At 42.8% G+C, this 144,179-nt stretch overlaps 6 protein-coding genes and 1 long non-coding RNA gene across 14 annotated transcripts; 3 read left to right on the forward strand and 4 right to left on the reverse strand.

Annotated features, from left to right (window-relative positions):
• Positions 1-2,763: 2,763 nt before the first annotated feature.
• On the reverse strand, positions 2,764-8,373 carry rnf212 (ring finger protein 212). 5 transcript variants are annotated; one of them, XM_029771501.1, is made up of 12 exons: positions 7,902-8,373; positions 5,988-6,105; positions 5,564-5,625; positions 5,391-5,465; positions 5,198-5,254; positions 5,011-5,069; positions 4,857-4,916; positions 4,542-4,676; positions 3,955-3,997; positions 3,652-3,715; positions 3,332-3,401; positions 2,764-3,226 (listed from the first exon to the last, which is right to left on the reverse strand). In XM_029771501.1, exons 2-12 carry the CDS (start codon positions 6,094-6,096, stop codon positions 3,073-3,075), a joined length of 888 nt encoding a protein of 295 aa, XP_029627361.1. In that variant the 5' UTR covers positions 6,097-6,105; positions 7,902-8,373; the 3' UTR covers positions 2,764-3,072. The 5 variants fall into 5 exon arrangements, with proteins under 5 accessions (XP_029627361.1, XP_029627359.1, XP_029627360.1 ...); XM_029771499.1 differs by lacking the exon at positions 7,902-8,373 and adding an exon at positions 6,430-6,564; XM_029771500.1 differs by lacking the exon at positions 7,902-8,373 and having other exon boundaries at positions 5,988-6,564.
• Positions 5,190-7,494, forward strand: LOC115205486 (uncharacterized). Its single transcript, XR_003880624.1, has 2 exons — positions 5,190-5,909; positions 6,564-7,494. It is a non-coding gene; the product is annotated as an uncharacterized LOC115205486 (long non-coding RNA).
• A 923-nt stretch (positions 8,374-9,296) lies between the features above and the next one.
• On the reverse strand, positions 9,297-16,905 carry spon2b (spondin 2b, extracellular matrix protein). Its single transcript, XM_029771498.1, has 6 exons — positions 16,772-16,905; positions 15,860-16,104; positions 15,096-15,319; positions 12,472-12,663; positions 12,155-12,344; positions 9,297-11,017 (listed from the first exon to the last, which is right to left on the reverse strand). The coding sequence occupies exons 2-6, from the start codon at positions 16,089-16,091 to the stop codon at positions 10,836-10,838; spliced, it is 1,020 nt and encodes a 339-aa protein (XP_029627358.1). The 5' UTR covers positions 16,092-16,104; positions 16,772-16,905; the 3' UTR covers positions 9,297-10,835.
• Positions 16,906-29,299: 12,394 nt separating this feature from the next.
• On the reverse strand, positions 29,300-48,151 carry LOC115205487 (C-terminal-binding protein 1). Of its 3 annotated transcripts, XM_029771507.1 has the most exons (10): positions 48,079-48,151; positions 44,415-44,446; positions 36,960-37,114; positions 34,139-34,283; positions 32,226-32,432; positions 31,468-31,682; positions 31,156-31,286; positions 30,923-31,050; positions 30,664-30,778; positions 29,300-30,523 (listed from the first exon to the last, which is right to left on the reverse strand). In XM_029771507.1, the coding sequence occupies exons 3-10, from the start codon at positions 37,095-37,097 to the stop codon at positions 30,337-30,339; spliced, it is 1,266 nt and encodes a 421-aa protein (XP_029627367.1). In that variant the 5' UTR covers positions 37,098-37,114; positions 44,415-44,446; positions 48,079-48,151; the 3' UTR covers positions 29,300-30,336. The 3 variants fall into 3 exon arrangements, with proteins under 3 accessions (XP_029627367.1, XP_029627366.1, XP_029627365.1); XM_029771506.1 differs by lacking the exons at positions 44,415-44,446; positions 48,079-48,151 and adding an exon at positions 43,917-43,953; XM_029771505.1 differs by lacking the exons at positions 44,415-44,446; positions 48,079-48,151 and adding an exon at positions 39,854-40,191.
• LOC115205488 (macrophage erythroblast attacher, E3 ubiquitin ligase) lies at positions 46,717-55,322 on the forward strand. The gene is made up of 9 exons (XM_029771508.1): positions 46,717-46,831; positions 51,581-51,763; positions 52,133-52,336; positions 52,519-52,641; positions 52,734-52,810; positions 52,922-53,030; positions 53,142-53,275; positions 53,548-53,743; positions 53,832-55,322. The coding sequence occupies exons 1-9, from the start codon at positions 46,757-46,759 to the stop codon at positions 53,925-53,927; spliced, it is 1,197 nt and encodes a 398-aa protein (XP_029627368.1). The 5' UTR covers positions 46,717-46,756; the 3' UTR covers positions 53,928-55,322.
• Positions 55,323-59,095: 3,773 nt separating this feature from the next.
• On the forward strand, positions 59,096-87,188 carry uvssa (UV-stimulated scaffold protein A). Of its 2 annotated transcripts, XM_029771510.1 has the most exons (14): positions 59,096-59,279; positions 59,502-59,627; positions 59,730-60,060; positions 60,162-60,282; positions 60,433-60,816; positions 61,532-61,641; positions 65,113-65,241; positions 77,417-77,522; positions 81,104-81,296; positions 81,474-81,614; positions 81,951-82,134; positions 82,321-82,432; positions 85,661-85,850; positions 86,217-87,188. In XM_029771510.1, the coding sequence occupies exons 2-14, from the start codon at positions 59,518-59,520 to the stop codon at positions 86,308-86,310; spliced, it is 2,205 nt and encodes a 734-aa protein (XP_029627370.1). In that variant the 5' UTR covers positions 59,096-59,279; positions 59,502-59,517; the 3' UTR covers positions 86,311-87,188. The 2 variants fall into 2 exon arrangements, with proteins under 2 accessions (XP_029627370.1, XP_029627369.1); XM_029771509.1 differs by having other exon boundaries at positions 59,096-59,627.
• Positions 87,189-89,431: 2,243 nt separating this feature from the next.
• nkx1.2lb (NK1 transcription factor related 2-like,b) lies at positions 89,432-94,352 on the reverse strand. Its single transcript, XM_029771511.1, has 2 exons — positions 93,648-94,352; positions 89,432-90,675 (listed from the first exon to the last, which is right to left on the reverse strand). Exons 1-2 carry the CDS (start codon positions 94,087-94,089, stop codon positions 89,954-89,956), a joined length of 1,164 nt encoding a protein of 387 aa, XP_029627371.1. The 5' UTR covers positions 94,090-94,352; the 3' UTR covers positions 89,432-89,953.
• Between the last annotated feature and the right edge of the window lie 49,827 nt (positions 94,353-144,179).

Consider the following 144,179-nt stretch of genomic DNA (forward strand, 5'->3'; position numbering starts at 1 on the left):
ACACGTGTCCATGAGGGGGATTCAGTGATGGGCTCGTCAAGCTGTAGTCAGCCACGTGTAGGCCCTATGCCTACAGCCTTTAGATTGACGGTTTTGCAATGAAACGCTCCGCCGTGCCTGCTGTGTGGGAGCACGTACATTCTGTTTCTGCTCTCGCTTGGCACAATGGAAAACTCTTTGACTAATTTAAATTTAAAGCCATATTAGGAGTTTACCCAGGGTTTAAATCCACACAGATTTAGCCCAGAAGCAAGAGGGGATAGGGTTTTGCCTAACCCAACATGATAGCCTGTCTTTCTACCTCTGAGTGAGCTAACGAGCTCCAGGTGTGTGTGTGTGTGTGTGTATGTGTGTGTGTGTAGGTGAAAGTATATCTGCCTGTGAGAATGCATATGTGTTGGGGGGGTCATATCTCCATGCAACATATGCATGTAATTATATGTGTTTATACAGTGCCTTCGGAAAGTATTCAGACCCCTAGACTTTTTCCACATTTTGTTACGTTACAGCCTTATTCTAAAATGGATTAAAATAAGTAAAAAATCCTCAGCAATCTACACACAATACCCCACAATGACAAAGCGAAAACAGGGTTTTAGAAATTTTACCAAATTAAACAAAAATAGAGAACAGAAATTGACCTCAGGTCCATCCTGTTTCCTCTGATCATCCTTGAGATGTTTATACAACTTGATTGGAGTCCACCTGTGGTAAATTCAATTGGACATGATTTGGAAAGGCACCCAACTGTCTATAAAAGGTCCTACAGTTGACAGTGCATGTCACAGCAAAAAACAACGCCATGAGGTCGAAGGAATTGTCCATAGAGCTCCGAGACAGGATTGTGTCGAGGCACAAATCTGAGGAAGGGTACCAAAGAAATTCTGCAGCATTTAAGGTCACCAAGAACTCAGTACCCTCCATCATTCTTAAATGGAACAAGTTTGGAACCACCAAGACTCTTCCTAGAGCTGTCCGCCCGGCCAAACTGAACAATCGGGGGAGAAGGGCCTTGGTCAGGGATTGGCGAAGGTTCACCTTCCAACAGGACAACAACCCTAAGCACACAGCCAAGACAACGCAGGAGTGGCTTCGGGGCAAGATTTGAACCCGATCGAACATCTCTGGTGAGACCTGAAAATAGCTGTGCAGCAACGCTCCCCATCCAACTTGACAGAGCTTGAGAGGATCTGCAGAGAAGAATGGGAGAAACTCCCCAAATAAAGGTGTGCCAAGCTTGTAGCATCATACCCAAGAAGACTCATGGCTGTAGTCGCTGCCAAAGGTTCTTCAACAGAGTACTGAGTAAAGGGTCTGAATACTTATGTAAATGTGCAAAAATGTAAATGTGCTATTACATTTTTTTTAATTATAAATTAGCACACATTTAAAAAAAACTATTTTTGCTTTATTGTTATGGGGTATTATGTATAGATTGATGAGGGGGATTTTTTAAAAATCAATTTTAGAATAAGGCAAGGGGTCTGAATACTTTCTGAATGCACTGTGTGTAAGTGTCCAGTACAGAACACCGCTTGTGGCTCCACTGCACTCATCACAGGGTGCACAACACAGGGATTTAGCATGACTCATTTTGAGTGGAAAGTCAGCTGCCAATCAATGTGAATGGAATTTCCATTCCCTGAAATGTTATCAGAGTAGAATTACTTTTTGGGGATTCCCTAATCATATTTCTCTATGTCCAAACTGAGAATAGGTGGTGCTTTGAAATGTTCTGCCAAGGGACCTGTACATTATAGTAATGTGCATTGGCAGTACAAATAGCTTTAGGCTGAATTCTAATAAGACAAACAAGGAGGGTCATTTTGGTTCATCGGCCCGCAGGAGACTTTGTTCTGCCAGGTCAGACCCATGTTCCCGCCATGCTTCCTGTGTTTCATCATGCTTCATTTGCGGCCCACAGCTGCCTGAGTTCACATAAATGAATGAACTGTCCCCATCTCCCTCCACAGATGTCTTCAGGGTGTCATCATTCCATGTCATCATGTCTGTTAAAAGCTTTAAGGAAACATTGAAACTACAGGAAATAATCATAGTGTGCTTCCAAGGTCTCCTCTATCTTTGTCCTGAAAGGTAGCAGGTCACTGGTAACAGATGGCTGATTCAGAAGGGATTGGGAAGTGTAGCCTTCTGAGTCTAACTGCCCTCTTACTAAGGTGTTCCAATCCAACATTCACCCTGCAATCTACTTTTGCACGCAAACCACCGCTTTTGCCCTGTGAAAGTCTGTAAATCCTTAAAGTAGTTATGACAGCCAAAACCTGTGCTTGTAAGAAGTAGTTTCCTGCCCTTGGGGCTCGAAGCAATCAAGAGGCCATGGAGGTTGTTCTAATCATGTGTCATATCTGCCATGTTAGACAAGCTATTTGAAGAAATAACACAATTATGTTGCCCACACCTCTTCACACGGTGCCTTTGTGATTAGTTGACCTTGAAAATGCCTTGGAGGGACAGGCAGGCAGCAGCAGGCCCCCCAGAGACAGAAGAGAAGAGAGTAGAGCCGGTCCTGTCCTGGGTGAGTCATGCTGGAGGCCAATGGAACGCTTGGCATTGTCTGGGACTCACTGTGGGTGTAAACTAATTGTACTGCAAATCACAACCTCTAAACATGCCAATCAGATGAGTGGTTCGTTAATGATTAACGACAGAGGTTACAGTACAGAGGTTACAGTGGTACAGAGGTTACAGTACAGGTTTTGTGATTTCAGTGTCTTATTGGTCAATTAATTATTGAGAGATCAATTTGATTGGTTTGTTAAATTTTATTTGTTACTGTGACAAGTAATACTGTATGTAATCCATTACAATGACAATATACATGCTACACTGCACACACAACCAACAGACCACAGCTTCCAAACTCTTCTTAACCCTGTGTGAAGGGGGCTCAATTTCTGAACAACACTTCCTATTCCACAGCTCATCTCTCCACGGTGGAGAGTTCAACCATTGCCAGGTGATTTGATACTCTAGCTAAGTCAATCATGGAGGGCATTGAAGTGGATTAGAGACGTCTCCTTGTGCCATCGTGATGGCTGACTCTTGGCGGTGTTACGGTGGAGGGCAGGTGACCCCCAGAGAGGACACGACCAGAGAAGACATGGAGGAGTGTCTGTAGGCTGACGGGGGCTTGAACACGGGCGTCTCCCACCCTGTGTTCCTACTATACGGCAGGTTAGGAGTCATCTGCAACTCTGCCAGGCGGCTGGAAGGACAGAAGGCAAGGCATCAAAGTTCATTTATTGTGTCATGGCACACTGGTGTATAAATGGTTAAGTTATGATAATGATGTGATTATAACAAGTTAGACCTGACAGTGGCCGAGCGAGCTGAGTGGTTGACTAGGGTGTTTTGATTGGTCGATCGATGGGGGACGATACCTAAAGATGCAATATTTAGAATTCACACACCACAAGTTCAGCAACACCCTAAATATTGTATGCTAAAACGCAGATATAGTGCTTCCAGACTCATAGCCGAGTCTACAAACAAAAACGAAAAACCTTATTCAGATACAACAGACAGAAGTTGAATCCATTGAAGCATTGTGCTGTTACGTAAGCAGTGGATAGCTCCACAGGTATCTATCTGGCTGTCTGTGAGTAGAGCAGAGTAGAGTAGCAGACTTACCCATCCGGCCGTCCTGTGGAGGGCTGATCAAGGACAACCTCTGGACACTTCCAGTGAGCTCCGGCTGTTCAGGGAGAAAAAAAACCTTTCCATTTGGACAAACATACGTCTCCATCATTAAAACCAGTTTCAGTCTGCCGTAGACCTCATCACTGGTATTAAACATCAAAGAATGATTTGGATTCAGGGTATACACGGCTAGTATTCACTCTCAAAACTAAATAAGTATACTATTAATACAAATAATCTAAATATTTGTCTCTGATTTGAACCATATTTGGTCAATTGAAAAGATTCACATACTTTCCTAAACAGACCTCTGTTATCCACCTCCATGCTTTCTGCCCTGAAGGGAAATCACATAACATGGCATGTCACATTTCATTCTCATAGAACCCGGGAAGAAAGATTATGGAAATGCTCACTCAGACATAATGTTCACAAGCCTGCCCAGCTTATTCAGGTGAGACTGGTGTGGTACTGCAGGGCAAAGCCAAACAGCAGCTAGGGTGAATGAAGTCAGGATATACACAGTTTACATTGGAGGATCCCCTTTCTCCCCTGCAGCTCAGGGCTGTTGTGATAGAGGTCTGGAGCAAAGGGCCCCACAGAGAGCCCAGTAGACAGACACATGCTCTCTGTCAGCTAGACTAGTCTACAGCATGCTGACTATAAATCAAACCGGGTTAGGACAACCGCAGAACGTCATGTCATATTTTATGTCAAACCATCAGAAAACAGTTACACGATACATTATCTTGTTCCTGGATATATACTATGTACTGGAATCTATGTTCATTTAGGCTAAATATTTGTAACCTTTAACTTAAAGGTTCACTTTTTTAGATATGTGTAGGCCTAATGCAGATTTCCTAAGATGTAATACTTACAGATTTGTAGTAGATGAGTAGCGAGAGAGGGACATGGGTGAGTTGAACGGTATCTGCGTTTGATCTGATTTGATTTGATGTGAACGAGCATTGTGAGAACTACGGTTCAGCTGTGATGTAGAAGCTGCTTTTGCACTGTACAGAGAGAGAGAGGAATGTGATTCATCTCCAACCATGGTCATTAAGAGTTGGTCTGAATAAAAAATATGTTGATAACAAATGAGTCCCCTCCATGGTCTCATGTTTGAAAAACAAAGATGACAACAGTGACACCTGGTGAGTAGAAAGCAGTAACACCCATAAAGATATTGATACCTTTGATGCTGACGAGTGCTCTCCAGTTTGGCAATATAGGCATTCTGCTCTGTAATTTTCCTGGTAAATATAAGAATGTTAAAGTCACACTAAGCAGTCGTTAATATGTGGTAGTGAATTCTGCTATGTGATGTCTAATGATTTACATTCTTACTTAGACATTTGCTGCATTTCTTGCTTCATCTTGAGTAAAACTTCTTCTAACTTTTCATTCTAAATGGGTTGAAAAATAAGGAGCACAGATGTTTCAGATTATAACACCAGAAGAGAGAGGCTACCATTAAACTCTTTGGTATTATTAAATAGTAGTAGAGGTACAACTAAATTTCCCCCAGCCTCACCCTCTGCTGGGAATGCGCCAACAACCTCTTTTGGTGCCTTGCCTGGAATAGTAACACCTAATAGAGTGGATACATATGTTGTTTTGCAGTAGAACCTTGAGGTGTTTAAAATGATCACTATAAATAGGCTAATATCTTATGTGCCTATCCTATCCTTATGTGCCTATCCTATTATGAGCATCAAGATAAATACCTTGCTTATCTCTGTTAAGTGTTTGGTTGCTACAGAATTGATGTCAGAGAAGAGGGCCTTTACTTCTGCACTACTCTGTGAAAGTAAAGATTGTAAAGTTTAGGTTATCAAATAGATTTCTTTGTGAGCCTCGCAGGATAATCACATCTATAAGATACTGTATCACTGCTTACATTGTCTGAGAGAGGAGTAACTTGACATTTTGTGTTACATATCATGCACTCCCCTTGATTGGCTGAAAGAAAATGTACAATGTGGTTATTGGAACGAGCACAATATTATATACAATAAAATAGCATGCCATTACGATATAACACTGACTAGAATTATGCTTTGAAACTGCATGACGGTTTTTTGTGTGGCCAAATTGTTTCTGTAACATCTGACAACGACCAGCAGAGGTCCATGTGTTCAAGTTTAGCCTGTGTATTCTAAAAAAAGACAGAACTACTGCAAACCGACAAGTAGGCTGAGCTTCATGGAGGAACATATATTTTCTCATATAGCATCATACGTAAGGTATGTTGAACTTAATTAATTTAAAGATACATAACAGGGTACATTGGCACAATTAAATAGACAGACAGAACTTGCTACCTTTCTGAAAACACACGTTGCAGATGACATGACCACAGGTGGTAACAGCTAATTTACGGTCAGGACCAGGGAGGTTGAAGCAGGAGTTACAGCAGATCCAGTAAGACATTGTCTATAGCTAAGAGATGAACGTTAGCCAATGTTAGATAGTAAAAAAAAATAACATAAAACTACGACATAGTTATAAATTAAGACATTCCATCTTCTTGCTTTTAAGTCGCAGAGATCAGCCAAAATAGATTGATGGCTACCAATTTGGACTATAAAGACGAACTAGCTAGCTAGCTAACGTTAGCTTGCGTGTCAACGCCCCCCCCCCAAAAAAAGAACAATAAATAAAAATAGCTAGCTACAGTAGCTTTTCTTACTTAGCTGCCCCCGAACAGGTATGTATTAAAAAGTAAATTATGTTTTACTGAAGAAAGGTCCACATCTGACTTACATGATGGCCCTTGGTTCTCTATGGAACTAGCTAGCAAACTGTCAGAAAACTTTCCGTGTCTTTTTCTGGCTTTAGCAACTGTAGCAATTAACTAGCCTGGCTACCTTCTGATGTTCGGTTTGTTTGTATTTCAGATCGCTTTCTGATTGGCTGGCTACGTCATTATTTACATTTTGGTGCATTCATTGGAGAAAACAAATTGGGATAGTTGTGTAAGATGAAACAAACACATTTTATTCATCATACATTGTCTCTAGAAGGATGTACAGTAAAATAGATGCCTCGTCAGCACTGATCTTAGTCGAGTTTGGAATAGCAGTTGACTCTAGTGGACACTGCATTGTACTGCAAGACATCATTCCTGCTCTAAAGTTCTTATCAAACCAACTTCTTTGCAATCAGGAAGTCTTTCAGTCTTTTGATTTGCCAAAATCCAACTGATAGTTGAATGGAAGTCTACACAACAGCCCGCCACAAAACTTTCCCATTGGTTTCTTCACTGATCTGGCAAAAAGTATCATCTAGTTCCTGTGAATATAAAAAGAAGGGCTGGTGAATAGTTCACTCCAGACTGTTAATAGGACAGGCCTAGTAGCTCAACACAATATTTGTTGTTTTCATGTATTGTACTATAGACCTAATTCTGATCAAAATAATAGTCAGCTTTTTTCTGAAACTAGAATTTTGGAAAATGACCCTTTTCATAACAAAGTGTGTTTGATTATTTCCTTGTGGTGATGTATGGCATCTTGTCTCTTAGGGGTTTCAGGTTGTACTCCATGGTCTGGGCTGTGTCTTTGTGCCTCAGCACTGGGGTCAACATAAAAATGAATCCTCTGCATTGGAAATATCAGAACAATATTCAGATATGGTTGTGGAGCAACAGAGTCCAGCAGACTCAGTGCATGGTGTGGAGGAACTCACAAGCCTGTCACTGGCGAAAATGGAAAACCTTAGATTCGAGTTGGACTGCATCCACAACCAATGTGGGCCAGAGGCGTGGGATGTGAATTAGAATTTTCCAAATCTGTCATATGTTTTTTTAATTAATATCCAGAAGCAAAAGAAAAAATGACATGGTGGTCTGAATCACAGTGATAGTGAGGCCAAGTGGAGGGGAGTTAGGGTTCTTTTTCCCAATACTCCAAAAGAAAATAACCTGACAGCCGATATTCCACATTTCTTATTACATCTAAATGTGCTTAAGATTGCTTTGGAGTAAGCCATTATTACATAAAAAGTAGAGATGATTTTGCAAATTAAGCGTGCAAATACTACTAAAATACTACTAACTTGCCTAGTTAAATAACGATAAAATAAAAAATGTAATAGAATATCAAACAAATTCCATATGCCTCCTGGTTGACTTTATCATGATCTCTGCTAACCCAGTGAACTTTTTAATTGGTTGACTTCATCATGATCTCTGCTAATCCATTGAACTTTTTAAACCACCTGCCCATAGAACTCACCTGTCAACCATGCAGAACAATGTCCTCCTCTCCACCTGCCCATAGAACTGACCTGTGATCAGCATGTTACCTGGAATCTCCTTGATGAGGCCCTTTTGCTCCTGTTCACCCAGATCAAAGTACATAGCAGCCGTCAGTGCCAGGTAACACAGCACCCACAGCCCAGTGCCCCTCACATTCATTTTGACACACAGTATGTGACAAAGTTAAATGAGTATAATGAGCCTTATGGTTGCTAGTGTGCAGGCGACAACTCTGGTGTGAGAAACTGACACCTGCTGTTGCTGCGACCGACCATCCAAACTGTGTGTCTGAGTGGGTACCCAAGGTCAGCAGAGAAACTGATAAGCCTGACCAGTAGTAGAAGTCCACATGTACTGATAAAGAAACATGAAATAGTTAACTTATTAACTAGTGTGCACTGTACCATCATGAAACTTACACTCTTAAAAAAAAGGGTTCCAAAAGGGTTCTTCAGCTGTCCCCATAAAAATGCCCTTTAGGGTTCCATGTAGAATCCTCTGTGGAAAGTGTTCCACATGGAACCACATAGTGGTGTCCCTGTGGCTCAGTTGGTAGAGCATGGTGTTTGCAATGGTGTTTGCAACGCCAGGGTTGTGGGTTCGATTCCCACGGGGGGCCAGTACGGGGAAAAAAAAAAAAAAAGAATGTATGAATTGCAATGTATGCATTCACTACTGTAAGTCACTCTGGATAAGAGCGTCTGCTAAAATGTAATGTAAAATGTGAACCAAAAAGGGTTCTACCTGGAAACAAAAGGAGCTCTTCAAAGGGTTTTCCTATGGGAACAGCTGAAGAACCCTTTTAGGTTCTAGATAGCACCCTTTTCCCCTAAGATTGTACTCGCATAGTATCTGCAAAGACTGTCCTCCATCAAAAGCCAAGAATCTGTCTATTTTTCCTGTTACTTTTCCTAGTAATTTTCCATCATTTGTCATTGGTTTAAAATAAGACCAACACTTGAGAAACATGCAGAAATATATGAAGCGAAAGGTACCAATGGCCCAGATGTAGGCTATGATTGCTATTTCTTGGAATTTTCCAGGGTCAGTCTATTTCTCAGGTTTTCTGTAGCTTAGGGGTATTCTAGGGAAGAACTCATTTGTACTACTTTGAAAGACAGTTTGTCATATCTTATCCTGGGACATGGCATGATGAAGTATGTCAGGTATGACTAATGAAAGCTTTGGCATAGATAGCAAACAACATCAATGAGTAACAAAGATTTTCATGACAGGGACACTCCTTTGAGATCGTTGTGTTTCTTAGGCCTATTTTATGCTGTGGTGTGTGCTGTTGTGTAGCATGATGTATTTTGTTGATTGTATGAAATATTGTTGCTTTACATCAATTATAAATAAAATTGCATTCAACTTACATGTATTTACAGTTTATTGGACTTACAAAGAACATACATACAGACAGACAAACATCAACAAAATTCGGTGTACTGTTTTTTACAAGGAGGTACATTTTCTCAGAAAAGTACGCATTTTGCCATTTCTCTCTGATTTTGACAATATCTCAATAGCACGATCGAGTGTGAGATTTCTGCTGCTTGATACTGTACAGTACAGGTCCAAACCCTGTAAATAAATATATTCTCTGTAGTAGAGATCATCATGGAAAAGAGTGCTTTATCTGTAAACACACATCTGGTCTATAGTAAGTAATGGAGCCATCTATGAGGTTTTGGGGTTGACTGCCATATCGTCAATGGTATAAAGTACTTAAGTAAAAATACTTTAAAGTACTGGAGAAATTGTTGTAGAAATTGCTGTAGTTTTTTGGGGGTGTCTGTACTTTAACTATATATATATTTTTGACAACTTTTACTTTTACTTCACTACATTCCTAAAGAAAATATTGTACTTTTTATTCCATACATTTTCCCTGACAACCCTTACATTTTGAATGCTTAGCAGAACAGGAAAATTGTAAAATTCACACACTTATCAAGAGAACACGTGGTCATCCCTACTGCCTTTGTTCTGGCGGACTCACTAAACACAAATGCATCTTTTGTAAATAATGTCTGAGTGTTGGAGTTTGCCCATGGCTAAAAACAAGAACATGGTGCCGTCCACTTTGCTTAATATAAGGAATTTGAATTGATTTATACTTATACTTTTGATACTTAAGTATATTTAAAACCAAATACTTTTAGACTTTTACTCAAGTAAAATTTTACTGGGTGACTTTCACTTTTACTTAAGTAACTTTCTATACTTTTACTCAAGTGATGATTGGGTACTTTTTCCAACACTGCTGATCGTCTGTAACGGGTATTCAAATCTTACCCTGCAAGGTCTGAAGTATTGCTGGTTTTCTGTTCTACCTGATAATTAGTTGGCCCCACCTGGTGTCACAGGTCTAAATCAGTCCTGGATTAGAGGGGAAGAATGAAGAAGAAGAAAAAACAGTGGAACTGGCTTCCAGGTCCAGATTTGAATTTAAGAAAGATTTTTCAGACTCATGGCTAGCTACCTCAGAAAACCCAATGATGTAGGGAAACATTAATCACAAGGAAGAACTAAGGGCAGAGTTTCTAGACAACCTCTTCACTCCTCAGGCTTCACAATAATTGCATGTCTGTGACCCATTTATAAATCTTTCCCAGTCAGTGGTGGCTGGTGCCACTTTAAATTGAAGGACGGGCTCATAGAATGGAATGGTATTACTTTTTTTCTAATGGTTAGATACTGTTCCATCTATTCCATTCCAGCCATTACTTTGAACCGTCCTTTCCTCACCAGCCTCCACTGTTCCCAGTGAATAGGCTAGGAAGCCCAGCGAGAAAAGGGTCAATTTCTACAGCTTGGGCTTCTCCAGTGGAGATGACGGACGCATCTTTCGTACTCTTTGTCGTCTTGCATAGCCTCTTCTTTTCTGTTTCGTACCCTTGCCGGCCAGTCATAAGCAGTTATCAGGGATGCATTTGTTCTCCTCTTCCAGTGGGGGGCAGACTACCCCATTGTTTGCTGGTTGTAGGTGGATGTAGCGAGTTCTGTGGCGCACGCCTGAGTCTCCGCATTTGCCTTTGCACAGGCCCCAGGGTGACCATGCAGACACCTCACAGTCCAGAGGGGTGGAATCTAGTGGGAAGGACACCAGATATACTCTGTTAGCGATATGCATTAAGACATTATTTTAGCAATACATAGAACACTTGAATTGCAAGAGACCGGAGACCTGTAACACTTGAGCATGCAGCAGTAGGGGTTGATATGATTTCAGTGACCCTTTCTCTAGCCAGGCTCTAGGGCCCCTCTGTGTGTGTGTGTGTGTGGTGGTCTGCTGGAGTTATAACATGCCACACAAGGATAAGCCTTCAGGCATAGGTTAAAATAACTGATTTAGCTAAGCCACCCAACACCATTTCATACGAAAGGGGAAGACTTGATTTATTAACTGATACTAAACTTTTAGTTCATTTGCTCAATCAGAAAAAATAGTTTATAGAATATTTCCAAGTGCTATGTCAAATATAGCTGTAATACTGTAGGAAACAGGACATTTTATGATTGTATAGAATATACAGAGTAACCAAATGTATTTCGTATGTATGCCAAAGTAAATCCCAATGTAAGGAAATTCTTTAAAATATATGCTTTTATATATCCAAAGCTCGTAGCTGTCCTAGCTACGGTTGCTAAATCTGGATGAACTTTTATTGAATAATTCAATTACAGAAACTTGACTTTGTATGTTTTAAAAATCCTGTGGTTTGCCTAGCCCCCCCCCCCCCCCCCCCCTCCCCCCACCCATGTTATGAGCCAGTAAAATGTTGATATCTATCACAGATTGAGGTTATTTTTTGGGAGAATTAGAGAAGCAGGAGGATGTAACGTGGAAATAAAAGCAAGGCTGGACTACTTGACATCAGTGCTGAGAGGCAGGAAATGTCCAATGCCTTTGACCTCCTTTATCCTGTGTGTTGCCTGGTTGCCATGGGCACAGAGGAACAGCTCTTGCTGACTCCAACTCAATGCTGGCGCACAACGGATCCGATTACCGCAAGGCTTTACTTTACTCTTTATGTTTTGCCAGATGGCCAGTGCCAATTCTTTGCTCTCTTCTTTCATTTTAATGGGGTTAAGTGGAATAAATCTTGGTTCATAAGTTAAAAACCTAATTGATCAAGTTTTTTTCCATCAAAGAGGTAGGATTGCAGGATAGCAAGCGATAAATATTAGTTCACTGCATTTGTTTCTTAAATGTTTCTTGCTTACTTATGAGAGAGTCCTCAATCTCATTGCCAATCTCATTGCCAGTCTGGTTGAACTGGATGGGCTCCATGGGTATGCTGAAGATCTGGTTGTTCTTGGTCTTTGTGAGGGTGACCTTGCCCATGGGTGGCAGATTCTTCAGACGGGGATAATAGAAAGAGTTGGCAGGATGGCTTGGAGAAGATGACGTTATCTGGAAAGGACAAAATAAGGTTGTGTTGTCAACAGCACTTCTGGTATTGATTACCAAAGTTGATACAGCATCAACAGTGTCCTACAGTATGAACATGATGATGAATCATGGGCTCTTTTAGATTTACCTGTGTGACTTTGTCCTGAGGAATGGTCTCAAAGTTGGGAGAGGAGAAGGTGAAGCCACTGTCAGTGCCTGCATCGTAGGGGTACAGCTCCAGTGTGACACTCTCCTTCCACTGGTCTCCCTCACACAGGTCAAAGCTGTCCACTCCCAGGAACCAGTCTGGGCTGGGAACTATCCGCACTATGAAGGATAGCTGTAGAGAGAGGGGGAAGTAGGATGGGTTATGTGTGGATGTTTCTAGGAGTCCGTCTAACAGTAAACTCAAATTTAGTGCAGACACTCAAAGGATCAGCGGTCTTAATCTGCTCTTCATTATTCCGTACTCTCATCTTTCCAGAGCTTTCCTCAACTACAGTTCCAACAGAGAGTTCCAACAGTAAGAATTATTTTTGCTGACATCTTTTATTGGATACCCTGAGGCCAATAAGAAACTGGTCCCAAATGCAGACTCTGAATGTTGTGTAAAAACATATATGTACAATACCGTTGAAAAGTTTGGGGTCACTTAGAAATGTCCTTGTTTTTGAAAGAAAAGCACATTTTTTTGTCCATTAAAATAACATCAAATTGATCAGAAAAACAGTGTAGACATTGTTAATGTTGTAAATGACTATTGTAGCTGGAAACGGCAGATTTTTTCTATGGAATATCTACATAGGTGTACAGAGGCCCATTATCAGCAACCAACACTCTTGTGTTCCAATAACATGTTGTGTTAGCTAATCCAAGTTTATAATTTTAAAAGGCTAATTGATCATTAGAAAACCCTTTTGCAATTATGTTAGCACAGCTGAAAACTGTTGTTCTGATTAAATAAGCAATAAAACTGGCCTTCTTTAGACTAGTTGAGTATCTGGAGCATCAGCATTTGTGGGTTCGATTACAGGCTCAAAATGGCCAAAAACAAAGAACTTTCTTCTGAAACTCGTCAGTCTATTCTTGTTCTGAGAAATGAAGGCTACTCCATGCGAGAAATTGTCAATTAAACTGAAGATCTCGTACAACACTGTGTACTACTCCCTTCACAGAACAGCTCAAACTGGCTCTAACCAGAATAGAAAACACCAGTCTCAACATCAACAGTGATGAGGCGACTCCGGGATGCTGGCCTTCTAGGCAGAGTTCCTCTGTCCAGTGTCTGTGTTCTTTTGTCCATCTTCATCTTTTATTTTTATTGGCCAGTCTGAGATATGGCTTTTTCTTTGCAACTCTGCCTAGAAGGCCAGCATCCCAGAGTCGCCTCTTCACTGTTGACTTTGAGACTGGTGTTTTGTAGGTTCTATTTAATGAAGCTGCCAGTTGAGTACTTGTGGGGCGTCTGTTTCTCAAACTAGACACTCTAATGTACTTGTCCTCTTGCTCAGTTGTGCACCGGGACCTCCCACACCTCTTTCTATTCTGGTTAGAGCCAGTTTGCGCTGTTCTGTGAAGGGAGTAGCAGGTTCACACTGAGCACATGTGACAGACGTGACAGAGTCTGGAGACGCCGTGGAGAACGTTCTGTTGCCTGCAACATCCTCCAGCATGACCGGTTTGGCGGTGGGTCAGTCATGGTGTGGGGTGGCATTTCTTTGGGGGGCCGCACAGCCCTCCATGTGCTCGCCAGAGGTAGCCTGACTGCTATTAGGTATCGAGATGAGATCCTCAGACCCCTTGTGAGACCATATGCTGGTGCAGTTGTCCCTGGGTTTTTCCTAATGCAAGACAATGCTAGACCTCATGTGGCTGGAGTGTGTCAAGCAGTTCCTGCAAGAGGAAGGCATTGATGCTATGGACTGGCCCGCCCGTTCCCCAGACCTGAATCCAATTGAGCACATCTGGGACATCATGTCTCGCTCCATCCACCAACGCCACGTTGCACCACAGACTGTCCAGGAGTTGGCGGATGCTTTAGTCCAGGTCTGGGAGGAGATCCCTCAGGAGACCATCCGCCACCTCATCAGGAGCATGCCCAGGCATTGTAGGGAGGTCATACAGGCACGTGGAGGCCACACACACTACTGAGCCTCATTTTGACTTGTTTTAAGGACATTACATCAAAGTTGGATCAGCCTGTAGTGTGGTTTTCCACTTTAATTTTGAGTGTGACTCCAAATCCAGACCTCCATGGGTTGATAAATTGGATTTCCATTGATTATTTGTGTGTGATTTTGTTGTCAGCACATTAAACTATGTAAAGAAAAAAGTATTTAATAAGATTATTTCATTCATTCAGATCTAGGATGTGTTATTTTAGTGTTCCCTTAATTTTTTTGAGCAGTGTATATATATTTCTACAGTTGTTAGCTTTGGGCCATACAAATGAGAGTTTGCAACTGATCAGCAAATATATTAATCTACTAATCTATACCTACTGGGATATTCATAAAAACGTTTATATTAAAAGTTGGTACAAGGTTTAGAATAAGTGGTGTAGGTTTTACATAGTAATCGCTCTATGACAATATACTTGATTTCTGGACATTTCTGAAGAGACATACCTTTTAGAAAGGTTCTTCAAGTAAATAGGTGCACATAGAGAGAGGTATATTAGATGGACATTGAGAGAGGTATATTAGATAGATGGGCATTGAGATATGTATTTTAGATCGATATTGAATGCTCTGTGAAGATTGAGAAACTTACGAAAGAGTGCCTTGCAAAGACCTCGAACTCTGAGGTCATCTGTCCCGTTCCCCCAACCAAGGCTGGAGCAGAGAACAGCCCGTAGACACTCTGGATGCGTTCCCCAGCCGCCTCCACCTCCTTCATCAGAGTCCAGGCCTCGCCCTTCTCAGAGAACTCCCTCACCCCGTTGCTTGCAAACTCATTCCGCTGCCAGATATGATAGTCTGAACTGTGGGTCACCCCTGGAGTGGAAGAATTGCACAACATATTACATGGATTGTTTCCCCCAGTTTGTGTAGCTCTTAACTAGCAGCTCAGAATGTATTTAAAATGTCTGCTTTTCAGGCACACTGTAAACTAATAGTAATGGATTGGATGCATATACCGCTTTTCCAGGTGCTCAAGGAGTTTTAAATTATAGTGAAAATGTGGAAATCTGCAATGCATGTCTACTACCATACATTTACCTGATGTCTATGTTTTATTCATGAATATAGGAATCTACAGTATAGGATTACTATTACAGTATAAACAAAGGGAGTCAGATCACAGGCTAATAACAGTATATTTTATATTATATTTTATTTTATAGTTTTGGTCATTAAGCAGATGCTTTTATCCAAAGCGACTTAAAATATCAATTAGGATTAAATGCTTTGCTCAAGGGCACATCGACAGATCTCACCTAGTCAGCTCGAGGATTCGAACCAGCGACCTTTCGGTTACTAGCCCAACGCTATTAACTGCTAGGTTGCCTGCCGCCCAAAAAGTATTTCACTTACCAATGAGAGGGGACCACTGGGCAGGGGGGCGGTAGATTGGGTACTGCTTAGGGAAGGAGGTTTGGCTCCACATCCCTGTAAATGTCAGGCTGTACTTGGCAGTGGTGTCTGCCGTGCACATCGGGTCTATGGTCACAGGCATGGGGTGGACACTCCCAAGCAGGGTTAGGGTCAGGCTGGCTAGCCAGTGCACCACACTGCTAGTACTGCTCACGTTCATGTCTCTTTCCATGCTTGTTACTGAGCTGGAAAAGAGAAAGGGGAATGAGGGGCATTTCAGGTTCTGCACCACTTGACTGGGCAACCAACCACATTCCTTCTGTGTTGGTTTAAAGTACGTGGTCCATATGACCGAGGAGGAAAGAATTTTGGCCTTAAAACATTTCCACAGTTCCAGACTCAAACACTCGCTTAGCCTAAACACAGTGCAACAATGAGTGTGAAATGGGAAACAGAAGCAGGTCAGATGCAGGCTTGACATCAACGTAGATGTTTATATATTAATATCTGCACTGATAGAATTCTAAGGTGTTTGCAGTCTATACACGATAATTTGTCTTCATTCATTATTATTGCGTTTGAAATGTACCTGTAGGCATTAGGCTACATGAGTATGAACATTCACAGGTAACCTACTGACAATGAAAGCCTAGGAATGTAACAGCGGCGACATTAAGTCTGACAAAATAACATGTGTACGCATTCATGAATATAAATAAGCTTATGCCATTAGGAACATCATGCATTCATAGAACACTTGTTCACAACATTTAGATGACAAATAGCTTTTGCTTTCCACACATAACACCTGCAGTACTCATTGCATGCATGCTTGTCAGATCCGCTCTACACAAAGGTCCATTTGATGTTCAGTAAGGCAGTGCTTGAGACGACAGAGGAGTGGGTACTTACCGAGTTTGCAGATACAGATGTGGTTATCGTTGAAGTTGAGGAGTGAAACCTGTGCCTGGGCTGTCTTGAGGAGGGACTGCGAGACCTGAACGCTTCCCTCGGCTATTTATGCCTTCCAGAGGTCTCCTCAGTTGAACAATATCAATAACCCCCGCCCTGACCCCTCCCAGCGTCACTGATGCATGCTCCACATTAGCGCTCTTTCCTTCCCTTCCCTCTCTCCCTCCCTCCTAGTCCTCCCAGGGTGTGAGTTAATAGATCATAGTTGGAAACAAGGGGTTATATTTTTTTCCTAAAAGAGTCTAGTCTACAGTGTGAGTGGAGCAGGGACCACGCCTGCCTGTGCAGGGCCTCTTGATTTTTAGGCCAGCAGAGTTGTGGGGAAGTGGCTTGGCCAGCGGACAACTTGGCGATGGGATAGGGATGGAGAGACAGCCTGAGCCGGCAGCCCTTCTAGCCCACATTCAGGCTAACAGCTCCAGCCTGCTGCTGTAATTGCTTTCGCATGCTCATGTTTCACCTCCACTGCTCCTTCTGCCGCTGCTGCCCTCCCACTCCCACTCCTTGCTCTTTAACGCCGAGACTAGGGTTATTTGTGAGATTGTGTTGATTAAGTTCCAGAAGTTCAGTCAGAAGTGCACATGCAGTATACATTCTGTCGTAAAATCTTGCAAGCAAGCAATTTATTTCACATCAATGTGAGTGAGGTAAGTTCATTGATTATCAATTATCTAATTTAACTGATTATCAATATTCAATGTGTTGATATTTGATTGTACCATATGCACACTGTACTTAATGATGATAAGGGCTCAAAGTAATGTGCATTGTCTGCTAAAACTCTGTAACACTGATGAAACATCTGTAACCTTATTATGTTAGGATGTAATAAATACCAGAGTCAAAACATGGCATGACTGCAGGTGTAGGTCAGGAGTGGCAGAGGCAAATTAAATGTCTGCTGAAAGAAAGGAGAGGATACAAACAAAGTGTTGTTGCAGCCATAAACACGGTGCCATGGCCCTCTGACTGAGAGTGGTGGAGAAACGTTTAGCGGGGTCTCCCCACAACCACACCTGGACAAAATATTGACTGACTTTTCTGGCACTTTTCTCTTTTTCTCTACGGCACCAAACATTGCCCTTAGCGCTTGTTAGGCAATAATCACCTCCAATTTCCGAGTGTAATTTCCTTGTTATGTCACTTCCATCAAAATATCAAACCACATCTTGACGGTAATGGAAGCTGCAGACAGGCAGCAGGTGGGATATAGGCCAATGTGGGGATATGCTATACATGTTGGACCTTTTTAATCGGAGACATCTGCCAAAGTTGTAAAATCCTATACAACTTGCTTAATGAGACTCTCGACGTCTGTGAAAGCTCTACTGTGCCTACACATATTCTTTTCAATCTGTTTGAATAAGCATCTGTTCCAGCGTTGCTTTGTGTATTTAGAATAGCAGTTATAAGATAAAGTTTGTCGTTAAGTTTCTTCAAGCTTTTTACATTCATTGAGCCAATGTGAAAGATTATATTGAGGTTAGGGTTAGGGGAAGGGTTAGATAACATGCTAAGTAGTTGCAAAGTAGCTAAAATGTAGTAAGTAGTTGAAAATGTGCTAATTAGCTAATATACTAAAGTTGTCCATGATGAGATTCGACCTATGGTTGCTAGACGTTTGCATCATACACCTACCCTTCTACCCCGACCGACCACGCTCCTTTCATTTTGCCTTAAGTAACCTTGTGTCTTATGTAACCATACCAAACCTAACATATACTAATTTGAGTGTCCTGGATTTATGTTAACTTTAGTCTATGAGACCAGGCTGAAGAGAGACATACATCATGGGAGAATGAGAGGGGATTCTCAGGCATACAAGTGGGAGAAGGATTAGAGATACATAGAGACAGGTCTGATATTCTGATTTACATGCACCAACACATTTCATTTAGGAATAGAAATTAAGGTTATAATAATGTAGGATACTGAATACATAGCTAGATCAGTGCCAAAAACTCAATTAACTATTTAACCCAACACCTAACCTTAACCCTAAGCCCTAGCCTAGCTAACGTTAGCCGGCTAGCTAATCTTAGCATTAGTCAGCTAGCTAACGTTAGGCACAACAAATTGGAATTCGTAACATATCATACGTTTTGAAAATTCGTAAAATATTGTACATTTTGAAAATCTGTACTGAATGGAGTGGAATTATGCAAAATGCTCTGAGACCAGGTTGCTCTCTCAGGCTCTGTTTCTCCCGTTGAACACAGGTTCTCCTCTATTGACCCACTAAGTGAGAGCCCACTGGTATTTCAATCATCCACCTCTCCCACCGTGAGAGTCTGACTTCGGCCGGAGGTATGAAGAACATGATTTACAGGGCCTCTCCAAAATAAGAGAGATTTGTTTTCCAGCATGGGTAGCCCTTTTTACAGGGAACTTCACCCTCTCAAATGTTAGTTTGATATATAGGCCTTTGGCACTGACACAATGCGGTTAAATTTCATTTTGTGAAAGTGCAAAATCCATTTCCTCAGCAGGATTTGAAAACAGTAAACCTGTGTTTTGTTTACAGGCCACTTCCCCAGATGGACCTGGCCTGTCTTGGCTGTGTGCTTAGGGTCGTTGTCCTGTTGGAAGGTGAACCTTCGCCCCAGTCTGAGGTCCTGAGCACTCTGGAGCAGGTATTCATCAAGGATCTCGCTGTACTTTGCTCCGTTCATCTTTCCCTTGATTCTGATAGGTACCTGTGATTTTTGGCTGGCCCTCCAAGCCTGTTAGTTAAATCGCTGTCGACCGGCCTCCATAATGAAATACTCACATTGATACAGATGAGTTCATAGCCGTATGGAGAATGAGAGGAGAAAATTAAATGATGTAACAATATTTGGATAGTAAGATCTTCACTTGGCGCCACGTTTCAGTCACATCCCACTTGGCTTATAATAGGAACCATTAAATTACATAGCGCCTGGTTAATGTGGGATTTACTTTCTACTGACTCTCCTCCCTGATTGGGTATAGTAATGGATGAGCCAATTTGCCAGGATATTGATGGTTTGATGACTGTTGGTCCTCCAGCAACCTGCTGTGTCCCCGCATGTGTTTCTACCTGTCCTTGCCTCCAGGTGTACATATGTACACTGTCCTTAAGTCCAAAACTATTAGATAACAGGATATGGAGAATATGGAGTCTATGGAATCTGTCTGTCATTGTGTTCAGCAGGATGGTGATGGAGTTTGGTGGTGGGGTATTGCAGGAAGAAGGCTCTGGCACATTTCTCATCACACACCTTTAGAAGAATTACAGAGATGTATCTTTGCCCCAAAAAATCTCTTTTCCAATCTATAAAATTAAAACGTTCCCGTACATTTCGGAAATTATATTGGCATTAAGAGAAAGGTTGACCTGGTTCACAAGCATACAGTATACCATTCACAAGCTAAACAGACAGTATGCCATTCACAAGCTAAACACAGACAGTATGCCATTCACTAGCTAAACACAGACAGTATACCATTCACAAGCTAAACACAGACAGTATGCCATTCACTAGCTAAACACAGACATTATGCCATTCACTAGCTAAACACAGACAGTATACCATTCACTAGCTAAACACAGACAGTATACCATTCACTAGCTAAACACAGACAGTATACCATTCACTAGCTAAACAGACAGTATACCATTCACAAGCTAAACAGACAGTATTCCATTCACAAGCTAAACACAGACAGTATACCATTCACTAGCTAAACACAGACAGTGTGCCATTCACTAGCTAAACACAGACAGTGTGCCATTCACTAGCTAAACACAGACAGTGTGCCATTCACTAGCTAAACACAGACAGTATACCATTCACTAGGTAAACACAGACAGCTTTCAGTGTGGTGTACTCTGACACGCAATGCTGGCAAGAATATGGGTCTCTCAGTGCAGTCTTTCAATGTCAGGTCCTTAAAGTCGTGAAACTATTGCTCAAAACCCAAAGTTAGCTCTCTTCAAGGATCTTTGAAGCACTGTTTTTAGAGGGTCAATTTAAACTCTTTAGCGGATAACTCTAAAAGGGGTTCATTTTGTTTTGATAGGTGCAAGTGTTTTACAAAACACTCAATGGACTACAATGCCTTATTTTCTCACAGGTTATTACAATAGAGACCATTTCTCATGTGTTGACAGTGGAGGGGGCTTAGATGGTTGAGAAAGACGACTCGTGGTGTTTTCCGTGCTGTCATTGCAGTCGCTGGCGTTCTCAGGTCTAAATATTTATGAGAGCAGATGGAAAGATTATCGTAGAGACAGTTTCATTGCCTTCCCTCATCGAGGCCAATCAACTAACAGTCTACAAAAGACGTTGAAATACATCCTTATATAGGATGTTATTAAAGTATGGCAAAGGATTTGAAACCTTCATTTGAAACTGTTCGCCCTGAGCTTTGTGTGTGTAAACAAATGCCAATGAAATTAACAAACAATTAAGTTTGAGTTACAGCAGAGACATATTTCATCCTCAGGTCACTAGAAAAGAATGTTTTGTTTATGTTCAAAAAGTCTATCTTATGTAATATACGCAATAATAAAGTTAAGCCTGGTGTTTCCAATAGCATTACTGCATTTCCGTTGGACTTACAAAGGATTTGAAGTCAATTTGACTGAAGTGTAAGGTCAGTGGACTGGGAAGGAGAACATACGACTGACCATTGGTTGATGCCAAAGATTTCCACTCCACTTTGGTCATTAATGTTCATTTGTAAATTATGAAAGCAGCCACGCTGGTAATGGACAGCGAAGGCCCTGGTGGACTCGGGGGAATCTAGCTGTCATATTGAATCAAGACCTCAGTTCGTTTGACATTCAGCAGGTCCAAGTATGGATGGGAAAACTTGACTTGTGTCAGAGAGGCAATGCATTGCTTTAGCATGTCTTCTGAAAGGCAAGGAAGGTTGTGATTAAGCAAAACTTCCCTTAGAGAGCAAGCAGAATGATCTGAGGATGCCCAGATTGTGTCTTAAGAAATACACTTGATGTTGTGGTCAAGTTGAGCCCAATTGCAGGCCTCCAGAAATCTTCTTCTGCTCAGGGGAGTCACTGCAACCTCAGCTGCCCTCCACTGTGGAAGTCATATGCAGTCATAGAAGTGATGAAAGTCCTGGCCAAAAACCCCTTGGACCAGATAGTCGGAAACATATCTGACATTAATATGTTTATGATGGATTAAAGCAAGTACCATCTGAATTTATTCTTTTGTTATTGCTTGAAACTACTTTGATTTTCTCAAACAATACTGCTCTCCAGATGTTTGAATAGGTTCTTGGAATCATGAGTCAATTTTAAGGGGAAATAATGGTGGTTTTGCTTTGGAAAATCTTGGGATTTGAAACTAGCCTACATGGGAATCAAAACAGTGCATTTAATACAAAAGGCATGATTCACATGTAGTCTGGGTGCAAGCCCATCGGTGCTGACAAGTCATCATTCAGATTATAGCTAAGAAAATCGAAATTGAGTATTGTGAGGGCTAGAACTAAAATAAAGGATGTTAGCAGGCATTGAAACTCTTCCATCAATAAAAGACCAATGTCTTTCTGAGGGAATCTCTCAAACCATTTCTGTAGATAAGCTTGTAAAGGTACCACTGAGGTCCTATTAGCCAAAATGTTGATGGAAACCACATGGCACACATCCGCTCCCATTCAAATCACAGGTGGACAACAGAAAGTGGGTCAATCTCCTCACAGTCTCGTTTCTCAAAACGTGACTGTTAACGATGAAGAAAAAAAATACGGCCTAAATGTTTGCATAGCCAAAACGGACTGTTCTTAATCGACACATAAAAATCCTTCCTCTGTTTTAGTAGTCTTTTTAAAATCACATTTTATTGGTCACATACACATATTTAGCAGATGTTATTGTGGATGTAGCGAAATGCTTGTGTACCTAGCTCCAACAGTGCAGCAGTATCCAACAATTTTTAGGCCCCATTCCCCTCCTTTCCAATGTTCAGGTTGAATACTTTTTGACCAATTGTCTGTTTACCTTACATTTCAATGGTTGCTCAATATTATATGGGTCTACAAAAACAATTGCACATAAAGTAATGATTGATGTAAGTGTTATAGAGCGAATTACCCAGTTATAGGCTTGTCTTGGTTAAAAAAAAATATCGAAGCACTCAACCTTTAAGTTTTATTTAGTTAAAATGTAGACAATTGGCTTCTGTATAAATTTCTGCTATGTAGGTGTTGAAACTAGGTTTAAGACAGTACCCTTCTTTTCAAAGTGGAGCACAGTGGTTGTGAGCTGAGAGGAGGCATCCAAGTGGCCAAGGGCGTCATGCACCCAAAGAATCTGAGGGGGCACAAAGTATGTGGGGAGGGTCTGTAAGCAGTGGTGGGAAAAGTACTAAGTATATTTAAAACCAGATACTTTTAGACTTTTACTCAAGTAGTATTTTACCCAGTGACTGTTACTTTTACTTGAGTAATTTTCAAATTTATCTTTACTTTTACTGGTACTGTGGTGGAAAAAGTACTCAATTGTCATAATGTTATTTGAGTAAAAGTTAAAAGTAAATTCTGTACATCAAATTCCTTATATTAAGCATACCAGACGGCACGATTGGTAGAGTGGGAGCAGGCGTGACGGGCCGGCCGAGGCATGGGCGCTGGTCAAGCTGGCTGGGGGCGTAGAAGCACGACGAACCATGGGAGGCGTGGGAGCCTGATGATCCGGCTGAAACGTGAAAGCCCGACGATCCTTCTGAGGCGTGGGAGCCCGACGAACCAGCTGTGACGTGGGAGTCTGATGGGCCGGCTGAAGCATGACGTGGGGTGGGCGCCTGCCGAGCCCACTGAGGCAAGACGACCTCTCGAGCCAACTAATGCATGGCAGCCCAACAAGCTAGCTGAGGCACCCCCGGTTCCCTCGGTGACGGCACCTGGACCCGACGCCACCAACCAAAACTCCCTGATGCTTCTTTTAGTAGTGTCAGCATTCTGTAAGGATCGACGTTGGTAGACGAGAAGCAGATACGGGGAGTGAACATAGCAACGGACATGGGACAGGACAGCGTCTGGACATGAACACATAATGACATTAATGCTGACACAGGGAACAAACGGGAGCAGACAGTTATACCCATGGCAATCAACAAAGGGAAGGAATCCAGGTGAGTCCAATGAGTGGTGCTGCGCATAATGATGGTGACAGGTGTGCGTAATGAAGGACAGCCTGGCGCCCTCGAGCACCAGCAAGGGAGAGTGGGAGCAGGCGTGACAGTATTTGTGTTGAGTGAGACCGACAGATCAGAGGCAGTAGGGATGACAATGCGTTATATTGATAGGTGCATGAATTGGACCCTAATTCTGTTCTGCCTGAGCATTCGAAATGTAACTAGTACTTTTTGGTGTCAGGAAAAATGTAGCGAGTAAAAAGTACATATTTTATTTAGGAATGTAGTAAAGTAAAAGTTGTCAATAAAATATAAATAGGAAAGTAAAGATACCCCAAAAAACAACTTAAATCGTACTTTAAAGTATTTTTACTTAAGTACTTTACACCACTGTCCATAAGTTGGATCATTTTTCATTTTTCAAACACCTGAAAGACCTTTTTCCTGCAATCTAAAAACATAGTCATTATGCTTAATTCTATGTAAAAAATATATTTATTTTTCTACATATCTAAGCATACCTCTGACCGATGTTTCTTCTTATTTTTTAAGAAACTAAATATGCTTCTCTGCAACTCTGCTAAAATCTGGGTCAAAATTGAAAGGAATGTGAGTCTTATTCAGTACATTTAGATAGTGCTTGCTTTTCAAAGTCTACCAACCTTACCAGTAGCCATGCCAGCTAAGACAGTTAGACAAGCTAGCTACTCTAACTTGATTGATAGCCTGAAATGGCTTCTTGGTATATAAACTCAGCAAAAAAAGAAACGTCCTCTCACTGTAAACTGCGTTTATTTTCAGCAAACTTAACATGTGTAAAATTTGTATGAACATAAGATTCAACAACTGAGACATAAACTGAACAAGTTCCACAGACATGTGACTAACATAAATGGAATAATGTGTCCCTGAACAAAGGGGGGGTTCAAAATCAAAAGTAACAGTCAGTATCTGATGTGGCCACCAGCTGCATTAAGTACTGCAGTGCGTGTCCTCCTCATGGACTGCACCAGATTTGCCAGTTCTTGCTGTGAGATGTTACCCCACTCTTCCACCAAGGCACCTGCAAGTTCCCAGGCATTTCTGGGGGGAATGGCCCTAGCCCTCACCCTCCGATCCAACAGGTCCCAGACATGCTCAATGGAATTGAGATCCGGGCTCTTCGCTGGCCATGGCAGAACACTGACATTCATGTCTTGCAGGAAATCACACACAGAACGAGCAGTATGGCTGGTGGCATTGTCATGCTGGAGGGTCATGTCAGGATGAGCCTGCAAGCAGGGTACCACATGAGGGAGGAGGATGTCTTCCCTGTAACGCACAGAGTTGAGATTGCCTGCAATGACAACAAGCTCAGTCTGATGATGCTGTGACACACCACCCCAGACCATGACGGACCCTCCACCTCCAAATCGATCCCGCTCCAGAGTACAGGCCTCGGTGTAACGCTCATTCCTTCGACAATAAACGTGAATCCAACCATCACCCCTGGTGAGACAAAACCGCGACTCGTCAGTGAAGAGCACTTTCTGCCTGCCCTGTCTGGTCCAGCGACGGTGGGTTTGTGCCCATAGGCGATGTTGCCGGTGATGTCTGTTGAGGACCTGCCTTACAACAGGCCTACAAGCCCTCAGTCCAGCCTCTCTCAGCCTATTCCGGACAGTCTAAGCACTTATGGAGGGATTGTGCGTTCCTGGTGTAACTCGGGCAGTTGTTGTTGCCATCCTGTACCTGTCCCGCAGGTATGATGTTCGAATGTACCGATCCTGTGCAGGTGTTGTTACACGTGGTCTGCCACTGCGATGACGATCAGCTGTCCGTCCTGTCTCCCTGTAGCGCTGTCTTTGGCGTCTCACAGTATGGACATTGCAATTTATTTCCCTGGCCACATCTGCAGTCCTCATGCCTCCTTGCAGCATGCCTAAGGCACGTTCACACAGAGCAGGGACCCTGGGTATCTTTCTTTTGGTGTTTTTCAGAGTCAGTAGAAAGGCCTCTTTAGTGTCCTAAGTTTTCATAACTGTGACCTTAATTGCCTACCGTCTGTAAGCTGTTAGTGTCTTAACGACCGTTCCACAGGTGCATGTTCATTAATTGTTTATGGTTCATTGAACAAGCATGAGAAACAGTGTTTAAACCCTTTACAATGAAGATCTGTGAAGTTATTTGGATTTTTACAAATGATCCTTGAAAGACAGGGTCCAGAAATAGGGACGTTTCTTTTTTTGTTGAGTTTAGTTATGAGGTTGCGAGATTGGGAACCTATCTGGGCTAGCTAAAGCCAACTTCATAAATTTGCTAAGTGGACAAGAAAAAAGCAAAACATTTTTTTTTTAATGTTTACTGGACCAGTCTGAGGCGGCACGTGCCTCTGTGCCCCCTATGGGCTTGACGCCTCTGCAATTGAGCATATTCTCCTGCTCCTGTACAATGTTCCGGCTAAACTAAACCACTTCTCACAATACTTTTGGTCATACTTGTAATAACGCCACAACCGACTTTGGAATGTGAAAACCCAACACTGCATATGGATCTATAACCCAGTGTGGAGAGAACACTTTCCATTTAATGTCTTGTATATTTCTCTTTCTCTCTGCCACAACTCAACCAACTGCAGCTCTGTTCAGAGAGAGTTGGGAGGAAGTCTGGGAATCCTGTCAGGCAGCGTCTCAGTCACCGCTTGAACTCATCTGTGAAGGCTGGGCCTACCATGCAGGCAGCTTCTCAGTCACTGCTGAATCCATCTGTGAAGGCTGGGCCTACCATGCAGACAGCGTCTCAGTCACCGCGGAACTCATCTGTGAAGGCTGGGCCTACCACGCAGGCAACGAACACATCCATATGTTACAAGCACCATATAAATAACAAATTGTGATTTAAGTGTTGAGAGGAGCCAAATGTTTGTTGGACGGGTTGACATTAAAGTGGAAGAACGTCAAGGTAGGAAACCAATCAAGCCTGGACTCCATCTGCTTTTAATGCTCTGAGAGAAACATCTTCCAGCTGCTCTTCAGCCTTTTCCAGGGATTGTAATTTAGAGTGAAAAAAACACACAGCTCTTTCCGTTGTCCATGCCAGCAGCCCAACCCAAGTCTGTTGGGGGAGGGGGGTAGCTAAAAAGAGTAATCTTGTTGCCTCAAAGAAAATCTAACAACTGAGTTGATTGAGTATGCTACTAAACATGCCTCTTATACACTGAACAAAAATATAAACGCAACATGTAAACTGTTGGTGCCTTGTTTCATGAGCAGAAATAAAAGAGCCCAGAATGTTTACACACAAAAATATTATTTCTCTAAAATGTTGTGCACAAATCTGTTTACATTCCTGTTAGTGATCATTTCTCTTTTGCCCAGATAATCCATCCACCTGACATGTGTGTCATATTAAGAAACTGATTAAACAGCATAATCATTGCACAAGTGCACCTTGTGCTGGGGGGCAATAAAAGGCCACGCTAAAATGTTCAGTTTTGTCACAACAGAATGCCACAGATCTCTTAAGTTTTGAGGGAGTGTGCAATTGGCATGCTGACTGCAGGAATGTCTACCAGAACTGTTGGCAGATAATTTAATTTTCATTTCTCTACCATAAACTGTCTCCGTAATTTTAGAAAAATGTGCAGTCTGTCTAAACCAGCCTCACAACCGCAGACCATGTGTATGGCGTTGTGTGGGCGAGCAGTTTGCTAATGTCAACGTTGTGAACAGAGTGCCCCATGGTGGCGGTGTGGTTATGGTATGGGCTGTCATAAGCTACGGACACAATTGCTACGAACACAATTGCATTTTATCGATTTCATTTTGAATGCACAGAGATACCGTGACGAGATCCTGAGGCCCATTGTCGTGCCATTCATCAGCCGCCATCACCTCATGTTTCAGCATGATAATGCACGTTCCCAAGTCGCCAGTGGTGGAAAAAGTACGCAATTGTCATTCTTCAGTAAAAATAAATATACCTTAACATAAAATGACTCAAGTAAAAGTGAAAGTCACCCAGTAAAATACTACTGTGGTAAAGGCCTAAAATAATTGGGTTTTAAATATACTTAAGTATCAAAATTAAATGTAATTCCTAAAATATACTTAAATATCAAAAGTAAAAGTATAAATATTTTCAAATTCCTTATATTAAGCAAAGCCGACGGCACCATTTTCTTGTTTTTTATTTATTTACGGATAGCCAGGGGCACACTCCAACATTTAGACATAATTTACAAATGAAGCATTTATGTTTAGTGATTCCGCTAGATCAGAGGCAGTAGGGATGACCAGGGATGTTCTCTTGATAAGTGTGTGAATTGGACCCTTGTCTTGTCCTGCTAAGCATTCAAAATGTAACAAGTACCTTTGAGTGTCACGGAAAATGTATGAATTTAAAAGTACATTATTTTCTTCAGGAATGTAGTGAAGTCAAAGTAAAAGTTGTCAAAAATATTAATAGTAAAGTATAGATACCAAAAAATATATATACTTAAGTAAAAATACTTTAAAGTACTACTTAAGTACCTTACACCACTGTAAGTCGCAAGAATTTGTACACAATTCCTGGAAGCTGAAAATGTCTGTTCTTCCATGGCCTGCTTACTCACCAGACATGTCACCCATTGAGCATGTTTGGGATGCTCTGGATCAACTTGTACAACAGCGTGTTCCAGTTCCCGTCAATATCCAGCAACTTCGCACAGCCATTGAAGAAGAGTGGGACAACATTCCACAGACCACAATCAACTGCCTGATTAACTCTATGCCAAGGAGCTGTGGCGCACCGCATGAGGCAAATGGTGGTCACACCCCTACTTTTTTTTTAAAGGTGTCTGTGACCAATAGATGCATATCTGTATTCCCAGTCATGTGAAATCAATAGATTAGCGCCTAATGAATGTATTTAAATTGACTGATTTCCACATATGAACTGAAACTCAGTAAAGTCTTTGAAATCGTTGGGTTTCTATTTTTGTTCAATATAATTCAGTGCATATCTTTCTACGTTCCAACAGATACACGTGGAATTAATCAAGATCAGAGGTTTGCATGCAACATGACTTTTTAAGTAAGATGAATATGATTTTATTTATGTATCCTTGAGACCAAATATGTTTATTGAAAATCATAATAATAATCTAGTGGAAATTCAGACAGTTACATTGGCCTTGAACCTTGCATCTATTGTCCCATCTAGTGGAGGTATTTGGTAATGCATCCATTTTCCTCATATTTGAAAAAGCCTGTCATATGTAATTTTAGTAATCTAATCACACTGTATAGGAGAGCCTAGAAGCCTGGCACACAAGACTAATCATATCAGAACTTGGACAGAATGCCAATGGACAATGACATAACATTTGACCTTTCAACGGGGACTTTTATTTATTTTTAAAATAATTCATACAAATGCATACAGTCACAAACATCTCTTTTTGGATATTGGTTAACCAAAAATAATGATATTTATAATATATAGTATGTATATTGCTAACCTACTACTTCACCAGAAGAGAGGCAATGTATGTCTGCTACTAATTGTGCAGCTGGGAGCTGCTTCTCTTCTCAGACACGTTACAATCAAGTCACACTGACACAGGCAAGCAGTACGTCAGGTATGCACAAGACAGGGGGGTCTTCTCTCCCAAAATGCACAGTTTTAACATTTATAGGGGGGTCTTCTCTCCCAAAATGCACAGTTTTAACATTTATACAGAGGCTGAAGACTACAGAACAACATGCCCCTTAAACTGAAAGAACAAATGGAACTTAAAGTATTTTTGCTAATATAGACCAGAGGCAGGTGGGTAGAAAAACAAAGCACTATGTGGTGTAGAAGAAAAAGAACTAGGGAAACTCCATTTCCTGAGAACCTGTGCAAAAGCTGCCTCTTTTGGGGCTTGTTGGGAAACATATAAAACAAAAATTCTATTGTCTTTTTAAAATCGGTTGTTTAGTTTTCACCCTTGTTTTTCTTTTAGACTGCACTACAAATAATTGTTTTCATATTTCTAAAAACTGTACACAAACAGTTACAATCATGTTATAATCAACTACTTCTGCTTTAACAAGAACCCATAGGACACAGAAACAGACATTCGCCCACGTTACTTGGACAAACTATAGTCTAAACAGTAGGATTGGCTTTAAAGGATATTTTTCTCTTTTCGAATCCACAATATTATTCGATTTTTTTTTATACACAAAAAAAAAAGTTTCAAAAAGACGACTGACTCCACTATGGTTGGACCAGATGAACTGTAATGGACCTCTGTGAGTCTGTCTGTTTCATGGCAGCTGTTTAGAACCCATGATGCTTCAGTTCCATTCCTCTGGGGTGATGAAGACCAGGAGAGTTCTATAATTGGACAGAGAGCTCTGTGGGGCGGGGCTACAACTGGTCGTTGGGGTGCTGCTCTCTGTCCAACTCTGCTTTTCCCGGCTGGCCCGGCGAGGGGGCGCGAGGGGGGTGGGCGGCGCTGGACAGGCTGTGTGTGATGGGCACGGCACTAGGAACGATCCCCTCTACAGGCGGAGGGAGCCCCCCAGAGGCCAAACTCACAACACCAGGAGGGTATCTGGGAGAAGGAGAGGATGCCCAGAAAATGAGTCACCAGCATCCACAAATAACACCCAGCATTTTATTTTGGCCTGTGGCAAAATATGCATACAGTGCCTGTATCTACATGTTATTCTGTACCAACAGTGGATGTATTACCTGTATGCCCCATTGACCTCAGGGTGACTGACAGCAGGGGTCATACTGGCCCAGTGACTAGTCTGGCTTAGGAACTCCTTATTCACACAGTTCTTCAGGCTGTCTGGAATACGACCTGGAAGCAGGAAACAGTCACTGATGAAGCACAATGTGCTTATTGGGGAGTTGTTATTGTGGCTTTGCTGTTGTTTATTAGTGAAAGGGGAGCCTGACACAAGAATCCACCTGAGAATACCCATGCTTAGTGTAATGGTGTTACCTGAAATGGCTCGGCGGATCTCCCTGGCTGCCTCCTCTCTCATCTCAATAGAAGCCTGTTCACTGTACCAGGCAGCGTGGGGAGTACAGATGAGGTTTGGAGCATCTTTCAGAGGGCCCTGGTTGAAACTGAGACAGAAGAAACGTGGGAATTTATTGTTAACATCAATTCAACAGAGTGTCATATAAATATCAGTAGAATGAAAACAGTAGAAGAATTCAAAGTTAGCTCACCCGAAGGGCTCTGTCTCGTGGACGTCCAGGGCCGCTCCTCGGATCCTCCCCTCTTTCAGGGCCTGTGCCAGGGCTTTCTCCTCCACCAGCCCCCCTCGGGCCGTGTTAACCAGGAACGCACCCTGGCGCATCTACAACACACCATATAAAATATGTAGACCGTGCAGGACACAACTGTAAAGGACATGCTACATTGGTCTTCTTAGTAGATTTAAATCCCCCAGTGCAGTGACATGGATCCAGTAGGCTTCTCTGAGTGAGTGTCTATATATTTCTGTCTGTGCACGTGCATGTGCGTGTCACGGGCCCGACCTGTTTGATGGTAAAGTCGTTGATGAGGTGGTGGTTGTGCTCGTTGAGGCTGCAGTGGAGGGTGACACAGTCGCTGTGGAAGAGCAGGTCCTGGAGGGTGTTGACGCGCTGCAGGCCCAGGGCTCGCTCCACTCCGTCAGACAGGTACGGGTCATAGAATATCACATTAAACCCAAAGGCTTTGGCTCTCAGTGCTACAGCCTGGCCAACACGACCTGAGGACAGACAACAACATGGACATTTGAGTAATACCCAGACAAGTAAATAGTTACAGCAAGGAGATACAATAAAGATGAATTCCTTACACATTAACTATGCCTGTTTTGTAACACATCACAGCTCAAAATGGCATACAGAAAAGCCATCGAACTCTACTAAACAAGCCCATATTTAAATAACCGATTTCCTATTCATTATACCGACAATGTTATCTTCAGCTAACAGCCAGTTGGGCAGTGTAATACAATGTACAGGTGCAGGATCTTAATTTGAGCAAGTTTACTACATCAGGACTATAATCCTGCAGCAACAAGAAATGTGAATTATTATGTGGATTATAATTAATGGAAATGTTTGTAGAGGTTGATACATTTTTCGTAAGGGAAAATCAAGTCTGAAATGTCAATACCTTTTTAAACCTCAAATACACTACAAGTTTTAAATGTCCTGCATTGGAGGACAGTTGTCCTGCAACAGGGTGATCAAATTAAGATCCTACATCTATAATATAACATTGTACTGTAATATCTCACACTAACCGAGGCCGATGATGCCAAGTGTCTCCCCACGGATCCGCGCCGCCCCAGACGCCACCTCCCTGATCTGCTCCACACTCTGGACCCGGGTGCCCTCGCGCAGCGCCTGGTGGAGCCACGTGGTCCGTCTGTACAGGTTAAGGATGTGACACAGTGTGGAGTCCGCTGTCTCCTCCACCGATGCTGCTGGCATGTTACACACTGCTATCCCTATTGGAGGACAGGACGAATGTAAACAGCTACTCCTAATGTAAGGTGGGTATAGACCTACAGTACCAGTCAAAAGTTACAACACACCTATTTATTCAAGTGTTTTTCTTTATTTTTACTAGTTTATACAGTAGAATACTAGTGAAGACATCAAAACTATGAAATAAACACATATGGAATCATGTAGTAACCCAAAAGGTTTTTAAACAAATCAAAATATATTTATTTTATAAAAGGGATTATAAAGAGCCACTCTTTGCCTTGACAGCTTTGCACACGCTTGGCATTCTCTCAACCAGCAACACCTGGAATGCTTTTCCAACAGTCTTAAAGGAGTTCCCACATATGCCGAGCACTTGTTGGCTGCTTTTTCTTCACTCTGCGGTCCAACTCCTCCCAAACCATCTCAATTGGGTTGAGGTCGGGTGATTGTGGAGGCCAGGTCATCTGATGCAGCACTCCATCACTCTCCTTCTTGGTAAAATAGCCCTTACACAGTCTGGAGGTGTGTTTTGGGTCTGATAGTGGGACTAAGAGCAAACCAGATGGGATGGCGTATCGCTGCAGAATGCTGTGGTAGCCATGCTGGTTAAGTGTGCCTTGAATTCATTCTAAACAAATCACAGACAGTGTCACCAGCAAAGCACCATCACACCTCCTCCTCCATGCTTCACGGTGGGAACCACACATGCAGAGATCATCCGTTCACCTACTCTGCGTCTCACAAAGACACAGGGGTTGGAACCAAAAATCTCAAATTTGGACTCATCAGACCAAAAGGACACATTTCCACCGGTTTAATGTCCATTGCTCGTGTTTCTTGGTTCAAGCAAGTCTTCTTCTTCTTATTGATGTCCTTTAGTAGTGGTTTCTTTTCAGTAATTCGACCATGAAGGCCTGATTCACGCAGTCTCCTCTGAGCAGTTACTGTTGAGATGTGTCTGTTACTTGAACTCTGAAGCATTTATTTGGGCTGCAATTTCTGACGCTGGAAGCTAATGAGCTTATCCTCTGCAGCAGAGGTAACTCTGGGTCTTCCTGTCCTGTGGCGGTCCACATGAGAGCCAGTTTCATCATAGCGCTTGATGGTTTTTGCAACTGCACTTGAAGCAACTTTCAAAGTACTTGAAATTTTCCGGATTGACTGATCTTCATGTCATTTCTCATTGCTTATTTGAGCTGTTCTTGCCATAATCTTCTGTATACCACCCCTACCTTGCCACAACACAACTGATTGGCTCAAACGCATTAAGAAGGAAAGAAATTACACAAATGTACTTTTAACAAGGCACACCTGTTAACTGAAATCCATTCCAGGTGACTACCTCATGAAGCTGGTTGAGAGAATGCCAAGCATGTGCAAAGCTGTCATCAAGGCAAAGGGTGTCTCAATCTTTTTTGGTTACTACATGATTCCATATGTGTTATTTCATAGTTTTGATGTCTTCACTATTATTCTACAATGTAGAAACTACTACAAATAAAGAAAAACCCTTGAATGAGTATGTGTCCAAACTTTTGACTTGTACTGTATCAAAACATTTTTTCTTTTTATTATGCAGATCTGAGCAATTGCACTTTATTTAAATGGAATATCATAACATGCAGAAAATAATAGAAGATTTGACCTAGTGATCAGTTCACAGCCTGTAAGTCTTTAGGTGGACATCCGTATCAAGTTGAGAAAGAGCACAGCAGGATCTCACCTAAATCTCCAGCCGACTTGATATCGATGTTGTCGAAGCCGCTGCCTATGCGAACAATGATCCGCAGTGCCTTGAATTTGTCAAGGTCCTCCCTCATTAGTGTGATGGTGTGGTACACCAGAGCTCCTACAGCCTCGTTCAGTACCTGCCAACACAACGCTATGAGGTTTAGTACATCACAGCTCCTACAGCCTTGTTCAGTACCTGCCAACACAACGCTATGAGGTTTAGTACATCACAGCTCCTACAGCCTCGTTCAGTACCTGCCAACACAACGCTCTCAGGTTTAGTACATCACAGCTCCTACAGCCTCGTTTAGTACCTGCCAACACAACGCTATGAGGTTTAGTACATCACAGCTCCTACAGCCTCGTTTAGTACCTGCCAACACAACGCTATGAGGTTTAGTACATCACAGCTCCTACAGCCTCGTTCAGTAACTGCCAACACAACGCTATGAGGTTTAGTACATCACAGCTCCTACAGCCTCGTTCAGTACCTGCCAACACAACGCTATGAGGTTTAGTACATCACAGCTCCTACAGTCTCGTTTAGTACCTGCCAACACAACGCTATGAGGTTTAGTACATCACAGCTCCTACAGCCTCGTTTAGTACCTGCCAACACAACGCTATGAGGTTTAGTACATCACAGCTCCTACAGCCTCGTTCAGTACCTGCCAACACAACGCTATGAGGTTTAGTACATCACAGCTCCTACAGCCTCGTTCAGTACCTGCCAACACAACGCTCTCAGGTTTAGTACATCACAGCTCCTACAGCCTCGTTCAGTACCTGCCAACACAACGCTCTCAGTTTTAGTACATCACAGCTCCTACAGCCTCGTTCAGTACCTGCCAACACAACGCTATGAGGTTTAGTACATCACAGCTCCTACAGCCTCGTTTAGTACCTGCCAACACAACACTATGAGGTTTAGTACATCACAGCTCCTACAGCCTCGTTCAGTACCTGCCGAGGTTTAGTACATCACAGCTCCTACAGCCTCGTTTAGCACCTGCCAACACAACGCTATGAGGTTTAGTACATCACAGCTCCTACAGCCTCGTTTAGTACCTGCCAACACAACGCTATGAGGTTTAGTACATCACAGCTCCTACAGCCTCGTTCAGTACCTGCCAACACAACGCTATGAGGTTTAGTACATCACAGATCCTACAGCCTCGTTTAGTACCTGCCAACACAACGCTATGAGGTTTAGTACATCACAGCTCCTACAGCCTCGTTCAGTACCTGCCAACACAACGCTATGAGGTTTAGTACATCACAGCTCCTACAGCCTCGTTCAGTACCTGCCAACACAACGCTATGAGGTTTAGTACATCACAGCTCCTACAGCCTCGTTTAGTACCTGCCAACACAACGCTATGAGGTTTAGTACATCACAGCTCCTACAGCCTCGTTTAGTACCTGCCAACACAACGCTATGAGGTTTAGTACATCACAGCTCCTACAGCCTCGTTCAGTACCTGCCAACACAACGCTATGAGGTTTAGTACATCACAGCTCCTACAGCCTCGTTTAGTACCTGCCAACACAACGCTATGAGGTTTAGTACATCACAGCTCCTACAGCCTCGTTCAGTACCTGCCAACACAACGCTATGAGGTTTAGTACATCACAGCTCCTACAGCCTCGTTCAGTACCTGCCAACACAACGCTATGAGGTTTAGTACATCACAGCTCCTACAGCCTCGTTTAGTACCTGCCAACACAACGCTATGAGGTTTAGTACATCACAGCTCCTACAGCCTCGTTCAGTACCTGCCAACACAACGCTATGAGGTTTAGTACATCACAGCTCCTACAGCCTCGTTTAGTACCTGCCAACACAACGCTATGAGGTTTAGTACATCAGCGGACAGTTATAGAGCACCCTTCAATAAGAGAAATAGAACTAAACTAATGTGTCATCCGAATGCATAGCAATTCATTAACCATAGCGGTGTTGTTGTTCCATAGGCCCTGACATGGGCTCTCCATTGGGCTCTTGTAGTGATAGCCCATCTATTCTCACCACGTTTGACGTTTCATTTCATGATCAGCCCAACTGCAGCTAGTACCATACGCTCTGCCACTTCTCCCTTTATACGCTGTGTAAAGCCAACATGTAGCTCAATTAAACTGAAAGGGGATCTTTTAATTAGGCAAGGAGCTGGGTGGTTATGGGCCTGTGAAAGGGAATGAGGAGAGAATGTGGGTGCCATCTGTTTCTGCAGGGCCAGGAAGAGCTCAACGATTCAGCCTGCCATACATTCAGAACCAGAGCAGGAGAAAACACACACTGGGAATCAGCACTACAGGAAGTATGGATGGCCAATTTTCCTCTGATGTTTAATTTTGCTTTCTTGCACTGGGTGGGAAAAACACTGGATATAATCAAGTCATATTATATTATTATTCTTTTTCACCTTTATTTATCTAGGCAAGTCAATTAAGAACAAATTCTTAATTACAAATGGCTGCCTACCAAAAGGCAACATAAATTAAAATAAAAAAGATACATAAAGTCTATTGTACTGTTCTGTTAATTAGGGAGATTCAATTTATTTTTACTGAAATATGTATACTTGTCAGGCTTATTTCTGTCATTGTAAATTAGTTGTTTGTGTCATTGTTTTTAGGACATTGTTGATTACGGTGTTTGAACAAACTTGTTTAACAGCACAGGGTCTTGCATATAATATGGTAAACAAATACTGTTTTTAGGCCAGGGATTCTTTTTTAAGTCGAATTAACTTGAAACTGGTAGCATGTAAATGAAGCTGAGCAGACAGATAACATGTAGAGCATGGCAGGACCTTCTCATGGATCTCCTGGGTGGACTGGGCATCACAGAAGGCCACAGTGGCCACGTCTTTCAGGATGGGCATCTCTATGGTGCAGTCACGCCCGTCCAGCAGGGCCACCAGGGGCCGGGGGTGCATGGGCCCGTTCATAATTGGGGGCCGGATGCCTGTAGACAGAGAGGATGGGTAAACATACTATATTTGACATCATAGTCTACTGTTAAGGACCGCTCACAGACAGTAAGTCTGGAAAGAGGTATGTCTACAGTATGGGTTGTGATATGACATGGCAGTGTGGGAAAATTGCAGCTGTGTTTATGATCTTGCTTACTATTTTCCACCTAAAACCACCACTAATCCAGTTGTCAGTTGGTATGTTAATGATTCCCATGCGAGTAAACAAAAATCCACAAAAGGGGTCTCATACTTTATTTGGGTTTCAGAGAATTATTTGCGGTTTTTAATAAGTCAATATTGCATCCATGACTGGAAAGCCATTTAAAATGTCATAGGTCATCTTCATGGATGTTTCTGAAAAGCCACCAGCAGGAGCCTTTCATAGAAAATGAGTCACTAAATGAGAAATACACCCCCTGATGGTGCAATTCATCAAATGATGGTGAGAGTGGTAACTAAACTTTACATGACATTTAACCAACTGCCATGCCCCTATCAACTATAAAATGACTAAACCACTTCAGTGAGAAACCAATTTAAAGAGCAACTGTGTGGGTCAATTGCACTACGGTTCACGCACAGAACAATGCAACTGTGCATCAAATTGTTAGAATAGGTTTCATTTTCTACACGGATGCTACTCATTGTCCCAAATAATCTGTGTTTTAACTGTACATCCACTTGTTTTGGAAGATAACAGTAACAAGGGGATGTAGTGTACTTTACTACACAATTCAGTCTTCTGGATTACATTTACATTTTACATTTTAGTCATTTAGCAGACGCTCTTATCCAGAGCGACTTACAGTAGTGAATGCATACATTTCATACATTTTTTTTTTTTCCTGTGCTGGCCCCCCGTGGGAATCGAACCCACAACGCTGGCGTTGCAAACACCATGCTCTACCAACTGAGCTACAGGGATTAACACTGGAATTAGTCCACATATGAGCACCAGTTCTACATGGTATTCCACCTGCTCTAATAAGAGATTCATGTGAACACATCAACAGGGAGAAAAAGTGAGAAGGGAAAAAGATCCCCATCATCGCTTTACTGACACATTTACAGACTCTGTTCTAACTGGAAGGAAATATCTTTCATTCCAGTGGAGGATATGACCTTGTGAGAATCAGTAGGAACGACCCTTGGGTCCAATATTCTAAACAGTGTCTCTCGTGGCCTAAGAGTTGTCCCTCCTCCGTCTGCTACAGTGAACTGTCATCTATGCTCATACAGTCAAAGCTACTTCCTGAAAATAAGGTCAGCACCCCAGAAAAGCCCAGTTGTGTTCTACAAGGATATCAGAGCTGTCCTCTAACATGCACATGTGAAATGCTTCAAACATAGCTCTATTTTATTTATTAGACTATTGTTTTTACAGTGAGCATGCCAGGAATCAGCCCATTCGATTTCAATACAGCACAATAAAATCTAGATTTGCATTCATATTAAAGGTAGCATTGTAACTGTAACCACCATAGGGAGAGGGAAAAATGGTGCACCTGTGAGCAGCTCGAGCTGTGTGATTTATGATCATAGCCAATCTGGCACAAACATGGCGTGACCGTCTCTACCCACTGTTGTTCCCACAGGAGATCTCCCTCCCAGATGAGCCAGGGGAGTGTAGACACACCCCTCTCCTTCAGCTCACTCCCTCATCAGCTACCAGTACACACACACACACGCACACCTGCTCATACACCGATACACACGCAAGCGCACGTGTGCGCACACACACAGGCAAACACAATCACACAAGCACTCTCTCACGTACACAGATCACTAAGCCCCGTCTGGTTGGTCTACAACACATTTTTCTTCAAAGATGACAAAAATGCAAAAAAAATAAAAAAGAACAAACAATGCATGTTTTATCCCCACTATCATGACATTCCATGGCCATAATGATATGTGAGCTTTGTATTGTGGTAATTCTGCCAATTTGAGCACCCCAGGGGTGAATTGGTGTGTCAACTTTAATTAGATAAGACACGATCCTTTGATCACAGAATCAAAGACCCCTACGAGCCCAGACATGAATAATCATACAAAGATCAATCATGAAGATCAGACAATACCCCCAATGTAGACAATATGCTGCTGTTGTGAATACAAGAAAACAAAATGTCCAAGTAACAGACACCAGTATGAAAACATGGAAGTATTCACCATAGCAGCATCAGTGCTAAGCACCTACAAAGCTGTTTTCTATTTCCTGAACCTGAAGTATTCCCCTAGTAGACTGTTCTAGAATCAAAGTTTCCTTCTCCCCTGAAAGGAAAATGAGGAAGCAAGTCAAGGCCGGAACTGGAAATACCATTCCCCACTGCACAATGAACAGGAAATATGTGCTGTGTGTGTCCTTGCCTCACATTTTCAGAGGGAAATAGTACTGTCCTTCATCCCACAGGAGGCTAATCGTTCCCTGGATCAACACAGAAAGGCTCTAACCCCTCACACACATCTCCTCTGACCAGGTCCAAAACAGCTAAACAGAAACACATTCGGAGTGGAAAGCAAGTTATTACAGCATTGTAAGTGGCTGAATGGGAGAGATGAAAGATAATGGAGAGAGAAAGAGAGAGAGGGGAGGAGGGAAGGAAGAGGGGGGAGGGGAAGGTAGAATACTGTACAGCACACTGAACACACATATCTGTGTCCACACCACACAACGCAATCACAGTTAACATTTGGTCCCATGCACAAAAGGAAAGGTAAATGTTTACCTAAAGGCAAGCCTTTGTTCAGCAAATGCGAGCTTCCCATCTTTTTCCCCAAAAAAAGGACATTCACTTCAGCAAGACATCATAAATCCACAGCATATGGCGGAATGTTCTTCTTCCTTTTCCCCCTCAGTGACAAACATACATATGCTCCCCCTTTTTTTTACTTCCCTTATGCTCCCTCACTCTCCCTTCCTTCCTCACTTTCTATTTCGACTATCGCTCTCTGTCACACGCGCGTGCACACAGAATGCAAGTGTCACTGCATTTATGGGAGTGGGAGATCGAGAGAGAGCAGCCGCGTGAGTGAGGTGGCTGAAAGAAAATGAGAAGAAATGGGGTGGAGCTAAGGCCACACGAAATGTAGCTTTTGTTTTCCGAAAGAAGGCCAAATGTAAAGTGTTATGCAATAACAGAAGATAGGCTATAGCCAACAGAAGAAAAGCAAACGCCCTAAAATAAAACATGTACATTAAAATGTGATACATGATAACTTTGCTGAGTTTCAGTTTACAGTGCATGGTGTACATTTGCTGCATATCAACACAAAGATGTGTAATAACATAATAACATAATAATTACATGATTGACTTGTTTGTCTTTAAGATTTAAAACAAGCATTCAAAAACCTACACATCTTTAATTATCGATTGTGATTACATCTTTGAAATAAGTTACCATATGGTTTCTCAGTAAATATGATTAAAACCATAGATATCTTGACTCACTGTTAATGACTCTACTGTTAATGACTCTACTCTACTAAGGTGCCATTGTAATTCATGCTCCTGAGACAAACACAAAAAAAACTCTTATTTGAATGACAGCCCCAGTGTGTCACCGGTGATTATCCAGAGCCACAAAAGTCTGAGTCTCTATGGTAAAATAATGAGGTAAATCCTTTTGGATTTTTGGAAATACAACACAAGGTTAATTTGATAGCACATTCAATTATCAAACAAATACTGTGTCCCAAAGCTCTCTGTGCTGGTTCACACCCTGGCCAGTGATAAGAACTATGTTGCCATTTTTAAAGATCTATTCACCTGGTCACTGCAAAGTTTTTTTTTCTGCACAACTTCTTACAAGCGAATGCTGGAAGGTAAACAGATCTCCACTTGTGCTTGAGTGGAAAATACTTAAGTGGGAGACTTTTGTTTTGTGACTTGATTCCAGCAGATCTAGCACAGCATGTCCTCTAACAAGTGTCCCATCCAGGCTACATCATAGGGCTAGATAACTCATATGAGCCGAATTAAAATATCCCAGAAATGTTTCATACGCACAAAAAGCTTGTTTCTCTCAAAAGGTTGTGCACAAATTTGTTTACATCCCTGTTAGTAAACATTTTTCCTTTGCCAAGATAATCCATCCACCTGACAGGTGTGGCATATCAAGAAGCTGATTAAACAGCATGATCATTACACAGGTGCACCTTGTGCTGGGAACAATAAAAAGGCTACTCTAAAATGGGCAGTTGTGTCACACAACACAATGCCACAGATGTCTCAAGTTGAGGGAGCGTGCAATTGGCATCCTGACTGCAGGAATGTCCACCAGAGCTGTTGCCAGATAATTTAATGTTAATTTCTCTACCATATGCCGCCTCCAACGTTGTCCTATCGGTCCTATCGGCCTCACAAACGCAGAACACGTGTAACCATGCCAGCCCAGGACCTCCACCTCTGGCTTCTTCAGTTGCAGGATCGTCTGATACCAGCCACCCTGATGAAACTGATGGGTTCGCTGATGAAACTATAGGTTTGCACAACCAGTCTCTGGGAAGCTCTTCTTCGTCGCCGTCCTCACCAGGGTCTTAACCTAACTGCAGTTTGGCGTTGTAACCGTCTTCAGTGGGCAAACGCTCACCTTTGATGGCCACTGGCACACTGGAGAAGTGTACTCTTCACGGGTGAATCCCGGTTTCAACTGTACCGGGCAGATGGCAGACAGCGAGTATGGTGTTGTGTGGGTGAGCGGTTTGCTGATGTCAACGTTGTGAACAGAGTGCCCCATGGTGGCGGTGGGGTTATGGTATGGGCAGTCAATTTGAATGCACAGAGATACCGTGACGAGATCCTGAGGCCCATTGTCGTGCCATTCATCCGCCTCCAGCACCTCATGTTTTTTATTATTTTTAATTATTATTTTACCCCTTTTTCTCCCCAATTTCGTGGTATCCAATTGGTAGTAGTTACAGTCTTGTCTCATCGCTGCAACTCCCGTACGGCTCAGGAGAGGCGAAGGTCGAGAGCCATGCATCCTCCGAAACACAACCCAACCCAACGCACATCCAACCCGGAAGCCAGCCGCACCAATGTGTCGGAGGAAACACCGTAGACCTAGCGACCTGGTCAGCGTGCACTGTGCCCGGCCCACCACAGGAGTCACTAGTGCGTGATGAGACAAGGATATCCCTGCCGGCCAAACCCTCCCCAACCCGGAAGATGCTGGGACAATTGTGCACCGCCCCATGGGCCTCCCGGTCGCGGCCAGCTGCGACAGAGCCTGGACTCGAACCCAGAATCTCTGGTGGCACAGCTACCACTGCGCCACCTGGGAGGCCCCCAGCACCTCATGTTTTAGCATGATAATGCACGGCCCCTTGTCATCAGGATCTGTACACAATTCCTGGAAGCTGAAATTGTCCCAGTTCTCAGTGTCACCCATTGAGCATGTTTGGGATGCTCTGGGTCGACGTGTACGACCGCGTGTTCCAGTTCCCGCCAACTCTATGCGAAGGAGATGTGCCACGCTGCATGAGGCAAATGGTGGCCACACTATAGCTTTTTTTAAGGTATCTGTGACCAACAGATGCATATCTGTATTCCCAGTCATGTAAAAAATTTACAAATTTGCTCATATGAACTGTAATTCAGTAAAGTCTTTGTAATTGTTGCGTTTCTATTTTAGTTCAATGTACGGGCATGTTGGCACATTGCATCTGCCAATTAAATAGCCACAGATACAAATATTCCTTTGTGGATCATTTAGCAAAGTAACATCTAAACACGAGCAGAGCTGGGAGAGAATGGAACAACAACTGACTATAAACACAGAGTGTGATACAATCAGGAACCGCCACATAACACATGAAACAGTGACTCATTGAATACGGAACACAGAAAACACACATATCTTGAATGACAATATGGCATCCACTGTTATATCAGAACTGTACATGAAATAAGACATGCAGTAGAGGGGAGAGAAGAAGATGTGAAGGGTAAAGAGAGAAGGACAGAGAAAAGGAGGGGAGAGGAAGATGCCCCAGAGAAAGATTATGCTGTCTGAGCCAATGGTCTGAGCACAGACTGCAGCCATCTCCCCAGCACTCACTGCAGCGTAGCTAATGGTTCTGCTCCTTCACATCGGATTCCACAAACAACCAGAGAGATGCACAGGCCAACCAAAGCACTGGCCATTTGATGACTGACAGCAAGTCTAATGTCGTCTTTTAAGTTGCAACGGACCTATGTGAATGTTATACTGTAAATAGCAGATGCTGGTTATATTTGTGGAACTAGCCAAATGTATAATTGGATTGGTTATGCTTTTCTGAGAGAGAGAGAGAGTCAATAAAGCCCTTTGAATTGAATTGGGGGGGGGGTCCAACAGACCTATCTTTTCGATTAGGAGAATTTAAAGGTGTGTGGAAAATCAGAAACCTGTGGTGTAGGACTCAGTGTTGATTGCTTCAAAATTCTTGGCTCCTTGTTCTTGAAAAAGCACAAGCATATCAGTGTAAAATGCACTACTGACTCCTAGTAATAACACCGAAAAACCTCCCACACACACACATTATCTCTCAGTAAAGAGGGCTGGGAACAGCATCACAATACAGTTCAAAGTATTAGACCACTGATAAACACACAAAAACACCATACTACAGTATCTACAACTTCTCATCTCCATACTTCCCCCCTATGCCCCTCCCCTCTCAGTGCCACTCAGCATACTCCCCCTCGCTGAGTGAACACAACGCTGCCCTGTATCCTGACCTAGTGACCTGGACAACCACACACGGCACAAAGGAACCACAACATGGGGGTGGACGATCACAAACCTTGCATCACCCTCTTCTGTGTCTCAAATCCAGACTGTGCTTGTGCTTGCTAAAACATGCGGCAGAGCACTGGCCAATCATAGGAGCTATGTGACAGCCAATCAAGGTTGGCTGCCTCTGGATAGTAGCCAATCACAATATGGCTCATTACTCAACTAGACAGGCTTGGGGGGGGGGGGGGGGGCTCCTACAGGAAAATAAATCTGAGCATGCAGTGGAGAGAGGGGGAGGGGAAAGAGAAAAGGGAGAGGGTGTATGGGGAACAAGAGTCAGTAATGGCTGAGTGAAATATTTTTCAAATGGCATGTTGGATCAGACAATAGAACCTTTTACCGAAAGGAATTCTTCATGATGTTTTATGCACATTCAAAATATAGATCATATACATAAGGAGGTGGTCTACTGTTCATTCTTATATCTTTAGACATTGACAGTGCACTGCTTAAAGTAATGTGTATCTTTGTAGATTTGCCATTGAAACCAATTACATATACTTACATGTTCAAGTAGATTTGGTCTTCTTTTTAGCTCTGGAAAATAAATCATTTCTGATCATCAGCATCTGTTGCCTTTGTCATGTGATTGTATCACTGAGAAAGAATGGCATAGTGCAAACAAACTGAGTCTGAGTGGATTGTGATCATCATTGATAATAGGTTCTGAGAAACCCAGCTTGGAAAAATTGTCAAAAACTCCAGCCACCCAAGCCATAGACTGTTCTCTCTGCTCCCGCATGGCAAGCGGTACCAGTGCACCAAGTCTGGAACCAACAGGACCCTGACCAGCTTCTACCCCCAAGCCATAAGACTCCTAAATAGCTAATCAAATGGCCACTCTGGACAACCTGCATTGACCTTTTTTTACACTAACTTTCATGCTCTGACTCTATGCATATACACTGGACTCTACCCACACATACTTACAGTGCATTCAGAAAGTATTCAGACCCCTTGACTTTTTCCACATTTTGTTATGTTACAGCCTTATTCTAAAATTGGTTGAGTTGTTTTCCCCCCTTCATCAATCTACACACAAGACCCCATAATGACAAAGGAAAAAAAAAAAAAAACCATTTTTTGCAAAAGTTTTTTTTTTTAAAGAACTGAAATTTCACATTTACATACGTTTTCAGACCCTTTACTCAGTACTTTGTTGAAGAACCTTTGGCAGCGATTACAGCCTAGAGTCTTCTTGGGTATGACGCTACAAGCTTGGCACACCTGTATTTGGGGAGTTTCTCCCATTCTTCTCTGCAGATCCTCTCAAGCTCTGTCAGCTTGGATGGGGAGCATTGCTGCACAGCTATTTTCAGGTCTCCCCAGAGATGTTCGATCGGGTTCAAGTCCGGGCTCTGTCTGGGCCACTCAAGGACATTCAGACACTTGTCCCAAAGCCACTTCTGCGTTGTCTTGGCTGTGTGCTTAGGGTCGTTGTCCTGTTGGAATATGAACCTTCGACCCAGTCCGAGGTCCTGAGCGCACTGGAGCAGGTTTTCATCAAGGATCTTGCTCTACTTTGCTCCATTCATCTTTCCCTCAATCCTGACTAGTCTCCCAGTTCCTGCCACTGAAAAACATTCCCACAGCATGATGCTGCCACCACCATGCTTTACCTTAGGGATGGTGCCAGATTTCCTCCAGACATGACACGTGGCATTCAGGCCAAAGAGTTCAGTCTTGGTTTCATCAAACCAGAGAATCTTGTTTCTCATGGTCTGAGAGTCCTTTGGGTGCCTTTTAGCAAACTCCAAGTGAGCCTTTTACTGAGGAGTGGCTTTCATCTGGCCACTCTACCATAAAGGCCTTATTGGTGGAGTGCTGCAGAGATGGTTGTCCTTCTGGAAGGTTCTCCCATCTCCACAGAGGAACTCTGGAGCTCTGTCAGAGTGACCATTGGGTTCTTGGTCACCTTCCTGACCAAGGCCTTTATCCCCCGATTGCTCGGTTTGGCTGTGCGGCCAGCTCTAGGAAGAGTCTTGGTGGTTCCAAACTTGATCTGTTTTGTACCCTTCCCCAGATCTGTGGCTCCAAACAATCCTGTCTCGGTGCTCTACGGACAATGTATTCAACCTCATGGCTTATTTTTTTCTCTGACATGCACTGTCAACTTTGGGACCTTATATAGACTGGTGTGAGACATTCCAAATCATGTCCATTCAATTGAATTTACCACAGATGGACTACAATCAAGTTGTATAAACATCTCAAGGATCATCAATGGAAACAGGATGCACCTGAGCTCAATTTCGAGTCTCATAGCAAAGGGTCTGAATACTTATGTAAATAAGATATTTCTGTTTTTTATTTTTAACTCTGCATTGTTGGAAAATGACCTGTAAGTAAGCATTTCACTGTTAGTCTACACCTATTGTTTACAAAGCATTTAATTGTTAGACAAATAACATTTGAGCTTCAGTTCATGACTAACAGGTCATGTAAAGTCCATTATTCAATAAAAAGATAACTTCACTTACTTAATACATCTTGAGCAACTAAAGGCATTTTGAAATGACCATTTAACATCAAGATATCTTACAGATTGTACCTACTAGGCTTGTGTTTTGTCAACAGTGTCATTCATGTATGCCACCAGTGTCATTCATGTACGCCACCAACAGCTAGCTCTCTCACCTCTCAGTTGTTCTTAAAACCCCTGCCGCATGTACAACCACGTATTCGAAAATAAGTAAAAACGAAGAAGCTTGCTTGGGCCCAATTTCATTAAACAGACATTTTTCTACACACCCCAAAAATATTATTACTGGCGACACCAGCACACTAGATGGCTGTAGTGAGCATACGTATTTTTTGCACTGCAAGTAAAATCCTAGAAATTCACAAATGAAGATGGCGGTGCAAGAGACAGCTGCCCAACTATCCATGGCGCTGAAGGTTCAAGAGTATCCCACTTTGAAGGTTTGAAATGGCTTATTTGAATGAAAATCAAGACTAACCGATCGTGATGCAGGCATGAGCTTCAGATTTGTCAAACTAGGCGCTAATTCCGATCATTTGGCAGGCCATTAGCTATCAAGCTAACTAACGTTAACGACGTCAGGCAGGGGCAAGTTGGTTCAAAACAACGGGGCAAATGTTAGATTGAGGTTATGAAAAGAATTGGTCAGATACAACATCCCAATCCAGTAGTTGATTGTCAATTATCGAGAAGATTGGTGGTTATTCGCAAACGTGGTTAGCTAAAAATATACACATTTGCCACGTATCTTATGCTAACTTGCTAGCTAGCCAGCTGATACCTGTCGTGTCGGCTAGCTAGCTTTAGCTGGTTCTCTGTCCATATTCCGTGGCTTGTGAAGTCAGCAATTCATCGCACTGCACGTGATAACGTTAACATTACTTGGAATTGGATGGCCAGCTCGTGTGTGAATACGTTTCCTCTGTCACTGACGCAGATTTGAAAGCTAACAAATTTCTAGGTTAGATCAATTTAACTTAACTAGTTATTCACGTTTGTTTCCAAATTCACCATAGCTAGCTGTTAGCTAGTATTGTGTCCCTATGAAATCAACATGCCATGACAAGGATGGTTCCTCACCAGCCGTGTGAAGTACAGCGTCACCAAAAATATTCAGATGTCGCTAGCATGCAAGCTAACTAAGTTAGTCGCAAATCCAAAGCGACATGAATGCTAGTCAGTTGATCGTTTACAACTGTGTAATTATGGTCAGTGGACTAGTTAGTAGCTATTGCTAGATGTTTTTTAAAGCTAGCTAACAAGCGCAGTGTCCTCAAATTACTGCCTCGACAATATGGCTGAGAAGATCGAGTTTGCAGCCATATCACACTGCGACACTTATTGTTATGTGGCTGCTGCTAGACGGCTGTATGTTTGCTTTCTTAGTCGCCATTTTATCTGAATAGTCGTTTAATTAAATTGGGATTGTAAGAGTACTTGTACGACATTTGAGTGGTTGTTACGTTAATTCGCATAATAAGACTGTGATGATTGATATTATCAGAGCTGAGGCCTTAGTAGCTTTGGGACACACTGTCGTGAGTCTGTATTGGTTGGACGCCCTGAGTTGTGAATCATTCTGGTGGGTGGCAAAGGAAAATAACCCTACCACAATATAGCCGGCTTAACCAAAGAAACATTTCCTTTCAACAAAAGCATTTGTATAATCTCTAGGAACTCTACTTACCAGATCTAATTTGAAATTTGACCCTTGCTATGAAATAAACGTCTGAATCCAACTTTTGTCCGACCCACGCCAGATTTAGCTGTAGGAAGTCTCGCGTGAAGTGCGTGGTCTAATGGCAGCCCTCTAACTCAACGGGAATATGGTGCTGTAAGGACAAAAGTTGGATTCAGACTTTTATTTAATAGTGAGGGACATATTTCACTTTACATCTGGTAAGTAGAGTTCCTAGAGATTATACAAATGCTTTTGTTGAAAGGAAATGCTTCTTTGGTGAAGCCGGCTATATTGTGGTAGGGTTCTTTTCCATTGCCAGCCACCAGAACAATGCACAACTCAGGGAGTCCAACCAATATAGACTCCAGATGTCCCAAAACTAAGGCCTTAGGTGGTTGGCTGGAATCTGTTATACATTAAGAACACCTTCCTAATATTGCATATCACAACACCTTCAATTCGTCGGCGCATGGACTCTACAAGGTGTCAAGTGTTCCACAGGGATGCTGGTCCATGTTGACTTGGCTGGATGTCCTTTGGTTGGTGGACCATTCTTGATAAACACAGGAAACAGTTGACTGGATTTAACAAGTGACATCAATAAGGGATCATACTTCTGGTCATGTAGTGTATGTGGACACCTGCTTGTCGAACATCATTCCAAAACCACCATGGGCATGAATATGGAATTGGTCCCCCCTTTTCGGCTATAACAACCTCCACTCTTCTGGGAAGGCTTTCCACTAGATGTTGGAACATTGCTGCGGGGATTTGCTTCCATTCAGCCACAAAGCATTAGTGAGATCGAGCACTGATGTTGGGCGATTAGGCCGGGCTCGCTGTCGGCGTACCAATTCATCCCAAAGGTATTCGATGGGGTTGAGGTCAAGGGTCTGTGCAAGCCAGTCAAGTTCTTCCTCACCGATCTTGACAAACCATTTCTGTATGGACCTCGCTTTGTGCCCCAGGGCATTGTCATGCTGAAACAGGAAAGGGCTTTCCCCAAACTGTTGCCACAAAGTTGGAATTACAGAATCGTCTAGATTGTCATTGTATGCTGTAGCGTTAAGATTTCCCTTCTCTGAAACTAAGGGGCCTGACCCGAACCATGAAAAACAGCCCCAGACCTTTACAGTTGGCACTATTAGGGCTGTGGCGGTCACACAATTTCATCAGCAGGTGATTGTCAAGCAAATAACTGTCGGTCTTATGGTAATTGACCGTTAATTAACAAACACATTTAGCATCTCCTGGCTTCCACACACAGCCTACAAGCCATTTTAAAAAGTCTAATAAATCCAAGTAATATAGGCTACACCTTCATAATAAATCCATTATTTATTTTAGACAGGTCTAAAGATGCATGATATGAAGAAAATGTAGTCTATTTCAGAAGAAACGGATAGCATACTCTGCAGCCCGGATTGCTGCGTTGTGCCCTTCTCCCCTGAGTGTGCTGCGCAATCCGAAGCGTCTCTCACTCACATGGCTTTCAGTCATGTGATCAGGTCTTTCTCACAGGCTACAAGTGAAGACAGACACATCAGGGGCGCAACTGCACGTGTCCTTATTCAATTCCGAGGTGCATATTGAAGATATATGAAGAACTGTCCACATTTACTTTATCAGCCAACAAGATAAGTAGGCCTAACAAACAGCAAAAGCACTAGCCTATGTCAATCTACTATCCCCATAGTACTAAAGTTGACCTATTCTGTGCAAGAAATAAATATTTCAAACAGTCTGTGACAGTTGTGGGATGCGATAGATCCCAAATTAATACAACCACTAGCATAAAAAAAATACTTTTTTATGCAATGTGGCTGACGCAACAGATCAGAACGTTTAGCTTAAAATGTTGATAAACTATTAGGCTATTTCTTCACATGGTAGTAGGCTATAAGCGTGAATATTCCATTAGCGGAAAACACCATTATCAAAAGTGACCGCAAATACAATTATGCATGTAATGCTTTTATTATAAAGTTGCATTTTTAATGGTGTAAATGATATTCCCCAAATTTGAAACTCACGTGCTGCTTATATATGCCAGTCAGGCTCTACATCCCTTGTAAAGCAGGTTAATGTGCTTAATTTTAAGATGTTATTTGGCCACTTTAGTTGTGATACAAACCTTATTTAAACATAGCCCTGTGGGCTAGGCTACATGAGGTGTGCGATTATGATTCGAACAAGTTGCAAAAAAAGGCATTGTTTCTTATGCTGGGCATCATTCACAAGTGATAATATATAATTCACAAGTGATAGTCTAATGGGTGACAATATTAGCCTATTCTTGATTTAATCTTGTCTTTACATATACTAAATAATATATGTGTGACATTTGTTGTGATTTTGAATGGACCATTATTATTCACCTGTATCGAAACGGGCAGCGGGAAAAATATGTCATCTATGCACTTAAATAGAGAATGGAGGACGCTTTTCCCCGTGGTTTATTTTCATGCCAGCCAGGTAGGCTATACTCCTGTTGTAAATATAAGCAATGTTCTTAATATTAGGGAAGTTGAGAAATAAAATAGTAGGCCTAGCCTATAGAAAGCTGATGGGAACCTCTTTTTATTAGCGGCCATCACTCTGTTTTCTCCCGCAATTGCATAGCTAATAGAAATGTTGTGCAAAAGTGTTTTGATTCGATTTTCGAATACATTTGCATTGATGACGGAGTGATTAGAGGGACAATAGAGTGCTGAGTACCAGGCCGTTAGCAAGTTTGGTAGGCTACTAATGACCACCAGCAGCATCAGAGCTTGGAGAAGCCTAATTACCGTGACTAAACGGTCATGTGGAATTTGACTCGTGACCGCCAGTGTGGCTGTAATACGGCCAACGCAACAGCCCTAGGCACTATGCATTGGGGCAGGTTAGCTTTCTCCTGGCATCTGCCAAACTCAGATTTGTATGTCGGACTGCCAGATGGTGAAGTGTTATTCATCACTACAGAGAACGTGTTTCCACTGCTCCAGAGTCCAATGGCGGCAAGCTTTACACCACTCCAGCTGATTCTTGGCATTGCGCATGGTGATCTTAGGCTTGTGTGCGGCTGCTCGGCCATGGAAACCCATTTATAACAGCACTTACAGTTGACCGGGGCAGCTCTAGCAGGGCAGAAATTTGACGAACTGACTTGTTTGAAAGGTGGAATCGTATGACTCTGCCACGTTGAATGCATGTCTGAAGATGGCTGTGTGCTCAACTTTATACACCTGTCAGCAACGGGTGTGGCTGAGATAGCCGAATCCACTAATTTGAAGGGATGTACACACACACACACATATATATATATATATTAGTGTAGTTTTCATCTGGTCAGTCTGTCAAGGAAAAAGCAGGTGTTCATAATGTTTTGTACACTCAACTAGAGGTTATGATCTCAGCAAGTTATGGATCAAATATTTGGAAACTTCAGCCAAATAATGAACCCTAAATGGTCAGAATGGATGACTGAAACCACCTCATGTAGCTTTTGCATTGATCATATGTACAGGTACCATATGAAACTCTGAACAAGCGCTTCAGAGCTGCACAGAAGAACATTGACCGGGAGACGAGTCACGTAACCATGGTGGTGGCAGAGCTGGAGAAGACCCTCAGCAGTTTCCCAGTGGTGGATTCTGTGGTGTCCCTTCTAGATGGGGTGGTGGAGAAGCTCAGTGCCCTGAAGAGGAAGGTAGGTTCAGACAGTTGCCCTCTGAACAGTTAGCATTGAAATATTGCTGTGCAGAGATTTTTTTAAATGTATTTACAGTATTCCTCGATCAACCCCAGATAGCCTAGCTACCAATATTTCAGCCAACTTCATGTTTGCAAATTTCTTAAGCACTTGTTAAATCTTGTACATGTTTATTGAGCGATTTCAAAAACAATGATTTATCAACATAAGTTAATCAAAGCAGTAAAATGAAGAGGATCCAGCAGAGATCAAGTACTACATGCAGTACATTTACATTTACATTTAAGTCATTTAGCAGACGCTCTTATCCAGAGCGACTTACAAATTGTAAGTATAGAATAGAACATGTGAATGGATATTGGGTAGGCTGCTGAGTCCATCCAGGCGGAGGATGAGAGTGCTAAGCTGTGTAAGCGGAGGATTGAACACCTGAAGGAACACAGCAGCGACCAGCCAGTGGGCGTCAATGTCTGGAAAAAGAAACGAATGGACCGCATGATGGTGGAACACTTGCTGCGGTGTGGCTATTACAACACAGCGGTCAAACTTGCACGGCAAAGTGGCATTGAGGTGCGTCCCACTTCGTCAATATGTAATCTTGTATGCGTGGATACTATTTATAGTTTCTTATCCTTTACAGTAAAAGACTTTGGTAGTATCTCCAATGGCTGCTAGTATTGTAATTGTTTAGAGAACTACATTTTCTGTGCTGTCTCTATTTCACATGACCCCTCTTTCTCCCTGTCCTTCAGGACCTGGTCAACATTGAGATGTTCCTCACAGCCAAAGAGGTGGAGGAGTCGCTAGAGCGACAGGAAACCGCCACCTGTTTGGCCTGGTGTCATGACAACAAATCACGCCTCCGCAAGATGAAGGTAAGTTAGGAGATTATGCCATGTCTGTTAGTAGATCATGATGTCTCGTACATTATATGTACATATTAACTCATTGATGCTTCTCCTTCTAGAGCTGTTTGGAGTTTAGTCTGCGAATCCAGGAGTTTATCGAGCTCATCCGACAGAACAAGCGCATGGACGCCGTCAGGTAGGAAACTGTTTCTGCTGACATTGCACATCCTGTAATAAAATATTCAGGTTAACATTGAGACATATTTAAAGTTCAAATGAGAACAATCATGATCCATGTTTTTCACAGACATGCGCGGAAGCACTTCAGCCAAGCAGAGGGGGGTCAGCTGGATGAGGTGCGGCAGGTGATGGGTATGCTGGCGTTCCCCTCAGACACCCATATCTCCCCTTATAAGGTAATACCATAAAATGCCCTAGCCTGTAGTGTGCATATGCCTTTCGGGAATGTCAAATACTGTAGGCCTGTGATCAGGTCTGATCATCTCTTTGTCTGTCAACCCTCACAGGATCTCCTGGACCCTGCCCGCTGGAAAATGCTGATCCAACAGTTCAGATACGACAACTATAGATTACATCAGCTGGGCAACAACTCTGTGTTTACCATCACACTCCAGGCTGGCCTGTCTGCTATCAAAACTCCGTATCTTTTCTGGTCACCGCTCTGTGCTCCTTAGTTTAGCTGTTTCAACCAGTAACATGTGGTGCTCTGTCATCTGCTTGTTTTGGTGATGCACATTGTCTCCTTTTGATTGTGATGGCCAGGTCTCTATAATTACTTATCTAAAACTGCACATCAAATTCAAGGTCTTCAAAATATTTGGCTCAATGTGTTCTGCCAAAGACCTCCAGCTGTTAAGTACTGGAATGTAAAGTGAAAGTTACAGTTTTAGCCCTTAACCTTTCTGCTCGCAGTCAGTGTTATAAGGAGGATGGCACCTCTAAAAACCCTGACTGCCCCGTGTGCAGCAAGTCCCTGAACAAACTGGCCCAGCCCCTGCCCATGGCACACTGTGCCAACTCCCGTCTGGTGTGCAAAATCTCTGGGGAGGTGATGAATGAGAACAACCCACCCATGATGCTGCCCAACGGCTATGTTTACGGATACAACGTGAGTCTCTACATCCCACACATTTCATCTTTACAATGGCAATGGAGTAATTGTTATTATTCATGTTAATCATTTCTCCTTCCTCTAGTCTCTTCTATCCATTCGTCAAGATGACAAGGTGATCTGCCCCAGAACCAAAGAAGTCTTCAGCTTCTCCCAAGCTGAGAAGGTGTACATCATGTGATGTGATGGATACACCTCGACTATGACCAGCAGGTCCAGTCTAAGTGCAGTGGATCCTCCAGAAGAACCTCTAGTCCCTGCCCCAATGGCAATGCTCCACCATGTGACTGAGCCGAAATCACCCCACAGCCCACCTACCGACCTCTCGCCCTCGACCTGCCAAAACTGCCTCTCACTATGGAGAATAGTCCCAAATCACCTTGGGCAGATTTGTGAAACTAGACTAATTAACAGACTTTTGTTTTTAAAGTGTTGATGTTTTGACTTTTATTTGAACCTAGAGTCCAACCGGTAGTGTGGCACGTTAAAACTCTGTATTGCTCCAATATCATAACAGGAGCTTCTGCCTTTTACCTTTGTTAAACCAGACTTACTTCAGACTTACAGGCTGACCACATTGGTGTTTGCCACATAATGGCACTAATTTCATGATGCGCACAAGTTACATCATTTCTATGTAGCCATGTTGGGGGGGGATAGAAATAGAAATACTTTGAAATTGGTAATCTTGTGTTTGTCCCCCTGTGAAATCTGTGATTGCAGATCTGGGACGTTACACTCGATCTTGTAAATACTAGAGAATTGATCATTTGCGTACAGATTCAGGTCTCTCAAAATGTTAATGAGAAACATTTTAAGAACTCCATAGACCTTCCACTGATCAGGCGTGAAGAAGCACACTGTTGTTGCTTGAGGTACTTCATGGCAACCTTGTACACTGACCTATAGTATACTCTGTACACTTTTGAGGATCATAGTGGATTTGTGTCTTGCAAGGGAACATGCCAGGTCTCACCACCTGAAGAAGACTTGACAAGTGGTCCAACATAGAGCTTACAAAATACTTATCTTTTCCAGTGTTTTGTAATAACCAGTGGTCTTCCTAGTTTGTGTGTGTGAAGATTGGAGATGCATAATTGTTTCTGCACCCACAACTGGATGGGTTAATTCATCACTTTTTATATTGATTTAGTTATACAACTCTGATATAGTCAATCCAAAATACTCAATTATTCTATCTTTAGTTTCATATTTTTCAATGATGAACATTGTGCATTGTAATTAAAGAGGATAATTATGATATTTTTTTTGCTCTTCATTTTTTATGATCTAGTGCTGATTTTTAAGACATTTTGTATGACTAACACAAATTGCTGCAGATTTCACAAGGGGCTACAGTTGATCCAAATTGTTCCTTGAGATTACAGAGGGTAATCTTACCATATGTTTCATTACCTACCATCTATCCCACCTTTTTTTCATCTTGGCTGGTTGCTTCTGAACTGTTTAGTGTTGTTATTGTGGAGAGACCGTTTAGAAACTGAGCATGCATGTTTATATTGGTAGGATAGATTGATTGTTCAAAAACGATTGCTGATAAAAGAACTCAAATTGGTTCCTGTCTTTCTTTCTCTCCACCCAACACATCTCCATAAACGTTGGCATGCTGCTTTATCAGACAATATGATAGTGAGTGATGAATTTGTGGTTTGATCCATGGCATAGATGTAGTCTGAGAATGGAACATTGACATTAATACTATAAGGACAGTCAATATTCCTACTATTAAAGAATGGTAATTTATGACAATTGGGTTGACAGCTTATGTTTAACGAACCACATGGAAATTTAGATGTCAACGGGTTGAACCATTGACAGTAATAGACCAACGATTGAACATGAACACTTCCTCAAACATGGCCACGTTTAGTTGCCAAAACGTTCTCAACGTTGCAGATAGTAATGCCATAATTAGAGCCTATAGGATTTCTTGTATAGATGCATGTTTGTTCTACATAACACATTTCTATCTGAACATTCCAAAACGTGTTACAGAGCTTCTAAACCCAGAGGCGAGACATCCGTGAACGCTTGCTAAACAGACCTAGCCAGAGTTTGGGGTTTCAGAAGTCAATGAGAGAAATTGGAAAATTCTTCCATGTTTGTCAATTTTCTCTCAATCTAAAGCAAAACCTAGATTCGAGCCCAATGTCGTACGTAGTTGAGCATTGTATTACTCCAACCACGTGAAAGTGACAAACTGACACGTTTTCATTTTCGTCAAATCAAGTATATCGAAGGAAGCCAACGTCGCCATCACATCGCCTACAAGTGTGATCGGGGATATCTATTGGAGAAGCAGTTTCTGCCTATCTTCATACCAAATAATTTTTATAACTAAACCAATGGTTTCCAATGGGAACAAATGAGTCATAGTGGGCAGAGCCAAGCACGAGCTAGCGAGATCCTATTGGTGCGTTCTAGCGTACATCTGCATATTTCCGTTAGGGAACGCCTCCTTTGTCAAGGGCGCGTGTGCAATTCGCCTTTGCACTCCTAAACTTTTGCAAAGGATAACGTCTACAAAACTTACTACCACATGTAGTAGTGAGTGTAAACGCGAAGCGGATGCTTCACATTTATACTTCCGGTCAAATATCTGTCTCATTGTTCAATCTGTGTTCATACGTACTGTATTTGGGTGTGTCCTTCTTTTCTTCAATTATATTTTGTGGCGGATGGCATCCAATATGTTGCACTTTACCGCCACCAACTGGACTGGTGTATAAATCCATTATACTTTGTGACACAAAATGAAGAAGAAATTTACCCTACCCTTATTAAAAATCCTCCACTCTATTCCACTAATATTAACCCGTTATGGTCCTACACCAGGCAAACAGACACCACCACTCAACACACCCTGTAACTTCTGAAGTCAGAACTCCAGTCATTCCAATAAAAGTTATACCCCATGATCTTCAAGAATAGGATTTGGGAATATGGAAGTATAGATTAGCCAAATCGTTTTACCTGAGCATGACCCCAAAACTAAGGACTTATTAGCCAGCCCTACTCTGTTGTTTATGATTTTGTTGTCATGGACAACTGATTGGGCTCATTAATTCAAGTTGAAAAATCAATGCTGCGCTCATGGAATGGCATGTTTTGAGCACTACTGAAAAGTGCTATTTACATGTGAAAAATGAATGCCATATGCTGCATTTGCTATAGGCCTATTGTTTACCTTTTAGTTGGTGACACTTTGATACCTTGATAATATGCAGCTGTTTAAAAGGCAAATCCACAGGTATAATAATAACAAAATGTCAACCCGCGTCTGTTTTGGTAAAAAAGCTGAGGGATGGGCCTGGAGAAATGTAACCACTCTCAGATTAATAGACAGAGCTATAGATGCAAGGACTGACCATCCATGATATCAGCATGATTATTTTAACCATGTTATGAGGCTATACAGTGTTTGTTACATTTTAGTCATTTAGCAGATGCTCTTATCCAGAGCAACTTACAGTAGTGAATGCATACATTTCATACATTTTTTTTTCTGCGTACTGGTCCCCCGTGGGAATCAAACCCACAACCCTGGTGTTGTAAACACCATGCTCTAGCAACTGAGCCACACGGGACCAACTACAAACTTTGGAAAAAAATAAGCTTATATTTTGGGTTCTGGGAGTGTGACAGTTGAACTCAACTCATGAGGCATTTATAAGTTACATTCTTCAAGAATCAATGGATATATATATATATATAATGTATAAATCCAAATATGGATGTAGCAACTACAGATTGCCCCTTTAAGTCAATCAAAAGTGTGCACGTTTGAGCATGTGTCCATTAGGCCAATGGATTATTTATTTTTATCAGCATAAATTAGATTGAGCAAAAAATGCCCCACATTTATTCAATAGGCTTGGATCCACACTATTCAGCTGTTGAAGGGGGCATTTTTTTAAAACAATGATTGATAGGCAGCTCAAACTTCTTGAATTGAACCATTGTTGGGTTCAAATACACATTTAGATTTGTGAACAGCCATCCACAACAACCACAATTTGTAAGGCGCAAATAGCTAAATGAGAGAGCAGCAGTGTGATTCGTATCAATTCGCTATGTAGATATCAATAATAAGCAGTTGTGTAATCTACTTAAAAATACTTTAAAGTACTACTTCAGTAGTTTTGGAGGATATCTGTACTTTACTATTTATATTTTTTGAAACTTTTACTTTTACTTCACTACATTCCTAAAGAAAACAATGTACTTTCTACTCAATACATTTTCCCTGACACCCAAAAGTACTCGTTACATTTTGACAGGAAAATGGTCCAATTCACACACTTATCAAGAGAACATCCCTGGTCATCCCTACTGCCTCTGATCTGGCGAACTCACTAAACACAAGTACTTGCAAGGTTTTGCTTTGTTTGTAAATTATGTTGGAATGTGCACCTGGCTATCCGTAAATAAAATAAAAACAAGAAAATCGTGTTGTCTGGTTTGTTTAATATAAGGAAGTGTAAATGATTTATACTTTTACTTTTGATACTTAAGTACATTTAAAACCAAAAACTTTTAGACTTTTAATCAAGTAGTATTTTACTTGAGTGAATTTCTATAAAGGTATCTTTACATTTACTCATGTATGACAATTGAGTAATTTTCCCAACTAATAATAATTTGTAATATCCGTATCGACTTCACCACTGTTGTCATCTTTGGATGCCGTCAGAAGTCGCAACATTGGAAGACATAGCTTGGACTGTAGTCTACAAAAGCCTATTACTGCTCTTTTCCCGCGATCCATCAAATACATTTGGTGTGTCTTCATAGTGGTCCATGACTTGTGGTCAGACTCGCTCAGGTGAAACAAACTTAAATGTGCGCCTTTTTCCAATGCTGATTTGAATGTCATTGAGAAAACAGAGAAATTTCAAAGATTATTTTTCGCAAACACCCTTTCTGAATTTAAAAGTAATCCTCGAAGTAATGATCTAGTTTTTCAAAAGAATCTAATCTGACAACAATGTTTTTGCTGGTAACGTAAAATATTACAGTTACGGGTTTTTTGTAATCCCTTACATGTAACGAATAACATGTAATCAGTTACTCCCCAACCTTGCAAGTACTTATCTGCAGCTACCACCACTACATCTATTTTCTGTGATAAACGTTCCGTTACTGCAGTACAGTTGATAACCATTGCTATGAACGCTAAAACAACCTGAAGCATCTATCATAGGGATCCTGTCAGGATATTGTGCCCTACTGAAGGCGCAGAAAATTCCTGACCGGAAGTCACTGTTTTGTTTGAAGCAGCTGATTGGCTAGGGCTGGGCGACGCATGCTCAGCATAACAGGAATTCAGGAGGAGCTAGCTAGCTGTCTTTGCTACAGACCTTGCTACAGTAGCTAAAAGACCTGACAGTGTAGCAGCCAGCAATGTCTTTCATAAGCTCACAATTATGAATTATGATTAAATACGACTGTCGTGAATTCTTCATAAAATATTTTGAAAGGAAATCTATGTGGACGTACTGTACTGGAGTTAGTATGTGTCTCGCGCGTGAAGTGGTCTTTGCCTACGTATTTGCCAGCTAGCATATAGCTAGTTTGTCTTTATCTAGCCTCTTTAAATACCATTAGCTACCACTTTAATTCAAGTATACCCAGGGGTGTCGCCGTTGGCTTAGTTAGCTACATTGCTTCTGGTTTATTTTTACATTTGTGCTAATTTGCATACTACCGTTACTATTCGTGGTTTATCTCCCAGCACTTCAGGTGAAAGGATGGACCACGCACAACGAGATAAATTGTCAGAGCTCGTGGAAGAGTTGACCACATCTGGGGAACCACAACTAAATCCAAAAAAACTGAAGGAAGTGAAAAAGATATGCAAGTAGGAAGTTCTTTCCTATAGCTAATTTACTTATTCCGCTTCAGCTTTACATACAAATGAGTACACTTTTAATTTTGTAAAACACAACTTCTCCTCTAACAGAGTTTCCAACGACTACATTGAGCACTTCTACCACCTGACCATGACGCAGCTGGCGCAGGAGCATGCCGAGATCCGCCTGTCAGCCTTCCAGATGGTCAGTGAGCTCTTCACCCGCTCACACCACTTCAGGGTCCTGCTGGTGGACAACTTCCAGGAGTTTCTGGACCTGACAGTGGAGACAGACTCAGATGAGCCTCTGCCACCACCCAAAGAGGTGGCTCGAAAGCTGAAGACCGTTGCCATCAAAACTGTGCAAGAATGGCAGACCACTTACGGAGAAGCCTATAAGAAACTGGCCTTGGGCTACCACTTTCTCAAGCAGGTTAAAAAGGTAAGAAGGATGATTAGCCTTATATAATTTTAAAGGTCACAGTAAAACAAGTAAATGAAGTGCTGTTTTGCAATAATCTTGTTTGTTTGCGTTCCTTTCAGGTGGACTTTCATGATGTTCAGGCCAGAACACTAGCTGAGAGGAAACGAGAGGAGGAGAGACAGAAAAGACTGGAGAGGATTTATAAAGACAAAGTTGAAAAGGCCACCAAGGAAATGGAAGGTGCACACCTTACATATTATTACTATTGTTTTTATTATCATTATAATAATTATATTGTATCACTTCCTTTATACACCAGGTTTAGGGTTTTCATGCATTGAGTGTAGCTAATGTATAACTTTTCTATGTGTTGTTGTTGCTTCTTCTCAGATGCCTCAGAAGAGATTGAAGAGTGTCTTACAGAGATAAACAACTGCATGAAGTTGCTTCTGCCTGCAGAGTTTGACCTCAGTGACCTAGATACCTCAACTCCAGCCAATAATTCAACCGCTTCTGTCTCTTCTGTGCCTAATGAGAAGGCTAGCACCTCCAGTGACCTAGACGAACAGCCCTGTTGTAGTAAAGACCTGGAGCTCCAGAGGGAACCCAAGAATCCAGAGACAAGTACAGCAACGAAAACCAATGAGGAGAAGGAGGAAGAGGATCCTAGTGATGAAGACAGCGATATGGAGGATGTTCTGGATGAAGATGCATTCATACGCAACACAGGACTCATATCTCACAAATACAGCCTGGACCTGAACCTCTCCACAGGTGAGTAGTCACTCACACAGGACAGTTACATCTATAGGTACCCACGTAACCTTTAACCTCTCCGCAGGTGAGTAGTCACTCACACAGGACAGTTACATCTATAGGTACCCACGTAACCTTTAACCTCTCCGCAGGTGAGTAGTCACTCACACAGGACAGTTACATCTATAGGTACCCACGTAACCTTTAACCTCTCCACAGGTGAGTAGTCACTCACACAGGACAGTTACATCTATAGGAACCCACATAACCTTTAACCTCTCCACACATGATTAGTCACTCACACAGGACAGTTAGACCTATAGGAACCCACATAACCTTTAACCTCTCCACAGGTGAGTAGTCACTCACACAGGACAGTTACGTCTATAGGAACACACATAACCTGAGCTACAGCCTTCCCTGTAGCTCAGTTGGTAGAGCATGGTGTTTGCAACGCCAGGGTTGTGGGTTCGATTCCCACGGGGGGCCAGCACAGAAAAAAAAATGTATGAAATTGTATGAAATGTATGCATTCACTACTGTAAGTCGCTCTGGATAAGAGCGTCTGCTAAATGACTAAAATGTAATGTAAATGTAACCTTCAACATAATTCTCGAAAGAGTTCTAATCAACACTTCCAAGAGATCACACTGAATAAGAGGTGCTGTTTTTTTTAAATGTGCCAGACAGGGAAGGAATGTCACCTTTCAGTAGTTTTCCTCAATCCCCACAGATTTAAAGTTAAAGGAGACAGAGGAAAATGAAGCCGTGGTGAACACCATGAAGGACCTACACAAACTGCTCAGCACTAAACACCTGCCTGTCGTCCAGTACTGGGTTCAGGTAGGGCTTCAAATTCAACAGATTTTCAAAAACAGTGGGCTGTGCCCATCATTCAAATCAAATTATATTTGTCACATGCTTAGTAAACAACAGGTGCAGACTTACAGTGAAATGCTTACTTAAGAATCCGGGTTCGATCCCAGGCAGTGTCTCAGCCGGCCGCGATCGGGAGACCCATGAGGTGGCACCCAGTTGGCCCAGCGTCGTCCAGGTTAGGGGAGGGTTTGGCCAGCCGGGATATCCTTGTCCTATCGCGGTCTAGCGGCTCCTTGTGGCGAGCCGGGCGGATGCACGCTGTGACGGTCGCCAGGTGTACGGTGTTTCCTCCGACACATTGGTGCAGCTGGCTTCCGGGTTAAGTGAGCGGTGTGTCAAGAAACATTGCGGCTTGGCACGGTCGTGTTTCGGAGGATGCATGGCTCTCGACCTTCGTCTCTCCTGAGTCCATCTGGGAGTTGCAGCGATGGGACAAGACTATAACTACCAATTGGATATCATGAAATTGGGTAGAAAAAGGGGCTAAAAAAAGAATCATAATGCCACGAGGAATAAATACCCAGTGAATAACAATGCAGAGTAAAACTAACATGGCTATATACAGGAAGTACCAGGTAGTCACATGGCTATATACAGGGAGAACCAGGTAGTCACATGGCTATATACAGGGAGAACCAGGTAGTCACATGGCTATATACAGGGAGTACCAGGTAGTAACATGGCTATATACAGGAAGTACCAGGTAGTCACATGGCTATATACAGGGAGAACCAGGTAGTGACATGGCTATATACAGGGAGTACCAGGTAGTGACATGGCTATATACAGGGAGTACCAGGTAGTGACATGGCTATATACAGGAAGTACCAGGTAGTCACATGGCTATATACAGGGAGAACCAGGTAGTGACATGGCTATATACAGGGAGTACCAGGTAGTGACATGGCTATATACAGGGAGTACCAGGTAGTAACATGGCTATATACAGGGAGTACCAGGTAGTAACATGGCTATATACAGGGAGTACCAGGTAGTAACATGGCTATATACAGGGAGTACCAGGTAGTAACATGGCTATATACAGGGAGTACCAGGTAGTCACATGGCTATATACAGGGAGTACCAGGTAGTCACATGGCTATATACAGGGAGTACCAGGTAGTAACATGGCTATATACAGGGAGTACCAGGTAGTAACATGGCTATATACAGGGAGAACCAGGTAGTAACATGGCTATATACAGGGAGTACCAGGTAGTAACATGGCTATATACAGGGAGTACCAGGTAGTAACATGGCTATATACAGGGAGAACCAGGTAGTGACATGGCTATATACAGGGAGAACCAGGTAGTGACATGGCTATATACAGGGAGAACCAGGTAGTAACATGGCTATATACAGGGAGTACCAGGTAGTAACATGGCTATATACAGGGAGAACCAGGTAGGGACATGGCTATATACAGGGAGTACCAGGTAGTGACATGGCTATATACAGGGAGTACCAGGTAGTCACATGGCTATATACAGGGAGTACCAGGTAGTAACATGGCTATATACAGGGAGTACCAGGTAGTAACATGGCTATATACAGGGAGTACCAGGTAGTAACATGGCTATATACAGGGAGAACCAGGTAGTGACATGGCTATATACAGGGAGTACCAGGTAGTAACATGGCTATATACAGGGAGTACCAGGTAGTAACATGGCTATATACAGGGAGAACCAGGTAGTAACATGGCTATATACAGGGAGTACCAGGTAGTAACATGGCTATATACAGGGAGTACCAGGTAGTCACATGGCTATATACAGGGAGTACCAGGTAGTAACATGGCTATATACAGGGAGAACCAGGTAGTAACATGGCTATATACAGGGAGAACCAGGTAGTAACATGGCTATATACAGGGAGAACCAGGTAGTAACATGGCTATATACAGGGAGAACCAGGTAGTAACATGCCTATATACAGGGAGTACCAGGTAGTAACATGGCTATATACAGGGAGTACCAGGTAGTAACATGGCTATATACAGGGAGAACCAGGTAGTAACATGGCTATATGCAGGGAGAACCAGGTAGTAACATGGCTATATACAGGGAGAACCAGGTAGTAACATGGCTATATACAGGGAGTACCAGGTAGTAACATGGCTATATACAGGGAGTACCAGGGAGTGACATGGCTATATACAGGGAGTACCAGGTAGTAACATGGCTATATACAGGGAGAACCAGGGAGTAACATGGCTATATACAGGGAGTACCAGGTAGTAACATGGCTATATACAGGGAGTACCAGGTAGTAACATGGCTATATACAGGGAGAACCAGGTAGTCACATGGCTATATACAGGGAGTACCAGGTAGTCACATGGCTATATACAGGGAGTACCAGGTAGTGACATGGCTATATACAGGGAGAACCAGGTAGTAACATGGCTATATACAATGAGAACCAGGTAGTAACATCATACAAGGAGAACCAGGTAGTAACATGGCTATAAACAGGAAGTACCAGGTAGTAACATGGCTATATACAGGGAGTTCCAGTACCTAGTCGATGTGCAGGGGTACGAGGTAATTGAGGTAGATATGTACATATAGGTAGGGGTAAAATGACTAGGCAACAGGAAAAATAAATGACAGTAGCAGCAGCCTATGATTGTAAGTGAGTGTGTGGTCTCTGTTGGTTCTAGACTTAGTGCACTGGTACCACTTGCTGTGCTGTAGCAGAGAGAACAGTCTATGACTTGGGTGGATGGAGTCTTTGACAACTTTTTGGCCCTTCCTCTGACACCACCTGGTATAGAGGTCCTGGATGGCAGGGAGCTCTGCCTCTGATGTACTGGGCCGTACTCACCACCCTCTGTAGCGCCTTGAAGTTGCCGTACCAAGCAGTGATGCAGCGAGCCAAGATGCTCTCAATCATCAAACATGGATAAACCAAAATAATGGTCCTTTAAGACCTGTGTACATGTTCCAGGACAGGCTCCAGGTCTGCTTGATAGTAATGTTGATACTATTTAGGACCTGTATACATGTTCCAGGACAGGCTCCAGGTCTGCTTGATAGTAATGTTGATACTATTTAGGACCTGTGTACATGTTCCAGGACAGGCTCCAGGTCTGCTTGATAGTAATGTTGATACTATTTAGGACCTGTGTACATGTTCCAGGACAGGCTCCAGGTCTGCTTGATAGTAATGTTGATACTATTTAGGACCTGTGTACATGTTCCAGGACAGGCTCCAGGTCTGCTTGATAGTAATGTTGATACTATTTAGGACCTGTGTACATGTTCCAGGACAGGCTCCAGGTCTGCTTGATAGTAATGTTGATACTATTTAGGACCTGTGTACATGTTCCAGGACAGGCTCCAGGTCTGCTTGATAGTAATGTTGATACTATTTAGGACCTGTGTACATGTTCCAGGACAGGCAAAAAGTTGAATACTTTCTCCCAAGGTTTTCACCAAGGCGGGTGTGCCAGAACCGCTCCTCAGACGTGCCATAGACTTCAAGTCGTCGCTGGAGAGAGCTCTGCAGAAACACGAAGACCTGCACATTGACTACAAGGCCAGGCATCGCAGAGTGGTGAGTACAATGAAAACATTATTTAGCAAGAAGGGCAGGTGTCGAGAAATATAATCATTTGCAAGAAATCCAGATCCCGGTCATATTTTTCTTTGCATGCATTCGTCCATTTTACTGTCCAGTTGTTCATGTGACTTCTCAGCCTGGTTGCAAGTATATATTTTTACCAGTAGAGGGCACTATTTCACAACATATTACCCACGGATAGGAAGAGGTTTGCCACGCTTTTATTTAACTAGGCAAGTCGGTTAAGAACAAATTCTAATTTTCAATGACGGCCTAGGAACAGTGAGGTAACTGCCTCATTCAGTGGCAGAATGACACATTTTTACCCCGACAGCTCGGGGATTCGATCTTGCAACCTTTTGGTTGCTAGTCCAACGCTCTAAGCACTAGGCTACCTGCCGCACCATACGAGTAGGGGAAGGTGGATACCTAGTCAGTTGTACAACTGAATGCCTTCGACTGAAATGTGTCTTCTGCATTTAACCCAACCCCTCTGAATCAGAGAGGTGGCTTAATCTCCATCCACGTCTTCGGCTCCCGGGGAACAGCGGGTTAACGGCCTGGCCCGAGGGGTTGACAACTATCAGTACGGTACTGAGGATCATTTAAAAAAACGTCAGTGTGCAGATATCTGTGTGTGGTCTGTATTCATAGGTAAAATCCTTTTTTAAATACAAGTAAGTAGATTGCACTAATGCAGTATGCATCAATTGCTGTGTTTTTAATACAGACATCTTTATCCTCTCCCCTTTTCATATTCATGTTCAGATCTTCTCTGAAAACTGTAAAATCCCACGTGTTATTGATTTTCTCATTGGAAAAAGTGAGCGGCATCATTGACATGTTGTCCATGGCCTCAATACCATTAACACCTGAAGGCAAAAGTCCCTCAAATCTAATTCCATGTTCAGCACTTCTGTAATGTCTTTTATTTTAAATTGTTTCAGGGCCTGGAAGTGGAAGAACCGCAGTAGTTGTATTAAAAAAAATGAATAGTTGGACATTTGTGCGAGGTATGATAGCGGTGTTGAAATGGAACGCATCAGGCTGAGATTAGCACAGCGAGAGAGAATGGAGAGGCAGGGCTTTAGGTATTAATAGACAGAACCATTTCTCTCCCTCTCTGGAATACTACGCATACCTAGCAGTTATGAGACTCATCATTATGACACCTGATGTCCCTTTTTAACTGGGCAGGGAGAGCGAGAGAGAGCGTTGCGTTTGAGGGAACGCGGGGAAGTGACAGTGACAGAGCGCCATACTGCTACCTGTAAAGGTTTATCACTGTCAGACAACATTTCCAATGCCGTGTGATAAAGCAACAACTTAAAGTCCTTTATCATAATTAGTTTTTCCTTTTTACCCTTAAAAGCATTTCATTACTGTATTCGCTTTATCGGGGCTCTGACAAGGATGTGATTGCTTTTTCGACTCAATAAACCCGTGCTGATTGGGAGTAAAATTGAGAAATCCAAAAAGGTAAAGATGGTAGTTTAGCTGCTTCTCACTCCACTGACATAAAAACATAGACGTGAAGTCAAGGAACAAAGTAATTACCAAAACAACTCAACCCTTAATAGCCTTGTAGTTAGTATATTTGTATGGCTTCAGCCTGCAGGACTACACTACATTGTACCACCTCACAGTTGCATAACATGCACAGAAACATTTATGAGATCCAATCATGGATTTGGGTAATTTATGTTATGTTTTAATTCTATGTTGCGTTAATTCTCTATGGGGCTTCAGTGAGTACAACAGAAAGCAAAGTATGCTTTTTTTAAACGTACCCATGAAAACTGCTTTAATTAAAATGTACCCTTGACATCAATTTGATATTTGATTGAGCAATCCATACTCCATGTAGGACCCACTTCTCCGTCCTATTGTAAATGAAAGGGCCAAACCTTAACCCACATCCAGACTGAGTGCCTGCTGTACTGCAGTATCCCTCTTCCTCCAACAGTATCCCTCTTCCTCCAACAGTATCCCTCTTCCTCCAACAGTATCCCTCTTCCTCCAGCAGTATCCCTCTTCCTCCAGCAGTATCCCTCTTCCTCCAGCAGTATCCCTCTTCCTCCAGCAGTATCCCTCTTCCTCCAGCAGTATCCCTCTTCCTCCAGCAGTACCCCTCCTCTCTCTCCCTCTCTCTCTCTCTCTCTCTCTCTCTCTCTCTCTCTCTCTGTCTGCTGGCAGTGGCACCCATTTGATAAATGGAAGAGGTGGATGTGTCTGACACCAGCACTCTGCAGCTGGCTGGATCTCATTTAAGCACCTTTAATTATTGGTCACTGAGGTTTATGGTAAAGAAGGGAGTATTTGTAAAGCAGGCACCTTTTCAACCCCCTCCCCACACATTGAACATGCAGCATGGGATGAATATTGCGTTGTTTACCCAGATAAGGCATCTTATCAGGACCAGGAGGAAGAGCAGTAATTGATGTCTCTCTGTTTTTCACATTGGGAAACTGGAGATAAACAGAGAGAGTCTTTCCCCCTGCCTGTTCTGTGCTTCATCCTCACCTGATCAGGCCGTGTGTACAATATCTACAGACTGACTGGTATTAATGTTAGCACCACTCCACACTCTGTCTGTGAGCTAACGGAGAGGCTTGGCAGGCCTAGTCTGTCTTCACCCTCTGCACTCCTGGTCCACACTGACCACTGATCTGTACAGGGTTCAGTCAAGCACATGATCACTCATTTGAGATCAGTAAGCAGGATAACTGTTGTTATATCCCCGAATGTCATTATCTTTATGATGTTCAGAGACTGGGCCTATTTAATGTGAACCACTTTCAGCATGCATTTATCTAGACATAGTTCAAATATATTCATCAGATGGGCTAAGTAATAGTCTCATCATCGTATGATTGCGCCCGTGTCACGTCGCTGGTTGGCCCACTCTGCCTGTTCCAGACGTTCAGGATAAAGACATTGGGGAAGCTGACAGTGTCGTTTGGAGGATGTAGACATATATAACTTCATCTGTCAGGTGACCTGGCGGTCCCCTCCAGGATGAGGTCCCGGGGGAGGCCCCTAAGGGGCCCTCATTAGAGTATCCCCCAGACACCCAGTCGGGTAGTAGGTCTGGAATATGGACCATTACTATTGGCTGGTACCTATCTCCACGTCCCCAAAGCATCCCTCAGTCCCCCTTCTGTTTGTCTTCATGTCAGATCCTCTCCCTCCCGTTGAATCTTATTTACCCAATAGGTCTTTTCTCACTTCATTACTTTATGACAGAAACTCTTTTTATCAAATGCTGCTACAAAGTACCACACAGTATTTGGACATGGCTCTTGACCACAGAACCAATCGAATAGTAGCTAGGCTATATATGCATGGTGGAAATACTCATTAACATCAATCACTATGTGACTGGAAATGCTTTCCAAGACCAAAGCACATTTTGCGTTAGGCTACATTTTCTTATGTAAAGAAAGTAAATGCATTTAAATGATTCTTGCATTAAAGCCTTTACAATCTTCACAGAACACATTCTCCCTCCACAGTAATGCATAATGTAATATACTCCTGTATGCTGAGGAGATGGTGTCTGTCTGTCTGTGGACTTGTGTGTTTCTGAGACTGAATGCTGTCCAGCCAGGCAGTGAGGGGCATTACATTGTCTGCAGAGACAATGGAGGACAACTTAAAGAGTTTTTCACCTCCAGCAGTCTTGAGTGTGTCCTCCGACCGACCGACCGACCGACTCGCAGCGCTTAATTCCATTCCCCTGGCCGGGCATTCCCCTGGCCCAGCCGCCTTGCTCCAGCAGCCCATACACCTGAGTTATTGGTTTGCTGTAATAATTACCTTCCAGTGAGAGTGGATATTAGCATATAAATAGCAGATGAACGAAGGACCATCACAGCTGAGTACATAACATTTTTGGTTTATAAGATTGAATGGGTTTTTAAATGCATAGCCATCAAACTTGCCAAAAGACAAATGAAGTTGAGTTGAGTTCTCTGACGTTGCCTCCTAAGATATATTTTTTAAAGGATAACAGACTTAAGGAGTACACTGGAGCGGGCGCTTCCCAGGGCACAAAGTCATTGAGATTGCTTACACAATTAATTAGACCATAGAAAATATATTGGAGGGCACAGGGAGCACTTTAGCCCCCTGAAGGGTGTTTTTCCCAGTAAGTGGTGGATATATAACCAGAACCTCACCTACACCTTTCACTGGGGGAAGGGACGGAGGGTTGGACATGGCCAATCCATAGTTCACCCTGGATGTTTGAAAGCCAAGTAGCACTGGGAAGGAATGGCACGCCAAGTAGCACTGGGAAGGAATGGCACGCCAAGTAGCACTGGGAAGGAATGGCACGCCAAGTAGCACTGGGAAGGAATGGCACGCCAAGTAGCACTGGGAAGGAATGGCACGCCAAGTAGCACTGGGAAGGAATGGCACGCCAAGTAGCACTGGGAAGGAATGGCACGCCAAGTAGCACTGGGAAGGAATGGCACGCCAAGTAGCACTGGGAAGGAATGGCACGGCAAGTAGAACTGGGAAGGAATGGCACGCCAAGTAGCACTGGGAAGGAATGGCACGGCAAGTAGAACTGGGAAGGAATGGCACGGCAAGTAGAACTGGGAAGGAATGGCACGCCAAGTAGCACTGGGAAGGAATGGCACGCCAAGTAGCACTGGGAAGGAATGGCACGCCAAGTAGCACTGGGAAGGAATGGATCATATTCTTATTTAATGCGCCTGCTTCTGTCTCTAAAATGTATTATGGACACCTTTGCAGAATTATAATTAGCCTAATTAGGGAAATGTGTACAATTTGATCTTTTTTTGAATGAAAAAAGAACACACATTTTCCTAATTGAATGACATACAATTATTGTCTCTGAAATACAAAGGAATAAATAAGTAACAAATAACACCGCAGTTGTAGCCTAAAGCTGCTGTATTTGCTATGTAGACCATTCAGGGGAAGATATCCGTATAGTTAACTTAAAATTTAAAAAAATATCTTGGGCAACTGTCCTGCAATATTTTGTAAGAGGGAGAAAATGTGATTTTCTTTATACGTTGTACAGGATAGGAAAAAGGTCTGTTTTAAATGCGAAGGTGGGGATAAGGGATAGAGCCCATGCTTTAGATAGGCTTGTGTCAGCAAAATGTTTCTCCTCCCCATGCACACCCCTGTATAAGAGTTACAACGCTGCCATCTCAAGATTGCAGTCCTGATTTTATCACTGCAGAATTAAAACTAAAAGAATGTCTGTCGACCAGGAATTTCTAGTGGGCTGGTAATATTATTCCATGGGGTTTTAATCTATCAACGGAGAAATAACTGCTTTGGATTAAAGAAGACAACTGGTATAAACAAAATAGCAATCTCCTTTTCCACAATTGCTAGCTACTGGGAATGAAAGACTGTACCTGGGCCTGGAGTAATGTAGAACGTTTGTGTTGCGTTGTGGATTGCAATTTGTCTCCTTTTCCCTGAGTTTGAGGGTGGAATCCACTAAGTTAGAATAGAGTTGTTAAAGCGATCATTTCTATGGTAAACATTAGGTTGGTGGATTTGGCTATCTTGTACCTTACCATTGTGGTAACACTTGACACTCACTGTCATGACATATTATAACACGGTCATAACCATGCCATAACAGCTGACATAACTTGTCATAACCTGTAATAATATGGTATTACCACTGTCATGACCCATATATTTACACCTTTTGTTACATATATTGCATTTTATGGATGGTTATGACGCCTACATAAGAGTGTCAAACACACATTTATTCAAATTAGTTTTTTCCCTGTCAAGAAGTTTCCTTTCATTTGGAAGTTTGTTTCTTAAATCCTTTGTTGTTGTCATATTTTAAATAACTTGTAGATATGACACTGTCATGAAGTATTATGACCATCCTGTGTCACTTTACTTGGACTAAAAAAAATACACTATGACACTGTCAAGAAGCATTATGACCATCATAATCATATAAGCCCGATAGGCCTATCATGTACATGCCTTTATATCAGTCAAAAAGAGGGTGTCTTGTCCTCCTGAAATCTCCTCCTGCATTCATCCCAGTCATCAGCAACAGAGCATTGGGTAGGCGCATGTCTGACATCAATGTGTGCGCAATTACAATGTTAATTTAATATGGTCAATTTCAGAAAATGTTATATAACATAAACGTACTGTTGACATGTAGGCTCTGATGTAATGGAATATTTTGCCTTGTGTGGTAGGTTTTGTAGGTTTTTACACTCTTCTGTAGGTGTCATAACCAGCCATAAAATAACGCAATATATGTCACAACAGGTTTCAATATGTGTCATGAACATATTATGACAAGTTGTTAGCCGTTATGGCATATTATGACATGGTTATGACCGTGTTATAACGTGTCATGACACTGAGTGTCAAGTGTTACCACAATGGTAAGGTACAAGATAGCCAAATCCCCCAACCTAATGTTTACCATAGAAATGATCGCTTTAACAACTCTATTCTAACTTAGTGTATTCTACCCCCAAACAAGGAAAGGGAGAGAAAGTGCAATCCACAACGCAACACAAACTAAAGTGTTACCAAAACCATTATTATATTAGAAACCATTATTACATTAGAAACCATTATTATATTAGAAACCATTATTACATTAGAAACCATTATTACATTAGAAACCATTATTACATTAGAAACCATTATTACATTAGAAACCATTATTATATTAGAAACCATTATTACATTAGAAACCATTATTACATTAGAAACCATTATTACATTAGAAACCATTATTACATTAGAAACCATTATTACATTAGAAACCATTATTACATTCTATGAAATAGAGGAAAATATCCTTCATTTCTTCAAGTATCATTTCAAAACCATACTGCTCTTTTGCTTTCTTTCTTTCTCTCTCTCTCTCTCTCTCTCTCTCTCTCTCTCTCTCTGATATCAGTAATTATGAGTTAATTACTATTTAATCTGAAATTGTTGTAATATTATGGAACAATTAAATTGGTCTTCTTGTCTCATAAGCGCAGGTGTCTGTTGTATTAAGTGCGGTGCGAAGGATGAGCCACTTATTCACCACCATCTAGCTGGCCTCTCTGAGCAACATGTACATTACTGTGGCTCCTCTCTGAGCAACATGTACATTACTGTGGCTCCTCTCTGAGCAACATGTACATTACTGTGGCTCCTCTCTGAGCAACATGTAAATTACTGTGGCTCCTCTCTGAGCAACATGTAAATTACTGTGGCTCCTCTCTGAGCAACATGTACATTACTGTGGCTCCTCTCTGAGCAACATGTACATTACTGTGGCTCCTCTCTGAGCAACATGTACATTACTGTGGCTCCTCTCTGAGCAACATGTACATTACTGTGGCTCCTCTCTGAGCAACATGTACATTACTGTGGCTCCTCTCTGAGCAACATGTACATTACTGTGGCTCTTTGAGCAACATGTACATTACTGTGGCTCTTCTCTGAGCAACATGTACATTACTGTAGCTCTTCTCTGAGCAACATGTACATTACTGTGGCTCCTCTCTGAGCAGCATGTACATTACTGTGGCTCCTCTCTGAGCAGCATGTACATTACTGTGGCTCTTCTCTGAGCAGCATGTACATTACTGTGGCTCCTCTCTGAGCAGCATGTACATTACTGTGGCTCCTCTCTGAGCAGCATGTACATTACTGTGGCTCTTCTCTGAGCAGCATGTACATTACTGTGGCTCTTCTCTGAGCAACATGTACATTACTGTGGCTCCTCTCTGAGCAGCATGTACATTACTGTCATACCGCTCAGGAAGGAGATGCGTTCTGTCTCCTAGAGATGAACATACTTTGGTGCGAAAAGTGCAAATCAATCCCAGAACAACAGCAAAGGACCGTGTGAAGATGTTGGAGGAAACAGGTACAAAAGTATCTATATCCACAGTAAAACGAGTCCTATATCGACATCGCTCAGCAAGGAAGAAGCCACTGCTCCAAAACCGCCATAAAAAAGCCAGACTACAGTTTGCAACTGCACATGGGGACAAAGATCATACTTTTTGGATAAATATCCTCTGGTCTGATGAAACAAAAATCGAACTGTTTGGCCATAATGACCACCGTTATGTTTGGAGGAAAAAGGGGGAGGCTTGCAAGCCGAAGAAACCATCCCAACCGTGAAGCACGGGGGTGGCAGCATCATGTTGTGGGGTGCTTTGCTGCAGGAGATACTGGTGCACTTCACAAAATAGATGGCATCATGAGGAAAGGGAAATTATGTGGATATATTGAAGCAACATCTCAAGACATCAGTCAGGAAGTTAAAGCTTGGTCGCAAATGGGTCTTCCAAATGGACAATGACCCCAAGCATACTTCCAAAGTTGTGGCAAAATGGCTTAAGGAGAACAAAGTCAAGGTATTGGAGTGGCCATTACAAAGCCCTGATCCCAATCATATAGACATTTTGTGGACACAACTGAAAAGTGTGTGCGAGCAAGGAGGCCTACAAACCTGACTCAGTTACACCAGCTCTGTCAGGAGGAATTGGCCAAAAGTCACCCAACTTATTGTGGGAGGCTTGTGGAAGGCTACCTGAAACGTTTGACCCAAGTTAAACAATTTAAAGGCAATGCTACCAAATACTAATTGAGTGTATGTAAACTTCTGACCCACTGGGAATGTGATGAAAGAAATAAAAGCTGAAATAAATCATTCTCTCTGCTATTATTCTGACATTTCACATTCTTAAAATAAAGTGGTGATCCTGACTGACCTAAGACAGGGAATTTTTACTAGGATTAAATGTCAGCAATTGTGAAAAACTGAGTTTAAATGTATTTGGCTGTATGTAAACTTCCGACTTCAACTGTACATTACTGTGGCTGCCCTCTGAGCAACATGCACATTACTGTGGCTGCCCTCTGAGCAACATGCACATTACTGTGGCTGCTCTCTGAGCAACATGTACATTACTGTGGCTGCTCTCTGAGCAGCATGTACATTACTGTGGCTGCCCTCTGAGCAACATGCACATTACTGTGGCTGCCCTCTGAGCAACATGCACATTACTGTGGCTGCCCTCTGAGAAACATGCACATTACTGTGGCTGCTCTCTGAGCAACATGTACATTACTGTGGCTGCTCTCTGAGCAGCATGTACATTATAGTGGCTGCTCTCTGAGCAGCATGTACGTTACTGTGGCTGCCCTCTGAGCAACATGTACATTACTGTGGCTACTCTCTGAGCAGCAGGTACGTTACTGTGGCTCCTCTCTGAGCAGCAGGTACGTTACTGTGGCTGCTCTCTGAGCAGCATGTACATTATAGTGGCTGCTCTCTGAGCAGCAGGTACGTTACAGTGGCTGCTCTCTGAGCAGCAGGTACGTTACTGTGGCTGCTCTCTGAGCAGCGGGTACGTTACTGTGGCTGCTCTCTGAGCAGCGGGTACGTTACTGTGGCTGCTCTCTGAGCAGCAGGTACGTTACTGTGGCTGCTCTCTGAGCAGCAGGTACGTTACTGTGGCTGCTCTCTGAGCAGCAGGTACGTTACTGTGGCTGCTCTCTGAGCAGCAGGTACGTTACTGTGGCTGCTCTCTGAGCAGCAGGTACGTTACTGTGGCTGCTCTCTGAGCAGCAGGTACGTTACTGTGGCTGCTCTCTGAGCAGCAGGTACGTTACTGTGGCTGCTCTCTGAGCAGCAGGTACGTTACTGTGGCTCGTCTCCCTGTTGAAAGCGATAACAGGGAGTAATTTAGACCTCATCCAAAGACAGTTTAGACCCTAATCTGCCATATTCAACACCGCTCACATGCGGTAATGAAAAATAAAATGAGAGGGAGAATAAGAGAAATAAAAAGCAAGCTTTGATCTACCTGTACTACTTGACATAAAGGTAATCATGAAAGTAATTAAGCTGAATAAATGGAAAGGCGTGCGTGAAACAGTGGCTCATACGTGGCGTGCCCTAGACAAACCAAGGACATGAGAATTATGGGTAATATTTTATGAAAATGACCCCTATATTTAAATGGCATTCTGTTATGCGTTGTAGCGCAAGGAATGGTTAACTACCTTTTTGAGTAAATTAAAAGGCATAAATTCTGTTTAGCGGCGATGCGGGCTTCGCTTCATTCCCCAGGCAGAGCAGAACAGAACAGCCTCCCTTATTGAGGGGAGGAGGAGGAGGAGAGAAAAAAGCCTTGGGTTGCTTTTCACTTTTCATAAATTCCCCTGCTCGGATTCTATACCCCAAAAATAATTTGCGGCCAAGGCAGCTCATTGTTATTCCGCCATGATTGATGGTGGTCATTTACTCTCCTGGGGAGTTAAGTGCCCCTGTCATTCCTGAAGAGCGTAATTGGGAGGTTCCACAGGTCAGCGCCGGTGACAGTTTTCTCTTTTGATTAGTGTTAGAGTGATAGCAAAACGTACAGGCTGGGTGATAGATGAGCATGTGCAGGTAGAGGCTCCAGGCAGAGGAGAGGAGGAGACCACCTCCCCTCCTGTCCTGAACCATGCACACCACCTTCTTTGTTCTCAGCAGCATCTTCTAACAGACAGACAGACAGACAGACAGACAGACAGACAGGGGCCATGGACATGGTGGCCACTCATCTATACCAGCATCAGTTTAGTTTCATCCAACTCATGCCCTGTTGTCTGAGAAGTGGGACGTAATAAATAGTCAAGTGCACAGCCTGAGTAATCAGACTTGGGGGGTTTATTTGGTAGTGATTATGGCTGGAGGCCGGTGGTTACCACCTAGTCCTCTCAGCTCTTGTTGAGTAGATCTCCCGAAAGCGATTGTGTTGAGGAAATACAGCTGGCTGGTTCAGAGGTGAGAGCCCTCCATATCGCTTGGTGACCCGGACTTTCTCTGACTAGCCTGTCTCGGGTTCCTTATCAGCTCCACACACAGACACCTCTCCCACACCTGTGAATCAGGGCCACAGTACACTTATCGCTCCATCTGTTGGACAGCCTATTGCTTCCAACAGTTTTATTTCCTCTTCTTTCAGGAATAAAGAATAGGCTAAGATTCGGGTATTAGGTGAGTGGATTGGCCAGAACAGAGAGGTGCTTATGTGCAAACTGGGGAAGGGGGGATAGTTGAGCAAATGTATCTAAAAGTTAACAACAGCTTTTAGATACCTTTACAACTAATACATGTTGTCTTTTCAGATCATTTGTAAACTTTTAAGTTGTCTGTTTGAAAAACACTACCTTAGTCAATCATATTGTATCAATTACAGTTACTGGTGAGAAATAACTAAGTTGCCTCCTGGAGAAACTCTATGTAAATCTCCCTCTCTGTCTCCCTTAACCTCAATGACAAAATTAACTAAACAAGCGCTGTTATACGCACTGACAATTAGATGGCACAGTGGTCAAATAAACCACTACGTCAAAAGGAAGCGGAAAAAAATTGGATGTGGTCAAGTGGAAATTCCATTAAGGCTTTGAATTAAAATGTGAAGACGTCCCACGTTACTGCCGAGTTAGCCGTTCGGGGCGCTGTAAATCTTGTGAACACCCTGAGGGCCGTGGGGGATACCATTTGAGTGATAATCAGCAACCGGGGAACTGCTGATGAGGTCCTAATTCCTCTGTAACCTGTCTGCAAACAAACACAGAGACAGCAGGGAGGAGAGGGGGTAGGGGACTTGAGGAAGACTGGGAGAGAAGAGAGTCTCTGTTTACTTCTAGTGATGCAGGGGCATGGAGAATACGGACGGTGCTGTTTGATTATTGTGGTCCTAGGAAGAGGCCTAGTTTTATGTTAGGCAAGTAAGGATAGTCTTTCTCATGTATTGTTAGATTATAATAAAATGTCTAACTAGCTACATTGCTGATGTATTACCATTTAGTAGTTTATTTTATGTTTAACCTTTATTTAACTAGGCTAGTCAGTTAAGAACAAATTCTTATTTACAATGACGGCCTACACCGGCCAAACCCGGACGACGCTGGGACAATTGTATGCCGCCCTATGGGACTCCCAATCACGGCCAGTTGTTATACAGCCTGGATTCAAACCAGGGTGTCTGTAGTGACGCACTAGATGCAGTGCCTTAGACCGCTGCGCCACTCGGGAGCCCGAATGGTGAAGCGGTCCTTTCCATAGTCAGTCAACCATGTTGATCTGACCCTGTACTTACAAAGACACCCTCTTCCCATCCACTAGATGAAAGCGCCGGAGGGCAGCGATGACGACGATGATGACTTTGAAGAGGTTCCGGAGAAGGAGGGTTTTGAACCCCACATTCCAGACCATCTACGGGAGGAGTACGGTGAGTTTGCTCAGCTGCAGAGGACCAGGGGCAGGTACATACACAACAGGGTCACAGCCATACAAACAGCATCTGAGAAGAGCATAATGAAGAGTAATCCCAGTAAGCTCTCACCCTCGCCTCAGGATATCACCACACACACATCACATGCTATTGATTGGATTTGTTCAGATAAACATGAGGAAGGTGCCAAAGAATGCCTCTAAAAGCTGGTTTGTTTGTAGAGTGATTGTTTAAAGCCCAACGTGTGCAGTGTTGGTGAAGGTCGTAGGTTAGGACTCAGGCACGTTCCTGGCTGGTTTTAACTTCAGATGTTCAAAAGTACTTCAGCATTGTACTCAATTATCCAGACTGCTCACCAATGGTAAGTAACATAATTGCTCATTTACCTGTGCTAAATCCCCTTATATGATTTATGACCAATGTTCTATAAAATGTATTCCATCGCTGACAGCAAACCGGTTTATTCCAGTTCTATAGCCAGAAGTTCATTTTCCCAGTCTGTGTAATTGCTAATGGCCTCAATATTGATATATGGTTGCAAGGCTGTAACAAAACGTGCCATGCACAGAGGTCAGAGGTTGTCTGTAATGCAAGTGGATTATAACAGCCTTGTCTCCAACTGACACTATGTCATAATAGTTGACAAAGGGGCAATCAGCAATTGCTACATCCATTTTTTTACTTTCAAATTAGTGATATACACCAATTGATTCTTGAAGAATATAACTTAAAATGCCTCATGCTTAGTTCAATTGTCATACTCCATCAGAACCCAAAATATAAGTTGGTTGTCTTTTTTTGTAAGCAATGCAAACACGGTATAGCCTCAAAACATGGTTAAAACTGTAATTTTGTTCTCAGGGATGGTCAGTCCTCGCATCCGAAGCTCTGTCTATGAATTTGAGTGGTTACTTTTTTCCAGCTCCATCCCTGTTTACCAAAACAGAGGCGGGGCTGACCGCTTTGTTGTTGTTTGAACTGAAGATTTCTCCTTTTATACCTGCTGGCTAAATTGAATATTTTCTGGACATTGTGATCAAAGACATCTTGTTTCAATATACATTGTGTGCTCAGATTCAGCCTTAAGGTAACCTAGTGGTTGGAGCGTTGTGCCAGTAACCGAAAGGTTGCTAGATCGAATCCCCGAGCTGACAAGGTAAAAATCTGTCATTCTGCCCTGAACAAGGCACTGTTCCTAGGCCATCATTGTAAATAAGAAACTCATAACTGACTTGCCTTGTTAAATAAAAATAAATTCATGTTTTAGGTTCACATTTCATTTTCCACCTAATTCCACATCATCACATTTTCAAACAAAACTGACCATGTCACTTTAATTAGATTTGTTATCTGATTAGCCCTAAAACAGTCCTCCTTGTGTTGTTCAGTGGCTTGATTGGTTTATTTAATGTTCTTAAAGTGAATAGGAACCAGCCTACAAAGTCTGTAGCATGGCCAGGCAGGCTACTTTGATGAGTGATCTATGAAGGGATCTGTGGAAGCCATGGAAAATTAACAATGCAATGCTGTTAATGAGCTCCTATTAGCCCAGTGCTGTAATTTACAACATCCACCTAGCCTCAGTCTCTCTGTAGGTGGGGGGGTAGACCACAGGGAGTGGGAAGGGAGAGAGCATGCTCCCTAGTCTCTATAGGGGGGTTAGACCACGGGGAGGGAGTGGGAAGGGAGGGAGCATGCTCCCTAGTCTCTGTAGGGGGGTTAGACCACAGGGAGTGGGAAGGGAGAGAGCATGCTTCCTAGCACAGCCAGGCTGAGGTGAACTCACACACACACACACATACACTCACAAGATTCTTTGTGACTTACATAAGGGATATTTCCTCATTAAATTGGAAGCAGTCCTCCTGGGGGTAAATAATTATGATTTGGTCCCAGAATGAATCTGGCAACGCAGTGTTTTTAGTGGTACTAAATGTGATGTATTTAGTACCCGTGTTTTGACTGGATCTCTATTGATTTTGGCTTGAGGACTTTAACGGCACGTTGTAGATGTTTCTCCTGGCTGCTTTAGATGTTTTCTCAGATACCTCAGGGATTTGGTACACATGAAGCCAGTCCAATGGAACAAGTCAAAATACAAGATTCAGTTTTAGGACAAAAATAATAATATTTGTAGCCCTGGTGCAATCAACAGTAAAAAATACAAATAAATAAAAGGTAGCCTACTCTTTTAGAAAAAAATATTTTAAGAAAGTAAAATACAGAGAACATTTTTGTGAATATGCACTGTTTTTTCGTTTTAACTTATCAGACCAATCTATCAAATACGTCAACCCGTTTCTCAGAAAACAACTCTAATTTTCCTCTAGAAACCAAGCTTTGATCCAAAGAGGGAGAACGAGCTTGGCCTTTCCCTTTCTTTCTCTCTCAGTCCTCTTTCTCTCTCACTCCTCTTTTTTCTCCATTCTCTCCACTGCTCTTTTATCTATCCCTTTATCCCAGCAGTCCTGTCAGGACGTTATCTCTTTCTCAAATTTACATTTTAATTACAAGGCCTGCTGAACTCAGGAAAATCAATATAGCCACCATTGGCAGCCCCGCGCCGTGTCTCCCTGCTGCTAGACCTCTCTATGTACTATTATTGATTTATCTCTTTAACACCTGCAACTTTATTGCTTCAGACAAATAGCTACCATTTTGGTCAATTTGAACAGAAAAAGAAAGGATTTGGTAGTATTTCACAATTCCTCAGATGGGGTCTTTGCACAGAATGATGCAGTAAGTCAGAGCGATGGAGGACTCTTGGATTAACCCAGGGATAGGCTACGTCATGCAGGGAATGGGCTCTGATGAGGAAGAAGACTTGTGCCTCTGACCAAAATTACATTTTCTTTTATTGTCCTTTTCCCCCTTTTTCTTGTTGGGGGGAATTGTTTAGGTGTATTATTTTCACAAATACATTTGTGTCATTAATAATGTTTATTAATTCCAAAGGATGTTCTAATGTATCTGGTCTGTTACTAGGAGAGGAGATGAAGATGAGGTTAGATGCTTGCATGTGTAGCTGTAAGGTAACTCCCACTCCCACTCTGCGAGGTAACAACTGTTCTTTAAACATTTTTTATTTATTTGTTTTAATAAGTTTAAGTTGTCCCGGGATGGGGCTGGGGCAGGTGCGGCTTAGAGCAGAGCTGTGATCTCTCTTCCAGCTTAAAGCTCAGTCTGACCCTCATAGAGCCCCTCTACAGCCCCTCTCTGCCCACCCAGGAGGTAACACACAGCGGCAGAGCAACTCCTCCACTCCTCCCTGCCCTGGCCTTCACTTCATAACTGGGTTAACATCACCTACAGCAGGGTGGGCAACATCTCCAGGCTTCAGGGCCAGATGGGGATTTAGACATTCAGCGGAGGGCCAGTGTGTTTAAGAGGAGAGTCGTATGTTTTCCAAGAGGCTAGGAAAATAAATAGCTGTCCCACAAGACTATCTGAGCTGAGCAGTGAGCACACAGCACTAAAGCAGTAGAATGTGCTTGATAAATCCGTACATATAACAAGTATTTGGAAGTTCTTGATGTAATATGTAACGTATGGACACACTACTCTGCTGGTCATTCCAGGTTTAGAGCCGTCTACCTCTGTGGCCAGTAAGAAGCCGGTGCAGCCTCAAGTGAAGTGTCCTGCAACAGGAGCCTCTCACACCCTCTCCAGACCCAGGAAGAGAGCCACTGACGAGGAGCAGGACCCCACCTGTGCAGCCGCCACACTCCGCCTCTTCAAGCAGCGCCTCCTACCCCAGCCACCTAGCACCAGGTGACCCCTCCCTGCTTCACTTCATAGCTCTAGATGTTTATTGCACTGTTCTGTTTCAACTCCATTGTGTCGTTCCACATGAATTGGGACGGCTACTTTGGAAATATGTTTGTCTCTACCAAAGAGAAGAAACACAGCCTCAACGACTTGTGACTGCTGTTTTCCATCTCTCTCTAGCTCTGCAGCAGGAGGTCATGTGAACCCCACATACCAGGCTAGTGACCCCAGTGAGGAGAGGGACAAAGCTCCAGTCATCCCCTTCGGTCTGGACCTCTACTACTGGGGAGAGGAGCAACCCACTGCAGGAAAAATCATCAAGTACATACAGACTCACAACTTCCTCCATGACTAGCATGTTTTATTGAGTATGCGTTGAAATGGAACTAGTGCACAGAACTGAACTTTTCACTAAGTTTTCATTGGTGTTGATATGGCCACTAGAGAGCACTATTGTATGTTCAGAGTCACTGCAAAGCTGTTATTAGAGATAAACAGTGTTATGAGTTCTGAAAAGAGACTCTCCCATAATACTTCTGACTAAATTCTCAGCTAATAGCTATATAGCTATAACATTGCTACAGATTGATATTAGCAAAGAGCAGGTCGGTGTACATGGACAGTTCTTCACAACCCTCCCTTTATCCTGGTGTCCAGGAATAGCTCCCAGCACCAGTTCTGGGTTCCCAACGAGGTAGAGGAAGAGGTGGAGAATAAGGAGCTGGCTGCCCAGATGAAGTCCAGGTACATCACGTTCGCTGGCCGCTTCCAGCCCGTCAAGCACAGGTGCAAAACCCCCATGCCCAACGGAGCCCTCTGTGAACGCCAGGACCGAGTCAAGGTGAGCGTTTAAGTTTTTGGTGAAAGTATTACAACTGTCATTGTAATTTCTATTTTTGTATATATTCTACTGGTAATAAGTTTAGATACCAGTAAGTGAGGCTTTGCAGTTAGGCAGAATTAGAGTGAAAGTGACGTGTAGAGGATCGTTGTTGATGAGGTCAGGAATGTTGTCTGATTCCCATAGTGTCCTTTCCATGGGCCAATCATCCCACGAGACGAGCTGGGAAAACCCACCAACCCAGAGGACTCTGTGCGGCTGGAGAAAGAGGAGTGGAAACGTAGAGAGGACCAGCCTGGTGAGGGACATAAGACACTTCAATTCCAAAAAACTACAACTGAAAAAACCCTTTGTATAATTATCTAGCTCACAGCAGACACAGTAATGGAAGTAATATGCTAAAAGAAATCTGATGGTGTTGATAGGTTCCTTTTCATAAAGGTCTTACCAATATCTGCCCTGTGCAGTGGCAGCTCTCTCTGGTCTAGTCTGTGGTAAAGAAGGAGAGATAATGGAAACACTTCCTGCTTCTGACTCCTCCCCCAGAACTCTCCATCAGTCCCAGGCTCCCTCAAAACTGTCCATCAGTTCCAGCCTCCCTCAGAACTATCCATCACTCACAGCCTCCCTCAGAACTGTTTATCACTCCCATCCCATCACACAAAGGACAGGAGCAAGACGACACCAGAGTCAGGGAGCCAAGGGTTCTTCCACAGCACGGGGATGAGGGCCTTTTTAGTTCAGGAAAAGATGAACTGATGGAATCACAGTCATCATCAATACCCCTGATAATGGACTGCTGTTTCTGGCTCTGGGCTCTCTCTTTCTCTCTCCTGGAGGCAGCACTAAAAGCCAATTAAGGGTGTGTTGGCTGCTGCCAGCGGGGCGTCGGATGTGCTTTCTCTGCCTGCAGTCACTTGTTAACAAACAGGTATCGGGGCCAGCTGACTCGGGCGGCCGCTGGCCACTGGCTTGTGAAATAGCATCTTTTGTAACTAACTACACTATCGATCCCCCACTCCATCAGCGCTGTTGACTCATCCAGACGCTGCCACACAGTGTGTCTCTGGCTCTATGGCCACAGTGGCTCAGCACAGCAGCATGCCGGCCCGCCAGGCCACCCGCCAGGCCACCTGCCAGGCCACCCACACCAGCTCTATAAGGACCTGCAGAGGTCCATCAATCCTCTCTGCCTGCCTGGTCACTCCACTCACTCTCATAGGGCACTATTGATTTTTACTCTTAACGCCCTCAAATAGTTTCTTAGTGTGGCCCCACACACTCATAGGTTGTATTTTAGATTCTATATGAAGTAACCGATGTCAGGTTCTCTGACTGTTGTCAGGCAGAAAGAGAGAGAGACCCTGGCTTGTAGACATTGCAGCACTTTTATCTTTCGATGCCAATTCTATCCTAAATATTAACTCCATTGACAAACCATTCCATACTCTCAAAATAGGTTTGGTCAGGCTGTGATAGATGATCAAGTTAACGCTGTTAAAATTGCATGTCTTCGGTGTCTGAGAGAAACAGTTACGGTTCATGATCAGTCTTTGACACATTAAGGTATAAGTAGATTTTAATTAGAGTTCCCAATTATAGTCATGACAATTAGTTAATTTGCTATGTGGCTCACGATGGCTCACCCTGAATTTAGTAATAAAGTTAGCCAGAATATTTGATTAATAATACTCCAGGCTTGTATTGAGGAGTTATTTCAACACAGTTATTATAGCAGCTAAACCCCTAGGTTATTCCCCTGAAATTACATTTACATCAGAGAAATCGTTCAAAAAGCACAGTCTCAAAAAGTGTATGTTTATTTTTTGGATACAGCAGAGTCCGTAGGCACATGCCAGGACTGCTCCCGAGGCTCTTGTCTGTGTGGAGTGTCAATCCAGGCTCCCAGCTGTCTGTGTGGAGTGTCAGTCCAGGCTCCCAGCTGTCTGTGTGGAGTGTCAGTCCAGGCTCCCAGCTGTCTGTGTGGAGTGTCAGTCCAGGCTCCCAACTGTCTGTGTGGAGTGTCAGTCCAGGCTCCCAGCTGTCTGTCTGGAGTGTCAGTCCAGGCTCCCAGCTGTCTGTCTGGAGTGTCAGTCCAGGCTCCCAGCTGTCTGTGTGGAGTGTCAGTCCAGGCTCCCAGCTGTCTGTGTGGAGTGTCAGTCCAGGCTCCCAGCTGTCTGTGTGGAGTGTCAGTCCAGGCTCCCAGCTGTCTGTGTGGAGTGTCAGTCCAGGCTCCCAGCTGTCTGTGTGGAGTGTCAGTCCAGGCTCCCAGCTGTCTGTGTGGAGTGTCAGTCCAGGCTCCCGAGGCTCTGTCTGTGTGGAGTGTCAGTCCAGGCTCCCGAGGCTCTGTCTGTGTGGAGTGTCAGTCCAGGCTCCCGAGGCTCTGTCTGTGTGGAGTGTTAGTCCAGGCTCCCGAGGCTCTGTCTGTGTGGAGTGTCAGTCCAGGCTCCCGAGGCTCTGTCTGTGTGGAGTGTCAGTCCAGGCTCCCGAGGCTCTGTCTGTGTGGAGTGTCAGTCCAGGCTCCCAGCTGCCTGTGTGGCGTGTGTATGGAGTGTCTGTGGTGGGTGGACGGCCACAGCTGGAGTGGACGCGAGGCTGTTGACAGAGAAAAGGCCCCTGCTGCAGGGGCTTCAGACAGCTTAACTTAATAAGGGCTCTCTCTCTCCTTCTCTCATCCTGGGGATAGGAATGAAAGCACACAAAAGGCAGGACTTAACCACAGAGGGATCACAGGGCTCATGTAATAGGGGGCTTTCACCATCCCCACCCGACCCTGCCTGCCACCCCAGGGGAGACGAACACCCCCCACTCCAAATTAATTTGTAACTAAAATTGGTGCCCATGTCGCTCTCAGGGGTGATTGAGGAGAGCCCTAACGCTGGACCCAAAATACCAAACATTTTTTCAATTATTTTCTCGTTTGTTGTCGTTATGAGGCTGAGTTGATGGTGCAGTTAACCTATTCCATCAAGGTCAGACGTAGCTTTGGAGCGGGCCATCACAGCCATGATTAATCCCCCATACCATCACCATCCTCCTGTAGGACCTTGGAACACATACTGGTCTGTCTGGGCCCTGGGCTGGCAGTATGTCTCTGACTCGGTCTCTTACAGCCTCATCAGGTCTTCAACACTGTGTTGTCTGTAGGAGTCATTTTAACTTTGTCCTTTATTTAAAACCATAATCCAGTGTTTGGTTGTCTTTTCAATTTGTCCTGTATTTGAATGTTTGGACATGCTCGTCTTCTGGTCCATCCAAGTGTTGGGAGTAAATGGATGTTCATGTTTAGGTCTACCGTGTGTGATTGGATGTCTGCTGCTACACACCATGTTTAGGTCTGAGTGTCTACCGTGTGTGATTGGGAAAGGGGGATACCTAGGTGTACAACTGAATGTATTCAACGGAAATGTGTCTTCCGCATTTAATCCAACCCCTCTGAATCTGAGTGTCTACCGTGTGTGATTGGATGTCTGCAGACTACACACCATGTTTAGGTCTGGTAATGTAAGTATATTTGGTTGTTTAGACTGGCGGGACCCTGAGCTGATGAGAGACATAGAGCTTGCCACTGGGGAGGACCTGGGATCCTCCAAAACCTTTGGGAAGGGCAAGAAAGGCAAGGGGAAGGGCAAGAAGAAGAAGTACCCCAACCTCAGTGATCTGAAGAAGGGTGTTAACACTTCACGCTCCAGACTAGAGAAGAAGGTTTTCAACCCGTAAGTACTGCAACAAGTGGCTGTCTCTTGTTTAACTTAGAGGAAGTATTACCCACAACACAAGTCATCTCCAACACAATGGATACATGACCTTGCACTCACTAGATGTTGGGTGTTTAATAGACGATAGATGTATTATTTAAAAATATATACTGTAACCTTGTTGCGCTTGGTTTAATCGTCCCATGTGTAACTATTTACTTGTCCGTCTACTGTATAGTTTCAAATTCCCAATGTGTATTTGAGAGAATGAATGATTATTCAAACCTCACCTTAACATTTACTGTAGGATAACTGGTGTTCATGATGGTACGTAACCATTATTAAACACCAGTAATTCTAAACCTTGTCTACTTTATTTTTCAGGAGCTCCATGAGGCGAGTGACAGACGTCATGAATAAAATGGACAAATTGAAACACGCAAAGTTTGCAAACCAATTTAATTATGCACTGAATTAACAGGAAGTTGAGGAGGCCAGTGGATTTATAATCCTCATGTACTGTACTGGTAGAAATGACTATGGAGACTTCTACTACATTCACATCTCATGTCCATGTAACAACATCATGTTGAATTGCGTCACATTTATGCTTTCTATTTTGTAAAAAAAAAAAAAAAAATTGGCTATGTTTTTAGGAAATAATTTGTCAAGTAATGTTATTTATTAATTTGTGTAACATGAGGGAAAATGTACTGCCAATCTTTGTCACCAGTTAGCTATTTACACTTAATGTAGTCCCCCCTTTGGATTTTCTATGGCAGAACTCTTTTTACAGCTTTTTGCACTGTAACTGTTTTTCTAATATCTCTTTTGTAATTATCACAACCATTGAGTGCTTAATGTATCAATGCTATTATGTGGAAGTGGAAACCCAATTTTTAACCGTTGTGACAGGCAGCTTTTAACAAATGTTGCTCTTGACTCCCATACAGTTCTGTGTCTGAGTTTGAAAGCACTGTAGGGGCTTATTGAAACTTCTATAGGTTGCCAATAGCTGCCCTGCATCGGACCTCTCTGGACTGGTAGAGAAAGCCAGCCTGTGAATCAATATGAATAATTTAATATTCACCTGACAAAATATCTTCCTTTTTTTTATATAATATGTTTTCTCTGTTGTGTAGTATGATGATAGTGAATGTGCTTGTGTTGGATTAGGGAATGTTGATTGCAAGGAGGGATATGTTCAGGCCCTGGTGTTGGCTGTTTTGGTTCAGGCAGGCACCAATTGGGCAGGTCTGGTGGGAGGCATTAAAAAGTAAATGTTGAGCTTTGATTGCATCAGGGTACTGTCTACTAGTCATTTGGGAGCACATTAAACTAATTCTTTGCACATAAGCTGTCGTTCTTTAGTATTGAAATGTATTTAACATTCCTGGGATAAAAATGTAACTCATTCAGTCCACGGTGGCCAGCTGCTCAAATATTATTTGAAGAGCCCCAATTGCGCCTTTTTTTTCTATTTGGGCCTGTCACGCCGAATTTGCTTGCATTATTGTTTACATAACATCTGAAAATCTACTTTATAAAAATGTTTAAAAATAAGAATTCCCTACATCACTGGAAAGTTGCCCAGGGATTCAACATGCGGTTGGAATGTCATTTTTAATGACCGAGCAAGTGTCTGCTTGAGTCATGCATTTAAAAACAAGAATTTCCTGGTAAAAAAATCATAATAATAACCTACAAATTCATAGATATTGTTTTACTCTTTTAGATGTTTTGTTTAGCTTATGTTCACTAATATATCTATGCTAATTGTCATATTATTAAATAAAATAACTGATATCAATATCCTCTCGTTAATATTATTTAAGATGATAATTACACTATTGCCTATGAAACAATTCAAACGAAAGTAAGATTATTTTTTTCTGCACAAATGTCGCGCAGTGCGCTGTCCACTGCAATGGGAAATACAAATGAATTTAATGATTTGACTGCAAAACGTGTCGAATATAATATTTACATAACCTTTTAAAAAGGACATTTTGTCCAACATAATGCTCCAAGACTCGGACTTAATGAAAACAGCTGGCAGATAACAAGAAATACCCTTCATTTAGCTATGCTACTTTCTGCAACGGTCGGGTATGTGCGTCCCAATTTCAATGCACCCCATGCACTAAATAATTCCGCAATCTGTACATTTGTTTAGACTTTCTACAAAGGCTATATTAGGCTAAGTCGTTTCATGCTTTTGCGTTTGGCCATACCTGCATGTGAAACTCTAGAACGATTCCAGGATCGCGTCCCATCATGGCTGGCATGTGCCATTTCATCACCATTTTGGAGAGCTGGTTAGGGACAGAGGACAGACTATTCCTATTTGAAGCGTAGTCATCAGGTCTAAAATAATATAAATAAATGCGGTATCCGTGTCACTTTCGTCCTCACAAATTCGACCAAACTACTTTCAAATATTGTAGAATAGACCTAACTTGCATCGATAGCGCAAAAGTTGCGCCATTGCGGCTGGAATGTCATATTTTTTTGTGACGGAGCGAGTGTCTGCTTGAATCATGCATTTCAAAACAAGGGCTTGTAAGTAAGCATTTCACCGTAGGGTCTACCTGTTGTATTCGGTGGATATGACAAATACAATTTTATTGACTGGATAGTTTTTGCACTTTTAAAGTAGCCCTAGGCCTATTCAAATGCACCTCCTTATCCCAGACGGCAAAAACATTTGAAAAAGTTGCTGAAATACAATGTATTTTGTTAGGCATCTAATAATTAATTCGTTCAAATATTCCATAGCCTAAATTGTGTTTTACGCACAAGCACATTAGGCTGTCGGGAATTTGGCATGATGTTCTTACACAATGTTTTAAAGTCAAAACCCTTAGAAAGGGTATGTCCGAGAAGACAGTCTAGCCTATAATGTTGTGAAACAAGTTGGCGTTTAGATTACCAGTGATTGTTTTTCCTCATCAATAATCGATTTATGGAGCCGTTGTCAAATTTCTTATAAATAATTCCCCAAATCAATAAATCGAAGTAGAGACATGCTGAATAAAATTGTAGACCTAAACACCATAGGCATATGCAACGGGTACAATAGCCAATAACCGACAATTTATAGGTAATTGAATTCATTTAATAAAAGTTATGCTATAGATATTAGCCATGGCTGATCCATCAATAGGCCAATGGGCTATGTATTTGTCAAAAACTCATACGTTTTTTTCCGCTCGAGTGTTATAGATAAAGTTATAAAGTTGTAGCTTTTTTGTTCGAAGAAAATGCAACTTAGGTCCTAATAACATCGGTTGCCCCAAAAACGTATAAGTGGAGTTAACCATTTCATTAAAAAAGGGTGAAAAGACAGTCTTCAGTTCCAAAATGTCCTTTAATTTGGTGGAAAGGGGAGAGAAAAAAATCGACTAAGAAAGAAGATTTAATCTATTTAATATTCGTATTAAAGTAGCTTATTCGTTAGTAAATGGTAGCCTATTGTTTTATTTTACTTTGTCTTATACTATAAAAGACGAGTCCAGATGAAATGAGCATTCATTAGAGCCAAATATTCTCAGGTAGATTAACTATAGGCCTATATAATAAATGAATAGGGAAAACTTATATGAAAATAATCATATTAAACTTTCACAGTTTAGTTACACAGTAATTACAATATGTCAAACCATTCCAGATCTAAATGAACGATATTTATATACATCATGTAGGCCTATTTTTTTCAACTCTAATATGTATGAACTGCATTCAAAATTAAAAGCTAGACATATATTTGTCAACATCTGTATGTACATTTTGACCCCGAGTATTCACATACTATCAAAATGAAATCAAAAGTCAAATACAACAATATCTTCTTTCCTTGGTAAAGGTTGGTTTTCTTCGAACACTTGTCCTTGACGAAACAACAACATGAAATGTTCAGAGTTCTTCCCATCTACAGCATCAAGTGCATTTAAGAAGTCTTTAGTTAAGGGCATGTCTTTAGTTCTCTAAAACCATACGTTTAATATGGTTATTAAATTCATATCTCATTGGAGTCAATTATTTTGATAATATCGGTGAATTTTAGACGCCTCCGAAAACATTATGTTTGGGCGCAAAACTCTATAAGTATCTCCATATCTTTACAGGTGGGAAGTGTAAAACGCAGGCGCTCCGTAAGTCTGAGATCCTAACATGAAAGGTGACAGTACCGCATGACTTGGCAGAAAGGGTAATTGGGTTGTGCAGACTAGCCCGCCTGGTCCGTGACCTGGGTAGCCCGTGTGCATTGACAGATGGCTCATGGGAGGAGACGAGCTGAGTGGACTCAGGCTCCCTAGTCCATTGCTCTGGCCGTTCTGACCCCCGCCCGTCGGGGCGCTGGTATCTGCGCCAGGGTTTTGTTTCTTCCACTTGGTCCGTCGGTTCTGGAACCAGATTTTGACTTGAGTTTCAGTCAAACTGAGTGACAGAGCCAAATTGAGCCTCTCACACACAGAGAGGTATCGGGTGGACTTGAATTTGTTCTCCAATGCAACAAGTTGTTCGTAAGTGAATGCTGTCCGGGCCCTTCGGGGCTTACCCGACTTTGAATCGGAGCCAGAACGCTTTCTCTTCGGCTTTCCTTGATTACTTTGTCCATTCGACCCTGACTGTTGAGTTTGCTGTCCGCCAGGACTGCTTGGGCTCTTGCCCGCCTGGTCGTCGTCATCATGGTGTCCCAGTTCCCCCTCCGCGTTTCCAGTTAGGGCGCTGCTGCTCTCCTCACTACACACGTCATCCTGCATCTCGCTGTCAGAGTGGGAGCCTCTTTTGAAATCATTCTCGCATTCGTCGGATCTGTAGGCACACATGAACCCCTCCTCTAGAAAGAAAAAAAGACACATGCCATTGAGTCATTTCAAAATAAGAATCACATTAAGTCCAAGTCAATTAAACTGACAATATTCAATAACTTGACAGAGACTATATTGACTAGCCTAATTAACATAGGATTTGCTCAAGAAAATATGAAGTGCTGAAAAATAATGCCAGCTAATGGATAAACTTTATCCTTTCACCTTCCTAAAAAGTGATTGATGGAGGTGTACTGTTGTTTTTATCTCCATGTAATGTATTTATGTAGCCGAGCCTAATACTGCGTCAATAGCGTTAGTATTTATTACAGTTGGCCTAAACAATACGCTGCGTAAAAATGGAAAAGGACAAAAACAACGTAATTCATGTTAACAATTTTATGTTAGGCTAACAATGAAATAGTGAAAAGGGCTTTTGATATAGTCTACTTTCAGGTACCTTTAAGAAAAATACTTGAGGAAGCTTAATTATTTAGGAAAATATGTCATATAATTTAGTAGGCCATATATGCTAAATATTCTAACATTAAATAGATATTCAAAATCCATTTATGTTATTGTGGAGTGGGTAACAGGTGCGCTATCTCGCTTTATTAGCTGGGTGCTCTGCCATATGTAAGCTATACAAATATAGAGAGTCGCACACTTATATATATATATAAACTCCAAGTAATTAATTGGGTAAAAACATGTGACAATGACTTCCAATGAAATCCCAAGTTCAAGAACATTGGTAAAAGGCGGAATGACACTTTTTTTAGTTGGGACACAATACGTCACCTCAGGCTAATGCGTTTCGGCAGTTATGCCTTGATCAGAGCATCAAGAGACGTGCCAAAGCCATTGTTTTTATGCAAGTGCCTAGGGGATAATTAGCCTATAATTGCCCACGCCTGTGTGAGGGCGGTTTGCATAGTGGTATTCAAAACATTAGTCAACAAACAATTGTTACAATATATAGGCCTTTACAAATACAAATATCCAAATGCACAGATCAGCAGAATTAATTCGACAAATAGCTTTTAAGTATCATGACGACATATAGAAAATTTGAGATATTTTGGCGTTACTTCCTACAGCACAATAAAGCCTGCAAAAATAGATGCTTTGTGGTCTAAAAAATAGACATCTGGATAGAACGATTGTGATTGAATGAAGGAAAATATAGCCTACATACCAATGACAGCGCAGCCATATAGTCTACAAGTATGGCCTGAATGATAAATGATCGTTTAGACCTCGAGGATGCATGGTATTTCATCTATCACGCCATTTATATAAGGCCTAAATTGTTCAATAAGGATATTGTTTGTCAAACCTTTAAGGTTTGTTTGGTTTCATTTTAAGAGATGCAAGTTAAATAAACTAAGTCAATTATTTTCAGGAGTACCCCACAACATTCAAATGCAGGCCACTTTTACGCACAAGCAACATCTTATGACAAAACAGTGCAATATGAACATAAAATAAAACGAATATTTGCATCAGCCTACTTACTTTTGAACTATTTAATCAATACTCATACATATCATGGGATTCATTTTCCCATCAAGATCTGCGCATCTTCAGCATTGTCTGTTGGCACAATTGTGTACATTTGCTAAAGCCTGTTTGTGTGATCGGCTTTTACGTTTAAGCTATAGCCTATGTCCCTGTTGAAAAGGGTTTTAATGTTAATATTAGCAGCATAAACAATACCTCACTAATCCACATCATGTCTTCATGTTAAATCATTTTTATATAATATTAAGAACAATGTTTGTTTTTTAGTCAGTTGGTTTGCTAAGTATGTCTGTTTTTAACCAGGTAGTACATAACAAATCACCCGGACAACGTGATAACCGCAGTGTCCTCTCCTCTGACTAGGTTGGGTTATATTTAAATGCATAGCCATTAATGTGGTTACAGGCCTATCTAATTAATGAAATAATTGTTCTCTTTTTTTTCGTTGAAAAATGACAGTGGGGGTGATGTGTTTATCTTATAGTGGCAGAGACAATCTTAATCGTGTGTCTTCTTTCTGGGATCAATATCTACCCTAATAAGTATAATAGGTTTTAATCGTGTAATTATCCGAATTTTGACCCTATAATTTAGTTGTTGAAGGAGTCAGGCAAGCTGCCTGAAAGAGATATACTCAATTCGATAATAGGATATCGACCTAGCCGCGTTCTGCATGCCACTCTGGGGCGATTTTCGCCATTATCCTGCTGCATCTTTAACCTCGCAAAGCACCTTAAATTCAACGTAATCGAAGGGTTTTAATTGTTTTTTCTTTAGTTGTTATTAGCCTTAGGGACTAGGTGCATGGATGGAATATTTCATATGCATTACATATCCTGTAACCTTTACCTCAGATATGATCATATTTATTTCTGAGTTAAAACTTATTTGAGCGAAAAAAGCGTTCCAGAATATAGAATACAAAGTTAGATGTGAAAAATACAAACTGAGGAACTCCTGGATCTGAAACAACTTGCCAGTCCCTCTAGCTTCAAATACATAGGCTAACCCAGCATTTCCCAAACTCTGTCCTCGGGACCCCAAGGGGTGCACGTTTTGTTTTTTCGCCCTAACATTACACAGCTGATTCGATTATCAAAGCTTGATGATTATTTGATTATTTGAATCAGCTGTGTAGTGCTAGAGCAAAAAAACGAAACTTTACTCCTTGGGGTCCCGAGGACAGAGTTCGGGAAACCCTTGGCTAGCCTATAAGGCAAACACTCAAGTTCTCTGTCTCGTTATGATCGACACAAATGGGCTTAACGTGGTTTTACAAGAATGTCACATATGTCAGTAGGCCAATTGAGCAACTTTCTAAGCCATCTGTGTAGCCAACAAGAGCCAAATGTAGGCTACCTAAGATGTCTCACATCGGATTTTTCAGAGATATGCATAGGCCTACAGCATAACAACAACACTGTCAGAAAATACAATACAAATATACAAAAAACTAAAGATACAAAAATAAACTTACTTAGTCCTGTAGATTTTTGACATGTGTCATAGTCGTCTGCATAACACTTCTGCTCTACATCATGATTCGAGTCATCACCTCCACGGTTCTCTGTCCCGAAGGCGAATTCGCTGCCTGTCCGGTTAGGATTTGGCTTTTTGCTCGTAAATTTATTTGGGTCCAAAATGTCCAAAACCGAAAATGAAGTGGTCCGGTGAAGCATTGGCATTGCTACCGGAGCCGGTTCTTGACGTGGAGAGTTGTTTCGACTGTCCGCTTGCAGTATGTCTCTACCCCCGGGGCAGGAAAACACCGACAGTGCGTTGGCAGAGAGCCGCTTCTCGCCGTGATTGTCCATGCTTTCCGGAGCGGCCACTACGATCACAGCTGCTTGGGCAGTCACACCGGACGCCGGCGGAGCAGCAACTGAGACGTCTCCCACCTGAACCTTTTCCCTGTTCATGACTTCCCTATCAGAGCTTTAGCACCAAGACAATCAACTTAAGCTTCGCTTACAACCGAAGAAGACATACTAGCGCATGCAATTTGAGAAAAGTAGGCTATAATGTCTGGTGCAATATTCCTGCACAGCTTGCGTTGTCAGACCCCCTCTACAGCTGCACTACTCTGGTCTTTGTTACTCACGGCTGACAGCTAGAAGGTGATGGTTCACTGTTGGATTTTGGTCTCCCTTGTTCAACTCCTTTTTTGGGTTTGAACCATCCCCTCAGGACCCTCCAACGTTTATGTCATGCACGCACACCTCGCTCTCGCGCCACCTCCCACCCTCGTTCAGTCGTAGCCAAAACTTAGACACAAGCTACGCCTTATTTATGCATTCATATTCAACTGTGGGTTGTAATTGGCTACAAATGAATCCCATGGCTCTAATAGCCTATTATCTCCGTCTGCGCGCGTGAGGGGTAACAGTGGCGCACTGAGAGTGAGGGATGATATGGTTCCTGATATACTCAATTTCATCTGAACTCCTGAACTGCATGGAAAGGCTCTAAATAGGCTTATTTTGATTTCCTCCCTCGCTTATATGGGCCACTTTGAGGTTGTGAGAATTATTGTTTTAATAAATATTTCCAAGATCATAAGGCCATGATCTAACTTTTCCTCGGTATTGAGTGATCCAATGCAAGTTAAGGTTTTCAATGTGAAATCGGTAAAAATCAACGTCTAGTGAAAGCTATTATTATTATTATTATTATTAGGCTTATTGTTATTAGGGGATTATTGTTAGATGAGAAAGTTCAGATGAGAAAGATTCGTTATCTTTAATGCAAATTAAAGGGCACTTTCCAAAACTCAATTATGCATTGAATAAACTCAGTAATAGCCCTTTCAGTGAAATATTGATTTCTAATCTGAGATGTCATTATTATGCCAGAACAATAATGGGCCTAGACCAAAGAATTGGATTTTGATTTAAAACACTACGTGTTTATTCTAATCTTGAACTTAATATTCCATTTACTTTCATTGTATGCACTCCTTAAACAGTAGCCTATATCATGACAGACTTTCTCGTAAAGAGAAAAAAGAAAAAGAAGTGTGCCAAGCCTAACAAAATTGGATTTCCTTCGTCTGGGGGCTGATGACACATACAAGGTCAGTTTCTTTGCAATTACCGCGGGCAATGATCCTTTGGAAAGTAGAAATTAAAAGTTGGGGAAAATAATGGGTAAAACAATCAGCTGTAATTTTGGTAGGGATGAACATGATTATCCTATCAAAAGGGCAAGCCCAGGGGAGTTGGCTGGGACCCAGCCCTGCCCTCCACTCCGCTGCTATAGGAGACTGGCTGCTGCTGCTGCAGACTCCACTGCAGGGTATTGCGGCCAAGCTGTAATTGAGCAGCTGTTAGATATTCTTTCATCTGATCTATGCTGTGTCCTAACAGTGGTTTGAATAGTCTTTCTTTGACGTTTCTTTATGTTTTCGAAGTTTATATGGCAAAATATGCTCACAATTGCCGTATATATGATTTTATTGGATAAATATAGGACAAGTGATATCTTACAGTTATTGTATTTTTTTAAAGTCTGATGATAGGCCTGTTTAACCTAAACACGTATATATACAAAAAAAACGTTTCTCCCTGATATCTCTCTGAACAGATTTTCTAATAATGAGGTTGATGATAACAGAATAACAAACGATAGCTTAATAATGATTAAGCAGAATCATCATCATCACACAGGCCTAATTGACAGCGCTTATTCACTGTTTCCCGCAACGCTGTCACCTCGAGTTAACCCAGATTATCTTCATCAGTGGCACGCCAGCCACCACTGATATCTAACAATTTATAAAACATTTGTTTTTACTTTAATATTTTGTCGTTTATTTGATCCTATAACAGAAAACCTAGGCTATTTTCATAGTCCCGTGTAGGCCTGTGACACGCATTAATATTTCCCTGTGGTCCCACCTCTTGAACCTACACAATGAATTATATTGCAGCATCCGCGGGTCCTGTTGTCCCGTCAAACAGCTTGAGGGGAGGTAGTGCCAGAATTACAATTTCCACGTTGCCTCAGTGTTCATTCTCCAAATTTAGACGTATAACGCTCGATAATTTGCATGTAAATAGTGTCTTTCAAGAGCTCCCTTTTGCAACACCCCGCGAGCTTGTATAGCCTACTCGGTTCAGCCACTGAACTTTCGAAGATGGAAAGGCCATGACGTCGCGTGAATTACAGACAGTTACCTGTCAATTACCCGCGCGTTAATCACCCAAATTCAATCTCACGAAAACAGACTCTCTCTTCAACAGCAAAATTAGTAATCTGTCTACATGAAAAACCAGTCTGGCCACTCCACAGACACCCCCAACCGCTGCAATGTTACAATAACAGCTGAATTAATAATAGGGTCGCGCAACGCACCAGGCTCTGGCTGGGTTCTTCCATCTATGGAAGTCCCTGGCAAAATGTTCAGGTCCAGATCAGGATCTGATTTTTGTGTAAGGAACATCAATTTACATTTGATTATAAAATTAGGGGAGACTGGGGCTGGTTGTAACATGGGATAGTTGTAACACTCTCAATATCTCCAATCAGGAAAAAGCTAGAATTATGTGACTCACTCTGCGCATTCTCAGTTTAGTCCTCAACCTTCATGAAGAAGCAAGACCCTGTGATAGACTGCTGAATTTATTGACAACAATCTGATTTTAAGGTTAGAAAGTTTTTTTTAAACCAATTTTGTTTTTGTGATGGCATCACCTGCTTTGTAGTTATATTCACCAAACTTATATCAGGTTTATAACCAGTGTGTGTAAATATATTTGATGAAAGTTAGCAATGCTAAAGTTCAACATGTAACTAAAATTGAAGCTAGCTAATGGCTGCAAGGGTCAGAGTTAGTTGTAACAAGCCTAAGGAGGTCTGGGTGCAGTGCAGGGAATGCAAATGATGGGCCCACCAAGCCTGTATCCCAGAACTACCATACAACTGTCTAAACTGTGACTCTGAGTGAACATGTCCAACAACCTGGCCCTGGTATCCTGGAAGGATATTGACCTCATCCCGTCAGTAGAGGATGCCTGGTTTTTTTTTTTAAATGCCTTCCTCTCCATCTTAAATAAGCATGCCCCTTTCAAGAAATTTAGAACCAGGAACAGATATAGCCCTTGGTTCTCCCCAGACCTGACTGCCCTTAACCAACACAAAAATATTCTGTGGCGTTCTGCATTAGCATTGAACTGCCCCCGCGATATGCAACTTTTTAGGGAAGTTAGAAACCAATACACACAGGCAGTTAGAAACGCCAAGGCTAGCTTTTTCAAACAGAAATTTGCTTCGTGCAACTCCAACTCTAAAAAGTTCTGGGACATTGTAAAGTCCATGGAGAATAAGAACACCTCCTCCCAACTGCCCACTGCACTGAGGATAGGAAACTCTGTCACCACCGATAAGCCCACTATAATTGAGAATTTCAATAAGCATTTTTCTACGGCTGGCCATGCTTTCCACCTAACCACCCCTACTACATTCAACAGCACTGCACCCCCCACAGCTACTCGCCCAAGCCTCCCCATTTCTCCTCTCCCAAATCCATTCAGCTGATGTTCTGAAAGAGCTGCAAAATCTGGACCCCTACAAATCAGCTGGGCTTGACAATCTGGACCCTTTCTTTCTAAAATTATCTGCCGAAATTATTGCAACCCCTATTACTAGCCTGTTCAACCTCTCTTTCGTGTCGTCTGAGATTCCCATAGATTGGAAAGCAGCTGCTGTCATCCCCCTCTTCAAAGGAGGTGACACTCTTGACCCAAATTGCTACAGACCTATATCCATCCTACCCTGCCTTTCTAAGGTCTTCGAAAGCCAAGTCAACAAACAGATTACCGACTATTTCGAATCTCACCGCACCCTCTCCGCTATGCAATCTGGTTTCAGAGCTGGTCATGGGTGCACCTCAGCCACGCTCAAGGTCCTAAACGACATCGTAACCGCCATCGATAAGAAACATTACTGTGCTGCCGTATTCATTGACATGGCCAAAGCTTTTGACTCTGTTAATCACCACATCCTCATCGGCAGACTCAGTAGCCTTGGTTTCTCAAACGATTGCGTCGCCTGGTTCACCAACTACTTCTCTGACAGAGTTCAGTGTGTCAAATCGGAGGGCCTACGGTCTGGACCTCTGGCAGTCTCTATGGGGGTACCACAGGGTTCAATTCTTGGGCCAACTCTTTTCTCTGTATACATAAATGATGTCGCTCTTGCTGCTGTTGAATCTCTGATCCACCTCTAGCAGACGACACCATTCTGTATACTTCTGGCCCTTCTTTGGACACTGTGTTAACAACCCTCCAGACGAGCTTTAATGCCATTCAACTCTCCTTCCGTGGTCTCCAACTGCTCCTAAACACAAGTAAAACTAAATGCATGCTCTACAACCGATCGCTGCCTGCACCTGCCCGCCCGTCCAGCATAACTTCTCTGGACGGTTCTAACTTAGAATTTGTGGACAACTACAAATACCTAGGTGTCTGGTTAGACTGTAAACTCTCCTTCCAGACTCACATCAATCATCTCCAATCCAAAGTGAAATCTAGAATTGGCTTCCTATTTCGCAACAAAGCATCCTTCACTCATACTGCCAAACATACCCTCGTAAAACTGACCATCCTACCAATCCTCGACTTCGGCGATGTCATTTACAAAATAGCCTCCAATACCCTACTCAACAATCTGGATGCAGTCTATCACAGTGCCATCCGTTTTGTCACCAAAGCCCCATATACTACCCACCACTGCGACCTGTACGCTCTCGTTGGCTGGCCTTCGCTTCATAATCGTTGCCAAACACATTGGCTCCAGGTCATCTACAAGACCCTGCTAGGTAAAGTCCCTCCTTATCTCCGCTCACTGGTCACCATAGCAGCACCCACCTGTAGCACGCGCTCCAGCAGGTATATCTCTCTGGTCACCCCTAAAGCCAACTCCTCCTTTGGTCGTCTCTCCTTCCAGTTCTCTGCTGCCAATGACTGGAACGAACTACAAAAATCTATGAAACTGGAAACACTTATCTCCCTCACTAGCTTTAAGCACCAGCTGTCAGAGCAGCTCACAGATCACTGCACCTGTACATAGCCCATCTATAATTTAGCCCAAACTACTACCTCTTCCCCTACTGTATTTATTTATTTTATTTATTTTGCTCCTTTGCACCATATTATTTATATTTTAACTTTGAACTTTCTTCAAACTACAAATCTACCATTCCAGTGTTTTTCTTGCTATACTTTATTTACTTTGCCACCATGGCATTTTTTTGCCTTTACCTCCCTTATCTCACATCATTTGCTCACATTGTATATAGTCTTATTTTTTTTCTACTGCATCATTGATTGTATGTTGTTTTATTCCATGTGTAACTCTGTGTTGTTGTATGTTGTCGAACTGCTTTGCTTTATCTTGGCCAGGTCGCAATTGTAAATGAGAACTTGTTCTCAACTTGCCTACCTGGTTAAATAAAGGTGAAATAAATAAATAAATAAAAAAAATTACACACACACACACACACACACACACACACACACACACACACACACACACACACACACACACACACACACACACACACACACACACACACACATTAGTTCCGATGTTGTTGTTTAGTTGAGAAGGGCCCTTTAATGGAACATAAAATAATACACATTTTATGATTGTATTATGATTTAATTATTTTTGCCACACAAAATATGAAACAGTGCAATGTTGTTCTCATGTTCTCAATAAAGGTTTTCAATATTTTGTTGTATGTCATGATTTATGCATTTTTCCAAAATGTTTCATTTGACCCCAAGCCCTGTTACCACTGACCATGGAGGTAGGGAAATTGGAACATTTCACTCCTTGTATTTGAGAGAAAGTCACACTTTATCCGTTTGATTTGGATAGATGATACCTATCCCAATATGTAACAGACATGATGGAAGTTGTTCATATCACATATTGAATGTAGCAGCTCAAAAATCTCAGAGAAATTGACAGAAATGCAAAAAGTGTTACAACCAACCCCAGTCTCCCCTATGCTATTTGACTTGCCCACTGTTACAATCAGCAGCATTCAATAAGTTAGAGACTCCACATAATGACAGAATACACAGAATCCATATGCTAAGACCTGTAGTATTTTGGTAAGATGGCTGAACCCTTTTGTCTTACCATCTAAATGAATAAAAATACAAAATCTGACACTGAAAGAACAATGGTCAACATCCAATCAACATCCAATACCAAACGTGAGGGGGGAAATCCTGAGAGGAGCCCAGGCTACCAGTGAGGGAGTCGGCATGGAAGAGAGAGAGACTGGCATGGCAGTTGGCATGGAAGAGAGAGAGCCTGGCACAATCTCCCTGTGGGAGTTGGCATGCAAGAGAGAGAAACTGGCATGGCTCCCTGTCGGAGTTGGCATGGAAGAGAGAGACTGGCATAGCTCCCTGTAAGAGTTGGCATGGAAGAAAGAGAGACTACCATGGCTCCCTGTGGGAGTTGGCATGATATATAGAGAGACTGGCATGTAAGACAGAGAGACTGGCATAGAAGAGACAGACTGGCATGGAAGAGAGAGATACTGGCATGGAAGAGAGAGATACTGGCGTAGAAGAGAGAGAGACTGGCATGAAAGAGAGAGACTGGCATGATAGAGAGACTGGCATAGAAGAGAGAGAGACTGGCATGAAAGAGACTGGCATGATAGAGAGAGACTGGTATGATGGAGAGAGAGACTGGCATGATAGAGAGAGAGACTGGTATGGAAGAGAGAGAGACTGGCATTAAAGAGAGAGATACTGGCATGGAAGAGAGAGAGACTGGCATGAAAGAGAGAGACTGGCATGATAGAGAGACTGGCATAGAAGAGAGAGAGACTGGCATGAAAGAGACTGGCATGATAGAGAGAGACTGGTATGATGGAGAGAGAGACTGGCATGATAGAGAGAGAGACTGGTATGGAAGAGAGAGAGACTGGCATGAAAGAGACTGGCATGATAGAGAGAGACTGGCATAGAAGAGAGAGAGACTGGCATGAAAGAGACTGGCATGATAGAGAGAGACTGGTATGATGGAGAGAGAGACTGGCATGATAGAGAGAGAGACTGGTATGGAAGAGAGAGAGACTGGCATGAAAGAGACTGGCATGATAGAGAGAGACTGGTATGATGGAGAGAGAGACTGGTATGATGGAGAGAGAGACTGGCATGATGGAGAGAGACTGGTATGATGGAGAGAGAGATTGGCATGATAGAGAGAGACTGGTATGATGGAGAGAGAGACTGGCATGATAGAGAGAGACTGGTATGATGGAGAGAGAGACTGGCATGATAGAGAGAGAAACTGACATGATAGAGAGAGAGACTGGTATGGAAGAGAGCAAGACTGGCATTAAAGAGGGAGAGACTGGCATGATACAGAGAGACTGGTATGATGGCGAGAGACTGGCATGGAAGAGAGAGACTGGCATAAAATAGAGAGACTGGCATGATGGAGAGAGAGGGACTGGCATGTTAGAGAGAGACTGGCATGATGGAGAGAGAGGGACTGGCATGTTAGAGAGAGACTGGCATGATAGAGAGAGTGACTGGCATGATAGAGAGAGAGACTGGCATGGAAGAGAGACTGGAATGGAAGAGAGACACTGGCATGGAAGAGAGAGAGGCTGGCATGGAAGAGAGAGAGACTTGGCATGATAGAGAGAGAGACTGGCATTAAAGAGAGAGAGACTGGCATGATAGAGAGAGAGACTGGCATTAAAGAGAGAGAGACTGGCATGGAAGAGAGAAAGACTGGCATGATAGAGAGAAAGACTGGCATGATAGAGAGAAATACTGGCATAAAAGAGAGACTGGCATGATGGAGAGAGAGAGACTGGCATGATAGAGAGAGAGACTGGCATGGAAGAGAGACTGGCATGATAGAGAGAGTGACTGGCATTAAGAGAGAGAGACTGGCATGATAGAGAGAGAGACTGGCATTAAAGAGAGAGAGACTGGCATGATAGAGAGACTGGCATGGAAGAGACTGGCATGATAGAGAGAGAGACTGGCATTAAAGAGAGAGAAACTGGCATTAAAGAGAGAGAGACTGGCATGATAGAGAGAAAGACTGGCATGATAGAGAGAAATACTGGCATAAAAGAGAGACTGGCATGATGGAGAGAGAGAGACTGGCATGATAGAGAGACTGGCATGGAAGAGGGAGAGACTGGCATGATAGAGAGAGAAAGACTGGCATGGAAGAGAGAGAGGCTGGCATGGAAGAGAGAGAGGCTGGCATGGAAGAGAGAGAGACTTGGCATGATAGAGAGAGAGAGACTGGCATAGAAGAGACAGACTTGCATGGAAGAGAGAGATACTGGCATGGAATAGAGAGAGACTGGCGTAGAAGAGAGAGAGACTGGCATGAAAGAGAGAGACTGGCATGATAGAGATAGAGACTGGCATTAAATAGAGAGACTGGCATTAAGAGAGAGAGACTGGCATGATAGAGAGAGAGACTGGCATTAAAGAGAGAGAGACTGGCATGGAAGAGAGAAAGACTGGCATGATAGAGAGAAAGACTGGCATGATAGAGAGAAATACTGGCATAAAAGAGAGACTGGCATGATAGAGAGAGAGAGACTGGCATGATAGAGAGAGAGACTGGCATGGAAGAGAGACTGGCATGATAGAGAGAGAGACTGGCATGGAAGAGAGACTGGCATGATAGAGAGAGAGACTGGCATTAAGAGAGAGAGACTGGCATGATAGAGAGAGAGACTGGCATTAAAGAGAGACTGGCATGATAGAGAGAAAGACTGGCATGATAGAGAGAAATACTGGCATAAAAGAGAGACTGGCATGGAAGAGAGAGAGGCTGGCATGATAGAGAGAGAGACTGGCATGATAGAGACTGGCATGATAGAGAGAGAGACTGGTATGATAGAGAGATAGGGCTGCGACAAAGAGTTAAATCACCATGGAGGGGGAGAGAATCTCACTCAGTAATGAGCTTAATTAAGGTTAATGAGCTCTGCTCTGCCTCCAGATTATTAAATTAATCTGATCATATGAATGAATCATAATTAGTACAATTATAAGCTTAAACATTTTTTACAGATGAAACCGTTTTTTGGTACATAGGACCCAGAATAATTATAGTGGGTATATATACAGTACCAGTCAAAAGTTTGGACACACCTACTCATTCAAGGGTTTTTCTTTATTTTATTAGGGCTGAAATCTGAGGCTAGTAACTCTAATGAACTTATCCTCTGCAGCAGAGGTAACTCTGGGTCTTTCTTTCCTGTGGCGGTCCTCATGAGAGCCAGTTTCATCATAGCGCTTGATGGTTTTTGAGGCTGCACTTGAAGAAACTTTCAAAGTTCAGTCCGGGTTGATTGACATTCAGGTCTTAAAGTAATGATGGACTGTCATTTCTCTTTGCTTATTTGAGCTGTTCTTGCCATAATATGGACTTGGTCTTTTACCAAATAGGGCTATTTGCTGTTTACCACCATTACCTTGTCACAACACAGCTGATTGGCTCAAACACATTAAGAAGGAAAGAAAGAAATTCCACAAATTAACTTTTAACAAGGCACAACTGTTAGTTGAATTGCATTCCAGGTGACCTCCTTATGAAGCTGGTTGAGAGGATGCCAAGAGTGTGCAAAGCTGCCATCAAGGCTAAGGGTGGCTACTTTGAAGAATCTCAAATATAAAACATATTTTGATTTGTTTAACACTTTTTTGGTTACTACATGATTCCATATGTTATTTCATAGTTTTGATGTCTTCACTATTATTCTACAATGTAGAAAATAGTAAAAATAAAGAAAAACCCTTGAATGAGTAGGTGTGCCCAAACCTCTGACTGGTACTACACTACCGGTCAAAAGTTTTAGAACACCTACTCATTCAAGGTTTTTTCTTTATTTTTACTATTTTCTACATTCTACACTCATTAGATGGTTCTCCAATAGCATTTTGCAGCGATACGCCATCCCATCTGATTTGCGCTTAGTGGGACTATAATTTATTTTTCAAAAGGACAATGACCCAACACACCTCCAGGAAGTGTAAGGGCTATTTGAGCAAGAAGGAGAGGGATGGAGTGCTGCATCAGATGATCAGGACTCCACAATGGATTCTGTTCAAATAAAATACCAAAGTAGAAATGTTGGAAAAGTACTAGTGCTCCACCTCACAACAGTCACAATATGTCACCAGGGTTGGTGCGTCTAGCAGCTAGCATAAAAACTTTTGACACACAGTGACCATTTTGATTGGTTCAAGAACAATATGTTACAGTAGAAGGGTTCCGCCCACAGTGCACGATGAACATTGTTTTGTCCTGGAGCACTGGTTTCAGGGTTTGATTGAATAGGACTTTGGGTCCCTTATCGTGTAAAAACACTGCATATAAAAGCAACTCAAAACACTGTCTGATTTCTGGTCAATTTCTCTAGAGACATGTAGTTCCAGGGATAGGGCTTGGGGGGGAGGAGGCTTGGGGTGGGGGGGTCAGCCACGACTGTGAACAGGACGGCAGCAGTTTAACGATTTCAAATGAGCTCTGAGTGGTTAAAACCTGACAATTCCCCATCGCGATGGCACATGACAGTTAAAATGACCAGAAATCAATATTCTGACCGGGTGTCTCACAATGATAAGACCGACCAAGACAATGTTGACTATTAAACTTGACAGCTTGAGATATTACACTATTAGTTATGCTATTTTTAATAATCTATAATATTTGGGCTATAATTAATTAATTATACGGGTCAGATAATATCTGAGACTGGGATGAGATCGGAGGGGTCTATTAAGGCTGGTAATGAGAAAGGAGAAATCTAATCTAAGGACGGGGAGCTGTGAAGGAACAAATATACAACCACCTCCCTCCTTCAGTCAGAGAGGAGAGAGGGAGAGGAGAGAGGGAGAGGAGGTAAGGGGAGAAAGGAGGGGGAGAGGAGAGAGGGAGAGGAGAGAGGGAGAGGAGAGAGGGAGAGGAGGTAAGGGGAGAAAGGAGGGGGAGAGGAGAGAGGGAGAGGAGAGAGGGAGAGGAGGTAAGCGGAGAAAGGAGGGGGAGAGGAGAGAGGGAGAGGGAGAGGAGAGAGGGAGAGGAGGTAAGGGGAGAAGGGAGGGGGAGAGGAGAGAGGGAGAGGAGAGAGGAGAGAGGAGAGAGGAGAGAGAGAAGGTAAGGGGAGAAAGGAGGGGGAGAGAGAGGTATGGGCAGAAAGAGGGAGAGTAAACAATAAAAGGGAAGTTACCAGTAAGACCAGTAAAATGAGGTAAAGAATGTACATATACCTAATACACAACATGTTTCCATGAACTGGGCTAAAACCTCTTTAAGATATCAGGAGGAACAAAGAGCATCAGAAAACACTGCTTCATATTTAATATACTACTAAACCAATCATGGTTAACAGACAGTAGATAATGCTATAACCTATAGAAACACTGTTCTATATTTTAATATACTACTAAACTAATCATGGTTAACAGACAGTAGATAATGCTATGTGTTATATAAACACTGTTTTATATTTTAATATACTACTAAACTAATCATGGATAACAGACAGTAGATAATGCTATATGTTATATAAACACTGTTTTATATTTTAATATACTACTAAACTAATCATGGATAACAGACAGTAGATAATGCTATATGTTATATAAACACTGTTTTATATTTTAATATACTACTAAACTAATCATGGTTAACAGACAGTAGATAATGCTATATGTTATATAAACACTGTTTTATATTTTAATATACTACTAAACTAATCATGGATAACAGACAGTAGATAATGCTATATGCTATTGAAACACTGATTTATATTTAATATACTACTAAACCAATCATGGTTAACAGACAGTACAGATGCTATATTCTTTAGAAAGACTGCTTTTCTCACAGACAGACAGTGAAAAGTTAAACGTTGAAGGCATCTTCTTAAATCTTTGCTCCACAGCTAGACAGACACTACTAGCTTATGGTGCCCCACCCCTGTTACTGGGAGAGCTCTCCACATATTGGCCGTGATGGATTGCAGTGTGAAGGTCAGTATTGTGATGTTCTGGGTGAAAGAGAGGGTGACTCCACGGTTCCCTGCAGGCTGATTGGGGGTCACTACGGCCGTCCCATGGCTGCCGCGAGGTGAGACACTCCGCCAGGAGCCAGATCATGTCTGATTTGCAGGGTTACACACCAGCAGTCAGACTGTTTGCTCTATTTCAGCAGCAGTTTAGTCCTCCTTAATAACTGTAGCCACTACAAACACTTAAAAGTAATACTGTCAAGCCTACTGCTTAACTTTTCCAGTTTGAACAGCATAACTGACTCCTGAATAGCTACTACTAATGAAGTGTACAACAGTAGAACTGACTGCTGAATAGCTACTACTGATTAAGTGTACAACAGTAGAACTGACTGCTGAATAGCTACTACTAATGAAGTGTACAACAGTAGAACTGACTGCTGAATAGCTACTACTGATTAAGTGTACAACAGTAGAACTGACTGCTGAATAGCTACTACTAATGAAGTGTACAACAGTAGAACTGACTGCTGAATAGCTACTACTGATTAAGTGTACAACAGTAGAACTGACTGCTGAATCGCTACTACTGATGAAGTGTACAACAGTAGAACTGACTGCTGAATAGCTACTACTGATGAAGTGTACAACAGTAGAACTGACTGTTGAGTAGCTACTACTGATTAAGTGTACAACAGTAGAACTGACTGCTGAATAGCTACTACTGATGAAGTGTACAACAGTAGAACTGACTGCTGAATCGCTACTACTGATGAAGTGTACAACAGTAGAACTGACTGCTGAATAGCTACTACTGATGAAGTGTACAACAGTAGAACTGACTGTTGAATAGCTACTACTAATGAAGTGTACAACAGTAGAACTGACTGCTGAATAGCTACTACTGATGAAGTGTACAACAGTAGAACTGACTGTTGAGTAGCTACTACTGATTAAGTGTACAACAGTAGAACTGACTGCTGAATCGCTACTACTGATGAAGTGTACAACAGTAGAACTAACTGTTGAGTAGCTACTACTGAAAATAACTTTCAATCATTTTCTTGGTTCAAATGGAAAAACAAGAGCCACGAAAATACACATTTTAGAAAATACAGAGCTTAAATAATGTAAATATGCACTTCCAGGAAGCAGTGAATCACCCCTAGAGACACATTAGGGAAAGGAGACAGGTTGAGAGCCTACATGGACATGAACAATGTCCCTCTAGTACGTCTCAAATGGGACTCCAGTTCCTCCACCTGACTCGTCTGGTCAAAGAGGTTTGTTTTTATGTTGCCCAGCAGCCCAATCAATATGCAATACATCTGTTTGGGCAACAGATCAACATTACCCATCAGACAGTGGGGTTAAAGGGACCCCCCCACCTCTCTCTGGCTCCTGACAGGGAGAGTTTATTTTGTCTGTGGTGCAGGGTGGCCAGGGCCCCCATCCCTCCACCTCCGCGCGTCTGGGACTAGATTGGCTGGATTTACTCACAGGGATATAGTATCTTCCGCTGCACTTGTGGATCAAGCTTTAAATTGTGGTAACGTGCCAGAGGCAGAGTAGTTTAAATGCATTGGAACCCAGGGCCCTATGAGCTTAATTAACAGATAGAGTGCTGGGTATAAATCCGCTTACACACTTTAATGGCGAAGAGGCGGACGGTGTGGAGCTCGGGGGTGAAATTCATGCCGGATGAAGATCGACTAATCAATCAATACATTTTTATTTGGTATAGCGTCACATACAAAGGAGCAATTATGGCAATCCTGGAATATTCAAGTGGAGAAATGGTTTTCAGTGATTGTTGTTTTAGTAATATCCAATAATCATGAACTATTCCGAGCTTATTCAGCTGTAGTCTGGGGGTAGCAGACACACCAGTACAACTGAGACAAGGCCAGCAACGAGGCATGAGTCCATGTAACTTCAACTTGATGAGAGTTCACACTAAACATAAGAGGGGAGAGAGGGGGATTATCATGTGTCCCTTGTTCTCATCATACCTGTCTGAAAATTACAGTGCACCCTACACAGTGAGACTATAACCCTACACAGTGAGACTATAACGCTACACAGTGAGACTATAACGCTACACAGTGAGACTATAACGCTACACAGTGAGACTATAACCCTACACAGTGAGACTATAACGCTACACAGTGAGACGATAACCCTACACAGTGAGACTATAACGCTACACAGTGAGACTATAACGCTACACAGTGAGACGATAACCCTACACAGTGAGACTATAACGCTACACAGTGAGACGATAACCCTACACAGTGAGACTATAACGCTACACAGTGAGACTATAACGCTACACAGTGAGACGATAACCCTACACAGTGAGACTATAACGCTACACAGTGAGACTATAACACTACACAGCTGTGACTATACCAGTATTGCAATATTTTTTCCATGGCAGAAATGAAAACATGAAATAGAGCTAATTTTGATCCTTTAAAAGCTGCTTTATGTAAAATATTGTGCGCTATAGCTGGGAAAAGAAATAGATGGGACTCTTGAAGACAACATAATGATGTTTGTTTCCAACATTTGGGCTTTTTTTCTAAAGAAGTTAAATCCGCTTCGTGTTTTGTTTCCCTTCAACGATACTATGGTGATAGTGGTATCATCCCTGCCCTGCTTAAAGGTTCCCAAAGTATATGGAAAGTCAATGAGGGATACATTGCTTAGGGAAACCCTATTCCAAGTACGCTTTGTTATAGGTTTGTTCCCCTTTTTGTGCACAAAAACCCACATAGTGTCCCTCTGATGACGTGTGATATTCAGTTCACAAACAACCCAATACCGTCTGTGACTACTAAGACATGCAGCCAGGGAGGTTAGGGTGGATGATTCTTTTTGGAGTCAGATGCGAGCAGAAGCATCGACGCTGAGGAGTTGTCATCTCCCATGCAATGATCAGCCCTCTTGTTCATGCCAAATTTAATCAGGCAAGAGCAACATTACAAGTCCTTAAGCACAGATAATTAATACAAGATGTTCCACTCTGAAACAATTATACAACATTCTGACTCTGCTGGGTTCTGCATATCAGTGTCAGTCAAGGCAACGGTAGTTAGTCTGTCACGGATATATTCTGTGTGACATTTTCAAAAGGTTATATTATCCATCTGTACTGGCTCATGTATTGAACATTCAGTATTAAGAGTTGGTCTAGTACATGAGCAACTAAATACACCTCAGCAAAAAAACAATCGATACCTTCACTGTGATGGTCAGTGGTTTCCAAGCAACCTTCCATGCAATCCTTTCAATGGGCAGAAGCCATATAATACATCATGGCTCCAAGCACATTCAGCGACCAACATACGGAGCAGAGGAAAAACACAGCAAATAGTGTTAGCAACAATTTAGAAGACAGATATGGTATTGCTTATTCATGATTGATTATTGATGATTGATTCTTGATTATTGATATTTGATTTCTTCCAATGAACATCTCCCGAACACAATGCATTCACTCTCCTGGACTCACTTCTTTATGGCCAAACATATTCTCCAAAGACAGAAGTAATCAAAAACATATGGATGATACCAATATTGGCCAATATAAAGAAAATAATGGCCAGTGTTGGAGTCAGGATTGGATGAGTACTGTAATTGAACACACAGTATAAGGAATGCTGATTATGTGTTAAGGTGTTATTTGAAACTGAAAGTGCTGCCGAACAGTTGGAGACAGAATTTTTTTGTTTGTTTAATTGCAGGATAAATGATCTTATGCCATGGGGCTCTTCTATATTTGAATATATTTATAGAGAGAATGTATTCTATCCATCATAGAATGGGCAAACGCAGTAAAAGCCCAATAAATCCATGTTAATCACTGGAGGTTGGCAATTACTGGCCTCATTTATGGTCATATTGCCCTGCGCACAGTTTCACAGCCATTGTTAATTAAGATCATCCCCATTAAGAGCCTAATTAACAATTAGCATAAACATAATTAGTGAATAGTGACATTTCACTTGTTACATTGTTTCAATATTTTCTGAAATTGCCCTTGGAAGAATTCTGTCATAGTTACATAATGGCAGTACCTTGTCATGGGGAGACAGACAGGGACAGTCAGACAGACACTGTACAGGGATGGAGCTCTGCATCCAGGCAGCAACCCATCCACAGTCCCGTTGTTAGTGTCACACAGTATAACAATGCTTTCCTGAACTGCACAGTGTGTGTGTGTGTGTCTGTGTGTGTGTGTGTGAAAGAGTGAGAGAGTCAGTATGGAGACACCACAGGAGGCTGGTGAAGGGAGGACAACTCATAATAATGGCTGGATTGGAGTGAATGGAAAGGTATAACATACATGGAATCCAGAGGAAGGAGATAATCAGTGAGACTAAATAAATTGGCTAAATCAAACAATAATATGAATTAACTTGTTTATTGAACTGAGATGCATAACTTTTTGCAAATGTGGTCATTTAGAGTGAGATTGAGACTAACATGCATCTGAAGGCGAATCAGAAGGAGAATTAATTGGTTCTGACAGGTTGAACCTGTCCCTCATTCTTCTAACTACTTACAAGACTCTCACAGACATATAGCTGGTCTGATCAAATCTGGGATTCGCTTCTTGCTGAATATTTCCAGAGTAAGAAAGTGATGATTCATTAAATTAATACTGATGAAAAGGTGCAATGAGGTCCTCAGCAGAGCTCCCTAACGCCACTATGATTTCTGAGTGACACAGACAGAGATGTGATGTGACAAAAGATCATATTCGCTTTTCACCCTTTTCTCATTTAGCCAATCAGTGATTAGTCGAGAGACGCTTGGACAGAACTAAATTCTGCCAGCCAACAGATGCAATGATGAGAAGGAGAAGAGTTCTCTCTGTTTCCATGGCTATTTGTTTATCCAGCCAAAATCATAAAGGCATCTGTCAGTAAACATCATTGCTGAAGGGCTCTCGAAGTGCAAGGCTTCTCAGAATACCCAGGGATCTTCAGCCTGCATGCAATGGAGTGGGAAGTAGGGGTGCTGAAGGTGCTGTAGCACCCCCTGAAAAATCTGAAGAAGAAATACTAATATAAAATGTGAGAAAAATTGTTTTTGCACAAAAGTAGTGCACTGGGCCTTTATTAGTAGTAGCGGACCAAAATAGATGTCTGTAGCATGTGCAAAACATGTCTCCAGCATCTCTGCTTATTTAAAATATAGATATATAATTAAGAACAGTATCTTGCAGGATTCAATAAGAGTTGTTGCCCTGTCCCTTTCTCTGTGATTGTCATTCTAATTGTCATCAAAAGATGCAAAATTATGGGCAAAAACACAAAACATCCACATAAAATTAAATTAAATTCTTGATCAAATAATATGGAAAACAACCACTTTTTGTGCAGTATTAATTTACAATCCTAACAAACCACTTAATGTAAATTACTGTATTGCACATAGGCTGGTCATCTAGATTTGTACCTGTAGACTCACCATGAAGAGAAACAATGCACAATACAGTGTAATTGAGTACATTGAGGTATCAAGTGGTTTGTGATGTGATGATGTGGCTCAGCTGGTAGAGTATGGTGCTTGCTATTTCTTTTTAACTAGGCAAGCCAGTTAAGAACAATTTCTTATTTACAATGACAGCCTAGGAACAGTGGGTGAAGTGCCTTGTTCAGAGGCAGAATGCCAGGGTTGTGGGTTTGATTCCCATGGGAGACCAGTAAGAAAATGTATGCACTTGCTACTGCAAATTGCTCTGGATAGGAGCGTCTATGGAAAAGGAATGAGTAGACCATTTCAGTTTTCACATAGAAATAAGTTGCATTTGCAAAGTATTTCAAGAAATTGGAAAACATATCAAGCAAGTATTTTTATATTCGACAAGTATGATCACATGAACTGTTTTGTACAGATAATTATCAGACTCAAGTTACAAATGCTGCTAAACACTCAAATACATTTAGTAACAAATTATTCACAAAAGTAGTGCACTGGGCCTTTACTAGTCCTATATTAGTGGACCAATATAAATGTCTTCAGCGCCGGATTTTTTTTTCTGCGTGCCCCTCCAAACTACTTCCGCAAAAAAATTGCAGCACCCCCACCCCCAAACAACTTCCCGTGGCTATGGCTGCATGACCAGGAATCCACTAAAATAGCAGTCACTGAGCTACAAGGGGATTGTCTGGGACAGAAACAATAAAGCCTCATTGTTGAAAATGCCCAGAGAGATTATGTTTGAGACAGCAGGCAGTGGAAGACTGAGTCTTGATAGAGGTAGGGAGGCCTGAAAGTCTTCCAATGGAGAGAACAGAACCCAGCCTTATCTTAAGACCAAACAGCAAATTTCTAATTTCCGTTTGGTGGGCGAGCTGTCTAATTGCTGCTTAGTTTCGCCAGTCAAGTAATTCGAGGCAATGTCTTAAAAGCAGCCACTAGTAGTTAAGCCACCGTGCCAGGGCATCTGCTGAACAATACTGACATCTCATCATGGCCAGCGGCTCCAGGAGAGGAGCAAGAATCAGGTCTCTCTCCTCTCGAATGGGCAAGCAATCTTCAGAAAATTAAGTCTGAAAAGCTGGGAAAAGCGCTGTGATTCATTACGACAGACTATGTCAAGCACAGACCTATTAGAATCTCTGTGTGCGTGTTGGTGCAATACTGTCATCTGTGCAACGGGAGGATCTGCAAAGGGATCTGCCTGCCAGGCCAGAAACAAGCTTCTGCTGCTAAGGTTGGTGCCGCCATAAAACCCAGACTTCATTTGATAAATGTGCCCATTTGCCGATATACTTTGGAGATGTAGATGGATGAAGATCCATTGCTGATGGATGGAATAAAACAAGATATAGCCAAAACATACATTTGGACCGAAGATATCCATCGGTTTTCCTCTTTGCCCAGAGTAGCTCTGAGTACAGTAGAATGGAGTATTGTGACTTTTAGGCAACAACGAGGAGGACAGCCACCACCAAGGTCACACTGACCTTGTTGACATGATGATTGGGTCTACAGATAACCATGGAGACCATAATTTCTAACATGTCACTTGTGTTAGAATAGATGAACCACAAATGAGCAGAATCCCCAGGCATTTTTATTCCATATTCCAGACTAAATATATATTTTTACAGTACCTAGATGGAAGCCACCAGGAGAGCAGCGGAGAAGCTATTTAACAATAGAGGAGACTTAGCTTAGTGGGTTAAAGAGGCCCTGAGAGGAACCTATTGATTTTAATTACACAGAACAGCCCATGGGGACAAAAGGACTTTGGCTATTTATTTAGCTATTGCCTCGGACTGTGATTGTAGGGACGACGATAAAAATCAGGCCCCTAATTATTACCATAATAAGGTACAGATTGGCTGGAGGCCCTTGTCTTTTGTATTTAAAGGCAAAAAGACAAGAAGTAAGGATAAAAGGAAGACAGGTTATGCTAGAATTCCCAAACCACAGCCTGGACTCTTCACTCTTAGTTTTCTAACCCAACAATGATCCAACGGTTATCAACAAATACAGATATCTGTGGTTCTGCTGCAGCTTGGACCTTGGATGTCAACATACTGTCCAGCTGTTAGAAGCTGTAGAGCTGAAAAGGTGAAGATAAACCGATACACCGTAAACCAATTCTAGCTCAGTGACTGACACCTCATGTCAATGTTGCCTCTTGAGGAGTATATCAAGATTCCTTTGCCCTATGACTAGACAAGGTTTCTGCCATGGACGTTCAATTAGATCAGGATCTGATCATCACCTGGACCAAGGTTAGATGGCAGCAAAGATCACGGCTGGGAGAATGTTTACTCTTGAGATTAGCTGAATTGGTAAGACTGTGGATACCTAATGGCTGGGGTTTTTCCATTAGAACTTCAATAATTTCACTCCTAACAATAAAAATTGGTGTCATGCTAGCTTTACTTGAAATGCAATTCTCACCATATACAACATGGATGCAAGAGTGACTCTCCTGCAATCTTCGAGAGAAAATTGATTGTCTTGGTATCCTCTATGTAGTTAAAGTTAGAGCAACAAAGCCTCTCTGTTATGCAGGATCCCCGATCATACCACAGGCAGGATACCCGATTAGACCACAAGCAGGATCACCGATCATACCCCAGGGAGGATCCCCGATCATACCACAGGCAGGATCACCGATCATACCACAGGGAGGATCCCCGATCATACCACAGGCAGAATCCTCGATCATATCACAGGCAGGATCCCCGATCATACCACAGGGAGGATCCCCATTCATACCACAGGCAGGATCCCGATCATACCACAGGTAGAATCCCTGATCATGCCACATTTAGCTTTGTTTCATCTGGCTGTGAACACATTGGACATAGTGAAACATTGCATCGTTTTTAAGGAGACATACAAAACATGTCTGCTGAAACTTTTGAGCCTACTTGGATATACCTGGGAATCCTAATCTGCATTTACATTTTAGTCACTTTGCAGACATTCTTATCCAGAGCAACTTACCGTGGCCTGGTGTAGCGCTTGCCTCCCTCCTGACCTCCTGGCTCCCTCCACTGAAAAGATTTGGCATGGGTCCTCAGATCCTCAAAAAGGTTCTACAGCTGCACCATTGAGAGCATCCTGACTGGTTGCATCACTGCCTGGTATGGAAACTGCTCGGCCTCCAACCGCAAGGCACTACAGAGGGTAGTGCGAACGACCCAGTACATCACTGGGGCCAAGCTTCCTGCCATCCAGGACCTCTATACCAGGCGGTGTCATAGGAAGGCCCTAAAAAATGTCAAAGACTCCAGCCAACCTAGTCATAGACTGTTCTCTTTGCTACCGCACGGCAAGCGGTACCGGAGTGCCAAGTCTAGGTCCAAGAGGCTTCTAAACAGCTTCTACCCCCAAGCCATAAGACTCCTGAACATCTAGTCAAAATGACTACCCATACTATTTGCATTGCCCCCCACCCCCTCTTTACACCACTGCTACTCCCAGTTATCATCTATGCATAGTCACTTTAATAACTCTACCTACGTCTACATACTACCTCAAATAACCGGTGCCCCCGCACATTGACTCTGTATCAGTACCCCCCTGTATATAGTCTCGCTATTGTTATTTCACTGCTGCTCTTTAATTACTTGTTACTTTTATCTCTTCTTCTTATCTGTATTTTTTGGGAAACTGCATTGTTGGTTAGGGGCTCGTAAGTAAGCATTTCACTGTAAGGTCTACACCTGTGTATTCGGCGCATGTGACTAATAAAATTAGATTTTATTTTATTTGGCTTCCACCGGCCTGTACTGGAAACCACATCCCCCCAAGGTGCTTCTCTCCTGGCTATCATACTGGTAACACGGCCTCCGTTGTATTGCTGTTTTGATGGGCCCCAGCATTTAATCACATTGAGTAAGTCACAGCTATCTCCTTGCTGTTGTTATGCTGGGGAGTTTTGTGCCTTGGTTGTGTTTATTGTGGGTCCTAGTGCTTGCTGGTTTCTAGTCTGTGGTTGGGTTCTGGCTTCCTGCCAATAACTGTGGTGATCCTACAAACTGTGTGATTCAATCTAACTAACTATCACACTGTGTGGATTGATTGACTTTTAGTTGATTCCTCACCAACCTATTTTATTTGTGTGGATTTTAACATAATTTTGTCAAAGTGGCATCTCCCACTTTCCGCCATAGACGAAACTAACTTTTTCCAACGACCATCCACAGAGACTACGGTGAGCGTTTCATCCCATGTAGGAGCTGTACCTATTTTGCACAGTTCCGGATTAATATTGGCCGACCAAATTTCCAATGTGGAAATTAGCTTATTGAGGAATATACAGTGCATTGGGAAAGTATTCAGACCTCTTCCCTTTTTCCATATTTTGTTCCGTTACAGCCTTATTCTAAAATGTATTAAATTAAATTCTTTCCTCATCAGTCTACACACAATACCCCACAATGGTATTGTGTGTAGACTACACACAATACCCCAAAGTGAAACAGGTTTTTATAAATTTTTGCAAATGTATATAAAATAAAAAACAGAAATACCTTATTTATGTAAGTATTCAGACCCTTTGATAATACTTAAGATATTTCCAGAACTTGATTGGAGTCCACCTGTGGTAAAGTCAATTGATTGGACCTGATTTGGAAAGGCACACACCTGTCTATATAAGGTCCCACAGTTGACAGTGCATGTCAAAGCAAAAACCAAGCCATGAGGTTAAAGGAATTGTCCGTTGAGCTCCAAGACAGGATTGTGTAAAGGCACAGATCTGGGGAAGGGTACCAAAATATTTCTGCAGCATTGAAGGTCTCCAAGAACACAGTGGCCTCCATCATTCTTAAATGGAAGAAGTTTGGAACCACCAAGACTCTTCTTAGAGCTGGCCGCCTGGGCCAAACTGAGCAAACGGGGGAGAAGGGCCTTGGTCAGGGAGGTGACCAAGAACCCGATGGTCACTCTGACAGAGCTCCAGAGCCAGAGCCTGGACTTGAACCCGATCTAACACCTCTGGAGAGACCTGAAAATAGCTGTGCAGCGACACTCCCCATCCAACCTGACAGAGCTTGAGAGGATCTGCAGAGAAGAATGAGAGAAACTCCTCAAATACAGATGTGCCAAGCTTGTAGTGTCATACCCAAGGAGACTTGAGGCTGTAATTGCTGCCAAAGGTGCTTCAACAAAGTACTGAGTAAAGGGTCTTAATGCTTACCTAAATGTGATATTTCAGTTTTTTATTTGTAATACATTTGCTAACATTTCTAAAACCTATTTTTGCTTTGTCATTATGGTGTATTGTGTGTAGATTGATACGGGGAAAAAACGATTTAATCCATTTTAGAATAAAGCGGTAACGTAATAAAATGTGGAAAAAGTCAAGGGCCTGAATACTTTCCGAATGCACTGTATATCAAACAGTCTGCAACCGCCGATTGAACGTAGCCTATTTGAGTTGGAGACCACATGTGACATTAAAACATCGTAAAGGACTTGGGTTGATGCAACTGAACATTAGGAGCTTACTTCCTAAACTGGATTGCATCAAGATCTGTAATTCTCGACATTCTGGACTCTGATATTAAAATTGAGGGTTATAATGTGTACGAAGAAAATGGCATCATTGATTCCTTTAATCCCCATTTTATTTCAGCCCTATGCTTAATCCTTGAAAGAACTTCTAAGCCTATTCACAATGATATTAGGCTGGATGCTGATAGTGGAAACTTACTGAATAATCAGAGAAATAGTCAAAGCTTTTCTTATAGTCTATTTACAGAAAAAGAAGTCCTGGATGCTTTGCTAGCAAAATAATAAAAAAAGATATACACAGATGCTGACAAATTGGATCCTGGTCTGCTTAAGTGTACAGTGCCTATCATTGTTGACTTAATAATCCACATGTTTTATTTAACATTGTTATCAGGGAATATTCCAAAAGTATGGAAATCAGCTCTTGTTCTGCCACTCCATTTTAAACCAATTGATCCTGTCAATTGGTTTAAACACTAAAATGAAATGTGCTGCTTTGTTTGTGGACCTGTAAAAAGCTTTTGATACTGTTGATCATGCTATTTTATTGAATAAGTTGTCCTCGATCGACCTGAGCTCTGACACCTGTTCATGGTTTCATGATTATCTTAGTGATAGAATTCAGGCCATCGTGATTGATAGAGCAAAATGGCTCAAGGACAACAAAGTCAAGGTATTGGAGTGGCCATCACAAAGCCTTGACCTCAACCCTACAGAAAATGTGTTCGCAGAACTGAAAAATCGTGTGCGAGCAAGGCCTACAATCCTGACTGAGTTACACCAGCTCTGTCAGGAGGAATGGGCCAAAATTCACCCAACTTCTTGTGGGAAGCTTGTGGGAGGCTACCCGAAACGTTTGACCCAAGTTAAAAAATGTAAAGGCAATGCTACCAAATACTAATTGAGTATATGTAAACTTCTGATCCACTGGGAATGTGATGAAAGAAATAAAAGCTGAAATAAATCATTCTCTCTACTATTATTCTGACATTTCACATTCTTAAAATAAAGTGGTGATCCTAACTGCCATTAGGTACCGAGATGAGATCCTCAGACCCCTTGTGAGACCATATGCTGGTGTGGTTGGCCCTGGGTTCCTCCTAATGCAAGACAATGCTAGACCTCATGTGGCTGGAGTGTGTCAGCAGTTCCTGCAAGAGGAGGGCATTGATGCTATGGACTGGCCGGCCCGTTCCCCAGATCTGAATCCAATTGAGCACATCTGGGACATCATGTCTCGCTCCATCCACCAACGCCACGTTGCACCACAGACTGTCCAGGAGTTGCCGGATGCTTTAGTCCAGGTCTGGGAGGAGATCCCTCAGGAGACCATCCGCCACCTCATCAGGAGCATGCCCAGGCATTGTAGGGAGGTCATACAGGCACGTGGAGGCCACACACACTACTGAGCCTCATTTTGACTTGTTTTAAGGACATTACATCAAAGTTGGATCAGCCTGTAGTGTGGTTTTCCACTTTAATTTTGAGCGTGACTCCAAATCCAGACCTCCATGGGTTGATACATTGTATTTCCATTGATTCTTTTTGTGTGATTTTGTTGTCAGCACATTCAACTATGTAAAGAAAAAAGTATTTAATAAGATTATTTCATTCATTCAGATCTAGGATGTGTTATTTTAGTGTTCCCTTTATTTTTTTGAGCAGTGTATTTAAACTCAGTTTTTCACATTTCCTGACATTTAAACTGAGTAACAATTCCCTGTCTTAGGTCAGTCAGGCTACCTCTGGCAAGCACATGGAGGGCTGTGCGCCCCCCCCCCCCCAAAGAAATGCCACCCCACACCATGACTGACCCACCGCCAAACCGGTCATGCTGGAGGATGTTGTAGGCAGCAGAACGTTCTCCACGGCGTCTCCAGACTCTGTCATGTCTGTCACATGTGCTCAGTATGAACCTGCTTTCATCTGTGAAGAGCACAGGGAGCCAGTGGCGAATTTGCCAATCTTGGTGTTCTCTGGCAAATGCCAAACGTCCTGCACGGTGTTGGACTGTAAGCACAACCCCCACCTGTGCACGTTGGGCCCTCATACCACCCTCATGGAGTCTGTTTCTGACCGTTTGAGCAGACACATGCACATTTGTGGCCTGCTGGAGGTCATTTTGCAGGGCTCTGGCAGTGCTCCTCCTGCTCCTCCTTGCACAAAGGCGGAGGTAGCGGTCCTGCTGCTGGGTTGTTGCCCTCCTACGGCCTCCTCCACGTCTCCTGATGTACTGGCCTGTCTCCTGGTAGCGCCTCCATGCTCTGGACACTACGCTGACAGACAAACCTTCTTGCCACAGCTCGCATTGATGTGCCATCCTGGATGAGCTGCACTACCTGAGCCACTTGTGTGGGTTGTAGAGTCCGTCTCATGCTACCACTAGAGTGAAAGCACCGCCAGCATTCAAAAGTGAACAAAACATCAGCCAGGAATCATAGGAACTGAGAAGTGGTCTGTGGTCACCACCTGCAGAACCACTCCTTTATTGGGGGTGTCTTGCTAATTGCCTATAATTTCCACCTGTTGTCTATTCCATTTGCACAACAGCATGTGACATTTATTGTCAATCAGTGTTGCTTCCTAAGTGGACAGTTTGATTTCACAGAAGTGTGATTGACTTGGAGTTACATTGTGTTGTTTAAGTGTTCCCTTTATTTTTTTGAGCAGTGTATATTTGGCTAACGTGTATGTAAACTTCCGACTTCATCTGTACATAAAAAAATGGTATGTGTTTATTTATGTTGTATATACAGGGAGCATTTTAAAAAAGAAACCTAGGTCTCAATGTCATCCCTTTTAAAATAGAGGTTAAATAAAAAAATAAAAAACTTGAAGCACTGTCCTTCAGCTTGAGTCAGCCACCATGCCTAACTGTAACCCTAACCACCATGCCGAACAGAGTGGCATTGACCTGTAATAAGGCCCCATCACTCCAGCTAAATGATTTGATCATAGCCCCTGACAGATGTTTGACTGGGTAATTGGTTATTTATGGGACAAGAGGAGAGGAGAGGTCACTAGGTGTGGGGACAGTCATGGTCGCAGGGTGCTGTTCCAGCTCTGTCCATCCCAGATAAGACATTCAGATGAGCCTGCTCCTCTCTATCTCTCTGCTGGCCGGGACAGCCGGTTATCTGCCTCCTTTAGCCTTTAGGCAGCGGCGTCCAAGCCACACCGATCAGCTGTGGCCCACAGGAACGAATGAACACATTCCAGCTGTATTATGCCTCTCCGATCCGAAATGCAGTTTGCAGAATTGGATAGTTGTTGGTGCACAATTACTCTCAAATGTCAATTTCACGGCGGCCTATTGGGGAGATTAGCAAGGAGTGTTTGGTAGAATATCCTCCATACTTGTTTTGTAGAATTGTGGATAGTTGGGTGTGTTGGCTATGTTGAGCACAATGAAGGGTTGGAAGGCAGACATAGATGGATGTTGAGACCCACTCCCTCACTGTGTGGTCTGAGAAAGGGAGGGGGAGGCAGTGTAGCATGGAGAGTCGCAGTGGGTGACATCATTTTGAGTCAGAGTTGAGCAACTAGACTTGAGCCTTAGCCAAGTGTAACCACTACTGTTGTGCCTGAATGTTTACCTGTCATATTTATGGATAGAAATTATTAAACCAAAATATGAAAGTAAACATCGTCAACATGGTCAAGAGATATACATGTGATCCATTACTTCAGCAGCCGGGGCGGGGTAATGACTCCAGCAGCCGGGGCGGGGTAATGACTCCAGCAGCCGGGGAGGGGTAATAACTTCAGCAGCCTGGGAGGGGTAATGACTTCAGCAGCCGGGGAGGGGTAATGACTCCAGCAGACTGGGAGGGGTAATGACTTCAGCAGCCGGGGAGGGGTAATGACTCCAGCAGCCGGGGAGGGGTAATAACTTCAGCAGCCGGGGCGGAGTAATGACTCCAGCAGCCTGGGAGGGGTAATAACTTCAGCAGCCGGGGAGGGGTAATGACTTCAGCAGCCGGGGAGGGGTAATGACTCCAGCAGACTGGGAGGGGTAATGACTTCAGCAGCCGGGGAGGGGTAATGACTCCAGCAGCCGGGGAGGGGTAATGACTCCAGCAGCCGGGGAGGGGTAATAACTTCAGCAGCCGGGGAGGGGTAATGACTCCAGCAGCCGGGGAGGGGTAATGACTCCAGCAGCCGGGGAGGGGTAATGACTTCAGCAGCCGGGGAGGGGTAATGACTCCAGCAGCCGGAGAGGGGTAATAACTTCAGCAGCCGGGGAGGGGTAATGACTCCAGCAGCCGGGGAGGGGTAATAAATTCAGCAGCCGGGGAGGGGTAATAACTTCAGCAGCCTGGGAGGGGTAATGACTCCAGCAGCCGGGGAGGGGTAATAACTTCAGCAGCCTGGGAGGGGTAATGACTTCAGCAGCCGGGGAGGGGTAATGACTCCAGCAGCCTGGGAGGGGTAATGACTCCAGCAGCCTGGGAGGGGTAATGACATTCGGTGCTGATGACAGGTGTGATAGACTAGAGTTTAAGCGGCTTAAGGGAGTAGTTCCAGCTAGGTGAGTGGGGATCATTGTAAGCTACAGTCAGATTGTCATCCAGTTTGAGTGACATGTATATTGGTCACACATACTTCATGTGTTAGACCATGGGTGAAAAGGCTTCACGGCTTTGTCCTGAGTGACTGAGCACAGGGGTTCTTCAGCTGTGGAGGCTAATTCTCAGGAGAATTGCATCTATCCTCACAGGTGAGATTATACACTGCTACACAGCCAAGCCACAAACCACAACACACCACCAGCAGGTTGGTGGAGGTTGAGAGTTTCAAATTCCTTGGCGTCCACATGACCAACAAACAAACATGGTCCGAGAACACCAAGACAGTCATGAAGAGGGCACAACAAACCTATTCCCCCTCAGGAGACTAAAAATCTTTGGCATGGGTCATCAGATCCTCAAAAGGTTTTACAGCTGCACCATCGAGAGCATCCTGACGGGTTGCATCACTGTCTGGTATGGCAACTGCTCGGCCTCCGACTGCAAGGCGCTACAGAGGGTAGTGCGTACGGCCCAGTACATCAACGGGGCCAAGCTTCCTGCCATCCAGGACCGCTATACCAGACTATTTGCATTAGGGTTACTTAGAAATGTCCTTGTTTTTGGAAGAAAAGCAAATTTTTTGTCCATTCAAAGAACATCAAATTGATCAGACATACGGTGTAGACATTGTTAATGTTGTAAATGACTATTATAGCTGGAAACGGCAGATTTTTAATGGAATATCTACATAGGAGTACAGCAACCATTACTCCTGTGTTCCAATGGCATGTTGTGTTAGCTAATCCAAGTTGATCATTTTAAAAGGCTAATTGATCATTAGAAAACCCTTTTGCAATTATGTTAGCACAGCTGAAAACTGTTGTTCTGATTAAAGAAGCAATAAAACTGGCCTTTTGCAAAGAAAAAGCCATATCTCAGACTGGCCAATAAAAAGAAAAGATTAAGATGGGCAAAAGAACACAGACACTGGACAGAGGTCTCTGCCTAGAAGGCCAGCATCCCGGAGTCACCTCTTCACTGTTGACATTGAGACTGGTGTTTTGCGGGTACTATTTAATGAAGCTGCCAGTTGAGGACTTGTGAGGCATCTGTTTCTCAAACTAGACACTCTAATGTACTTGTTCTCTTGCTCAGTTGTGCACCGGGGCCTCCCACTCCTCTTTCTATTCTGGTTAGAGCCAGTTTGCACTGTTCTGTGAAGGGAGTAGTACACAGCGTTGTACGAGATCTTCAGTTTCTTGGAAATTTCTCGCATGGAATAGCCTTCATTTCTCAGAACAAGAGTAGACTGACGAGTTTCAGAAGGAAGTTTGTTGTTTCTGGCCATTTTGAGCCTGTAATGAACCCAGAAATGCTGATGCTCCAGATACTCAACTAGTCTAAAGAAGGCCAGTTTTATTGTTTATTGCTCCTTTAATCAGCACAACAGTTTTTAGCTGTGCTAACATAATTGCAAAAGTGTTTTCTAATGTTTTCTAATTAGCCTTTTAAAATGATCAACTTGGATTAGCAAACACAGCGTGCCATTGGAACACAGTAGTGATGGTTGCTGATATTGGGCCTCTGTACGCCTATGTAGATATTCCATAAAATAATCTGCTGTTTCCAGCTACAATAGTCATTTACAACATTAACAATGTCTACACTGTGTTTCAATCAATTGTATGCTCTTTTAATGGACAAAAAATTTGCTTTTCTTTCAAAAACAAGGACTTTTCTAAGTGACCCCAAACTTTTGAACGGTAGTGTAAATATTACCTCAATTACCTCGACACTGGTGCCCCTGCACATTGACTCCGTACCGGTACCCCCTGTATATAGCTCCGCTATTGTTATTTACTGATGCTCTTTAATTTTTTGTTATTCTTATCTCTCTTTTTTTAGGTATTTTCTTAAGCATTTCACTGTAAGGTTGTTGTATACCTGTTGTATTCGTGACAAATATTTTTTATTTATTTGACCACACACACATAACCACACCACCACACCACACACATAACCACATCACCACACCCCCACACCACAACTACAACACCACACAACCACACACACACATAACCACACCACCACCACAACACCACCACCAACACCACACCACCACCATATCACCACCATCACAACACCACCACCATATCACCACCACCTCAACACCATATCACCACCACCACAACACACCACCACCACCACACACACCACAACAGCACTACCAACACCACACCATCACCATATCACCACCACCACCACCACACACACCACAACACCACTACCAACACCACACGACCACCACCACACCACCACACACGAAACCACACCACCACACACATATAACCACACCACCACACCACACACATAACCACGTCACCATACCACAACCACCACCACCACACCACACCACACAACCACACACACACATAACCACACCACCACCACACCACCATCAACACCACACCACCACCATATCACCACCACCACAACACCACCACCATATCACCACCACCATATCACCACCACCACCACAACACACCACCAACACCACACCACCACCATATCACCACCACCACACCACCACTACCAACACCACACCACCACCATATCACCCACCACCACACACACCACACCACCCCATCACCACACCACCACCACCACACCACCACCACAATACCACTACCACCACCACACCACCACACACATAAAACCACACCACCACACACATATAACCACACCACACCACCACCACACCACAACACAACACCACACCACACGATCACCCCCCACCAGCTCTACACCACCCCCACCACCACACCACCACCCCCACACCACCACTCACACCACCACCACCCACAGCACTACACCTGTTGTATTCGTGACAAATACTTTTTTTTATTTGACCACACACACACATAACCACACCACCACACCACACACATAACCACGTCACCACACCACAACCACAACCACCACACCACACAACCACACACACACATAACCACAACACCACCACCAACACCACACCACACCACCACCATATCACCACCACCACAACACCACCACCACCACCACCACCACAACACCACCACCACCACCAACACAACACACCACCAACACCACACCACCACCATATCACCACCACCACCACCACAACACCACCACCACACCACCACCACCACCACACACACACCACACCTCACCACACCACCCCCATCACCACACCACCACACCACCACCACAACACCACTACCAACACCACACCACCACCACCACAACACCACCACCACCACACACACACCACACCCCCCCCATCACCACACCACCACCATCACCATACCACCACACCACCACCACAACACCACTACCAACACCACACCACCACACACATAAAACCACACCACCACACACATCTAATCACACCATCACACACATATAACCACACCACCACAGACCACCACCACACCTCACCACACCACACCACCACCTCACAACGACCATCCCGACACCACCACAACACAACACCACACCACCCCCACACCATCACCACCCCACCACCTCTACACCACCCCCACCACCACACCACCACCCCCACACCACCACCCACACCACCACCATCCCCACACCACCACACCACCACCTCATCACCCCTACCCCCACCACCACCACACCAACACCACCACACCATCCATAGTCAGCCACAGAGAGGAAGCAAAAGGAATTCAACCCCATGCACTTATAGTATCATGCATCATTGCAACCAACCAACCAGGGGGATATGCACCACATTCAGATAGTGTAGCTTTGTGGTCCCTGACATCAATAACCGCAGGTTATCGTGGCGTGGTCTCGACCCCCCCCCCCCCCCCCACAGGGTTCATGTAAACAGCCTGCTTGTATCCATGTGTTTGTGCTTAACAGACCCCCTCCAAACCCCCACCCTCTACCACTCTCCACTGTGCTTATAGTACGGCCACAGGCAATTTATCTAAATCTCCCCTCTCCTTAAACAGTTTTATCAAAACTGGCGGTCAGGTGGCTCGGCACCGTGGTGGCCTCAATCCTAAACGTGGTGGCACAGATTTTAATTTTGGAAAGATGAATGTGCTGCCCTGACCTAATACTGCAGCCCTACAGCTATCTCAGCCGATGTCTATCAGCTAATTACGAGAGTTGGGTTGTAAACGACACACATTTGTCTGTACTCGAGGGCCAAGAACATAGAACCAGACAAAATGAGTCAACACCCCGGAAAAAAGGTAATGGAACCATTTTCTGAAAATTAGAATGTGTCTACCCCACTTCGGTCAAACACTTAAAATCAAGAGAGGTACCTTTTTCATTATTGAAGAACACAGCAGTCCGGTGCAAAACGCCCACAAGCCTTTGAAGAATGAAGAAAAGAAAAGCAGCTTTGCTCTTTTAGACAGTGGAAGGCTCAGTGATTTTTCTGCTATATCAGGTTTATGAATCGTTTTCTTGTGTAGGGTCAAACAGCTGTCACATTTACATTTGAGTAATTTAGCAGACGGTCTTATCCAGAGCCACTTACATTAGTACGTTCATCTTATGATTGCTAGTTGAGACCACAACATATCACAATCATAGCAAGTACTGTACATTTTTCCTCAACAAAGTAGGTGGCAGGTAGCCTAGTGGTTAGAGTGTTGGGCCAGTAACCGAAAGGTTGCAAGATCGAATCCCTGAGCTGACAAGGTAAACATCTGTCGTTCTGACCCTGAACAAGGCAGTTAACCCACTGTTCCTAGGCCATCATTTGTAAATAAGAATTTGTTGTTAACTGACTTGCCTAGTTAAATGCAAAGTCACTGCTAGTAGGAAAAGACAAGTGTGTTCTTTTTTTGTATGCTGAACGTATAATATTGACATTTTGAGGGTTACAAATAGTTCATTCTGAACAGGTCTAACTAGTTGCCACTTTAATTCAGTATACATCAATGATTATATCACACTGTCTATTTTAAGTTGGTTCGTCTTGTACAATGTTGCACGCGGCAGAAATGGCATGCAAAACGTGCTACATTTTTACAGTAGCCGACGGCTTTACAGTACCCCACCCCTATTTTTTATTATTTGTCCTATGTATGTACTCGCTAACTTTATTCTTTCACAATCAAATACTGAACTCCAAAACTACACAAAATCCAGGGTACTGATCGCTAACTTATGGTTCAAGTGCAAGGTTGGTTGAATCATACAGGTGCGACATAAGCAATTCATTTTAATTACTATACACTGTTAGTTGCACAGTCAAGAGTAAAATTAGAATGGCAATCACAATTAGAAAATTGCCGAGTCAATTACAACATATTAGCCTTGTAGACGGGGAAAACCCTCACACTTTCATTTGCTCTTTATTAACTCACGAAGGACACAGTACAATGCTCATGGTGCACCTCCATAAGATATGCTGCAATAATTATTGTAATGGGTTTTTCTCCCCATTCAATCTCCTCTTGTTCTTTTAATAACACGATTACAACCTGAATATAACATGAATATATAATGTCCCAGGCTGTTCCCAGTCTGCCTCCTCTCCTCAGTGTGTACCTCTCTAGGTGCAGAAGAGGAACACAGGGGTGTAGATGTGGGGTTAATAAGATGCTCTTTGAAATATAAGTGCCACCACACACCCCTGTCCTCTCTCTTTGTTTCCAAAGCATTGCTTTGAGTTAACTCCTCTGGTACGGCGTAGAATGCTGACTGCAGACAGTGCCTCAGAGAATAAGTAAGTAGTCCTTATTGTTTTCTATTAACATACAGACTTTACATTTTCTCCCTCCAAAATGAAATGGCCTGGGTGGTGAGGTTTTGTGATGGTGTAGGGCAGGAGGGGAGGGGGTCACACTCCTCCTTTTATCTACTACATAATGAAATTACAACCTTTGCCCAATGGTCTGCGTTCCAAGATATGTTTAATTCACTAAACATGAAGAATTAATTACGTATCTGCATTTAAAAAGATTTCTTCTCCACATTGCCAACCTTTGGAATTTAAAACCCTATACAGAGCATGTCACATTGAAATTACCAACAAAAGAAAAGCAATGTAATAGCTTTTTTTCTTTTAGTGGATGAAAGTTTAATCTCGCAGCCATTTTATTCCAATATTGCTATAAAAGGCCATGCTTGGCTGGTTTCTTTTAGCGTAGCTGCTGAACTGTAAAGGGAGACATGACAGAAATCCCAGGCTTCCAGTTCATTGGCATGGTCAGTGGCTGCAGCAGGGGCCTCTGGCCTGGTCTTACCCTGTGATCACCCCTCCTGGGCCTGCTCTAAGCTCCTCAAATATATACTACCCAGAGACACACCATGGCTCATAGTGGAACACACACTGTGAATACACCACAATGCTCACAGGATAGGATAACAAAGATGAGTATCTCATGAACAAAAATGTTATGAGCCTTAGAACACATCATAACCATCGATTGTTCTGACCAGAGTATTTAAAAAAGGCTAAACATATTAGATATACAGGTATAATGTTATCAGAAGGACAATGCGAACTAAACAGCTATATCATCAACATACAGGATTGCTATGAGGCAATCAATGTCACATATCAAATTGGTGCAATTCTGAAATCCATCAGTTATCAAACATTAATGGACTAATTCAAAAGCAGAATGCCAATATGCATTATTGGACTTCATCCTAATGACAGTGCATCTAGCCAATCCTATGCTTGGCCGTCCCCTGACCTAAGACATACTGCATTCAATGTAAAATACATTGGATGCTATCCAAATTGTTCTATTGTAAAATGTATCCAGTAAATAACAATTGCTCTAAACTCTTGACACAATTATAATGCAGAGTTAAAACAAAATACAAGAGATTTAAATAATGGTTTTGGTCAAATTCATTGACTTCTTCCATTCTTCTGTGTAGAGTTCTTCAATGCTACTTTTGACATGTTTCATTTTCTCTCATGATCAGACAAACAATGTTTTCTGATTGTTGGGACTTCTATAACCTAAATTAGAAAAAAGTCATTCTAATTGTTGTGATCTAATTTTTATCAGAATAACCGTTAGATTAGATAATTGAAACGTGGAATGTCATATCTCTAAAATATAACATTTTGTTGTGGCATTTAATAATGACCTGCGTTGTATAAGTAAGTACTAGAGATTTGAAGAGATTTGGGCCACTATAGATCCTCAGAATGCATTTAGGGCTCTAACAAAGCTTTGGGTGATAGACTAGGGCCTGCCATTATCCATTCAGCAAGAGTAATAAATTACTAGGCCAATGCATGCTATATACCACCCAACCAAGATAACAGCTGAGAGGGAAAATGAAATTCTGCTTTTGTTGAAACATTATGATTTATGTATTTGTAATATAGCACTGGGCTGTTTGTGTCTGCCGATGTGTAAGTGTGTGTGTGTGTGTGTGTGTGTGTGTGTGTGTGTGTGTGTGTGTGTGTGTGCGCGCGCGTGGGGGTATTTATTTTCATTGTAGTCATAGTTTTGCAAATTGCTTATGATTACAAGACACATACTATTCATTAACTGTTATTATTGTTATAATATTAATAGCACAAATTCTGGAAAAAAGTGTACATCTGACATTATCTAAATTTGAGCAGTTACAGTACATTACAGTACATTACATTACAGTACATTACATTACAGTATATTACATTACAGTATATTATATTACAGTACATTACAGTATATTACATTACATTACAGTACATTACATTACAGTACATTACAGTATATTACATTACATTACAGTATATTATATTACATAAAATGTAGGTCCTACTCACCTATGGAGGGAACCTATAAATCAAGCTAAAGTAGCTAGCTTGTCTAACTACATGATATACACAAAAGTATCTGGACACCCCTTCAAATTACTGGATTCGGCTATTTCAGCCATAGCCGTTGCTGACTGCTGTATAAAATCGAGCACACCGACATGCAACCTCCATAGACAAACATTGGCAGTTGAATGGCCTTACTGAAGAGCTCAGAGACTTTCATTGTGTTACCTTCATAGGATTGCCACCTTAGTTCGTCAAATTTCTGCCCTGCTAGAGCTGTCCCGGTAAACTGTCAGTGCCGTTATTGTGAAGTGGAAACATCTATGTGCAACAATGGCTCAGCCGCGAAGTGGTAGGCCACACAAGCTCACAGACCGGAACCGCTGAGGGCTGAAGCGCGTTGCATGTAAAAATCGCCAGTCCTTTGTTGCAACACTCACTACCGAGTTCCAAACTGTCTCTGGAAGCAACGTCAGCACAATAACTGTTCGTCAGGTGCTTCATGAAATGGTTTTCCATGGCCGAGCAGCCACACACAAGCCTAAGATCACCATGCACAATGCCAAGCGTCGGCTGGAGTGGTGTAAAGCTCGCTGCCATTGGACTCTGGAGCAGTGGAAACGCGTTCTCTGGAGTGATAAATCACACCTCACCATCTGGGTTTGGCGGATGTCAGGAGAACGCTACCTGCCCGAATGCATAGTGCCAACTGTAAAGTTTGGTGGAGGAACAAAAGTGGGACCAGCAAAAGTGGGACCAACTCCATATTAATGCTCATGATTTTGTAATGAGATGTTCGACGAGCAAGTTGAAGTCGGAACTTTACATACACTTAGGTTGAAGTCATTAAAACTAATTTTTCAACCACCCCATAAATTTCTTGTCAACAAACTATAGTTTTGGCAAGTCGGTTAGGACATCTACTTTGTGCATGACACAAGTAATTTTTCCAACAATTGTTTACAGACAGATTATTTCACTTGTAATTCACTGTATCTCAATTCCAGTGGGTCAGAAGTTTGCATACACTAAGTTGATTGTGCCTTTAAACAGCTTAGAAAATTCCAGAAAATGATGTCATTGCTTTAGAAGCTTCTGATAGGCTAATTGACATCATTTGAGTCATTTGGAGGTGTACCTGTGGATGTATTTCAATGCCTACCTTCAAATTCAGTGCCTCTTTGCTTGACATGGGAAAATCTAAAGAAATCAGCCAAGACCTCAGAAAAACATGTGTAGACCTTCAAGTGTGGTTCATCCTTTGGAGCAATTTCCAAACGCCTGACGGTACCACGTTCATCTGTACGCAAGTATAAACACCATGGGACCACGCAGCTGTCATACCGCTCAGGAAGAAGACGCGTTCTGTCTCCTAGAGATTAACATACTTTGGTGCAAAAGTGCAAATCAATCCCAGAACAACAGCAAAGGACCTTGTGAAGATGCTGGAGGAAACAGGTACAAAAGTATCTATAGCCACAGTAAAACGAGTCCTATATCGACATAACCTGAAAGGCCGCTCAGCAAGGAAGAAGCCACTGCTCCAAAACCGCCATAAAAAATCCAGACTACGGTTTGCAACTGCACATGGAGACAAAGATCGTACCTTTTTGGAGAAATGTCCTCTGGTCTGTGGGACCAGAGCCAATGAACACCATCCCAACCGTGAAGCACGGGGGTGGCAGCATCATGTTGTGGGGGTGCTTTGCTGCAGGAGATACTGCTGCACTTCACAAAATAGATGGCATCATGAGGAAATAAAATTATGTGGCTTTATTGAAGCAACATCTCAAGACATCAGTCAGGAAGTTAAAGCTTGGTCACAAATGGGTCTTCCAAATGGACAATGACCCCAAGCATACTTCCAAAGTTGTGGCAAAATGGCTTAAGGACAACAATGTCAAGGTATTGGAGTGGCCATCACAAAGCCTTGACTTCAATCCTATAGAACATTTGTGGGCAGAACTGAAAAAGCGTGTTTGAGCAAGGAGGCCTACAAACCTGACTCAGTTACACCAACTCTGTCAGGGGGAATGGGCCAAAATTCACCCAATTTATTGTGGGAAGCTTGTGGAAGGCTACCCGAAACGTTTGAGTTAAACAATTTAAAGGCAATGCTACCAAATACTAATTGAGTGCATGTAAACTTCTGACCCACTGGGAATGTGATGAAAGAAATAAAAGCTGAAATAAATCATTCTCTCTACTTTTATTCTGACATTTCACATTCTTAAAATAAAGTGGTGCTCATAACTGACCTAAAACAGGGAATTTTTAATAGGATTAAATGTCAGAAATTGTGAAAAAACTGAGTTTAAAAGTAGTTGGCTAAGGTGTATGTAATCTTCTGACTTCAACTGTATGTAGTGTAGCTTAGCTGGCATGGCTGCTGGTAAGGTTGGCGAAGCAAGCAATATCTAAATGCACTGAATAAGACTCACATTCCTTTCAATCTTTTACCCAGATTTGAGCAGAGATGCAGAGAAGCATATTTTGTTTGTTTTAAATAAAGTACTACCATTCAGGAGGATACAGACTGATGAGGTATGATTAGATATTCAGAAAAATATACATATTTTTTACATAGAAGTAAGTATAATGACTGTGGCTCAGAAAAAATACAAATTTTCCAACTTCCGGACGAAGGGGCCCTAGCCCTCCTCACATACTTTGTGTCCCCTCATGACTCCCCTGGAGCGAGCACAAATTGTGTGTATCACTGTAGCCTTCTTCTCTGAGGTGACAGCTGAAATCAAAAAGCTGAGAAGATAATCGTTATATTTTGCATGCATTGGTAAACATAAGCAAAACGCTCATTTTCCTCATAGCTCACTCTCAGCTATACGAGCTCATCAATCCTTCAGTCTAAGCGAGAAAAACACAAGTGGATAGAAAATCTATTGAGGGAAAAAAGGCACCCAATCACAATAAAGAGGTCAAAACGCTGGCTGCTTGGGCAGATGATACATCCCCATTAAAATGGGGGAGCATCTACAACAAACAAATTTGAGGGTCTTCATATCGTATTAACATTGAGCCGTCTGATCTGAGAGAGAGGGCCATGGAGGACTCTCTATGGGATACAGGCTAATGGTTGGGACTTAGAGTAGCCGCAGTCAGTTGACCCCAGAGCAAATCACTTGACCCCCAACTCCCTCTGGCTCACACTCATATGAGCCCTCTGAAGGAGTGACTCACACACATACATGACACACATGCACACACACGCGCACACACACACACACACACACACACACACACACACACACACACACACACACACGCACACACGCACACACGCACACACGCACACACACACACACACACACACACACGAACACGAACACGAACATATAGACATACAGTATACACACTCACAAATAAACATTTGAAAATACATATTAATAACACATCACATAAACAAACTGTGTAGCCTTTTGGGCTGTACTTTCCATTCATTTGTAATTGGTTTTGACAGAGCTAAATAGTAGCTATACTATTACAGTTAAAACTGTTGATTCTGTTTCCTGTTACTCCCTCGACACGAAACCTATGAAATGGCTTCGGAAACTTAAATTACCACTATATTCTAATCATACATTTCTGTGATATAGATATCTAATCATTCTAGTCATTCGGTGTTATATGTGTGTGTGCATGTGCGTGTGTGTCTGTGTGCGACTGTGTGTGCATGTGGATATGCGTGTTTGTTTCATGAGACACCGTCTCCCAGAGTTCCTGGCTACTGCGGCTCACGTCACAGGATTCCAACTGCTGTCCAGGTCACAGTTATGTCACAGGCAGGGAAATTAATACCAAGTACCATGTTTCATATTGATCACAGGCGATACCAGAATGTCTTACACAATGTTTTAATACATTATCCTGTGGAGCAGGAATCATGATTAGGTAGATTAATGTGGTCCAGTCTGACTTCTCAGGGGCCAGGAAGGGGGTGTGTGGAGAGGGAGGAGGATGAGGGTGGGCAGACAGCAGCTTGTCTATCTGTCTGTGTCTGTGTGTGTGTGTGTGTGCGTGCGTGCGTGTGTGTGTGTGTTCGTCCTGAAAGAGAGACCATTGAGAGAGACCATGACATTATTAAAATATATCCCTACTGCAGTATATGAAAGTTAAGAGTAGGTAATATGTTTATAAAGTCACAGCTCATTCTAGAGTAATATGGGGACATAGAGAACGGCTGCAGCGAATCCTACTGTCTGTGTGGTTTGGCTTCTCGTCGATATGTAGCTCACTCACCAACACATTAGCCATGGGTTTGTGGGAGTGATTTCTACATGCTCTTTTTAAACCTTTGTCCTCATTGATTCAAATGTAATTCTTGCTTGTGAACTGTGTTAGTAGGACTCTATCAAGAGACATGGGACATGACCAAAATGATATAAATAACTATCCTTATGAAAATAATGACAGCCTTGACTTTGAATCAACAGAACTTGAGGCTTAAAATTAAACAAATCCCTGTCATCTCCACCTATGTTAGACAGCATCTCAGTTTCTGACACTTTTAGAGATATGTATTTAGTAGTAAATAGAGGGATGGGGCATAATGATTAGTGCCCTCTAGTGGCTACTGGTAATGTTGTGCTACTGTATGTCCGACACAAGGTTCTTGACTATAATATTATCTCAAAGAAAATCACATTACCGTATCTGAAATATCCAGTAAAATCCTATTCTACATGCAAATGGATACAGAATGCAATAGCACAGAATGTAATGGAGCAGAATGCAATTGTGCAAAATGTAATGGTGCAGAATGTAACGGATACAGAATGTAATGGATACAGAATGTAAGGGTGCAAAATGCAATGGTGCAAAATGTAATGGTGCAGAATGCAATGTATACAGAATGTAATGGTGCAGAATGTAATTGATATAGAATGTAATGGGGCAGAATTTAGTGGTTCAGAATGTGATGGAAAAATAATTGAATGTGCAGAATGTAATGGATACAAAATGTAATGACGCAGAATGTAATGGTGCAGACTGCAATGATGCAGAATGTAATGGTGCAGACTGTAATGATGCAGAATGTAATGGATACAGAATGTAATGGATACAGAATGTAATGGTGCAGAATGTCATGGTGCAGAAAGTAATGATGCAGAAAGTAATAGATACAGAATGTTCCGGTGCAGAATGTAATGGTGCAGAATGTAATGATGCAGAAAGTAATGTTGGAGAACGTAATGGATACAGAATGCAATGGTGTAGAATGTACCTTTGCAGACTGTAATGGACACGGAATGTAATGGTGCAGAATGTAGTGGTTCAGAATGTAATGGAGACCGAACGAAATGGATACAGAATGTAATAGTGCAGAATGTAATGGATAAAGAATGTAATGGTGCAGAATGTACTGGTGTAGAATGCATTGGTGCAGAATGTACTGGTGCAGAAAATAATGGATACAGAATGTAATGGATACAGAATGTAATGTGAAGAATGTATAGGATACAGACTGTAATGGTGCAGAATGTAATGGATACAGAATGTCATGGTTCAGAATGTATTAGTGCAGAATGTACTGGTGCAGAATATAATGGATACAGAACGTAATAGATACAGAGTGAAATGGTGCAGAATGTAATGGATACAGTATGTAATGGTTCAGAATGTAAACAGATCGTAATGGTTTAGAATGTAATAATGCAGAATGTAATGCTTACAGAATGTAATTGATACAAAATGTTATAGTACAGAATTTAATGTTGCAGAATGTAATGGATACGAAGTGTAATGATGCAGAATGTACTGGTGCATAATGTAATGGACAAAGAATGTAAGGGTGCGGTCACGTCCTGACTAGTATAAAGGGTTATTTGTTATTGTAGTTTGGTCAGGGCGTGGCAGGGGGTGTTTGTTTAGTGTGTTTCGGAATTTTTGATTTATGTTCTATTTTTTCCATTTCTATATGGTTTTCTAGTTTTTCTTTGTCTATGTTAGTTTTGTCAAAGACCTCCAATCAGAGGCAGCTGTTTGTTGTTATCTCTGATTGGAGGCCATATTTAAGTGTGTTTGTTTTCACTTGTGTTTGTGGGTGGTTGTTTCCTAGTATTGTCTGAGCACCTTACGGGACTGTTTTCGTCGTTTGTTTTGTGTAAGTGTTAAATACGAAGATGAGCAATATACCCGCTGCATATTGGTCCGATGATTTCTCCTCTTCAGACGACGAAGTTTATTACAGAACCACCCACCACAAGCGGACCAAGCAGCATGGAAAAGAGGACTGGACATGGGACGGCAAGGGATCCTACACGTGGGAAAAGATCCTGGCCGGAAGGGATCGCCTCCCATGGGAACAGGTGGAGGCAGCCAGGAGAGCGGAGGCAGCAGGAAGGAAGGACCAACGGCAACGGTATGAGGGAACACGGCTGGCAAGGAAGCCCGAGAGGCAGCCCCCAAAACATTTTGGGGGGGCACACGGGGAGTGTGGCAAAGTCAGGTTGGAGACCTGAGCCAGCTCCCCGTGCTTACCGTGGCGTGCGTTGTACTGGTCAGACACCATGTTATGTGGTGGACCGCACGGTGTCTCCAGTGCGCAGTCACAGCCCGGTACGTTACATCCCAACTCCCCGCATCTGCCGGGCTAGGGTGAGGATCCAACCAGGAAGGATTGGGCCAGTCCTACCCTCCAGACCTCCAGTGCATCTCCTCGGGCCAGGGTATCCTGCGCCGGCTCTGCGCACTATGTCTCCAGTGCATCGGCACAGCCCAGTGCGTCCTGTGCCTGCTCTCCGCACGTGCCGGGCCAAGGTCACCATCCAGCCAGGACGGGTTGTGCAGGCTCTCAGCTCGAGACCTCCAGTGCGCCTCCATGGCCCAGGGTATCCGGTGCCTCGGTTAAGGACAAAGCCTCCTGTGTGTCTCCCCAGCCTGGTGAGTCCTGTGCCTGCTCCCAGAGCCAGGCCTCCTGCGTGTCTCCTCAGCCTGGTGAATCCTGTGCCTGCGTCCAGAGCCAGGCCTCCTGCAAGTCTCCCCAACCTGGTGCGTCCTGTGCCTGCTCCCAGAGCCAGGCCTCCTGTGTGTCTCCTCAGCCTGGTGAATCCTGTGCCTGCGCCCAGAGCCAGGCCTCCTGCAAGTCTCCCCAGCCTGGTGCATCCTGTGCCTGCTCCCAGAGCCAGGCCTCCTGCGTATCTCCTCAGCCTGGTGAATCCTGTGCCTGCGCCCAGAGCCAGGCCTCCTGCAAGTCTCCCCAGCCTGGTGCGTCCTGTGCCTGCTCCCAGAGCCAGGCCTCCTGCATGTCTCCCCAGCCTGGTGAGTCCTGTGCCTGTGCCCAGAGCCAGGCCTACTGAAAGTCCCGCCAGACCGGAGCCGCCAGAGCCGCCTGCCAGTCCGGAGCCACCAGAGCCGCCCGCCAGTCCGGAGCCACCAGAGCCGCCCACCAGTCCGGAGCCGCCAGAGCCGCCCGCCTGTCCGGAGCCGCCAGAGCCGCCCGCCTGTCCGGAGCCGCCAGAGCCGCCCGCCTGTCCGGCGCAGCCAGAGCCGCCCGCCTGCCGCCTGTCCGGCGAAGCCAGAGCCACCCGCCTGTCCGGCGCAGCCAGTCCGGAGCCGCCAGAGCCGCCCGCCAGTCCGGAGCCGAACGAGCCGCCCGCCAGTCCGGAGCCGCCAGAGCCGCCCACCTGTCTGGAGCCGCCAGAGCCGCCCGCCTGCCGCCTGTCCAGCGCAGCCAGAGCCTTTCAGTAGGCCCGCCTGTCCGGCGCAGCCAGAGTTGCCCGCCAGTCTGGCGCAGCCAGAGTCGCCCGCCAGTCCGGCGTCGGCGGCCAGGGACCCCGCTCTAGAGGCGCCACCAAATTGGGTTGAGCCAGTGGTGGAGCGGGGTCTACGTCCCGATCCTGAGCCACTTCCGTAGGGGGAGGATTGGGAAGGGGGGGTGTAGCACAAGAACCGTCGTTGACGGTGGCCACCCTCCCTTCCCTCCCTTTAAGTTTGGGGTTGTTTTTGTGTTTTTTTTGGTTTGAGGTGCATTTCGGGGTCTGCACCTTTGGGGGGGGGGGGGGGGGGGGGGGTACTGTCACGTCCTGACCAGTAAAAGGGGTTATTTGTTATTGTAGTTTGGTCAGGGCGTGGCAGGGGGTGTTTTTGTGTGTGTTTTGGGGTTTTGGGTTTATGTTCTATGTTCTTCTATTTCTATGTTTATTCTAGGGTATCTATTTCTATGTTGGATTTGTTTGGGGTTGGTCTCTAATTGGAGGCAGCTGAATCTCATTGCCTCTGATTAGAGACCATATTTAAGTAGGGTTTTTTTCCATTGTGTTTGTGGGTGGTTATTTTCTGTATAGTTCATGTTAACCTGACGGAACTGCTGGCTGTCGTTTTCTTGTTTTGTTTATAGTGTGTCAGTATAATAAATACAAATATGAGCACTCGACACACTGACCTTGGTCTACCTTTAACGATGGCCGTTACAGGTGCAGACTGTAATGGTGCAGAATGTAATGGATACAGAATGTCATGGTTCAGAATGTATTGGTGCAGAATGTACTGGTGCAGAATATAATGGATACAGAATGTAATAGATACAGAATGTAACGGATACAGAATGTAATGGTGCAGAATATACTGGTTCAGAATTTTCTGTTGCAGAATGTAGTGGATACAGGATGTAATGGTGCCAAAGTAATGGGTACAGAATGTAATGATGCATAATGTTATCGATACTGAATCTAATGGATACAGAATGTAATGGTGCAGAATGTAATGGATACAGTATGTAATGGTTCGAATGTAATGTAAACAGATCATAATGGTTTAGAATGTAATGACGCAGAATGTAATGCTTACAGATTGTAATGGATACAGAATGTAATAGATACAAAATGTTATAGTGCAGAATTTAATGTTGCAAATGTAATGGTGCAGAATGTAATGGATACAGAATATATTGGATACAGAATGTAATGGATACAGAATGTATTGGATACATAATGTAATGGTGCAGAATGTAATGGTACAGAGTACAATTGTACATAATGTACTGGTGCAGAATGTACTGGTGCAGAATGTACTGGTGCAGAAAGTAATGCATACAGAATGTAATGGGTACAGCATATAATGGTGCAGAATTTAATGGTGCAGAACGTAATGGATACAAACTGTAATGTCGCAGAATTTAATGGTGCAGAATGTAATGGTGCAGAATGTAGGTGGAGAGTTTGGAATCTGATTGATTGATTGCTTCTGTGGACAGGTGTCTTTTATACAGGTAACAAACTGAGATTAGGAGCACTCCCTTTAAGAGTGTGCTCCTAATCTCAGCTCGTTACCTGTATAAAAGACACCTTTTTGACATGCGTTTTTCTGGATTTTTTTGTTGTTATTCTGTCTCTCACTGTTCAAATACACCTACCATTAAAATTATAGACTGATCATTTCTTTGTCAGTGGGCAAACGTACAAAATCAGCAGGGGATCAAATACTTTTTTCCCTCACTGTATTGGAAACAGAATGTAATGGATACAGAAGGTCATGGATACAAAATGTGATGTCGCATAATATAACGGTGCAGAATGTTCTGGTGCAGAATGTAATGATACAGAAAGTAATTTTGCAGAATGTAATTTTTACGGAGTGTAATGATGCAGAATATACAGGTGCGTAATGTAATGGATACAGAACGTAATGGTGCAGAATGTAATGGTACAGAGTACACTTGTACAGAATGTACTGGTGCAATGCCTACAGAATGTAATGGATACAGAATATAATGGTGCAGAATTTAATGGATACAGAATGTAATGGATACATAATGTAATGGATACAGAATGTATTGGATACAAATGTAATGTCGCAGAATATAATGGTGCAGAATGGAATGGTGCAGAATGTAATGGATACAATCTGTACTGTCGCAAAATATAATGGTGCAGAATGTAATGTAATGGTGCAGAATGTAATGGATACACTATGTATTGGTGCGGAATGTAATGGTGCAGAATGTAATTGATAAAGCATGTAATGGAAACAGAGTGTAATGGTGCGGAATGCAATGGTTACAGAATTTAATAGTGCATAATGTAATGGATACAGAGTGTAATGGTGCGGAATGTAATGCATACATAATTTAATAGTGCATACTGTAATGGATACAGAATTTAATAGAGCAGAACGTAATGGATACGGAGTGTAATGATGCAGAATATACTGTGCATAATGTCATGGATACAGAATGTAAGGGTGCAGACCGTAATGATGCAGAATGTAATGTTGCAGAATGTAATGGTGCCGAATGTACTGGTGCAGAATGTAATGGATACAGAATGTAATAGATACAGAGTGTAATGGTGCAGAATGTAATAGTGCAGAATGTAATAGATACAGAATGTAACAGATACAGAATGTAATGGTGCAGAATATACTGGTTCAGACTTTTCTGTTGCAGAATGCAATGAATACACATTGTAATGGATTCAGAAAGTAATGGTGCCAAATGTAATCGATACAGAATGTAATGGTGCAGAATGTAACGGATACAGAATGTAATGGTATAGAATGTAATGGATACAGATCGTAATGGTTTAGAATGTAATGGATACAGAATGTAATAGATACAGAATGTACTGGATACAGAATGTACTGGTGCAGAATGTACTGGTGCAGAAAGTAATGCATACAGAATGTAATGGATACAGAATGTAATGGTGCAGAATTTAATGGATACAGATTGCAATGGATACAGAATGTAATGGATGCAAAATGAAATGTTGCAGAATATAATGGTGCAGAATGTAATGGTGCAGAATGTAATGGATACAGAATGTAATGGTGCATAATGTAACGGATACAGAAAGTAATTTTGCAGAATGTAATGGATACCGAGTGTAATGATGCAGAATGTAATGGTGTAGAAGGTAATGGATACAGAATGTAATGCTGCAGAACGTAATGGTGCAGAACGCTATGGATACAGATTGTAATGGTTCAGAATGTAATTTTACAGAATGTAACTGTGCAGAATGTACTGGTGCAGAATGTAATGGATACAGAATTAATAGATACAGAGTGTAATGGTGCAGAATGTAATGGTGCAGAATGTAATTGATACAGAATGTAATGGTGCAGAATATACTGGTTCAGAATTTTCTGTTGCAGAATGTAATGGATTCAGAATTTTCTGTTGCACCTTGTAATGGATTCAGAATGTGTTGGTGCCAAATGTAATGGACACAGAAGGTAATGATGCGGAATGTAATGGATACAGAATGTAATAGATACAGAATGTAATGGTACAGATTGCAATGGATACAGTATGTAATGGTGCCAAGTTGAATGGTGTAGAATGTAATGTTGCAGAATGTAATGGATACAGAGGGTAATAGCGCAGACTGTAATGGATACAGAATGTTCATAGAATGTTTTTGAAATCCTAACAAAAGTACAGTTTTTGATCGTTATGCGTTTGACATACTCTAGTTATTAGAAGCATTTTCCAGCCCTAGCTGCAAATCAGTGAGCACCTCACTAATCACAACGGATTATGAAACTGTTGATGAGGAGAATGAGGGTGCTCAGTGCTGATCTCCTGCACTGCCAAGTAATAGTGTGCCTGCCCAGGGAACATGGCTGCTACAATGCTAATCAAGGCTAATCATCCAGCTAGGCATAATAATTGTGAGTGCCAGAGAATGGATGGAATCCCTTCCAATTAGTGTTTTGGGAAGGATGGACCCTGATGGGTCCTGATGTAGCAGAACAGGACAGGACAGGGTTGCGTCCCAAATGGCACCCTATTCCCTATATACAACTCCTCACCATAGACAGGCAGAGGCCATCAGCTCTCTGTCACATCGAGGTGTCATGTTTGGCACGGTGCCATCATGGCAGAATATTCACGTTGACATAAACAATAATGAGGGCTTTGTCTCTTTGGCCTGGTTTCTGAACTGAGTCATGTAGATTGGGGTTTAATGAGTGTGGTCCTGTGACGTGATATTGTAGACGTGCTGAGAGGAGAGCTGAGAGCTGTCAATGTGTTTGTTTTCCTCTGGTTATGGCAAGAAACCTCCAGTGACAAAAACAAATAATGTTCTTCAGTAGAAACATTATTTGAAAAAGCATGAGTGTCAAGTTTTTCCCTCTCTTTATCTAGATATTATCTCTAAAACCAGCTCCCTCACTCCTCTCGCTCACTCCTTCTCTCCCTCACTCACTCACTCACTCACTCACTCACTCACTCACTCACTCACACACAAACACAAACTCTCTCACACACAAACACATACTCTCTCACGCTCAAACACATACTCTCTCACACACATACACACACGAACACACGAGTGCACTTGTCTAGCATGTGCAATCCCTCACACAGTCAGTGATCCTCTGGTTTGGCCCTGGCCCGAGACTCCTGGTTCCCCTGGCAGTAGATACAGGCTATTTAAATGCTCCATTGGAGAGAGAGTAAAGTTTATGCAAGGTCACTGGGGATGTGATAATTATAATCACAGGTTTTTGGCTCTGCAATGACAGTCATTTGTTATTTTCACTTGAGTAATTCCTGCGGCCCGAGGATGTTGACAAGCGTGCACTGATTTAGTGGCCTCCAGCCCCCTCCTCCCTAAGCCTTCCCCATGGAGACGCCAGCCAGCTAGCCAGTCAGCCAAGCGGCCAGTCAGCCAGTCATTCAACCAACAAGCCAGCCAGTCAGGCAGCCAGCCAGGCAGTCTGCATCCCCCCTGCTAGAGGCTGACACTCCCTCAGAGACCAGAGGCACACCAGCGCCCGGCCCCATCAGTCTGGGAATAGGGGCTGGACATAAACAGAGGCAGGAGCAGAAACAGAAAGGGAGAGTAGTGGGGTCAAAGAGGGATTTGGGTGAGGGACTCCTTTAAACCCAATGTAGTCCGTTCGATTTCTGCAATAGGTTTCCGATCTTTGTCTGTTCAGTTTTCTCCATTTGAGAAGGTTGAGTAACACTAGTAACACCATAGGTTTTTTGTTGGCCGTATAGCCTAGAAACGGGAGGCCAGACCTTTTAAAGTGGAGATGGGCTTGTGACTTTATCAGTGAGAGCATACGGAGCGAATGTACTTCTCCTACCGCTACTACAGCTATTGAGGTCTTAAGTCTTCTCCTACCGCTACTACAGCTATTGAGGTCTTAAGTCTTCTCCTACCGCTACTACAGCTATCGAGGTCTTAAGTCTTCTCCTACCGCTACTACAGCTATCGAGGTCTTAAGTCTTCTCCTACCGCTACTACAGCTATTGAGGTCTTAAGTCTTCTCCTACCGCTACTACAGCTATTGAGGTCTTAAGTCTTCTCCTACCGCTACTACAGCTATTGAGGTCTTAAGTCTTCTCCTACCGCTACTACAGCTATTGAGGTCTTAAGTCTTCTCCTACCGCTACTATAGCTATTGAGGTCTTAAGTCTTCTCCTACCGCTACTACAGCTATTGAGGTCTTAAGTCTTCTCCTACCGCTACTACAGCTATTGAGGTCTTAAGTCTTCTCCTACCGCTACTACAGCTATTGAGGTCTTAAGTCTTCTCCTACCGCTACTACAGCTATTGAGGTCTTAAGTCTTCTCCTACCGCTACTATAGCTATTGAGGTCTTAAGTCTTCTCCTACCGCTACTACAGCTATTGAGGTCTTAAGTCTTCTCCTACCGGTACTACAGCTATAGAGGTCTTAAGTCTTCTCCTACCGCTACTACAGCTATTGAGGTCTTAAGTCTTCTCCTACCGGTACTACAGCTATAGAGGTCTTAAGTCTTCTCCTACCGCTACTACAGCTATTGAGGTCTTAAGTCTTCTCCTACCGGTACTACAGCTATAGAGGTCTTAAGTCTTCTCCTACCGCTACTACAGCTATTGAGGTCTTAAGTCTTCTCCTACCGCTACTACAGCTATTGAGGTCTTAAGTCTTCTCCTACCGCTACTACAGCTATTGAGGTCTTAAGTCTTACAGTGCTAATACCAGCTCTAACGATGGTGCAAGGGAATATTGAATCACTTGTTCAGAAAGAGCCTAGTCAGCGATGACAGGAGAAATGTGTTTATCTGTCAAATCTTTCAATAAACTAATTGCCTTTCGCATAGCCACCTTGAGCCAAGACCCAGCTGGCTGCAGGCATACAAGGCAGCCACGTCTCCAAGGTGACAATTTGCAACTTATTCTCCCTCTAATTGCAGTGCAACTGTAGCTTCTTTCACAGTCAACATGTGAAGGACAACCAATCCTTCGCCGAAGCTTCATTAGGCATTCCACTCCAAAGGCCCTAATCCCAATTGGATTTGTGAGAAATCTGAAGGCAATGCAATTGTGCAATTTGCACTCAAAGTGGTCTGAATTGATCTAAAATAAACCCTCAACTTTAAATGTGCAAAAAAGACTAGCAGATAATTACATCATTTAGGAAATGGATTGCTTTGGCATCAATGCAAAAGCTTTCGGAAACAGAAGATAAATGGCGACAGGGTCTGATTTAGAGGGGAACCATTGATGTTGACGATGACCAAAGAAAGATTATATATTTCAAGCTGCACAAAAAGGTGATGACAAAATCTAAGTGCTTCTGTGGGCAGACAATGGAAGACAGAATTAGGGCCAACAAAAGATGTCATTAAGCCAAACAAGGCTTACTACAAAATCAATATGTCATAATTAAACGAGGAGCTTTGCCTTTAGTGCAGAGAAAGAGAAAA

Source organism: Salmo trutta, chromosome 13 (genome assembly GCF_901001165.1).
Source record: "Salmo trutta chromosome 13, fSalTru1.1, whole genome shotgun sequence".
NCBI lineage: Eukaryota > Metazoa > Chordata > Actinopteri > Salmoniformes > Salmonidae > Salmo > Salmo trutta.

Bases quoted from the DNA above. Each gene is read 5' to 3' on its own strand.
- rnf212 (XM_029771501.1), bottom strand. From the start codon at position 6,096: ATGTCTTACTGGATCTGCTGTAACTCCTGCTTCAACCTCCCTGGTCCT. The intron at 4,677-4,856 runs GTATCAATATCT...CTCTCTGTACAG, and splicing joins AGCACTCGTCAGCATCAAAG to TGCAAAAGCAGCTTCTACAT. The intron at 3,716-3,954 runs GTATGTGAATCT...CTCCCTGAACAG, and splicing joins ACAGAGGTCTGTTTAGGAAA to CCGGAGCTCACTGGAAGTGT.
- spon2b (XM_029771498.1), bottom strand. From the start codon at position 16,091: ATGGAAAGAGACATGAACGTGAGCAGTACTAGCAGTGTGGTGCACTGG. The intron at 12,664-15,095 runs GTAAGTTTCTCA...CTCTCTCTACAG, and splicing joins TCTTTGCAAGGCACTCTTTC to CTATCCTTCATAGTGCGGAT. The intron at 12,345-12,471 runs GTAAATCTAAAA...TGTCCTTTCCAG, and splicing joins CTCAGGACAAAGTCACACAG to ATAACGTCATCTTCTCCAAG.
- LOC115205487 (XM_029771505.1), bottom strand. From the start codon at position 39,893: ATGGGAAGCTCGCATTTGCTGAACAAAGGCTTGCCTTTAG. The intron at 32,433-34,138 runs GTGAGATCCTGC...GTCCTCCAATAG, and splicing joins CAAGTCGGCTGGAGATTTAG to GGATAGCAGTGTGTAACATG. The intron at 30,524-30,663 runs GTAATACATCCA...TCCTTCTCCCAG, and splicing joins GAGGTCAATGGGGCATACAG to ATACCCTCCTGGTGTTGTGA.
- LOC115205488 (XM_029771508.1), top strand. From the start codon at position 46,757: ATGAAGATGGCGGTGCAAGAGACAGCTGCCCAACTATCCATGGCGCTG. The intron at 46,832-51,580 runs GTTTGAAATGGC...TCATATGTACAG, and splicing joins AAGAGTATCCCACTTTGAAG to GTACCATATGAAACTCTGAA. The intron at 52,811-52,921 runs GTAGGAAACTGT...TGTTTTTCACAG, and splicing joins AAGCGCATGGACGCCGTCAG to ACATGCGCGGAAGCACTTCA.
- uvssa (XM_029771509.1), top strand. From the start codon at position 59,518: ATGGACCACGCACAACGAGATAAATTGTCAGAGCTCGTGGAAGAGTTG. The intron at 60,061-60,161 runs GTAAGAAGGATG...CGTTCCTTTCAG, and splicing joins TTCTCAAGCAGGTTAAAAAG to GTGGACTTTCATGATGTTCA. The intron at 77,523-81,103 runs GTGAGTTTGCTC...TGGTCATTCCAG, and splicing joins CCATCTACGGGAGGAGTACG to GTTTAGAGCCGTCTACCTCT.
- nkx1.2lb (XM_029771511.1), bottom strand. From the start codon at position 94,089: ATGAACAGGGAAAAGGTTCAGGTGGGAGACGTCTCAGTTGCTGCTCCG. The intron at 90,676-93,647 runs GTAAGTTTATTT...TTTTCTTTCTAG, and splicing joins TCAAAAATCTACAGGACTAA to AGGAGGGGTTCATGTGTGCC.